The sequence below is a fragment of the Abrus precatorius genome, unplaced genomic scaffold (assembly GCF_003935025.1).
Source record: "Abrus precatorius isolate BTA unplaced genomic scaffold, Abrus_2018 Scaffold5, whole genome shotgun sequence".
NCBI classification, from domain to species: domain Eukaryota; kingdom Viridiplantae; phylum Streptophyta; class Magnoliopsida; order Fabales; family Fabaceae; genus Abrus; species Abrus precatorius.
The window spans coordinates 11586622-11730800 of record NW_020874395.1 but is presented as its reverse complement, the minus strand read 5'-3'; the positions used below and the strand labels follow the sequence as shown (position 1 = coordinate 11730800).

General features: G+C 29.5%; 13 protein-coding genes and 2 pseudogenes across 23 annotated transcripts in view; 3 read left to right on the top strand and 12 right to left on the bottom strand.

Annotated features, from left to right (window-relative positions):
• Nucleotides 1–11784: 11784 nt before the first annotated feature.
• LOC113867394 (protein COFACTOR ASSEMBLY OF COMPLEX C SUBUNIT B CCB2, chloroplastic) lies at nt 11785–19222 on the bottom strand. Of its 5 annotated transcripts, XM_027502691.1 has the most exons (9): nt 18962–19222; nt 18331–18449; nt 18142–18213; nt 17749–17892; nt 17153–17306; nt 16109–16300; nt 14653–14742; nt 14313–14563; nt 11785–12116 (listed from the first exon to the last, which is right to left on the bottom strand). In XM_027502691.1, the coding sequence occupies exons 1-7, from the start codon at nt 19137–19139 to the stop codon at nt 14732–14734; spliced, it is 870 nt and encodes a 289-aa protein (XP_027358492.1). In that variant the 5' UTR covers nt 19140–19222; the 3' UTR covers nt 11785–12116; nt 14313–14563; nt 14653–14731. The 5 variants fall into 5 exon arrangements, with proteins under 5 accessions (XP_027358492.1, XP_027358494.1, XP_027358491.1 ...); XM_027502690.1 differs by lacking the exon at nt 11785–12116 and having other exon boundaries at nt 14363–14563; nt 14658–14742; XM_027502692.1 differs by lacking the exon at nt 11785–12116 and having other exon boundaries at nt 14363–14586; nt 14665–14742.
• A 3755-nt stretch (nt 19223–22977) lies between these two features.
• Nucleotides 22978–23602, top strand: LOC113866674 (protein MAIN-LIKE 2). Its single transcript, XM_027501483.1, has 2 exons — nt 22978–23419; nt 23541–23602. The coding sequence occupies exons 1-2, from the start codon at nt 22978–22980 to the stop codon at nt 23600–23602; spliced, it is 504 nt and encodes a 167-aa protein (XP_027357284.1).
• A 22575-nt stretch (nt 23603–46177) lies between these two features.
• On the top strand, nt 46178–54038 carry LOC113866950 (probable transcriptional regulator SLK2). Of its 5 annotated transcripts, none has more exons than XM_027501773.1 (11): nt 46252–46320; nt 46400–46753; nt 47156–48368; nt 48645–48776; nt 49032–49080; nt 49870–50084; nt 50169–50237; nt 51346–51446; nt 52344–52437; nt 52568–52637; nt 52822–54023. In XM_027501773.1, exons 3-11 carry the CDS (start codon nt 47400–47402, stop codon nt 53733–53735), a joined length of 2613 nt encoding a protein of 870 aa, XP_027357574.1. In that variant the 5' UTR covers nt 46252–46320; nt 46400–46753; nt 47156–47399; the 3' UTR covers nt 53736–54023. The 5 variants fall into 5 exon arrangements, with proteins under 5 accessions (XP_027357571.1, XP_027357574.1, XP_027357572.1 ...); XM_027501775.1 differs by lacking the exon at nt 46400–46753 and having other exon boundaries at nt 46257–46320; nt 47156–48038; nt 48120–48368; nt 52822–53992; XM_027501770.1 differs by lacking the exon at nt 46400–46753 and having other exon boundaries at nt 46178–46320; nt 52822–54038.
• A 1980-nt stretch (nt 54039–56018) lies between these two features.
• On the bottom strand, nt 56019–59265 carry LOC113867919 (F-box protein PP2-A13-like). Its single transcript, XM_027503429.1, has 3 exons — nt 58696–59265; nt 58380–58498; nt 56019–56598 (listed from the first exon to the last, which is right to left on the bottom strand). Exons 1-3 carry the CDS (start codon nt 59023–59025, stop codon nt 56187–56189), a joined length of 861 nt encoding a protein of 286 aa, XP_027359230.1. The 5' UTR covers nt 59026–59265; the 3' UTR covers nt 56019–56186.
• Nucleotides 59266–69480: 10215 nt separating this feature from the next.
• Nucleotides 69481–72261, bottom strand: LOC113867873 (1-aminocyclopropane-1-carboxylate oxidase homolog 1-like). Its single transcript, XM_027503375.1, has 3 exons — nt 71680–72261; nt 70739–71060; nt 69481–69868 (listed from the first exon to the last, which is right to left on the bottom strand). The coding sequence occupies exons 1-3, from the start codon at nt 72219–72221 to the stop codon at nt 69611–69613; spliced, it is 1122 nt and encodes a 373-aa protein (XP_027359176.1). The 5' UTR covers nt 72222–72261; the 3' UTR covers nt 69481–69610.
• An 818-nt stretch (nt 72262–73079) lies between these two features.
• Nucleotides 73080–76159, bottom strand: LOC113868057 (1-aminocyclopropane-1-carboxylate oxidase homolog 3-like). The gene is made up of 3 exons (XM_027503615.1): nt 75660–76159; nt 74489–74813; nt 73080–73337 (listed from the first exon to the last, which is right to left on the bottom strand). Exons 1-3 carry the CDS (start codon nt 76157–76159, stop codon nt 73080–73082), a joined length of 1083 nt encoding a protein of 360 aa, XP_027359416.1.
• A 3857-nt stretch (nt 76160–80016) lies between these two features.
• LOC113867822 (1-aminocyclopropane-1-carboxylate oxidase homolog 1-like) lies at nt 80017–82927 on the bottom strand. Of its 2 annotated transcripts, none has more exons than XM_027503312.1 (3): nt 82332–82927; nt 81166–81487; nt 80017–80512 (listed from the first exon to the last, which is right to left on the bottom strand). In XM_027503312.1, exons 1-3 carry the CDS (start codon nt 82874–82876, stop codon nt 80255–80257), a joined length of 1125 nt encoding a protein of 374 aa, XP_027359113.1. In that variant the 5' UTR covers nt 82877–82927; the 3' UTR covers nt 80017–80254. The 2 variants fall into 2 exon arrangements, with proteins under 2 accessions (XP_027359113.1, XP_027359114.1); XM_027503313.1 differs by having other exon boundaries at nt 80334–80495; nt 82332–82896.
• Nucleotides 82928–84140: 1213 nt separating this feature from the next.
• On the bottom strand, nt 84141–87205 carry LOC113868011 (1-aminocyclopropane-1-carboxylate oxidase homolog 1-like). The gene is made up of 3 exons (XM_027503561.1): nt 86658–87205; nt 84503–84824; nt 84141–84398 (listed from the first exon to the last, which is right to left on the bottom strand). The coding sequence occupies exons 1-3, from the start codon at nt 87203–87205 to the stop codon at nt 84141–84143; spliced, it is 1128 nt and encodes a 375-aa protein (XP_027359362.1).
• A 2128-nt stretch (nt 87206–89333) lies between these two features.
• LOC113867700 (1-aminocyclopropane-1-carboxylate oxidase homolog 1-like) lies at nt 89334–92565 on the bottom strand. The gene is made up of 3 exons (XM_027503139.1): nt 91939–92565; nt 90491–90812; nt 89334–89830 (listed from the first exon to the last, which is right to left on the bottom strand). The coding sequence occupies exons 1-3, from the start codon at nt 92484–92486 to the stop codon at nt 89576–89578; spliced, it is 1125 nt and encodes a 374-aa protein (XP_027358940.1). The 5' UTR covers nt 92487–92565; the 3' UTR covers nt 89334–89575.
• A 1413-nt stretch (nt 92566–93978) lies between these two features.
• On the bottom strand, nt 93979–96763 carry LOC113866673 (annotated as a pseudogene).
• A 1523-nt stretch (nt 96764–98286) lies between these two features.
• Nucleotides 98287–101795, bottom strand: LOC113867389 (annotated as a pseudogene).
• Nucleotides 101796–102674: 879 nt separating this feature from the next.
• LOC113866672 (deacetoxyvindoline 4-hydroxylase-like) lies at nt 102675–106855 on the bottom strand. Its single transcript, XM_027501482.1, has 4 exons — nt 106647–106855; nt 106180–106266; nt 105223–105544; nt 102675–102683 (listed from the first exon to the last, which is right to left on the bottom strand). Exons 1-4 carry the CDS (start codon nt 106853–106855, stop codon nt 102675–102677), a joined length of 627 nt encoding a protein of 208 aa, XP_027357283.1.
• A 7454-nt stretch (nt 106856–114309) lies between these two features.
• LOC113867681 (1-aminocyclopropane-1-carboxylate oxidase homolog 1-like) lies at nt 114310–118080 on the bottom strand. Of its 2 annotated transcripts, XM_027503107.1 has the most exons (4): nt 117705–118080; nt 117525–117650; nt 115858–116179; nt 114312–114835 (listed from the first exon to the last, which is right to left on the bottom strand). In XM_027503107.1, exons 1-4 carry the CDS (start codon nt 118025–118027, stop codon nt 114578–114580), a joined length of 1029 nt encoding a protein of 342 aa, XP_027358908.1. In that variant the 5' UTR covers nt 118028–118080; the 3' UTR covers nt 114312–114577. The 2 variants fall into 2 exon arrangements, with proteins under 2 accessions (XP_027358907.1, XP_027358908.1); XM_027503106.1 differs by having other exon boundaries at nt 114310–114835; nt 117525–118077.
• A 1047-nt stretch (nt 118081–119127) lies between these two features.
• Nucleotides 119128–122478, bottom strand: LOC113867777 (1-aminocyclopropane-1-carboxylate oxidase homolog 1-like). The gene is made up of 3 exons (XM_027503243.1): nt 121807–122478; nt 120765–121086; nt 119128–119557 (listed from the first exon to the last, which is right to left on the bottom strand). Exons 1-3 carry the CDS (start codon nt 122334–122336, stop codon nt 119300–119302), a joined length of 1110 nt encoding a protein of 369 aa, XP_027359044.1. The 5' UTR covers nt 122337–122478; the 3' UTR covers nt 119128–119299.
• Nucleotides 122479–138515: 16037 nt separating this feature from the next.
• LOC113866671 (probable methyltransferase PMT16) overlaps nt 138516–144179 on the top strand; it is a gene marked incomplete at its 3' end in the record, with an annotated part of 7084 nt that continues 1420 nt past the window's right edge. Inside the window, exons 1-4 of the mRNA XM_027501480.1 lie at nt 138516–139187; nt 141643–141853; nt 142600–142900; nt 143593–143985. Of these exons, the coding sequence (XP_027357281.1) occupies nt 138516–139187; nt 141643–141853; nt 142600–142900; nt 143593–143985 (1577 nt within the window). The remainder of the gene's footprint in view (nt 139188–141642; nt 141854–142599; nt 142901–143592; nt 143986–144179) is intronic.

Sequence of the window (144179 nt, the reverse complement as noted above, 5' to 3'; positions counted from 1 at the left end):
TCCCCGCCAAAGAATCTTATTGGTCACACGTGTGATCTCAAGGACCAAGTGAGGTTAATCTTTTTCTTTTTCTTTACCCCTTGGGTGAAAGTGAAACAATGGAACCAACCAGAATTTGATTACTTGTTTCTAGGTTTTTTGTTAGTACATATACACGTGCTGTTTTCCTTCTTTTGTGCCTTTTTGTAAGAATGTATAATATAAGAATAAAAACTTTGCTTTTGATCCAATTTAATAGTAACGCACTCTCCTACTTTTCAAGTTTTAAAGCTGTAATAGGGAAAATTAAACATTTAACAATTCTTTTTTTCTTTAAAAACAATCTAAACAGAACATACTATAATAGTTAATGAGAACCAAGAAAAGCTTTTTATAAATCATTGATTTTGTTAAGAATGCAAAGTTTGTATGTTATTTGAATAATTGAATCTGTTAAAATACATGCACGCATAACACATAAGTATATAACATTGTAAATCTTAACTATCAAATTTAATCTTAAATTATTAAATTTAAAATATTAAATCATATAATATTTTAAAATAATTATATCACTAATAAATAGTTTTAAATTTTTACTATTTATTGAATTAAAGAAAGTATTCATTAAATATATTATCTGTAAGTTGGATTCATTCCAAGCATTATTTTATTTTATTAATTGGAACTTGATTGAAAGAAAGAGTTGAAAAATGGAGGGGAGGAACTTTGGTCCCTTTCGATTCAGGTAAAATTTCATTTTTGATGGCATGGCATGCCAATAGCTCCATTTAATGGAAGTATTTGGTTAGCTTGTCTTTTCCTCTATTAAACAGACAATTACGATATCTGTCCTTTTTACCATTTTAGTTTATTTCAGAATTTCTGTAAACTAAAATGCTAGTTACCAGTGTCTTTCTTCATCATCGGTTAATAATATAATTGATCTTTGGACTAGCTAGCTTTGTCTTTAAGTCCAATACTTGATCCTCAATCTGATTGTGAACTATGCAAATTTGTCCATAGAGTAGAAACAAGAAAAGAGTTTCGATATAACTATTGATAATTGTCTTTTACCCCCACTTTCTGGTGAAAACTAGGGACTCTAGACATTGTCAAGTATCATTGATTGGACTCAACAAATTTTGGTTTTCAAAATTAAAATTATAATGGCACCTCTTTAATTATGACAAAAATAGATAATCACTATATTTCTTTTCTTTGATGTTCCTTATTCATGCTTTTTTATAATAATATAAAATAAAACTTATTTTTTTGGTTAAGGGAATTACAATTACTAAGCATAATGTGAATAAAAAGGAAAAAGGTTCAAAACCCATGTTTTTAATTCAAAATACTATTTGGTCTGAATTCAATTTTAAAACTATTCTTAAGTCAAGAATAATATTGGTTTGAAAACTAACAAATATTTTATGACTTGATACAGTTATTACAAGCATTATTAAAAAATGGTATATACCCTCAACTGTCATCAGCAAATGAATAAAATAAAAATTTAAAACATAATGAAACACTTGATGCTAAGTCGTCCAGATTAATTATTACTCTCGTTGAATAAATTCACCAAACTAAATTTCATAAACATAAAAATGAAGATTCCAAGGGCATCAGTGAAAACAGGGACACGTGGCGTGCATCGGAGGCATGAGTAAGATACTAAAATATAAGCACACTACATCGTTTTCGACCCAATGTCACTGTACAAATTCAAAGGGTGTCTCCGTTTAAATTCCACCGACAGTTTGGCACGCACGAGCTTAGTCACACGTGAGAAACTGCTACGGGGTTGCGCTCCGTTGCATACGTATTACGACGGAGAAGGTTCTACCTACTGTGGTTGTTGCATTTTGTTTTATTCTTATATCATAGAATCATATAATATATCATTACTAATGTGTTTCTCTGTATTAATGAAGATTAGATATATGCCTTTTATTAATCATCCATTGGAATTAGTTTAAAATATATAAAATTGTTGTTTAGGGGATTGGGCAGTTGTCAATGAGATATTTTGATTGCAGACAAGGTACCGACCAATTGCAATTAAGTAAAGACTTTCTACACTCGAATTTTAAAAATAAAATAAAATGTTAAGATAAATTTAACTCACTTAAATGTAATAACTTTGAGACACTTTTTTTTTTTCTGGGTACTTCTATAATCAATTTGTATATACAATTTATACGGACCAATTATCAAATAGAAATTTTTAAATAAAAGTCCTTTTAAAAGTTGATTTTTTTATCATATTAATAATACATTTTTAATTATTTATTGAAAAAATATTTTAATTTAATAATATTTATAATGCCCATGGAAAAAAATCTTTAGTGTAATATATATTAAACCTCCTATATTGATATCGTATTCAAATATTAAAGACGTGTACTTTTTGAAATGTTTAATTTTTTTACATAGCAAATATTTTATGATAAAAGTTGTTTATACCTGTCGGCACCTCGCTTAGATAGAAAGACAAAAATTGTGATTATTTTTTAGGATGAAAACCTTTTTTTTTTCCCCTAAATACTTCATTTTTATCTCTGATAATTTAACATGAGATACTTTAATAATATAAAAAGTGATTTTTTTTATTTTTTATTTTAAGGATAAATGTATCTACTACTAAAATTCTCAGCGGAAAAAAGCTTCCCTTGGTTCTCATTAACAATTTAAATGAATAAAAAAATGAAATAATCTAAACAAACATTATTTAAAAATTACCCTTAATTAACCTATCTACACATGAAATTATTTTTATTTTTATTATATTAAATAAAATTTATTGTACCTATAATTTTTCTTTTACTTTTAATCCAAATTTATATTTCAATGCCTTAAGCTAGCCACTTGCTTTAGCATTAACTTCTAAATATAGTTAAAGATATGATTGATTTCTATTGTAAGTGAGTCTATAATTTTTTTTATTGATTATAAAAAGTTATATTATAAAACAATCATTCTACATTGACCCTACTCATACGGTCTGTTATTATATCATTCCCTGTGAGTTTTCTTTGGTCGTCACTTTATGGTTTAGGGAGAGATCGTTGGCTACGTTGGTAACAAGTCAAAATACATCTGACTTAATTCGTATTTGGTGTTTATATTTTTATAGAATTTTGATTTCAGTCTTTTAAAATGTTTTTTTTTTAATTTAAATTTTAAAACTTCTAGTGACGAGGTAAATGTAGTTAATTTAAATATTATTGTCTCGATTTTTTATATTAATTATATGCCGATTCTTTATTTAAACGTGCTATAAAAAAGATTTGAAAGATTAAATTTTAAAATTTCAAAAAAATAAAATAAATAAATTAAATTATCTTTAAAATATAAAAAATATTTAAATCAATAAATTGTTGTATTAATAAACAATAACTGAATTCAAATATAATTATTGAAACAATTAACTTTATTTTGAGATAACACAGATATAGTATGTTAAGTTTAAAATCATTTTTATTGTTCCTATTAAAGAATTTATTTTAAAGAGTTTTATAAACAATTCTCTCATGCTTTTCCATTGTCAATTATTTTATTAACGTGACTTTTCTCACGATGAATATGTCCAATAAGACGAAAAGCTTCTTCTATAGCTTCTTGCGGTCAAATGAAATGCACCCTCATCGATAAGAGTATTTAATCCCAGTTTTGGCCCCAATAAACAACATGTGTGAGAGGTAACTTTTGTTAGATATCTGAGAAAAAAAAAGAATAAATTATGTACTTTCATTTTTTGAGAAATATTTAACTACACTTGTTTATTTTAAAATATATACTGATCTTTTTTTTAGAAGATAAATATGAGTTTCACTTCAATTTTTTTAATGAAAAGATTTCTTCAATAATAGTGAATTATTATGCATGCATTTATCCCTCAATCATATATTTCTTTACAGCTATTAGTATTATCATTAGCTTCTTTTGAATATTTCTTATTATTAAATTTATTAGTTAAAAAAATATAATATAGTTTTGAGAATCTTTATTATTAACATTAATTTTTTGTATTTTTAAGGTCACAAAATTGATAGTAAATTCGAAATTAACTGTCAATATGTTGGGAATCACCAAAATAAAAGTCTTCAATTTTTTTATATTAAAATAGACTCAAATATCATTACATATTCATCTTTTAGCAAAGAAAAGAATGATTTAAAATAAAAGGAGAGAGAAGTGTAATGTAAACATTTCTTAAGAAAGAAGAACAAAATTTACACTAAAATAAAAGTAAATAACATTTGAATTACTAGGTCTTGAATTTGACTTTGCTGTAGTATTATTACAAAGCACTATATCTAATTTTAAAGCGCGACATAAAAATTGAACTATTATAACATACTAGCTTAAAAAGTCAAATATGAAAGACATACATAAATAAAATAAATGAGAGGTAAAAAAACGAAAGAAGGTTAAAAAGAAGTAGAGGCTGTGCTTTTAAAGGACAATACCAATAGAGATGATTATAATAATAACAATGTTAGGTAGAATGTTTGTATAGCTTTTGTGGTATGATATGGTTAGTGTGTGAGCCAAATGCATGTGTAAGCATATGGGGGTGGGGTGGACTGTGGAGTGTGGTCAAAGGGAAAACCAGAAAGTCTTATAATTTAAGGGAATCACGAAGAAACCTCTGCACGATGCAGGGGTCAGTGTTTGCATGTTGTAATATGTTGCTGTTAGTGTTGGTGGGTTGTTTTCTGATTCACTATCACAACCCCTATACAAAGCTTTGAAACCTATGCATTTGCACTATTTCTAAACCATTATCAATGTCCAATGCTACATCACTGACATTTTCTAGATCTTCAGTCACCTTTGTCCATTCTTCCCCCTTAATTCTATCATTATTAATTTGGGTATCGTGTGTAACAGTCTTTTGATTGTCTATGTCCTTAACATATCACATGCATAATTTTGTTTTCAATAATATTGGTTCTCTCTAATACTTTTAAAAATATACATGAGACTCACCTTAAAAGTTAACTTATGGAGAAAATTCTGTTTACATTTTATAAAATTAATCATTTCCAGATAGCCCAACATTAAGTTTGAATAAACTCTTATATTAAAAATAGGTCAAGTCTAACTCAATTTGAAAATTAGCTTAAAAGAGAAAATGTCTCAATTTCACAAGACATATCCTAATTATATTCTTAATAAATAAGAAATTAAAATTATTTTCATTCTAACTGACTTTTTCTTTAGAATATTTAAATAAAATTAGGTTATAACTTGTTGCCATATTTAACTTCAAATATAAAGGTGTGTGTTATATATAAAGATAACTTTTTTCTCTTTATTTGTAAATGATTATTAGTGCTAAGTTAGATTAAATCAACATACACTTTGATTCAAAGTGTCAAATTAAAGCATTCTAAACCTAAGGATATGGTAGGGTGTCTTTGTACTTGCAAGCAGTACTATCACATTTGAAAAGAAGAATCTAACAACTTTTTTTAACGAAATGAAGACATAAAGAAACCAAAAGGAGAAAATTGCCCCAAATAACATTATAACACAAATAACATAAAAAAGGAAAGACACTGAGTGTATAGACACATTTTCATCTTTCTGCCATACCAAGGGGAACTTAGGTTAAAAAAAACTGTCGGTAGAGAAAAACCCAAGAAAAAAAATCAAAGGAAGAAAAGGCTTCACTTTTCCAAAGAAAAAGAGATGTTTGGTTTCAGTGGACAATTCCTTTCTTTGTGATGCAGAAATTGATGAATGTGTATAAATAATTTACAAACATTCAAAACGCAAATCTCCAAGTGGGTACTTTTCAGATGCTTCAATATGATTGAGAGTTACAAGGACGTATCTATTAAACTTGGAAATTCCCAATTTTCACAAGAATTGGTTGTTAATTGCTATGTATAACCAAAACCCAGCTGCTATGAAAAGGATAGAGCACCATGCAATTACAAGGCTCAGAATATGCTTCCCATAATGGTAAAGGGTCTACTAAGGCATGCCAATGCCATTTTGAGTACGCAATTTGCATCACCTTATAAATAAGTCAAACACCCACCGAATTTGATACTCACTTCCATTTTGCCAAAATTGACATCTTTTCAGCCATAAATTGACACACCCAAAAAGCTCCTTCAGCTACCATAACCATAAACAAATAATACATATGGATCACACCATTGCTTCACCAATCCTCCTTTATATTTAAAATCTAATACGTCTGACACTTCCTAGTCCTGTCCTAGCCACAAATATATGTTACTTATATATTTTATCGCTTAGCTAAAAAGGAAAACTTATACATATATATAATACTTTGGTCCTTCAATTTTATTTTTTGTTTCAGTTTAATCTTTTATTTTTATTTTATTTTGACCCTCTTTTTTGTTAATTTTGATGATATTTTATTGTCATAATTGATAGTGGAACCATAAATAAAGAAATAAAAGATAAAAAACGAAAAGAACTAAAAAACTAAGATACGGTTCCGTTAATAAAAAAAAATACATTATAAGAATCTATATATAATAAAATTTTATTAAAAATAACAAAATATTACGTAATTAAATGCATTAATAATGTAGAATACTATAGTTTTTAATAAAATTAACTATTTTTATTTTTTATATATATCATTGAATGCAAATTAAATAAAAAAATAAAAACCTTTCTGCCCTTTTCCCTGTGTTGTAATTCTGGTGAGTCCAGGTATTGGTTCAATATCATATCTCAGCTTTGCAAGCAAGAGACATGCAATTTAGTATTATATTTAGGTTTACTTGTATTTTTATTTCTTTTTAACTTAAATTATTTGTAATTTTAATTTCAATTTTTTAATATTTAAAATTTAAATTAAGTAAATTTAATTTTTTATTGATTTTTCTATTTTAAATTCTTAAATTATTATTTTTTACCAAAATATTTAACAGTTTGGGATGAATTTGAGATATGATATGATTTTCAGTTTAGAATCAAGAAATTTTTTATTTGCTAGTTAGAATCAAGAAATTTAGCAGAAACTTATTTAAATTTAAAAGATTTTATAAGATATGAGGTTAAAGTTTGAAAAAAAAAATTATTTGAGTATAATTAGATGTATGGGTATATGATTTTTTTTAGTAAAAAATAATTTAGTTGATTTAATTTGTAAAAAAATTGAATAAAAATTTATAAAATTCAAGTAAAAGAATATCAAAGGAAGACTAGATTTATTTATTTTAAAACTAAAATAACTTATTTTGCTTAAAAAATACATGTGAAACTAAAATTTGTCAACCATCAATTTTAAAATACTTGAGATTGTTTTTCACCTATTCTTTTTGGTCAATTAACGATCCAATATGATATATTCAATTATTGCTCATTATTTCGGCCTAACCAATCACTCAGCCCAATTTGGTTTCATCAAATTTCTAATGACCCATACTCTATTAGGCCTTGTGGTTATAGAGTCGTGGAGAGCTTATATAAAATTTATCTTTAAAACGAGCATATAATGCTTATGCACTCGTACTTTTTAGCTACTTAAAATCACATTTCACTTTCAATAAAATTCAGTCTCTTTGGAACATTGTTTTGCAAAAATATGTTGGGAGATATAATTTTGTAAAACAGTTTTAATGTGAGATATCATAGCCAGATTATATTTAGGTTTAGAACTCTAATTTTAATTTGTGAAATTTTCTCAAATTGGTTAAAATTAGAGAATTTAGGATTAGTAAAATTTTATTATAAATGAAACAAATTTATAATTTGTTTTGCTATCCATGGTTTATGTTTATTACTGGACCTTATTTATTTGGCATGCTTGTTGATGTGCAACATAATTTCAAGGGGTCGATAGTTGTGTTGCCTCTTGACAGAAAGAATATTTCATCTTATGATGAATGGAGAGGAGATGAACAATGTAAAAATGTCACGCTGACCTCTTTGGAACAGATAATGAACCAATTCTTTTAATTAAAATAAGATTTTACCTTCCTCCTTTTGCAAGCTACGTTTTAGGAACAAGAACAATATCACTCTCTCATGTCAACAACCTTGAATCCAAAAGCGGCATGTTATTAGAACAATTAAAATAACAATATTTGTTTGTGACTATGGTTTGTAAGAACCATTTTATCCCTTTTTTAAAGTGTTTAAAAAATTGGATAATTGTTTATCTTTTTAGGAGCTCTATTATTTGAGTATATGTGTACATCACGGTTAAATTTTTTGATAGGGTTTCTATTAAATTAATTACTATTGCATTCTAAATTCTAGTATAGATCATAGATGCAATTAAAATTACTTACCACACAAGTTTAGTTTTATACAAAGAGAAAGTGATTGATTATATGGCTTTAGTAAAATCACAAGGTGAAATTTGGTAATGTGGCAATGTATTATTGATATTGTATTTACCTATCCTACCTGAGAGGTTGTTCGACACCATTGATTGTATCTGTTAAAAAATCTATGTTGGTAAGCTTAAGGAACCAATCTGCCTCTATAAATGAGTTAACATATAATCTTCAAAAGTATTAAGAATAATTATTCATGTTTGCAATATAAAGGACAAATAACATCTTCCATATGTCTTTTGTGACTAAAGATTCAGAACTATTCTTCCATAAGAGGTTTCGAGAGCATTGAGGACCATTTTTAAATATGTGTACCTTTGTTAACTAACACAGACTCCCTTTCACAAATGGAAGTTTGCTTGCCTCCTATGAATGATTGAAATAATATGGTTTTTATCATAAAAGTAATGTTCACTTGGGTTTCATCGACAAAGTAGTTTACATCAAGTGATACAAAATAAAATCTATTTCATGCATGCCTACATCTATGAGATTCAATACATTTAAATAATTGACATAAAAAAAAGAATATGTTTAGCGAAAAAATATGATTTCTCATAATTAACACTAATAGTAATGAAAAATAATTAATTTACTTTAGTTCCACCAAAGAAAGAAGAGTTAAGTTACACAACAAACTATAACTTTCTTTGACTTTTAGAGAAAAAAAAACAGATTGACTTTAATTCAAAGTAAAATGGAGATAAGAGAGTAGATTAGAAAAATATGAAATTAGATAAGGGTAAATGATATTTTACCCTAAATTTTAAAATAACACGTGTAACAACCAAAGAATCATATATGTCCTTAGTAACTGGAGTGGCTTCTTAGAAATTGGGACCACCATGACCTTATTAAGCCTGCAAATAGGATTGGATCACACCCATGAAATGTTTATCCTAAAATAATAAGATAGAGAATCTAATTCTCTTGAATTATTTATCTTCATTCTTCCTCTAACTTAAGGACTCTTTCTCCATCTCTCCTAAGAATGAGACTAAAGCACGTACGGAGGGTGCAATGATTGTGTAAGTTAATGAGAATTATCCTCTCAAAGGGTATCTCTTCAGACAAGAATTCAGTATTTTCCCATTTTGTGCATGAAGTTGGAATAACTTAGGTAATTAATTTCTGATTTTGATGATTAATTCATTGTATTGTAAGACACATCATGATATTTGAGTGTACCCATTTCGGGGCTCCAAGTATAGTTTTATCTTTTATTATTATTATTATTAGTATTTAGAATTTAAAAATACACTGTCTCATTCAATCATAAATTGTTATATTAAGAAAATAATTAACTTTTGTAATAATTATTTTAAAAGTTGTATTTATTGTATATTCTAATTAGTTGATAGTATAATGCCTCAAAATTAAACTTTCATTATTAACACCATAATTATTTATTTATTTATTTATTTTGTAGCTCATGGAAAGAAATCATAGAATGATATAATTATTTTCTATTTGTGCTATTTATTATTTTCATAAGTTTTACTATATTTTCCTAATAATTTTTAAATCATTATTTGAATTATTAAATAAATAGTAGATACATTTATTATTTTAAAAATGTTTAATAAATTTTTATTTAATAATTATAAAAATATTTACATAAAAAGTAAAAAAAAAAATCGGTTTTTTTATTTTCATCCCTTGCAAGGAGTATAGTAAAGTGCAGCAACACACAAAGACCCACCAAAGCACGAAAGGCTGGGATCTTTGAGAAACTGGATTCCTACTCAAAGAGTGCATAAAAGCATGGGTGAGCCCACTCTGTGTTCAGTTACCAATGTTGGGAATGGTGTTTCCAATGAACATCATATGAGTAATGTTTAAGAACATTCCCTTGAGACATAAATGAAACTGTGTTTCCAATTCTTAAAGCATGTAACAATTTTGCCAATGACCAAGTTACCAAAACATGCTGCTCAACCTTTGAATAAAAAGTGTAACAGTTCAAGTATTAGTTGTGTAAGTGTGCACTTCAAGTTAACTTTGTTGACAAATCATGACAAGTTATTTGTGAAATACAATGTCTTCACTCAAATTCAGCCCAAAAAATATATATATCAACATCAACCTTCAGGAGTTAGGACACAGGATAAGATATTACTGGAAAAAAATTATTATATAAAAATAAAAAATATAATAAATGCTTTATTTTTGTTGAATCTTACTTAAAATAAATATTAAGAAAAAATTTAATTTTTTTGCTTGTTATTCTTATAAATCTTTTTAACTACTAAATAATATTTTTTTTATATTTTCAAAACAATAAATATATATCTTTTTTATTTAATACATAAATTATAAAATAAAAAGATAATTATTAAACAAAATGCAGAAGAATATAACAAAATTCTAATCTTTATATAGGGGAGTACAAACTCCTCAAAACTTTGAATTACTTTTGTTCTTTTTTGGGCCTTCAATATCATATGTTTAGTGTAATTTGACCTTTCCGATATATTTTTCTTTAGGTAAAGTTATGTATGACATGTATTGATATTTGACTAGTCGTATCACATGTTTTTCCCTTTGTAGTGGCAGGGGCACATGGTTGCCTCATTGGTTTATTTCACATTTGGTCACAAGTGGACCACTTGGCATTTGCTTCAAGGCAAGTCTGCCAAACATTTTGTCCGAATCACTGTCTCAGAATCCCCACCAATTAAGGCCTATCAAAAAAGAAAAGTCCTTACTTAAGGGAATATAAAAGGGGGGCATATGATATGTGGTCACATAATATAGGATCTTCTTTAGGCCACAATATTGCATTCTCAAAATGTCCAAGAATTTCACCTCCTGCAAAGTGCACCCCACAAAAATCAGCATTAATGTACCAACTTAAAATCCATTTTCAAATGTGTTTAGCTTTGACTCAATGCTAAAAAATGTGTTAAATTCTTTATGCATCCCTTTGGCTAATTGATTGTAATAAATAAAGCAGGCAATGAAATAAGAGTAGCTGTGAGCCTCTGACTGCAGTTAATTCAATGCTCAAGGAATGGAGAGGAGATTTTGATAATTTTTTTTAAAAAAATGTTCATGAAAAAATAAATTAAGTGATTATAATAAATTAAATTTCTTTTGTAAATTAAAATTAACTAATTCTTAATCTTTTTTAGAAGCTCTCTTACCTATAAACTCTCATAAAATTTACAAAATTCAACCTTACTGTCTAAGAAAAGAAAGTATTGACTTTCAAAAGTTTTCATAATTTAATCCAAATTGGTTGGTCCATCTAAAAAATCTTTAAAGTAATATACAAAAATAATTTATGACTCACGTAAGTTTTTTTTAACTTATTTTAATAAACGTTTTAGTATTGACAAAAAAAAATCTTGATATCGTTCATTAAAATGAGATTTTTTTCAAAAATTTTTAATAAATTTGAGAGTTAAATTTATAGCATAAGTCATCATGTAAAAAGAACTTATTGAATAAGTGCTTTATTAAGTTGTGTTTCTGAATGCATTTAAATTTCTGCTTACAGTGTCTCTTCCAATACATTGAAGCCATACCAACTTCTTCAAGTTGTTTTTAAATATTCAACTAGATTGAATCCTACTAGGTATGTGACTGTCACACCACTGCCCTTAGAAATGCCAATAATGAATTACGCACTGCTGTTTTGGTTTATTTACATCGCAGTTAATGTGAAGAGGTAACATAGCATTATTTAATCTCCTCTGTTATCTGTTTTGCCTTGAATGAGGTTTTGAATGGCGCAATTCAGTTGTCCAGAGCAACAGCTGTATTTGATTTGATGATTTCACTGAACCCCCGCTGCATATGATCACGAAAAACAAGTTAGACTTGTCACTGGCAGCTTTAATTGGATTTAGCTCCTTTGAAGTGAAGAAATGTGAAAAGTAAAAAGGTAAATGTATATTTACTATTGATTTGAATTTATGTATTTATTATATATAACTAACTTTTCAATAAAATAAATAAATAATAACTAACTTTTCAATAAAATAAATAAATAATAACTCACTTTTTTACTTCACACATCTTCTCATTTTAGACTAGGCAAATCCATGTGGATTATTGGTGAGGGAAACACAACTTCTTTTGCTTAAAAAATATGTATGTACAAGTGTTGGTTTTAAGTGGGGTTCTTGAATACAAAACAAGACATTTTCAATGACCAATGCATGTATTTTATTAAAAAGTTACTCCTATTTCGTAGCAAAAGAAAAAAATTTCAAGAGTGCTATAAGATGCACATTTAATGACCAATGCATGTATTTTATTCAATGCCTTTATACCTTGATACTATTGCGTATAACCTACTGCTAAATTGTTGAATAACGATGCATTCTTCAATAAGCAACAGAATTTGGCATCAAAATGGTAACTGCGTAAGTTATGGAGTCTGAATCAATATGGGTGGATTCAGATCTGCATTCTGCTAAGTAGGCCAGGATAGTGGGCACAGGAAGAGAGACATTGCAAAGTTTACCTGATCCTATCAATTAGTTTACTTAATCATTAAGATTAATTTCTCAGTAAGTTATAGAAAATAAGAATAACGAAAAAAAATCGTTTATAAGATAAAATCAACTTATATTCCTTTCCCTTTTTTAAAAACTCTCAATTAACGATAACATTTGTAAAAGATGAAATGTATAAATTGATTTTAACCTGTGAAAAAATATTTATTTTATTTAATAAATGTTTGTTTGAAAGTTTAACAGAAGTGAATATAGTTTATGTTGTACTCCATCATGAGTAACAAGGTTGCAAATTTTCTGATATACCTTGCTCCTAAGCCACCCACCCTTTATATAGGAACAATATCGATGCTACCAAATCCAGAGGAGTTGAGTAGATGGAAAATATATGACATGGAGATATTGAGATGATCATAGGTAAATTGGTTGAAGTGTGCACAAGTTAAGACGTACAACACCTTACTATAATTACCAACAACTATTTTTTGCAATAAGCTGTTCTTTTTCTTTTGGTCAACTGAAACTAGCTGTTCAGCTTCTTCACTTTAAAGCAATGTAGAAATTATGGAGCCCAAGTGAAGGCTAATGCCAATGCACACTATTTGACTCCTTTAAAAGAATAAAATAAATAAAGTGAAAAAATATTAAAAAAATACACATCAGCCAAAATAGTCTTTGTAAATGTTATGTTGTTGGATATAAAAATTTGTGTGCATAAATAAAAGATTCATTACACACTAACCAAAATATAGATGTTATGCATGTTTGGAAACACTAAAAATACCATAAACATGGATGCAAAACAGAAACTACAACTAATAGCATTAAAATAAATGTGGATTCACCTAATTATGTTGCTCCAATGTCCCGAAATACATTTCTCTTCCAATTGTTCAATTATTCATATGCCACATTTCTATTTAAAATTTCTTACTTTCTCTGTTTTTTTTTTTAATTTGATGTTTAAGATTTTGCGCAAGAATTAATATAATAATTGAATTTTAAATTTAAATGTTATAATTTTCAATAAAAGATTATTATTTTTTTATTGTACAGCTTTCGATACATATCAAAGATGCTTCCCCCGGAAGTCAACACACAAATGGATAGGCAGAGATCTAGAAGCAATGTTAGAGCCAACTAATTCACTGTTTCTGCCATCACTTTATCATCCTTGTAGAAAATAATTCACCTCTTCAATCTACTTGTTAAATGCATTAGGAGGTTTAAACTCAAGGGATGTCCACAACAGTCTATAAACATAGAGGTTTAAATTGCTTTCCAGCAGACCCAATTATTCAATCATATCATTAAAACACATGAAAAATGATTCAATGAAATTCATGAATGATTATTTTGTATACCAAAATAGAACTGAACACTCATACAACATGGAGCTTTTTGTTAATACGGTGAAGAGTATAGAGTAACATGAGACTGAGACACACAAAGAACATGGCTAACCAGAATCTCTCAAATCTTTAACAAGGTAAGTCCAAAAGGAAGACCAACTTATGATACATACCTGTCAATGCATCCCAGAATTCTTTTAAATCCAAATGAAAGATATAAATTTAGACACCCCGATGGATCAAGCTAGATTTGATTTCAGTGAAGAATGTTAATATGTCAAATTTGAGATGCATCCATTGATTCCAGATAAGTCTTCAATGCACCCACTTTTCCAAAACTCAGTCACAGGTAATGTTCAGAACACAATAACAGCCACTAAATGACCCTTTAAACCACATGATCATTCTTGCAAACCAGCCTTGCCTGCATGTATTTCAGTCTTCAATTTCCTAATTTCAGCCCTTAATTCAATCAAGAAATCCATAATTTTATTGTTAAATCCTATAACTTACATTGCATTGTATCATATAGATTTCATGCTTCATTTTGTTTGTACTTCAGACTCTTGCATTGCCTTAGGTAATCTGACAGCTAGACCCTCCCTGTATCATCAAAAGTTTATAATAGCATTGAATATCATATACGATTTAATGTATGTTTGGATTAGCTGAAAAAGATATATTATTTCAAAAATCAATTATATTTATAATATATTATTGTGATAATTGATTATACAAAATAAGTTTTATGTTTGGATGTGTTAAATGAAAGGTGATTTTAAAATAATATATTATGTTTTGGATAGAATAAAAGAATTGCTTTTTTGGGATGAAATTACAAAAGGGGTCCAAAGCTACGTGAAATAGTTAGTTTTGTATTTAAAATAATTATTAATAAATGTAAACTAGCAAAGAAGTTGATAACTTTTAATCATAAGCTCCAAAATTTTGCTTATCTAAAATAAGCTGTATTCTTTGTTAAAAAGAATAATAAAAAACTATAAGCTGATTTCTTAAAAGTTGCCAAACAAAATTGAATAGTGTTTTTTGCACCTTTTTCAAATAATGAACCAAAATAATTCAATCCAAAAATGCACTCAATTTTCTAAAACATGTGAAGCTTGCTCAATCCTACATGATCATGACCATGGTAAAATCAAATAGATTCAGAGGTATTCGGAATCTTCCAACTGTGAAGATTGTCAAAATGTGTGAAATGACCAAAAAGATAACAAACAAATAAACGCTTTTTCTCCATTTTATATTTTGTTATCATTATTGAATTATATTATAGTTGTCTCCTGTAATCCTTCATAAATAGCAGACTATGCTTATCCAGAGCAAGATATCAGCAACATAAGAGACCCATCGAGTGAGTGGAGTGAATATATATAAGCTAAATAGATGAAAAGCTTATGGAAGTTCAACTCAGCTCTCAAGAATATATAAATTAAGGACAACAAGACTACGAGTTGTAAACAAACCAATGATTTTCATAGCACACCCATTATATCTTACAATCGAAAATCAACTAAATATGAGTTGCCAATATGTTATGTAGGCTACTTCTTTCAGGTTGAAAATATGTCATTTTAACTCTCAAACACATATCAATTGAGGAAGATAAGACTATGTATGAATTCTAAACAAATAAATGCTTTTCATAGTACTTCCTTTATATCACACGATCTACAACTCAACTAAATAATACGATCAGAAAACAAATCTTATGAAATATTCAAATCCTTAGAATTATTCTTATAGAAGGTTGCAAATCTGTTACAGTCTACTTCTTTCAGGTTTACAATAACATCATAACAAAAAACCAATACCCTTTCCAATGATAAATCTGCACAAAAGATACACATTTAAATAGGAAGAAAGAGGCCTACAATGCAATTCAGACTTCATTATTAAAAAATGAAATGTAAGCTATTCTACAAATATTCAAACACTCAAATGCTATTACCTCTAAATTTGTTTGCCACAGCTGCAACCCAAGCTCTTTCTTTAGTGCTAAATGTATACCTCATGCTCGAGGCCAGCAGAATAAATCCCACAGGGCTTTGCAAACCAGTAGCATTCTCAATAGAAACTTGTAACACTGGTTGTACTAGAAGAGAACAAGTCCCTATAGGTACCAGATCCTGAAATTCAGAATCTGAAGTATTCATCAAACTCTCAGATTTTTTAACAAAAAGCATACAATGTTCAATTTTTATTGCAATTCATGCCTGTAAAGAGTGAATTCATGCAATAAAATCAGACCTTTATCTCTAAAATTATTAATTACAGCCTTAAATTTGGAGGAGAAATAGAATTGAGAAACCTTGTCTTAGACTCAGCTCAGTCAGCTAAAGACCCTTGTACAAAAACACATGGTATAGGCTCATGTACGAGTCATAAATGTCTAGGAACTAAAAAAATAATGCACATATCTCTTAAAAAGAATTCTAAAAGATCTGCATTTTCTGCAGTAATTTCCACATGACATCCAACATACATCTTTATGAATAAAATTCCAGTCCCTGATATTTTTAGTTAAATCAGAGAAGGGAAAGAAATGAAAAGTCAGGAAAAAGCCCAAGCACAAAACAGAAATTAGCTCTACATAGATATTCTCTGCCAACCAGAGGCATAAAAAATATTATACTGTGTATTTAAAAATAAGATCAGCTATTCTTTTATAGTCAATGAGCAAAGGTTGGATGGGCTTCATGATCAGAATTTTCAAGAATTTGGTCAAATACACTCGAGAAAGGTAACACTTCCTAAAATTAAATGCTGGTACCAAACCCAGCTGCAGTGTTCGTGAGTAAAAAGTTGTTTTAAAACCACATTTTTTTTCTTAAATTGTAATGGAACATCTATTCTAGTTCTAGACAATTAAACAAATCAAATGAATATGCAGATGTTTCTCTAGCTCCTAGCAGATTTAACCAGAAGAACAAGATACTCTCAAACTTCAACTTCCACAAGCATACTTAACCAAAACTATAAAAATTATCATTACCTGCATCTTGAGGAAAGTATAGGGTGTCCTTCAAGTCATACAAGCCAGCATTTTCAATTTTTTTCTTAAACCAACCAAGGAGAATTTCTTTTGAAGAATCATTTGGTGTATTCCAGTAGCCCCTCGCACATATATCTCCTTGAATATAAATTAGCTGAACAAATTGAAATTGTTCCAGGTAAGGCAGAAGAAGAAAAACTTAAAAGGAGAAAGAGAGCAATACTGAGAAAATGAATTGCAATGCTGAACTGAACTCATGAATGAACAATTGAACAGAGATTTTGCTATTTATATTTACTATAATAGCTTGTAGCCTTCATCTACAATGTAACTATCTAATTGTATGGGTAACTAACTTCTAACAATTCAAAACAATCCTAAGTTCCTAACAACCTCTAATGCACTATTACGTATAATGTAGAATAAATCATATGCATTTTACGCAGTGTGTACTTGACAATTTAGCCTTTTGAACTATTAATTTCAGCTTAAAGTGGTACTTACAGGTGAACAACAAATGAAGGACCCCAGCATCAATCAACCTAGTAACCCACCATGAATTTGTTTAATTAATAACAATAATCTACGAGACATACCGCAGCTATTGCATTTGTATTACACAGCAGAATGTATGATGCCCAAGCAAGATCCTCCTTTAGATCATCCACTATATCCGGTGACATGACAAATATTTGCTCTGTACCATCTGGTATTGTCTTCTGATCCACAAGTTGAGCACCCTAACAATTTCACAGACTTAGATGAGGATCAATATCATACATGACAACTTCATATTAGCTACATATATAAGTTCAAACAAAAGTAGCATTATTTAATTCTTAAATATACTTAAAAAATTATAAAACATTGTTGTTCTATTCTAAACAAGTCTTCTTGAAAGTGGAAACCTAATTGAAATTATGGAGCTTCATATATTTCTGCAAGTGTTGGAAACATTGAACTTATTCTACATGGATAAAATTAGTCACCTTGAGAAATTTACCAATGTAAGGCAGCACAATTGAGAAGGAAGCCAAAGACAGACCCAAAACCTCTGTACTCTGCATAACAAAGCAAAACACAACCATTTTAAGGCCACCCCAGAAAAATAAAATTCAGTTAAAGAAACAAAAAAGGAAAATATAACCAAAATGAAGTTAATTTATAATTTTTCTTACAAGCTGAGCTGGTGTAACAGTGGCTGAATCAGAACCAAGAAAGTGATTTAAGAGCAGAAGCGAACCAAAGCCATAACCAATCCATCTGGGCAAGTAGGATTCATCCAACCCAGGTATCCCTGAACCAAACGCAATCAACCCACACACAAACATCAAGGAACATAAAAAGTGAGAGCCCAAGAGCTTATTTAATAAAATTATATAGATAATGGAGATTAAGTATAAATATAATTAATTTTTAATTGTTATAGTTGGATAACTAAAATTGATTCTCCTAGTTTCTTTTTAAAGCCTATCAAGTAAGAGGATTTAACTCGTTTTAAAAAATTGTGCAAAATTAAGAAATTAAACATTTATTCACCCTTGTTTAAAATTTATATATTTTATAAATATAATTAAATTTAAATCAATAATAGATAATATTACTTTAAACTTTCATTCTAGAGAATTAAAATTTAAAGGAAGGACTGTTCTCTTTACTCTTGATGAAAAAAAAAATCGACCATACAACACTATATTGATAATTAAAATTATTTTTATTTATGTTCTTAAATATTTATATATAGATAGATAATTTGAGAGAGAGTAACCAAAAACACGATAATATGAGAGAGAGCGAGAGGTAAATGACCCAATGTGAAGCGAAGAACAGAGAGATTGAGTTGTTGTTGTTGTTGGGTTGAGTTGGGTGGTCGAGAATCTTGAAGACTGGCACGGAGTGATAGTGGGAATTTTCTGAAGCTGGTTTTGGGATAAAGCACTGATGAAGGAATCCAAGGTTGGAAACAGACTAAGCTTGTGATGTTCATCTTTCTCTAACTTTTGTGAACTTCATTCATTCTCTGCAGTTTCTATTGTGAGGTGTTGTCCCATTTGCTTTCATTTTTTTTTTGGGTTTTTTTTTTTCTTTTATTGGATGACTGACTTGAAATTTTTACAGAAAAATTATTAAAAAAATACTTAAATAGACCCATGCACAATTTATTTACTGAAGTTGACCCAAATACTACAGCCCAAATTTGCAATTCAGAATTTTAGGAACTGAATTCTGACTTAACCTTTTTTTAAAAAAAATTAATTTTATATAATAAAATAAATATTATTATTTAAAATATATTTATATTTTATTAATTATATATAATAAAATAATTTTTATTATTTAAATTATGTTTATATTTTTATATTATTTAAAAATGAACAATAATAATAATAATATTTATTTTACATGTTTATTAAAATTTATTTTACATATTTAAGATAATAAATAGTATTTTTGTTTTTCTTATTATATTATTTAATATAATTTTGATTTTTTTAAAAATGATATTAATATTATATTTTAAAATTATATTTTTGGTTATTTAATATTATATTTTTTTTAAAATAAAATTATAATAATAATTTATTTATTTTATATATTTATTAAATAAATAAAAGTATCACATAATAATTAAATTTATTTATTTATTTTGAGATATTAATCTTGATTAAAATTTATACATAATTATTTAATTAAAAAATATGTTATTAATATTAATAAACATAATTAAATAATATTATGTAAATATATTATATATAATTATATATTTAATATAAATTACAAATACTAAAAATTTAAAAGTTGTAATGATATTCATAAAATTAAAAATTACATTAAGAAAATTTTAAAATAATAACAATAACATAAATCAATGGCGGGAACTAGAAACTTAAGCGATATTTGGACATGTCTTCCTTGTGTGACTAGAAGTGTGACAATAAGAATAATTTTTTGTCCGACTTTTTTGTTCTCTAATGTCTATCTCTGTTCTTATTCTATTGGACTTGGGTCGACCCTTTGAAGTTCTTTTCAGTTCTAGATTTGAACACAAAGTTGAGTCCATGTAAGTTGGCCAATAGTTTTTATGTTTGAGTTCTCCAAACTGACCTTTGTATAGCTTAAAAACTTGTTGTAAGGTATATATGGGAGATATGTAGATATTAAAGTTGTGGTATGTGTGTAAGCATGAAGCAAGTACATGTAAGTATGAGATGTGAACATTTTGGAACTTGCCACAATCACACTACATTTTATTTAACCGTATTGTAAATCTTTCTACGGGTCAAATTTCTATCGAATGTTACGTTTCTTCGACTAAAAATTTAGTGCTTGTTTTGCCAAAGGTGATGACTTTATGATTGTTTGCCTTTGATTGTGCATCTTGAATTGTTTTAGTTGCAACCTCCAAGTACATATGTCCAGCATTAATCATTGCATCTACTTTCCTGCCTCTGTCAATGAAGAACTTATTACAACAGGTGTATCTTGCCAATAGAGCAAATTGACAGATTTTTGGTTTTCTTCAAGACCAAATTGATTGACTCCACTAGGTTTGTTATCATGTGTCTCCAGCGTCGTCTGTTGTCCCATGTCAATGTCCATTTTTTCCTTGGAATGTTGTCCAACCATTGTGCAGCTTCAAGATTATTATCTTTTACTATGTTGTAATAATAAAAGAATCTCGGTTCAATCATCCCATATATTGGAAACAATATTACAAATTAAATTAATACAACTAGTTAAGCAATTGTATAAAATATTAATGATAATATAGAGTACTTAAAAAATTAAAATTACCTATATTGATCACATCTTTCTTCAGTGCAACATTTTTGAATTGTCGCATGAAGTTTTGTGCAATATGTCTAATGCACTAGACATGGACAGAACCATGCATCGTTAGTTTCACCTTCAACCACAGCAAAGGCAATGGAAATTATGTTGTTGCAGCCATCTTGCGCAACTGCCACTAATAAAGTCCCTTTGTATTTGTCATACAAAAATGTTCCATCCACTTGAACAATTAGTTTGCAAAAGGCAAAACCATCAATGCATGGCTTGAAGGTCCAAAACAACCTCTTGAAAAATACATTTCCCTCGTCAAGCAAGCCACCCTTGTATGTCAGTTGTGTACTCAATTTCCAGATAAAGCCCGAAACATACAATTGCATTGCAAGCAACTGTCTAGGTAACTTATAATATGATTCATCCTAATTTTTGAAGATATTTTCAATAGCATGTTGTTTCTCTAACCATCCCTTTTTATAGCTGATTGTGTAACCCATTGTAGACTTTATGTAGGCTAAGATAGTTGCGATAGGTGTGGATGGATCAGTCTCAATAATTTCACGAATGGTTTGAGAAATCATTCGTGATCCCCAACTTGTTATGATCCTGTGAAATAAGTGGAGAAGCACATGTGTGGCACCTTTCAAGCTTCATTATTTCTCATTGTTACTCTTTGGTGCACAATATAGCGTGACATCTCCAGGCACAGTCGTTGTGAACGTATTCCACGACAAACTTAGTTGTGCTTGACATCTTCACCTTGTAAGTACAATGATTGACAATGTGGCCAAACTCATAGTCATGTTTTTGTATTTGAGTGGGAAAGTCTAGAAAATGTGGAGATGGGTTGTATAATGGTAATGGTTGTGATGGTGAAATATTTGGAAGTAGGAGGAAGTCTTCTTCATCATCCTATTGTTGAGATAGGATTTCATCTTCGTCCTCACTAAAAGGATCAAATACTTCAATTAGGATACCTACAATAGCATGTTCTTCAATGGAGGTTTCTTTAAGAGATTGAGAGGGTAGGGTTTGCTTAAATGGTTGGGAGGGTATTTCACTGAGGTCCATGAATTGACCAATTAAAAGTTGTGTGTAGCACTGAAGGTCAAAATTCATATCATATGTTGAAAAATATGGATTTATGGTTTCGTAAGTTTGGTAAGGTGAAGGTGAAGGTGAAAGTTGTGGTGGTTGGGTTACGTTTGTAGCAAATGTAACATATAATTCTATACCTGATTGAAGTTGATTTGAATTGTGCCTGTTGAAGAGTGTCTCAACGTCTTCATCATCGTTCAACTCAACACATGTGTAGTTGCTAACTCCTAGGCTAAGTCTAATTGGGTAGCAAAAATGTATGGTTGTCACCCTTTCATTTTCGTCTCAGTTGAGTTTTGTGTGAATGACTTTCTTGAGCCTTTGTAGAGTCACTGCTCTTTTTAGATGTACTAATTTGGCTGATGATGAGGTGAACGTGACTCCTTCATAAAGACATTGGTTAATAGCACCATCAGAGTGAACAATGACATAGATTAAAGACATTTTTAAAAGGAGAAGGTTTACAAGAATAAGGAACAAGCTTAGAAGGTTGAATGAATAAAATGAACACGAATATGACTATTTATAATAGTAACATATAATTCTCAATTATTCAATGCTTCACCATGTTTACGAGTGATGGTGACCTCTCCATTCACATAGATCAAGAGATAGTGACTTCTCAGTCATGCAGACCAAGAGATAGTAACTTCTCAGTCATGCAAACTAAGAGATATTGACTTCTCAAGATTCCAAGGCTACTCTCATGTACCAAAGTTTATCTATAAATATGTTCATCCAAAGCTACATATCTTCATTCAAACTTGCATCCATCCTTGCTCTCATTACTAAAAATGTTGTTCTAGAAGTAAAATGAGCACAAGTCCGCCTTCATTAGAAGAACGGTAAGTTTTACACATTACCATTATTAACTGAATATGTAAATCAATATTCTACATATAATATTACTAATTTATTAATAACTGCAAGAAACTGGAAACATGATTTCATCTTTATGTCATTTAATGCCAGAACTCAGTCCTCTAATTGTTCCTATACTTGAACAACTTAGTTTTGTTGTAGTAGCAAAGCTAAGGCATCATAAGGTGGATCACACATTGATAATAGCTTTGGTCGAGAGGTGGAGACCTGAAACTCACACATTTCATTTTTCAACAGGGGAGTGCACCATAACCCTGGAGGATGTTGCACTTCAACTCAGGCTAAGAGTTAATGGTTTACCAGTCATTGCTCCAACAATGTATAACTGGAAGGAAATATGTGACACATATCTCAGTATTGTGTCAGTCAAGGGAGAGTCACTTATTGGCTCTATGCCAAAATTGAAGTGGCTGAGAGACAACATGTTGCCATTACCAGAAGAACCATATAAAGAAGAAGTTCACACTCATTGTAGGGCTTATATACTAGGTTTAATTGGAGGTGTTTTGATGCCTGACAAAACAGGCAACAAAGTACATCTTATGTATTTAACTTTATTAATTAATCTTAGATGAATAAGATGATATAGTTAGGGTTCTGCTTGTTCAGCTATGTTGTATAGGAAAATGTGCAGAGCCACAGAAGTTGGTAGTAAAACAATGGGTGGTTGCTCATCACTGTTAATGTCCTGGGCATGGTATTGTATGTCATATATTGCGTCAATTTCTAGTAATCCACCAACAAACCCTCTTGTGTGCAGATAAAGCGAGGGTAGAGTACTAAACTTTCGAAATAAACCTCACAATGATGTTGTAGGGTACAGATCGATGTTTGATCACATTCAAGCTAATCAGGTAACTCTTCATATTTATTTTCTTATCTTTTACACATCATCTTAAATAACAAAGTTAAGTTTATTTATAGTTTTTTATGGGCGCAATATCAAGACTTGCAAACATCAATACCCATGGAAGCATATAGAGATGTTCAACTATGAACTTCATGTACCGCCATCTTTTGTTTTGCAATTGTTGAATGACACCAAACAGATAGAGTCAAATTACAGTTTCGTCTCTTCCAAAAAGTCCTTTCTCCACTGAATAATTTGAATGACCTCCACAAAATTGACATGAGAGGAAGACAAGATTAAAATTGGGTTACAAGACATGCTCAATGGATCAAGATATGGAACAACAGATGTAACTGACAATAACAGGTCATCCAATGCAACACCCATTGTGTCACACACAAGAATACATGAAATAGTACATTGTCAATTTCATCTATTTCCTATCTGTGCCACCACTACTACAAGATCCAAGAAGGAGCGACCAACAACTAAGTACTATCAACACATTTAAAATCGGTATGACTTCCACACCGTCGTACCATAAGACTACATCAATTTCTCTGAATATAATGCCAGAAGCAAACATAATTAATACAAGACATTCGTTTGCAACAACATCAGAGGATTTTTTTACAAACTTATTTAGAGTTAATTTTACAACTTTATCTTCAGCACAAACTTACATGCAGTCTCTTTACCAACCAGATTTTGCTAATGAACCTGGTAATTCATCAAATGCATTCAAACAACTAGACCTTCATGATTATCCAAATCCTCCACAAGTTCATCATGAAATTTCAAAGCAACAACCATAACGATGAAACCGACCACGTCACAAACATCATCCTCATTGTGGGACTGACCACCATTACGGAGATAGTTAATTATTAATGTTATTATGAATTTGTTATTATATTTATTAATGCACTTTATCTTTATCAATGTTACCTTAGTAATATGAAAACGTTAATTTTAAAATATTTGTCTCAAGTATAAATAATTAGCTTATAATTTCATATTTTATTTACTTTTTAAAAATAAATTTTTTATTCTCAAATAAAATTTATTAAAAATTATAATATTAAATAATGTCCTTTAAAAAAAATTAATTTAATTAAAATAAAATTTTTATTCAAAATATCATTTTATCATACTAATATTTAAAAATATTAAGCCAAAATTACATATTTAAATAAATAAATAAATAGAATTATATTTAATATTTTTATTTAATTTTTAAAATAAAATTATTATTCTTTAAGAATAAAAATTTAAGCATTAACATTATTCTAACATAATATACTTATTATTTAAATATTTTAATTAGTTTTTAAAAATCTAATAATAATAATTATTTTCTAAAAATATTATTTATTATATTAAATATGTAAAATATATTTTAATAAACATGTAAAATAAATATTATTATTATTTTTATATATTTTCAAATAATATAAAAATATAAATATAATTCAAATAATAAAACTTATTTTATTGTATATAATTAACAAAATATATATAAATATTTATTAGAATAACATATTATAAATATTTATTTTAATGAAATATAAATACAATTTAAATAATAATATTTATTTTATTATATAAAAATATAAATATAAATTTAAAAAATAGAGGCTATGTGAGAATTCGGTTCTGAACTGAATTTTCAATTATAAATTTTTGTTACAGTATTTTGGGTCTACTTCAGTAAATAAAATATGCATGGGTCTTTTTAGGTATTTTTTTATTTTTGTAATATCATTTAGAATAATTTTTTTATTCTATACTCATTAAATAAAATAATAAAGATATGATAATTATTTGATGCTTTTTTATTTTAAAATATAATTTAACTATTATTTATAATATTATTTCATCAATATTTTCATAAATTTTGTTTCCCTGAATTTTTAGGATTCTATTAATTGTTTTAAAATAATAATTTTTTATTAAAAACAAATTATATAGTATATTATAGATTCAAAATTATAATAAAAATTTGTTTATATTTATATATTTAAATTTAACTCAAAATTTGAAAATAATTTTTTTTCATAATTACAATATTAATTTTTACATTTAAATATTTAAGTTCAAAAGTATTATTATTTTTCTTTCTTAAATTATTATATTTTAAAAATATAACAAATTAAGTTAAAATAACTATATAGTTATTACATTTTATTTTTTACTAAACATCAACATTTTATTAAAAATAAATTTAAAATATAAGGGATATTCTAATCCATTACAACTCTAAAAGAAATTAACAATACATATCAAGGGATAATATTTAATAGAATTAAATATTTTACTAGCATTTAATACATTATTATTAAAGATAATATTATTTTGCTGAAAGCAAATTGTCTATATTACCGCAAATCATATCATTACAACTTCTCTCCATTTCTTTTTTTCACATTGAATTTCACACATACTTAGTAATATCTCAAGCAAATTTCTAGGTAAGTATAAGCTGACACCAAACTATTCAAACACCATGTACCACAGTTTCATAGAGACTGCAATGTAAAAAAAGATGCAATATATTTTCATCTTCAGTATCACACAACCCACAAGCTTTTGAGGGAATCATCAATCCATGTTTGGTCAAGTTCTTTCGCACTAGGACTGCATTAAGCAATAGATGCCAAACGAATACCACTACCTTCTTCGGCGCACTGACTTTCCATATCTTGCATGCACTAGATCCAGCTTCAAATCGCAACCTACAATGAAGAAATGATAAATGTAGTGATAAGCGGATTGCACACTATATTTCTTGTTACTATCACACTTCTACAACAACTTGTCATTTATATTTTCTCTCGACTTCTTACCCTCTATAGTTTTCTGTAACTACTATTGTAAATCCTCCTCTCATTAAAACAATTGCCTTCTCCAAGAAATTTTCAACACTTATTGACTCATCTCAAATAATTTATTATCCACCACTCATGCTTCCTTATTAATCATTGCTGAAAATAGCCTTGGGTATAAATTTGTCAATGTAATTTTTCTCACTCATTTATCCTTTCAAAGACTAAAAAAATAACTATCGGCATGTACTTGTGTGACGTTAGAATCTATCCACCTTTTGGCTTGCTTATAGACCCACACCATGTCCCTCCACCAATTTGAAGCACTATGAGCTATCTTCAAAGAAATTAACGTATCAGCACATGATCCATACTATACCCGTAACACATCAAAGCACAATGAGTTTAGAGACTTTAATCTTTTCCAAACCCATTTACCCAACAAGTTCTAATTGAACTGTTCCACATTTCCCACCCTAGACTACCCTCATTCTTTGGCATGCATACTTTTTCTCATCTAACCCAAGTTATTTTTAATGATTTTTTCATGTCACTCTAAAGAAACCAACGTTGAATCTTCACCACCTCCTTAATTACATGGGTGGTATTTTCCAAAAGGATAAATAATATAGTAAAAAACTATTTAAAATGGCATTAAGAAGTGTTACTTTACCCCCAAATAGAGATGTATTTGTACTTTCAAGATGCTAGTTTGCGATTAAGCACCTCAATAAGCTTTTGCCAATTACTTCTTCTTCTTGGTTTATCCTCAACATAAATGCCTAAATACCGAAAAGACAATGATCCCACCTTGCAATTTATAAATCAAGATGTTGTGTCTAGAAAATGACCTGTCACATTCACTTTCATAATACAACTCTTATGAAAATTAATTTTAAGCCAAGATATAAGCTCAAAGCTTCATAGAATAACCTTTATCATCCACAAATCTTACTTAGTAGTTTTGCCTATAATTAAAGTATCATCTACAAATTATAACAATGAAATTTTAGTTTATCGCTAGCTTTGACACTAGAAAAAAAGACTCTTTGAGACAACACTTCTCATCAATCCTCCAAACCTTCCGCTACTAATAAAAATAAGAAAGAAGATAAAGAATCACCTTGTTTGAGGCATCTACCAATCGCCACTTCTTCTGTTGGGCTCCTATTAACAAGGACCAATAAATTGTCTCCATTCACCTTACTGACTTCTCCCCAAAGCCAAACTTTCATAACGTATATAACATATATTTCCAATCCACTGAATCATATGCTTTCTTATAATCTACTTTCAACATAAAACTTTTTTTTTGCTTTTCTTAGCATAATCTATCACCTCATTAGCAATAAAGACACCCAATATTCTATTTGCAAGCACCTTTGAAATAATTTAATAAAGACACCCCAATAAAGAAATAGGTCTATACTCACTTACTTCTTTGGGGATTCTTCGCCTTCAGAATGAGTGCTACAAAATAAGATAGCAACCCTTTGAGAAATGCGACATTCATATGAAATTCTATAAGCATCTGCATTACCTCACCCCTCATCAAGTCCCAAAACGATTTTACAAACATGAAATTGAATCTGTCAACACTCAGACTCTTATCTTCCTCACACTTCCTAATCATATTCGACACTTTTTCTACAACAAAAGTCTTCTCCAATTCCTCCTTATGTTCTCTAGACATGCACAACATATTACATTATTATTTATTATCTTATGATTCTACTAATATCTTTATTATGATATTTTAAATATAATATTAATATTTTATTTTAAAAGAGAGTCAAATTATAAAAGTATAAAATACATTGATAATTACATTATCAAATAAATTTTTTATTATAAAAATATTTATTGAATTAAAAGTTTCTATTGTAATTTATACTTACAAATTTTGTTCATTTATTTAAAATTATTTGATATTATATATATATATATATATATATATATATTAAATAAACAAAATCAATTCACACTAATTATTAAACTTTGACGCTTATATTATTTTATAACTTTTATATAATGCAAGATTAATTAATATAATTATTAGCTTGAAAGTTCTTATCAAATAAATTAATTTATAAACTTTCACACAAACATATAATTAATAGGTACTTTATTATATTACTTTTATTTTAATAAATAATATATTTTTAAAATAAGTTTAAATAATATCTACAAATATTTCTATCAAGTAAAATTTAATATATGTAATTTAAAAGATAGTATAATATAATTAAATAATTAAATTAGTTAAGATTATATTCAATAAAAAGTATTAAGTGGTTTAGTGTTGATATATGTTTACATAAAATTTTTTATGAAGTATTATTAAGTATATGTGGAATTTGACATGGAAAAAAGAAATGGAAGAGAGTTGTAACGATATAGTTTATAATAATATAGACAATTTGACTTTTGCAGAATAATATTCTCTTCAATAATGATCTAATAAATGTTAATGAAATGCTTGATTCTATTAAGTATCATTCTTGAAGTGGCTTACGACATAAAATTGAAAAGTTTAATTGAATTATTCTTAACATTTATTGTTAATTTTCTTTAAAGATATAATAGATTAGAGCTGATTTAATAAAAAGTGGATGCTTAATAAAAAAATTAACAAAAATTATTAAATAATATAAATTTAAGTAGTTAAATCGGGATTCAAATTGTGAATCGTAAAACCTATTTTTGAATCGTCAATCAAATCAGATAAGATTGAAGATCAATATTTTAAAACATAAAAAAATAAATATAAGAGCATTGTAACATAAAAAAAAAATCTATATATTAACATTTTGAAGTAAATAGTATATACTTGACAATGTGACATACACTTGTAAGCAAACTAAGATTTAAATCATAACATTAAGTCACGTTCCCAAATAAAGTGACTACTCAAATTTAGCATATAGTCTTTCAAAAAGATAAATAAAAAATGACATCAAGTCAATATAGCAAAAGTTTGAATGGATTCACTTAATTCATCCTTTTCATCTTCCAAAATCAAAAGTTCTTTCTTTTCCACCCATCTCCAATAATGCCTTCAATTCATCATCATCTTCAATTATAGATTTTTCCTTCTTATCAGCTTTGGCATTTAAATTTCTTGGACCTATAAAACCAAAATAATGGAACAAGCATGATAATATGTATTTGAATAATTAACATTTTAGTATTTTTTATTCAAGTTCTAATTCTGAATTTGCACAAATACCTCTCTTTCTCTTCTTGCTTGGAGCTACCATATCAAAAGTAAAGCACTCATGTATATCCATCAATAAAGCATCATTTGGTAAGAATGGATCCTCTTTTTCAAAAATTCATTCATCATCTGATTCAATATTGGTTAAGCATATAGGATCATAAGTCTCTTCCTTCTCTTCTCTACACCTTTGTCTCATCTCTAATTGTAGGTTATATTTAACAAACACCAATGCATTTACTCTTTGTTGTTCCAAGGAATTTCTTCTTTTAGTATGCATTTGGTCAAATGTACTCCAACTCATTTCATATCCTGTTGCACTACATGTAAGATTCAAAATTCTCATGACTACTTCTTGCAAATTTTTACCCTCTCCACCATAACTCTCCCACCAAAGAGCTATCAAAATTCAAAACAAAATATGTATAAATAATTAGCAAAGTATATTATGTTACTTATTGATTTATAATTATTTATAAAGTTAGCAAAATATGAAGATTGAAGAGTTATTAGGTTACTTCTTGTCTCTAGTGTCTATTGCCATATTTGTTCCAAACAATTCTTTGGCTGACTTAAACTTCTCAAGTTGTTGATTAATTAAAAATCTTGCTCTTCTATCTGAAACCATTCTTTCAATGGTTTCATATAAACCATACTAAACTTCACTATCTAGATTAAAGCTTTTGTCATAATTGAACCTAACCAACCAATAAAAAAATTCAAGATGAATAGGCAACTATATAAAATTTAAGATATTAAGTTGAAATAATATGCAGCTACATGGAAAGGTCTTTGTATTTGTAAGTTTCACCTAGAATTAATGATCTTCCACACTTTTTTATACCTTGACTCTTTCTCTTGAAAATTTTCAGCAATTAACTCTTTGGCTCTATCCATTGCTTCATAAATATATGGTATGATTAGTTTTGAATCACTATCTATCTAAGTACTTTCACAAGTGAAATTACACACTTTAGACAATATTTGATGAATTTTCAAAATTTATCACCACTCAATACTATGTTCATCACTTGCTTAGCCTAAAACTCTATTAGCATAACAACTAGAAGCAAACTCCTTTGAAGCAAACATAGATTTAAGATCATTCTTTTGTTGCATAATGTAATTTAATATGAGATAAATAGTTACAAACCTTGTTACGGCTGGTCTAGCTAACTCCCTTCCCTTGGAATGCTTTCTATACAAATTAAGGACCTGTGTATGCCTATAGATGTAAGTTGTGATTTTCTTTGCATTTGTAATGATAACATAGAAAATTGGAAGCTCTCCAATATCCCCTAGAACTAAATCAAAGCAATGGGCTACACAAGTAGGGGTGCACAAAAAAACCAAATTATAAAAGTCCAATCCATAACTTAGCCCAACCGATTTTAAAAATCCAGTTTTTTTAAAAAATTAAAAAACTAAATCCGTAAAAAAAGGTTTGGATTTAAATTGGTTTTAATATATAAAAATTAGATCAGATTTTACAAAACCGATTTTATTATTCTTGTTTCTTCTAAACCCTAGATTTCTTTCTTGGGAAAAATTATACCGATTTGGTTCCAGCAACAGAGATCCGTAGATTGATTTGCCTCGCAGGTACATTTTTCCTTTCTCGCTTCCTTCCTCTCTTTTGTTATTTTGCTGTTTAGATATTAAAGGATAACGTATTTTGCAGTTTGTTTGTGATGTTTTGTGTTGCCTATGTTTCTGTATTGAGATAGATTATTTGACTTATGGCTGGGAGGGACTAGCACACAATGAATGTGCCAAACTTGAATGTGCCAATACCCTTTACCTTCTATTTTCCTAAACTTGAATGTGCCAAAGAATGTTGTATTAAAAGTTATCTTGGCTCGTTGGTTTTTTTATAGGTGAATGAAAATAGAAAAAGTGTGTGATGAATTCATTTGATCTGTTTAAGTTTTGAGATGTCCTTCATCATCGCTCTATTGATGAGTTGGATCACACACATTACTTCAGAGACATTTAAAATTTCTATTGTTGTGAGAACTGAAACGATGTGAATATGAAACCATGTACAGTTAATTGCGCAGCCCTTTTTCAACTAACTGCACATGGGCATGTCTTGATTGTTCTGTTAGTTCTCTTCTTGCATTGCAAATGGTCTTAACTCTTAACAGTTCAAAATTGTAAGTGGCTACTAATTCCTTGTGTAATAGTTCCATTTCCAAACTGGCTGACCGTAGTTTGTAGCTACAATGATGAGTCATGTGTTTGGACTCTGCTGATATCAGGGAACTATGCTATCAAAATGAATACCTGAACCTCATTTTTTTTTATTTAGTCACATATTCTATCATATAATTGTTTAGTTAATGGACTTTAGGTTTATGAATTGCTTGCGAGTGCTCAATTGTGTGTATTTCTGAAGTCAAATAATTTATCTCAATTGTTTGTGATTTGTGATTTAAAACCAGTTTTAACTAAAACCGGATTTAAAACCAGTTTTAATTAAAAATGGATTTAAAACCAATTTTAAACCAAATCCAAATTTTAAAACTGATTTTAAACTGGTTTTCAAAAAAATAAAATAAATGGATTTAAAATTCAATCCATATAATTGGATTTGAAATGGATTTGGATTGGTTTTATACTAATCCAATCCATGCACACCCCTATACACAAGGTCACCAAAATAATTTAATTCTCCTCTCTTCTAACATTTTTCCTGCTACCACAAGATTAGAAGCATCATTTGTTAAAACTTGCACTATATTTTCTTCCCCACTTTTATCTACCATGTTGTCCAATAATTTAAACATTTGCTTGGCATCCTTAATTACATTGCCAGTATCAATAGATTTTAGAAAAATAGCTCCACTAGGACAGTTAACAAGAAAAATAGTGAGTGACCTTTCTTTCTCATTTGTCCAATCATCACAGATCAAAGTGCAGCCCTATTTCTCCCATTCACTTTTGTATTTCTCCAAATTTTGATGGATGTTATCAACTGCCTTTAAAAAAAAAAAAAAACTCTCACTTTATTATATGTATGAAGTTTTAAACTCCTACCAAATTCTCCAACAACTTTCACCATTTGAATAAAATAAGGGCTTCTAACTAAATTAAATGGTAAGGGATTAGCATAAATACATTTGCAAATTTCTTCAATGACAACATCTATATCTTTCAACATTGTATTCATTGTTGTTTGCTTTAAAGTTTTAGATGTCCTTCTATTTTTTTTGTTGACAAAAGAATTCATACTTCCCTTTTGATGACCACTTACATCTTGGGTCTCAGCTTCTTCAAAAAACTCCAAGTTATTTTTACTTTTTTTTTCTTTCTCTTCCAATAGTTTGATGAATATCTCCTTTACCTTGTATGAAACACTTGTACATGCACTTACACTTGCCCTTGTTCCAGTTAGATGATGTTTCATCCTTACAACTCTACCCCAACAAGTATAAGGATAATATTTGCATTTCACTAACAGCCTATGCGGAAGGACACTTTCACAAAGTTTCCATATGATATCACTTTCCTTTGTTTTTTTTGTTTTTTTTTTGTAGGATCTATTTGTCTCCAAATAGCAACAAGCAAAAAAGAGAGGAGAAGCCAAACAAAAAATAGGAACCATGGCAGAAGGAGAGGAACCACCAAAAATATTGAATAGGGAGTGAGAAGTTCAGAGAAGAATCACAATTATGACACCAACGCAATAGGAAATAACATCAATAGTGTACTTTGAAAAAATGAAAGTGCAGGAATAAGAAGGGAATGAAAAAATAAGATATTCTTTTAATATTAAGTAACAGGTCGACTAATAGAAGCAATTTGAGGTACAAATCGATATTTTTGTAAAAAATTCAAAAAAAATATTTTTTTAGGATTTTTACTGAATCGGGTCGCATCGACCTGACCCACTTCTTATGCGACCCAGTTTGCACTTGAATCGAGCACCGCACAACAGATCATAATTCAATGCTGATTCGTGTGATTTGCAAGCTGATTCTAGAATCAAAATAATACTTCTCTTTATTTGTATCAATGCGGCATGAATTTGTATCAAATCGATAGATTTATATTGCGTTTCGTGTGATACTAACTGCCGTAATATAAATATTCAAATTTAATATTTAAAATGAATAAATTTTTATATTATATTTAAAATTTATAAAAATAAGAATAACTTGACTATATTTTTATGACTTTTGATTTTGACAAAAAATAATATTTATAATTCAATATTTAAAATAAAAAATTATATATCACGTAATTATACTATAATCATTAATGTAATTTATGTCATTATAATTTTATTTTAGATATTTACATTATTAATTTATCTTTATTTGTTAATTCTAGATTATTATATTCTCATTTATAAACTCTAATTTGTTTTTTATATTATATTTTTATCATTTATTTATTAAATTAAATTTAAATATATTGTCAGTTAAAATATTATACAGTCATCCAATTATAAATTGCTTTATTAAGAATGAATCATTAATTTCAGTAATATTTAAATTTTTATTTATAAATTATACATATTAATTATTGAACAAAAATATTTTTAGAATCACTTTTACAAGTATTTTATCTTTATTTCTTGTTATCCATCCCTTTTTCAACACTTCTCTTTTGATAATTGAACTTGCAAGAGTCGTTCTTTTTTTGCCATAATTCCATCATGTCAAACTTCTCTTATTGTTAATTTTATCTTAGTGGTCTAGTTTGTTTTGAAGTTTATGATAATTAGATCAAGAAACAAAGAGAAAGCAGAAAGCTTCCAAGTTTTTATCAAGAAAATTATGAGTTTAGATTCTAATTTTATTGAATTTTGAATTAAAACTTTTAAAAATGTTGAATTGTATTTAGATTTAAGCATGTATGTTTAATTTTTTATCTTATGTAGTTATTATGTATTAATGTCATACTTTTCTTTAGCATCATCAATTATAAGCATTGTTGGTTAAGAAATAAAAAAGATTGAAGAAAAATAATAATATATTTTAACATAATTTAAATAAAAATTTATTTATTAATAAATAAGTTAGCATTTAGACATCGTTGCAACTTTTGCATCGCTCCATCCTTGCATCCCTATTCCTTGGAGGAAGACTCACCTTTAGTTTGTGTTTTTTTCTTCCTTTGCTTGTCGAATCCCACAAGATGGAACGTGCTGTTGCGGAAAAGCATTTTACTGAGGAGTTGGACCTTATTAAGTGAAGCACCAAGAAACATTAATATTGAAATTGAAGATATTGAGGAAAGCTGCCCTGCAAATCAGAATCTTTACCCTAATTTGAAAATACCTTTGGAAGATTACGAGCAGTGGTGCTTACCATGGAAATTAACCCTAATTGTGAAACTATTGGGTAAATCTATAAACTTTAACTATCTGAACTCGAAATTAAGGCATATTTGGGGTAGGAATGGCCCCTTAAAAATTTTGAATATGAATAATGAATTTTTTTTAGTCAAGACATGCATTATTTGAGGGCCCCTAGTTGATCTTAGATCATTATCTGCTTGTCCAGAGATGTCGACCCTTATTCAAGCCAAAATACTTTAGCCTTAGGAAAATTATTGCTTGGGTTCGCATCCTAGACCTTCCATTAGAACTTTATAATGAAAAATTTTCTATGGCAAGTCAGATCTTGCCTAGGGTCAATGCTCAAGATTGACCCACATACCTCCCTTCTCTTTAGAGGGAGATTTGCAAGGATATGCATAGAAATAAACATTAGGAAACAATTGATTCTCACTTTTAAGGTCTTAGCTAAGAATTTAAAATTGAATAAGAGGGATTACATCTTATTTGTTTCAACTATGGAAAATATAGTCATAGGTAAGAGTCTTGTACTGGGTTAGTTAATCAATATATTATTAGCTCTGAACATTTAGGTAGTTATAATAATAATATGGACATGTAAGATGAGGCTCCCAATAGCTTTAGTCAATCTAATAATGAAGTTGTTCAAGGTGAACAAGGAGGGGGTATAACGAAGGATTCTGAGCAATTTAGTCCCTGGATGTTGGCCAAAAAAACCCTTAGGAAGAAACTAGGGTAGCCTCTAACCATCAGTAAGCCTAAAACTGGAAAGGGCAGAGAAAGTCCATCAAGCTCCAGATATGATGTTCTAGGTAGCCAATGTTAGCATGATAAGTGTAACGTCCTTATTTCAAATTCAGTACATATAAATAATTTTCCATTTCAATTCAATTTCAATATGAAATTTGGATACCATAAAATTTTTTCAGAAGTAATTACTACAATTTAATCAATTTTTTCATTTAAATCAATAGAATAGTGCGATAGCATAAAACTTCCGAAATTACCATAATCAAAAATAAAGAAAAAGGCTATACATAAACTTCACAATACAGTATATTAATTTACAAACTGTATGTTTGAGTATTTAAAGATCAAAATAATAATTACAACACCAAACACTACAAAAAGAATCGCAGAGTAGCCTCAGTTATACTCATCTCCAGCATTCCAACTCTCTATCTCAGCTAGGTCCTCAGAGTTTAGGTTGTCATCATATCCCAGATACCCATCGCCAGAGTCAGCTCTGACCTCTGTCCCTGTGACATGCTCAAAGGTCCAACGGGTAGGTCTTCCTAGATAGTCGTGGTCATGATAGGTGTATAAGTAAGTAAGGGCTGCTGGGATTCTAACTGTACCCCTATACATATATACACATAAGGTTTGGTGTATCCTACTCCTAGGGAAGTCAAATGGAATACTACAAGCAAAATCCATCTCTGTCATGACATAAACCCTAGGGTCATTCTTTACCAATACAGCAAATTTAAAATGATTTACACACTGGTATTCATTAAATACGTAATTTAATCTAAAGTCTACAGAATTATATACCAGCCTAACTCTTCCCTGCGAATTCATCATCCTGGTTCCCTGAAATTATCAGTAAGGATGAGCACCTATCTTATCATTTAAAACATAATATTACTTTAACGACTAACATAACAGCACAATCATGATCATAGAATATAAGGAATCATAATAACATAAATCTTAAAGCAATATATTAGACATACACATATTCATAATTATTATGTTGCACTCTTTCGAATACGCACATTTAGTGCACTGTGATCACAATTATACGATGCCTCTAGCAGTTCTTGGGGTCTTACACAACTAGGTAAATAGTCTCCAGTTAACCCATGTATACGGATACAACGTATACAATAACGGGCCCCTTAGCAAAAGTATAGTCAGGAAATGAGTGTGAGGCCATCTGGCACATTCGCTTTAAGAAAGAATGTGTACACATGCACAAATGTCGCTCACCACCCTATATTTCTCCCAAATTTTCTATCGTCTCCGGACTCTATACCCAGTGTATCTCTGTAACTATTTACACTAAAATCATTTAGCTTCTTACACTTATATCATACTCCCTTTCATACTAAACTCATTATTCAAGTAAGAGATCGTGCTTAGTAAAGCACTTCTGAACTAAATTCCAAACAAACGGACTACTCAAACATATCATTAACATCCAAAATCAGCCAAACATATTTTTCATAATAATTCAATGTCAATCAATCATAACAATCATACTAAAACACATACATAAAGTACTCTCATGTTACAAAATAATTATTATGCTTAGAATAACAAAATAGAGCTCCCTTTACTTTGAGATGAAGTTTTGAAAGAGATTTTGTGAAGGGTTTTAAGTGAAAGGACCAAGATCTTCCTAGATATCACAAAAGAGAACATTTTGAGAAAGAAGAAACTTAGAAAACACCTAAAAATTAGTAATCCTGAGCAGATTGATTGGATTCTTTCTGCTGTCCATGCCAGCCCTCAAGAGGGGCTAAGAGCTAATTGCTAGGAGGAGCTTACTGAGTTTAGTTCCTCTATTAGTAATCTATTGTATTTAGTAGGGGACTTTAACTCTATTTTATATGAAACAGAGAAGGAGGGTGGTAGACCTGTTAACCCCCTTTTAATTAGAAATTTTGCTAATTGCCTTAATGTTTATGTGCTTCATGATCTAGGTTTCAAGGGTAACTCCTTCACATGGCAAAAAGGGAGTCTCAAGGAAAGGATAGATAGGGTTATGGCTAATGAATCCTAGTGTCTCCTCTTCCAAAATAGTTCTCTCCTCCACATTCGTCTCTTAAAGTCTGACCATGTTGGTTTTTATCTCAAAATAAGGGGCATGAATACAGAAAGGCATTGACAGGCCTTTTAAATTCCTAGCTTCTTGGATGTCCCATAAAGATTTTCACAATTAAGTTAGAAGTTCTTGGCAAATTTCAAATTCTTAGACTAAAAATATTTCTAGTTTCAAAGATAAAATCTCTGTTTGGAATAAAACCACCTTTGATAACATTTTTTAGGGAAAAAATGCCTCTTTAATAGAATCCAAGGAATTCATTGTAAGCTAGTTGCTGGTAATAATCATTTCCTCATTAATTTAATGAAATTTCTATGAAAAGAGTATCAATCTGTTCTGAATCAAGAGGAGATTTACTGGTATCACCAGTTTAGAACTAATTGGATCAAATTAGGAGACAAAAATAATAGTTTCTTCCACAAAGCAGTTGTATTTCGTAGGAATAAAATCTCATTAAAGCGTTGAAAGATGACCAGAATGAGTGGGAATTTAATCCCCTAAGACTAAAGCTTATTGCCTTCAACTATTTTTCAAAATATCTTTCTTAATCCTAACCACAATAGTACTTATCTCCATTGTGATACGTCCTTTCCCCCTCTTAGAGATTCTCTAATAAAGAGAGACTGTATGCAGAGTTAACTCTAACAAATGCTAAAGATTCCACAAGCACATCTGTTATTTTCTTTAAAAATCAGTAGGATTTTTTGGCTCCCTTTATAGTTGAGTTTGTTATTAGCATATTTAAGAATCCTGAAAATATAGCTAAGGTCAATGAAACTGCTATAGTTCTAATCCCTAAGACTGAAAATCCTGAGTTTATTTCTAATTTCAGGCCTATATCCCTTTGTAATGTAAGTTATAAAATTATAACTAAATTGTTAGCTAATAGAATCAAAGACTCTCTGCCCCATTTAATTTCTCCTAATCAAACTAGCTTTGTGCCTGGAAGGTAGGATATTGATAATGCATTAGTTCTTCAAGAAATTATCCACTCTTTTTCTAAATTAAAAGGTAAAACTGGATATATGATCTTTAAAATTGATATGGAGAAAGCATATGATAAATTGAGATGGGATTTTACTATTAATACCCCCCAAAAAGTTGGTTTAGAAGATGAGTTTGCTAACCTGATACATAATTGTATTTTCTCTTCTTCTATATTTATCAATTGGAATAATAGTAGAACTAGCTCTTTTAAACCCTCTAGAGAGATTAGACAAGGTGATCCCATCTCCCCCTACCTCTTTGTCCTCTATATAGAGAGGTTGGCTCATCTTATCTAAGGCCAAACCTTGACTGGAAATTGGTCTCCCTTTCTAGTTAGTAACCTTGGCCCTAGGATTTCCCACCTTTTTATTTTTTACTAATGATATTATCCTAATTGCTAAGGTTGATATGAACCAAGCTAATATAATTCATGAGCTCCTCACTAACTTTTGTTCTGCTTCTAGTCTCAAAATCAACAAAAGAGAAATCTTCCTTATTTTTCTCTAAAAAATCAATACTGATCTCTTTATTGATATTAATATTAAATTAGGTGTTAAAATAAATTCTACTTTTGGTAAATACCTTGGAGTGCCTATTAGTCACTGAAAGCCTTCTCGTCTAGATTTTACTTTTATAATTGATAGAATTAGGAGAAAACTATCTCATTGGAAATGAATTACTTATCCATGGCCGGTAGAGTTATTCTTGCACAGTCCTGTATAATGAGCATCCCAACCTATATAATGCAGTCCCTAGTTATTCTTGACTCTGTTTGTAAAGAAATTAATAAGATTTGCAAAAATTTTATTTGGGGCTCTCTTAGTAAAAAGAAATGTCATTTCATTGGCTGGAGTAAAATCTGTCAACCAAAATCTAGTATGGGTCTAGGTTTTAAGGATCTCTCTATTCTTAACAAGGCTTATATGATAAAACTTCTTTGGCGGCTAATAAATTGCCCTAATGACTTGTGGGCTCAAGTTATATGTAGCAAATATAAATTTTTCTTGGGAAACAAAAATACTAGGATAGATCATACTCGGCAAAGTTCTCACCTTTAGAAAAGTATAGTTTCTATTTGGGATCTTTTCTCCAAAGGGTTAGGATGGTCTATTAGAGATGGGTTATCTATTAGATTTTGGAAAGACAACTGGATTCTCCATGTCCAAGAATTAGCTATGCATGCTTTACACCTTATCCATCAGGAGGACCTTGATTCTCCAACCTTTCTCTTTTTTGATCAAGGTGCTTGGGATAAGGAGAAAACTAAGGAAAATCCTCCCTTATCATATCTGTGATGCTATCTTTCAAATTGACCCTTGATAGTTCTAAGGGCCAGGATTTTACCTTTTGGAAATAGTCAAATAATGGACTATTTTCTATTAAAAATGCTTATCCAATATTAATTTCTTCTTATCAGATACCTCAACCTAGTGACAGAATCTTTAAAATAATTTGGAAATAGGCTGGCCCTCCTAAAATTGCTCTGTTTCTCTGGAAATTAGCTCATAATAGACTATTAACCAATGATGAAAGGTTCTCTAAAGGCATTACTTCCTCTGCCCTTTTTCCTAGATATAATGAAACACCTGAATCAATTATGCATGTTCTTCATGATTGCTGGTTTGCTCAATAGATTTGGAATTATTTCATTCCCTTAAATACTTTGGTGCCTTTTTTCAGCAATGGCCTCTCTTATTGGCTGTTTTATAATTTATCCAATCATAACCACCATCTCATTCCTGATTGGAACATATTATTTGGTATTATTGTTTGACATATTTGGAAGGACAAAAATGTTGTTATCTTTCAAAATTATGGTGTTTTTGCTAAATCTTTACTTCATAAAATTATGTGTGAAATTGATTATGTGAAAATGTGTTGCAAGAAGTATCAAATTTCTAGTTTTGGTAGCCTTAAGGAGTAGCATATGGTCAGATGGTCCCCTCCCCTCCTAGACAAATGAAGCTCAATGTTGATGGTATTGTTTATCATAACCCTAAAAGGCTAGTTGTGGCGGTCTAATTTGTTATAGCTATAGCAAAGTCTATTCTGATTTTTACAGTAGCCTTCCTCCTTAGAGCTGAGCTTTGGAGAATTTTGTTGCGGCTACAACTTGTAATACAAGCAAATATCTGTATGTTTTAGGTTTATATTTAGTTTTAAATTCTCAGTGTTGCAATCATCTTTTTTTATTATTATTATTAAGAAGAACATTAGAAACTTATTGAAATGTATTCCTTTTCTTTGATTTAGCTACATTCTGAAGAAAACTAATTAATGTACTGATAGGTATAAAGGATAATGTCCATTTTTGCTGTTTTGATGAGGTTCCTCTCTCCAATTGTTCGTTCTTGAGTTTAGATTATTTAGGAATATGAACTCGTAGATCTTCCGTGTAGGTTTCCTTGGTTTTTGGACTTTTTAGTTTCTTTGTTTTAAAAAAAAAAGAAGTTAGCATTTAATACAAAGTATAATAAATGAAAATCACATTTTAGTGACATCTAACACGTGCTAATACAACTCCAGATATTTTTTATGCTAAAAAATCTGAATACTAAAACACATCGATGCACCCATTATAAGGAATACACCATTTGCAACAGTCCAATCAGATTTTAAACATCCCAATCGAACAACCACCCTTTAAATTTCTTAAATACCATATTTATCCTCGTCAAATAACGAGTCCTTTTCATTCACAGCCGAATATAAGCTACCACGATAGTTCAGGATGATTATTGATCCCACGCACTTTCATCCGAATAGGCTTAATTGCATAATTTTAATAATATTTGGTTCATTAGTCTAATATTATTGATTAATATTGAAATAAATTTTTCAAAACTAAGTGAAAGCTAATAATAATCTATCCACGATAAAAAAAAAGTGTCCCAATAGAAATTATACAATTTATTTCATAATAATACATATTAATATTAATATATATATATATATATATATATATATAAGGATTTGTTAGAAATTACTGTTAAATTTAAATATTTATATCACTTATTAATTTTTTTCTACACGCTTAATAATTTTTTATATAATGCAAGATTTGACAAATTTAATTATTGAATGTGATGTATATCAAATTTTATATAATTTAACACATGCTAAATATTATTTAAAATTTGAAATTTGTGATTTTTATTATTTAATATTTTTTATATAATATGAAATTAATTAATCTAATTGATAAAATTTCATATAAAAATTAAATTAATAAGCGCTTATCATATAAATTTATTTTAACAAGTAATATATTTTAAAAATATAAAAATATTAAATTTTAAATAATTCATTTACAAATATTTAAATTATAAAAATTTAATATAACACAAAAATAATATAAAATAATTCAACGAAATTAATTCAGCATATTACATTTTTAGATAATTCTGAAGAGTGAAAATATTAAAAATGTAAATACATGAACTAATTATTTTATAATTTTGTTATGTTAAATTTGAATCTATTTTAATTATTTCAAACACAAAAATGCAGATTATATTGTGTAATTAATTACTTTATTCGTAAAAATTGATTTGAATTTATTTAAACACTTTGCTTGATTTATTTTATAATTAAAATATGAAATGATATTCTTGTTTATCTTGTATAGGTAATAATCTAAGTATTTAAGTGCCCATAAATTAGGAAGATAGAATTGAAGTTGTTATCTACGCATAAGTATGAAATGAGTAATTTTTTAAAGTGCGGTCTTGAAAATAAATATTTTAATTTCGTACCTAAATATGTGTAAATATAATCCTTAATCAATTTTATTATTATAATCCTTAATCAATAGTTGAAAGTTAATTTTTTAAGACATAATATACTTTATTTTATATGTATTCTGAGCAAATATATTATGTTTTATATTGTAACACTGTCATATTATTCCTTTAGGATAACAATTCTCTAATGATTCGTGTAAGTTTTCATATTTGATACAAGTCTAGTTAGGTTATTTTTTAAACTTTAATCTAATCATCTTTAAAAAAAAAATGTCTTGTCTATTAATAGAATATTTAGAAATTTAAGTAATGTTTAAAAATAAATTATATAAATAAATAATAATCAAAGCATTTGTTTAAAAAATAAATATATTTTTATATATGAATAAATTAAAAAATAATAAATTATTTTTTTAAAATGTATATTTCATGCAAGTATGTTTGTAACAGAATAGATAAAATCATTAAACAAATTATTTGAATATACGTATATATAATCAGAAACAATTATACATGAATATTTTGACTTATCCAAAACATACAAAGCTCATTGTGAAAGAAATAAGGACTTCCATCATCTCTTTCTAGGAAAATTTGAATTAGAAAATTTGGACTAAAAAAAGATAATGGGTAGGTTCAAGTCTTTTAACTTAAATATAATTTAAATAAATAACTACTACAATCTTGACAATAAAAAGTTCTTATAATAAAAAAGGATAAAAACATTTTATTTTTTACGTCAAAGTATCATATGATTAGTCACACAAAAAATTAATAAATTGAAGAGAGTTCATATTTGTATATATCTACTTAGTGTTAGGAACATACTTTCTCTGATTCTTTTTATAAAAAATAAAATGAAACAATTTTTTTTTATTCTTATTATAAGAAACAAATGATAGATTGAAGATGTATTAATTTTTTTTATATTTTTTATTAGTATCATTAAATATATAAATTATTAACTATATTATTTAATATTACGAGTATTCTTGGAATAAAATTTATATTTATGAAAAAATAATTAATTTAATTATTTTTCTTAATCCTAATGATTTAATCTTTTGTTTCTTATGAAAAGGACTAAAAGTAGTATTTAAATTAACTACAATGAGTGAGGAGATTAAACAAATACTCCCTAGTCAAACAAGTTTTTATGATCAATAGCTTTTGACGAGTAATTTTGAAGAAGTTTAAATTTAAAAAAATACATTATTATATTTAATTACTCAAAACAAAGAGGAGCCAGTTAGTCATATACTATATTAGTCTTAGAAATATAAATTACTAACTAAATAAATTAAAATTATAGTCTTTAACTATTATTGCATCAAGCACCGCCACCCGCTAACCATGAAATAGACTCTTGTTTATTCTCATTTGATAGACAATGATGATTCTTACATGTTTTACAAGATTGCCTATTTTTTTTACAAAAGTTTGATTATGATTGTTATTTGCCAAACATTTTTTTAATGAAAATATTTAATAATGAATAACTTGTCTTATATTTTATACGAGTAGCTTGCGTGGTGTAATACATGTTAGAGTGGATTTAATGGTAGAGGAACAATCTTTGCATTGACTCACTCAAATAGGATATTTGTTATGTTGCAGAATAATATTGAGTCATGACGGTAAATGTTACTTTTTATTTTTTGCAAAAAGTTATTCAAAATAGCACAAAAGACTTCGAAGCCACTAACAAATAATAAAATCAAACTCAATGTTATCAATAATTAAAACTTTTCCTTCACAATAATGGAGTGTGATGATATTTTTATGTTTGAAGTTAGTTATAAATATTTCAAGTTACTGTGTTACCTAAAACATGCTTTTAGTTAGGTTAAATATTATTTATAATAGCTTGTACTTGTCTGATTAAATTAAATTCTATTTATAATAGTTCATACTTAACTTAGACTAGAAAATATGATAGAATCGATGTTTGTTAAAATTTAATTTAAAAATTATGAAAAGCATACAACTTTAACGGCTTGTATTTCGTCATTATATAATTTATCTACTTGTTTTTTAGAGTGGAATTTTAAAATACGGTTAAATTTGCAAAAAAGACTAAATAATGAGATTATAGATAAGACTAGAAAAAAAAAAAAAAGACTTCCATACACTGTTTTTGTTATTATTATTGAATTAAATGCTGGCAGGGTGCACATTACGTATACAGAAGTGTTTCTCTCGAGTTAAAATTCTCTCCAATCAAAGCGTGCCACATCACCAGTTTAAGTCTCCATGAGGCTGCGAATGAATCACCGACTATGATCGGCCACCACTTTCGATACACGTGTCTCAATCGTAACGAGCAATTCCAGTAACATGAGAGCTGTGACAGTTTTTTAAAACACTACAATTTTTCATCGTATTTATTAATTTATTATAACTTTTAATTTTTTTATGAAAATAATGTAAATTTTATATGTCGTATATGTTAAATACGATCTATCTTTAACATTTTATAAATTGTATTTGCAATTAACCATTCTCAGTGTATATTGATCTATCTTTAATTTTATAAATATGAAATAGCCAAATATTATAGTAAAATGACTGAGTTTGAATTTTTGAAATTAGATTTTATATTTACTTTTTCACTTGTTATGTTAACGGTGTCATTAAGGTTTTTTTAAGTGATTTTATTAACTTAAGAAAGGTATTATTGTGTTACTTATAAAAAATAAATGGCAAAACATGCCTTTTATTTTTTGATAAAAAATAATGATTTTTTTTGTAATAATAATAATTATTATTTCTTTACAATATTCGTAAAAGGACTTATTCTGATATATCTTATATTTTCTGACGCCGATATTTTGTTATCCACTAATTTGTAGTATAAATTATATAAACATGAATATTAAATATTTTTTTCAACCGTGAAAAGACGATGGTACGAATTGATACTCCTACTTCAGCACACGTCGGAGACAAAGGTTTGGAAGTGATATACGTACAATAAATATTGTAAGAATAGTTTTTTAACCACAAATAATATAAAAACTAAATTCAAAATTTAAAAATCAATTATTTTACTAGAATAGTTGGTTACATTATTTTCATTTTAACCATTATTTATTAAACTTGAGACTACAATTTAACTTGAAATATTTTTATTGATTACTCTACATGTTCACTGATATTATATTATATATACTAGTTACATTATTTTTATATAAAATATAACAGTCACAATAAATCAATAAAAATGAAAATTAAAGAAAAATCACTATAAAAATTTCAGTTTGAATAAACTTTTAAAGATATTTTTACAAGTGAAAAAGTTAAATAATTATTTGATATTAAAATATTTTTTAAATTTTAAAAAATAAAATAAATAATTTTAAAAACAAATAAACATAAATTATTTTAAATGTATATAAAAAATTTATTTAATTTTTATTCTAATTTTTTTCTGCCGTAAATTCATAATAAAAAATTTATATTATATGCGTCAAAAAGAGTGGCGGGTGACCGGTTAAACAGGTCACTCCCACACTGGGCTGGGACAACTTGTCTCTCCATCTCTCACTCTTCCTTTATATTCTCTGGGATTTCAATATTTTCAGTTCCCTAATTACGCTTCAGAAGAGCGACCCTTCGCCTTTTGCAGCTCGCGGTTTCGATGTGAGTAGTTTGTTCTCCATACGATTCGTTTGGTATCGTACTGTTTTGTAAGCATTATTGGGGTTTTTCAAATTTTCAGCTGCTGATCGATCTTGGAACCTGTGAAATCTGCTTGTTTTTTCCGCTTTAATTTTAAATTTTAAATTCGGGTAAAATGTTTCAATTATTTTTGTTTTATTTTTTAAAAAATTCAATTTTTGTGGTGTTGGGTTTAAGGTTTGCGTTTTTCGTTGTTTGGGGATGCGAATTGGGACTTTATCGTATTTCGGTTACGCCGCAGCATTTGGGGGTTCTGAATTTCTGTGTATGCCTGGAGTGTAATTGAGGTTTCGGTTTTGTTCTTTTGTGTTTGAGTGGGTGAATTGAGAGCTCCGGATTTTGGGGGGTTTTCCCCCTATGCTATTGATTTTTTCCTGGAGACCGCTGTCCTAAGGTTAGTGAGAATTGTGTTTAGCTATTGATTCTGGTTAGACGGTTAAGTGAGGAATTATAACCCTCATCAGAAAATTCGGGGGTTGTTAAACATCTTTATAGTTTGTTATTGGTAAGCATTTTAGTACAATCTTAACTGTTAATTCACTTTTCCCTTTAAAGTGTATTCCTTTCTTTAGAGGAGGCAAATCCATTAAATTTAGGTTTCTGTGCATGAAGTTGTCGGATTGTTATTTTCCTTCTCGGAAATGGGTGGCTATTGTTCAATTTGTGGGTTTGTTTGCAAAAGTGTATACATGCTTCTAAACTAGCGTTTGTCTTGTCATTTGGTTTTTTCAGGTTTAGCTGGACTTTTTCTTGTGCTAATTAATATCTTTACTTTTTGTTTCTTTGTTGTTATTAGATTCATATCAAGTGTCTAGGGGTGAGAAGAAAATAACAATTCTGCGTGCTTTCAGCTGGACAGGAGTTGGTAGATTTTTAAAATTGTGATCAAGGAAGTCTGGAAATTAAGAGAAAGTAGAAATACTGTCAGGGTTTACTACTCAATCTGTCTGTTACAGAGTTTGTAAAGTATTTGAGAATATTTAAAATATTAGTTAGGCTTGGCTCTGGAGAGCTACTTAGACTCCAATCACCAAGGAGGGATGACCCCCATGACACCTCGGGTGGCAGGAGGGTTAACCCAATCTTCATCAAGTTCTGGAATTTTCTTTCAAGGAGATGGGCAGTCGCAGAATTTAGTTAACTCTCATTTAAGCTCGTCTTTGGTTAACTCATCTAGCACAGTTCCTGGAGCTGGTCGTTCAAACCTGGGGCCGGTTTCTGGGGATATGAATAATGCAGTTTTGAACAGTGTGGCAAACTCAGCACCAAGTGTTGGAGCCAGTTCTTTAGTCACAGATGCAAATTCTGCACTTTCTGGTGGCCCCCATTTGCAGAGAAGTGCCAGTGTTAATGCAGACTCATACCTACGATTACCTGCCTCACCCATGTCATTTACCTCTAATAATATTAGTATTTCTGGATCATCAGTGATGGATGGCTCCACTGTAGTACAGCAGAGCTCTCATCATGATCAGAATGTTCAGCAATTGCAGCAGAATCAGCAGCAGCCACAGGGCACTTCAAGTGTTACGTCTTTGCCTGCATCTCAAACTGGCCCATCTCCGCTCCAAATGGGTGCCCAAGTCCCTGGATCTTTCATTCAAGATCCAAATAATATATCTCATCTGCCAAAGAAACCTAGATTGGATATTAAGCAGGATGATATAATGCAACATCAGGTAGTGCAACAGCTTCTTCAAAGACAAGATTCCATGCAATTCCAAGGTCGCAATCCCCAGTTACAGGCTTTGTTTCAGCAGCAGCAGCAGCAGCAGAGAATGAGACAGCAACAGATCTTTCAGTCAATGCCACAATTACAGCGAGCACACTTGCAACAGCAACAGCAGCAGCAGCAGCAGCAACAACAACAACAAATGCAACTGAGGCAGCATTTACAGCAACAAGTGATGCAGCCATCTTCTGTAAAGCGTGCATATGACAGTGGTGTTAGTGGGGTATGTGCTCGTCGATTGATGCAGTATCTCTATCATCAAAGGCAACGACCAAATGTGAGCTCTGTTTATTTGCTGCATGTCCTGCCATTATCATTTGTAGTCCTTTAGATTTGTGTTTATGTATGATTTGTATAATGTGTTAAATCTGTTTAAGATTCACTATATCATCTGTTTAGTTCAGCTTTTTGTTTCAAACTTTGTACTTTTATTTCAGGCACTTAAAAAACTACTGTATCATATCAAAATGCATTGTTTAATGTTTTAGGTACTTTTGAAGTTCTGTATTGGGTACAACTTACAACTGTCTTTGAATTTATCTGTTTGCCTCAGGATAATTGTATTGCCTATTGGAGAAAATTTGTGGCTGAATATTACTCTCCTCGTGCAAAAAAAAGGTGGTGCTTGTCTTTATATAATAACGTTGGGCATCATGCACTTGGTGTTTTCCCTCAAGCAGCAATGGTAAGGTTTTGTGATTGTTATTTATCCTTCTATATCTTGTTTCATAAATAGGATAATACGTTAATATTTGCTAATGATCAGTCTTGCATTCAAAATCTTTATCAATCAGCATTAGCTTATCATGTAATTGTTACAGCACCTAAGAAATTATGAATGACTCTGTACAGGTGCCTACACCATTTTGCCTTTCTAATGTGTTAATGCTTTTGAGTCTTTGACATTTACGCATTTTGACATGGATTTTTCCTGGTTCAGGATGCATGGCAGTGTGACATATGTGGTTCTAAATCTGGACGGGGATTTGGTAAGTATATGAAGATATTGGGGCCTGTGTAGTTTGAGTGAATGCTTTTGATTTTTATTTCCTGTTTTTACAAATAATTACAAAAATTCTACCTTTTTTTCACTTTAACTCCTATTTTCAAAGATTTGTATAAGAAATAAAATGACATAGGATTTTTGTTGTTTTCACTATTTCTTGTATAGATATCTTAAAAGAGCTAACAGAGCGAAAACAAAATGATATTCTTTAATTATATTTTACAACAGGAAATGAAAACAGAAAGTGTTTTTATCAAATCGAACAGGCCTTTATGTTGTTATTCTATAATATGTTATTTTGGAAATTTAGTTTCATTGTAAAATTTCACTTTTTATTTCATTTTGTTTAACTTTCTGGCTGACAAGTACCCCCCAGCACAATCACTTGTAAAATTCGAATTTATATTTTCGTTTTGCTTAACTTTCTGGCTAACAAGTACCCTGTGCAATTAGTGTTGACTGGTGATCACATTTTTACTTGTAACTTCAGTTTAAACCTGAAAGTTAGATAAAACTAACAGAACTAAATGCAATCAATAATAAGCAAATGTAATAACCGTGTGATTGTAAGTGGGCAATAGTGGAAGATGCACAATTTGCATGTTAAACCTACTTGTAAGCTAGATAATTAGCCTTGGGAAATAGTAGAAGATGAACAATTTGCACGTTAATGTATCTGTGAGCTAGATAATTAGCCTGTTATCTCTTGAAAACTTTTGATGATGTGAATCTAGTAATCTAATGATATGTCCATTCTGTATTTGGTTAACAGAGGCTACTTATGAAGTACTACCTAGACTTAATGAAATCAAATTTGGCAGTGGAGTGATTGATGAACTTTTATTTCTGGACATGCCACGTGAAATAAGATCTCCTTCTGGTGCAATGATGTTAGAATACGCAAAAGCAGTTCAAGAGAGTGTATATGAACAGCTTCGTGTTGTTCGCGAAGGTCAACTTCGGATCATATTCACTCAGGACTTAAAGGTTACAAAATTGTTATTATATTTAAATATCTTTAATTTTAATCTTTTGTGTTCAATGACCTCAAATTCATGTTAATTTGCACAGATATTAACTTGGGAGTTCTGTGCAAGGCGCCATGAAGAACTTCTTCCTCGAAGGTTGGTTGCACCACAGGTATGATTCTGCTCTCTTCACAATGCTTCATTCCTCTTTTGCAGCCACTATTTTGAATGGATGATGGTGCAATTTTGGTAGAATATTTCTGTAAAGTAGATTTCCATTTATAGCCAGGTTTTAGTTGATGGTTGGGACTATTTGGCAGTGGTCTTCTTCGGTCTACTTTGCATGTTCAGAATATTTCTGCAAAAAATATTCTGAATCTGTACATGATTGTATTTATTGTGTCTATTTTCATTTACTAAATTTATAATTATCTCCTAGCATGATTGTATGCACTGTTGGATACTGCTGATTGCTGAACAGTGACAGTAGTAATGCGGACATTTGGGTATGGACATTGATAAGCATTAGGGAAACTTCCTTTCTTATTTTATAAAACGGAGATCAAGGTAATTAATTTGAAATGTACCATGAGGCCCTAGAGGGTTTTAATTTATTATGTGAATGATGTCCTCAAGCATAATGCTTATATTGCATTAAAATAGTAAAATGTTCTAGACTGAAAATAGTACATCATGATAATAAATTATAACAAGATCTATAGATTGAAATTTGCAAACAGGATGAATGTAGAAGCCCTAAAAGTTAAAATTTGAAAGAGTGATAAGCTGTTGTTGGTTCATAACTCGAGAGAGAAATAGAAATCTTCCCTAAATCACATCCATTGTATCAATAGTCAGGTTCAGTTCCATTGCAGTCACCACTTTCTTCATATGCTAAGGCATTTGATATATACATATATATACCATTTTTCCCTGAGAGCATAATAAATAGAACATTAGATGGGTAGGCTTTTGAGCTGGGGGGTTAACAATTGTCAGCCATTTATAACAATTTCAGAAAGTTCACTAAGGCTTCAAAGGGCACCTCACCTGAACCAGAGAACTACAAGGTGCCATAGAGGATGCCCCCTAAACGGAGGAGTCTAACTGGAAACACCATGTGGCACTGAGTCCTTCTGTTATCTTGCCTCCTCACAGCACCTCTAACTACACTGATAGAGATAGTGCAATTCTGTATTCTGTAATTATATTTACTTAATTGGTATGATAGTATGGAGGTATTGTGTTGAATAGCATTCATACAATTCACACTTTTGCAGGTCAATCAATTAGTTCAAGTAGCTCAAAAATGTCAGAGTACAATTGCTGAAAGTGGATCAGATGGGGTTTCTCAGCAAGACTTACAAACAAACAGCAACATGTAAGTTAATGCATTGTTCTTTGTCAATGATTGACATATTAGTAAATCTACCTTGGATAATATATTTCTCCTCACTTCATCCTTTATGTGAAGATGTAACAATTGAATGGTGCATTCTGTTTTTTGTTTTGATAGATGGAGAAACAAAACTTGAAAGGATAATATAATGCAAACTAAGTTGTTTCTCCATATTTATTGGATGCTCTGTGTATGGTGTTCTTTTATTCCTTGGGCAGGGGTTTGTTGCAAAAGCTGTGTGATAAGGGCCTAGTTTAGGTGAAGAAAAAAATCAGTATAAAAAATGAATAAAACTTCTCTCAGAAGTTAAAAACAACTTATCTTTTTAAATTATAGAGAAGTTAAATGAGAGGGTTTCTCAAAACTTCTAAAAAAAAAAAGAGAAGTATTAAGTTATTTCTGAATTATGGGTGAAGTTTTATTCATTTTTTATATTGATTTCTTTCCTCCTATAAGGATTTCTCTAAAAATTTATCCAAATTGAGCCAAGATGTTCTTTTTGGCTTTTGCATGCTTCATTATACTTTTTAGTGAAAAGACTACTTCAGTCAAGAGTTCTTGAGCATTTTTATCAATAACTTTCCTAAACAATACCCCAATCCAAACACACCCAAGGAGAAGCGGAACCATTGGAAAAAGAAATAGAAAAAGTGATCATATTGAAAGTCAAATTACCAACAATTGGAAACAGAAGTATCTTGGTTGGAGCATAAGATTTTTCCTTGTGAACATATAACATATATAAATTGAGATTTCCGCCCCCTCCTCTTTTTGTCACATTATTTATTTATTTATTTGTTTGCTGGAGCAAGGATTGTACAAGTTGACATTAAAAATATGTCTAGGTTCAGGCTTAAGATGCTGTTTCCTTTGCATCAGGGTATTGACAGCAGGGCGTCAGCTTGCAAAGACATTGGAGTTGCAATCCTTAAATGACTTGGGCTTTTCTAAAAGATATGTGAGATGTCTGCAGGTATGCTGTTAAATTCTAGTTCAGAGTTTTTCTGTTGATTGTTGACACAAGTATAAAGAAAGTTATTATATATCTATATATATGTATATATTCAAGCCTTCTTATCATTGCCTACTACAATGTTTGACAGATTTCAGAGGTTGTCAACAGCATGAAAGACTTGATCGATATCTGTGCAGAGCACAAAATTGGAGCAATTGGTAATTTGTGTGTGGTTTTTGTGACTACACTACCGTGTTTAGCTATATTTGTGGCATGATTTTCTTTTATTGGGCTCCTAATATTTAGTTGTTTGAAGCTGTTTAAATTTCAGTGTGAAAGTCTATTTTCAAATTGTCACATGGCCTTTGTTTACCTGTACATTGATCTAAGATTCACCTGCAGAGAGCTTGAAAAATTATCCTCGACTTGCAACAGCGTCGAAGTTCCAGATGCAGAAGATGCAGGAAATGGAACAGCTGGCAAATGTTCAAGGGCTGCCCACTGATCGAAACACACTTAACAAGCTAATGACACTGAATCCTGGATTGAACAACCATATAAACAACAATCATAATATGGTCAATCGTGGTGCTTTGAGTGGGTCAGCTCAAGCTGCTTTGGCACTGACCAACTACCAGAATCTTCTCATGAGGCAAAACTCAATGAATTCAAGCCCTGGCTCACTTCAGCGAGAAGGTTCCTCTTTCAATAATTCGAACCAGAGTCCCTCTTCAGCTTTGCAAGGTGCTGGTCCTGCTTTAATTCCCGGCTCAATGCAGAATTCACCAGTTAGTGGTTTCCAAAGTCCCCATCTACCACCACAGCAACAGCATCAGCAGCAGCAGCAGCACCTTCAACAGCGGTCATTAAGTGCAAATAGCGTAATGCAACAAAATCATTCACAGGGGTCCCAAGGAAATCAAGCACTACATCAGCAGATGATCCAGCAACTGCTGCATGATATGTCAAATAACAATGGGGGAATGCAACCACAGTCTCTTGGTGGACCCAATGTCAACGGAAATATAGCAAAGAATGGGATGAGTTTTGGGGGCCACACTCCACCCATGACTGGAGGTTCTGCCAATGTTCCAGTAAATAATGGCCCTGTTTCAAGGAATAATAGCTTCAAAACGGCTTCAAACAGTGATTCTTCTGCAGCTGGTGGCAACAATGGATTCAACCAGAGAACATCTGATTTGCCTCAAAATCTACATTTGCAAGATTTGGTTCAGGACATTGCCCATGAATTCACGGATAACCCCATCTTTAACAGCGATCTAGATGATAACATGGGCTTTGGCTGGAAGGCATGACTAACACAACTTGGCCATGTAATTGGCATATCTTGTTCAAGTGTTTATCATATTATTATCTTTGTACAGAATACTTTAAATAGGTGCTGCCTATTTTTTTCTTGGTTTTCCGTCATTTTCTTAATGGAATTTATTGTGACTCGTAAAGTAGGTGTTTAGAGATTTTATTTGAGGGTTTTTGTCCTGCAAGTGTAATCTATTGGACAATTTAAAGAACAGTTAGTTTCTTATACTACACTAAAATGCCCCCATTCCTTTGTTTTTGTGTGCCAAATAAGTTTAATTGATACCATTGAAAACAATGCTACCTGGCTATTTGATTATTATGCCCTGCCAAAAGTACCCAATATGTAGCCTAAAAGGAGATCCGGATTTGGGTTAGTTGAAAGATGGTGCGGTAATAATTCAGAAATTGGATTAAGATTTCGGATTTTTTTATCCATTTATCTAAAAGATTTTCCATTCTTAAAATAGGAACTTCCGATCTTCATTAGACTTTTTTATTTAAATAATGTAAATTAAAGAAAAAAATTAATTTAACACAATATTTACACTATTTCTCAGTTTAGAATAAATTTAGTCACTTATCATAAGTTTTGCTAATACTAGGCAAAAATATTTAGTTTTTTATTTTTTAAAATATATTTTACTAGAAAATCTGTAAAATTAATAAGATTACATTGTGTAAAATAAGGTAGTTTTGTCCTTGCCTGTTGGGTTTAAACAAGATTCACACTATACCTTTAGCAAAAGTTATTTATTAGCTAACATATGTCGGACTCTTTTTCTTTCCTTCTTTTCTTCCTTTTTTTTTTTTCTTTCTTTTTTCACCCGCGTTTCTCTCCATTTTTTTTTTCTCTAAAGATTGTTAATGGTGTGAGGATTTTGTAGCTAAATTTTTTCAATTTTTAAGCTTTTAATATGGTATTAATTATTTTATATGCTTTTATATATTATTTCATATTTTATTTATCATTTTAAAATTCAAAAAATAAAAAAATTATAATTTGTGTAAATTAATGCAGGTAATTATGTGGTGGGTGAGTGGTAGAACAATTGCAGCAAAGGCTAGTAATTTTTTTTTTAATTTTAATATTTTTACATTAGTTTGTGTTTATATTTAGGCAAAATATTAATATGTTTAAATAAAAACTAGGTTGTAATATAATTGACTAAAATGTAATTTTGTAATTATTTGTTAGACAAAAAATAATTTAATGATATTTTTTAATTATATTTTTGCATAATATCATTAATATGATGTTGTATATTACATGTTATACTTTTTGTAAAATTGGAGAATAATAAAAATCTAGTTAACTAAAAAAATTAATAATCAATTATATTTAATTTAATTGTAATAAATATTTTTTACAAACATTTATTATTTATTTAAGTATGATATGTAAATTGTAAATTTTTTAATTTAGTAATAATGTTAAAATTAATTATATTTAATTACGATATAACAATAATTTTTATGTAGTGCAGGTATATATAATTTTTAAAATAATTTAGTTAAAAGCCATGTAATTATGTATATACTATTGAAACATTATTAAAATATATTAAAGATTTTTCTTACCAAGAATGCATGAACAAATTAAATTTAAATTTAATTTTTAATGATCTTGAGAAACTCTAAAATTAACACATGTATGCAAATCCTAATTTGAATTCTTCAACAATGAATCCCTTGCTCTTTATAGACAATTAAAACTATGGTTTAAGCATTTCATATAGAAATATGTTAGTTTAGACCCAATCACAAAATAACTTTGATAAATCTTTATTGTGTAATGTTTTAAATTATTTTTCACATCTTCTTTAGCATCAAATAACACGCCAACAAATAAAAGATATATTTCAACTTATAAATTGACTTCTTTAAAAAAAATTTTAGTCATTTCTTGATTAGTATATTCTCAATTAAAGTACTTATAGTACGTAGTTACATTCTAATAATAATGTTAAGATGAATACTGTCATATAAAAATAGAATAAAATATAATTATATATTCTAAAATATTGAAGTCACATACATAAATTCTTATTATTTGTTATTGAATATATAATAAAAAAATATTATTCTTTTTTCTTATTTTTTTCTTACGGTGTTTTTAGTTTTTCTGTTTATTTGGTCATTGTTATTAGATTTTCGTGCTTTCTCAAGTGTAGTAACAGAGTTTTTACAAATAAAAATAAAAATTGTTTTAACCCATCGCAAACAAACATATTCTAAAACTTCCTTAACATAAAAAAGAGTGCCCCGAGTAATTCTTCCTAATCGTGCCAAAAAAATTGAAAAATCTTAAGTAACAAACATAAGAAGTAAAAATAATAATAATAATTAACAAAGACCTAGACCTATTTTTGCTCTCACAAAAGTGATTAATTAAAAAGTAAAATCACAGTGTAAAGTATTTTTTTTTTTTTTTGGCTAAAATTGTTTCACCATTCTTTCCTATACTCCGTAGGGCAAATCACTACCCCATCAATGCAAAGACCACCTTTCGTGTGTGTGCAATCAATCTGGGCCAAAGAAAACTTGATGTTTGTGGGCCCATTGGGCCTCTCTATGGCAAAGTCCCCAACATGGTAGTGGGCCCATTCCGCGGGCCCACGCAAATAACACTGGGAGAGTGAACGCTGACCATCAGATGTAGAAAGTTGAAATCTGACGGGCTTGATGTCCCAGCCATGCACTTGTTCAATATTGCACACACGACGGCCCAATCTCTTGCAGGTCTTGCCCAATTGAAGCCTGAAAAATACACTATAGTTCCCTTTTGGAAAATCAAACTCTAACTCTCCTATTACTTCAACCCACCACATTTGTTGAAGATATGCAACACTCTTGAACCTGCATGGTACAAAACAATGTATTGGTTCAATCATCACTTTTCTTTGTTTTTTTACTTTAAGGATTTTAAATCCAAATATTTTCTATGAGTAAATTATTCCTTTAAAATTGAGGTTTGGGTTTCTTGTTTTACTTAAGATTAAGACCATGATAGTGTCATATTATGAGGGGAAAGATAAAAAGCTTAATCAATTTCTCACATAAATTTTGGGTTTTTTTAATAACACAAAAATTCCATGTTAAAATAAAAAGCAAATGATTGTAATCTTCACAATTGATTTTTTTAAAATAGGACAATTTCTCATATAGAATCTATTATTATTATTTTTCTTATTCACAATTTGTAGGAAAAATCAAAATAAACTAAATAGGGAGTGGAGTTGGAATCCTTATTTAAAAGTGAAAGACATAATCTTTTTGCTTTCGGCTCATTAGACTCAACATTTCTACAAATATAATTTCAAAATGAGTATAGGGGTTAAGACACAAAAAGAGAAGTCTCTTGGTTTTATTAATAAGATAATTCGTATCTTGAAAACGAATTATGATTGCATGTGTCCAAATATGAATGTTGTAAGAATTTAACATAACACACTAAAAGCATTTGATAATGTTCTATTAATTAAAAAAAAAAGATTCTTAGTAAATGTTTTCTTATTATAATTAATTTATGACAGAGGACATTTTATTAGTAAAAGAGAAACAACAGAGCAATGATGTTTTCGTTTTATTTGATTATATGAAATTCAACTACCAGTACACAATGTCAATTACATAAGATTAATTTTCCTCCCACAACAAAAAAGAAGAAGCTTTTGCTTGAGTACAAGTTCTTTTCAACTATTGCATAACATTTTATAAATGCAACTTGCTTGCACTCTTGTTCTTTGTTTTTTAATTATCGATAAGATAGCTGACTAGGAAAAGCTAGTTGTCAAATTTGTTTAATTTTAATAATTAATATATTTCTTTTCCTCTAATAAAAGTCATTCTCAACTTATTTTTATAATATTCTAAGTGCAAATTGCTTGCACTTTTTTCCCTTGTTCTTTAATTACCTTTAAGATGTGAATGATGACTGGGACGAATTGCTTTCCTGAATATGGTAAAGCAAATTGTCAACAGACTTTTCCAGAAAAATATAACAAATCAAACCATTTGTTTGGGATTTTCTGTCTCAAGGGTCATAAACATTTTGGTAGTGTAGCTGCTATGGTGATTCATGAACAGTGTCAACATTTCCATCAATCAAATAGTTTGAATTCTTACAAGATTAAGAAAGGGGAACAATTATAATAAAGTCAATTTTGGGCTTATAAATATATCGAATAACCCCTTCTTTGTCCCTAAATCATGGTAAGTCCACTCTTACTAAAATATAAACTTTTGCTCGTATTGATAAATTTGAAAATGAGAAAATTTCTAATATACACAAAGTGCTATGATGAACTTATACTAAAATATGTTCAAGACGAATTGTTTACTTCAAGAAATGACATGTATATCTGAAAGGGAGGATTCATGCATTTGTTTGATAAAAATTAAAATAGTTACAGATCTGCCATCTGAAATTGAATTGCGTGTGTTGAAGTTTGAGTTTCACGATCTTAATTTCTTGTAGTGCGTTTATATATACAATATTTATATAAAATGAAGACTTTTTAAGGGTCACAATTTCTGTCGACAAAATTCATAAATAAAAATTTGCAGCTCCACCATAGTTTGTATATATTATTAATTGTATTTGGCAATAAATTTTAAAATATCCACACTTTTCTCACCTGGATTCCTCAGTTGGAATGTAATTCCAATATCTTCTATCATCTATTCCTGTAATCTTGAAGGACTTTGATGAAACGAACAAACAAACTTGCCCACTGCATCTATCCAGCAAAACATTCTATTTAAAAATAAAAAACAAACTAGTCAATGCAATGAATTAGAGAAAGAAAAGAAAGGGAAAAATAGAAACAGAAAAAGCACCCCACCAACCACACCCATTTTTTTTTACACCCAAATTAATTATTACTTAAACATAGTGATGCTAAAGAACCGATCCACAACTATAATTAAAAAGACTAATTTTGAGTAACTTACTTTGGTACCACCATCAAAGAAATTGGGTTGACATAGTTCGGCATAGATCTCTTTCTTGGTCATGGAACCAAGATTTTGTTCACCAAGTACTTTTTTTACAAGAAATTTGTAATTTGTGGGCAACTTCGATTCCCATACAAAGTCAGAAGAGGAAGCTCTGTGAAAAGTTTTGTTAACTCTAGCCAATGTGCAAATCACTTGTGGATCAAAACTCATCAACATAGAAGAGATGCAATTCTCAGGGATATCCTCAAGGCCAGTCTTTGATGATTGATTAAGAGAGTTTTCATCATCATTTTGAGCTATAGTTGTGGAAATAGCAGCCCCCATATATGAAAATTGAGAAGAAAGTGGAGTTATATGTATTGGGTTGAAGAGATTAGAGGGTATGCTGAAAAGGGTTCAATGGTAAAGGAGGAGGTGATGGAGGAGAAGAGAGAATGAAGCAAAAACTGATCGAGGTGTTTCCATTATTGTCTTTGTGTGTTTGGATTAAGTTTGTGTTGTGGCACATGCTTCATTGAGTTTTGGCTTTTAAGAGACACTTGTTTGTGGGAAAAGGCATAAAGTGAAGTTTCTTTTGGTCCTTTCTTCTATATTTGGAACCTCAAAAAGAATTTGTAATTATAGTGGACGTGTACATGAGTGTGCACCAATTTAAATATATCTGTTCTTTAATTATGTGTGGAGATTGTGGTCTATTAAGAAAGCTCCTACTACTTAATGCATTTTTTATTGGTTTTCTTATATCTGTATTCAGGGATAATCTATCTTCATCTATTTGAGTCAAAAGAAAAAATAATTCTTTCACTATTTTAACAATTTATTTTGATTAGTTTTTCAAAATAAATATACAATTGTAATGACTTTATAATAAAATATATAAAAAAATGTTTTAATAATTACAACTAAATAAAAGTAAAATTTTCAATCTGAAATAAAGGTAAATTTCCTTTATATAAAGTTTTTTAAAATGAATTAAGTTTTATTGACTCTTAAAGTTATTTTTTAAAATTTAAACTAATGAGTTTTAACCGACTTTAATCTTTTAGCATTCCTCTTCTAAATAAAACTATTTAAAACTCATTTTTCTCCTAATTTTCCGAACAAAACATTCTAAGAACAAAAATTGTTTCCTATATCCTAGACTTGTGGTCCGTGTATAATCTTATCCACTTTCAAGACATAGGAAACTTATAGTGTCCTTAGTGCGTAACATATCTATCAAGCACATAAAACAAAGACATTCATGTACAATGTACATACATACGTATATACAGAAAGAGATGCAAAGGTTCTTTTATGTTGTTATCATATTTGATTGTTTGAAGGCAAAAGCATAAGCATAATCTATTTGGTATCTTGAAAGATAAGAACCACTGGTCCCATCTGTCCAGCTCATTAAATAAATAAAACTCATTATATATATATATATATATATATATATATATATATATATATATATATATGTAATTTCACTTATTCATGCCTAATTTAACATTCTTTACTGCTTACCAAAGTGAGCTCTTAAAATAAGAAGTTTTCTTATTTGAGTTTTATGAATAGTATATATTAAATAAGGGATAAAAGGAGTTTAATTTATTAATAACTAAAACTAATTCTTTATTTGTTTAATTATAAAAAGTATTGAACAGTGCTATTAATTTTTTTTTTTCCGATGAAACGTGATAGAATGACATGATTTCATTTCTTAATTATTATTATTATTATTAATCAACCAATAAAAGTTCATTAACATGAATTCGAATGGATTCAGACTTATTAATAGAATTTTTTTTAATTATATGATCAATATTGATTAATTATTTTTTTATTTTTATTGGGTAAGAAAAATTTTAATTACAGAACCTTACAATGAGTAAGACACTACAATACAATTATAAAACTTTAAAAGACAATAAATATATGAGTCCATCTTTTTATAAACACTTAATTTACTCATATCTCATTTTATGTGAGATTGATTCATAATTGACTCTAATAATTTTATCATCTTTATTCATTCAATAAATTTTTTATAAATATAAAATATTGAAGTCAGATGCTTAAATTTATATTCAATATAGTTGAAGTTGATTGGTGATTAATTGTTTTACATGTTTCTTCTCACTCTTTCAAAATTTTCTTCTAAAATGAGTTTTTTAAATTTATAATCAATTTTTTAACACATAATATATTTTATTAAAAATTATATTTATTACATTAAAATTATAAAAATATATTTTTAAATATAAAATTAAAATCTAAAGATTGAAATGAGCATTTTTTATTATTTTTTAATGTAGCTAATTGATCTATCATTACTCTAAAATATTTATCGATACTTGTATATAAAATATATTATTTATTTGTTATTAGATTAATCATAATAATATAATAATTAAATAAAAAATAATCAATAAAATGACCATGAATATATAAAAACAAGAAGGAACGCTGGCATGCATTTGAAGTCCACCAGTTTTGTGAATCTAGGGTGTTGGTGGAGCAATGTGGAACGAGTTAAATGCATCGCTGGCAGTGACTCAGCTCAAGTGCTGAATCGGCAACGGATTGTACCAACGACGACGATGCGTTTCCAACCAAACCACAAAGCAAAGTTTTGATCGATTAAGTCAAAAACCAAATTATTGCATATTTGTTTTCATTTCCTTTTCCAGAAGATATTCAATTTCCTCGTCGGAAAACCAAAGTAATGCTTATCACATTCATTCAATATTATACGTATTTTTAATGTTATATGATGAATAATCTCATGCAATAAAACATAAAAATAACAATTTTTTATTAAGGAAATAATAATACTGTTAAAATATTTATAAATTAAGATTATTCTTTTTACAATCCATGACCGACCTATTTGAGCATCAATTTTCAAATTCAGTCTCCAATACGGGTAGAGAATTTGTGACTCCACCCCTTAAAAAGAATATAATAATAAGTTAGCTTAAACATTTTTTAAATTTTGTATTTTTATCAAATTTTAATTAAAATTGACATATAATAATTTGTAATTAATGATAATAAATTTATAAAAAAAATGAGAGAGAGAAACAGAGAGAGTAAACTCGACCATGAAAGAGAGAGATAGAGACCTCCACATTGGTATACATATTCCCTACGGCCAATATGCAGCATAGTATTCTATACCCATCATCATTGTCCACTAGTTTTTATCACTGCAGCTTCCAATTAATTGATTTATTTTTTTTTTCTATTTCTTTCAAATAAATTTTAAATAAAAAAATTATCTTTAATTTTCAAAATAATTCCAATGAAATGCATACTAATTCCATTAATTAGTTAATACTATAAATTGGGTTGATAATCTAACTGTTTTCTTTTTTTCTCTATTTCGCGGGCCACTTGAGCTGCTAAGCACAAACCATTATTCGAGTTATACATTGAGATAGAATCAATAAGCAGCAAGTTAATTATATAAAATTATGCTTTGACAACATTTTATAAAAGATTGCTTTTTCTTCAATTAATTGCTGAATTAGGAGATATCACAACAATTATATGTATAACTCTAGATAATTTTAAAATGCATCTAAATTTAAAAATATATGTAATATAATAATAAATATTTTTTTTATTTTAAATATATATTATATGTTAAAATAAAAGAATATGATAAAGTATTAATTAATTAGTTTTATAGTTACAAAATAATTGATCCACTTTTTATAAGAATTTTAAATCTAACAGTTTGATTAATAAAATATACTTTTTTATAAAATATTTTTAAAAATTTAATATTTAGAATGAATTAATCTTATCTAACAAAAACCATGTAACTTTATAATTTATTAATATAATTCCATATTTAAGATTCAATTTTTTCTAATCCCTCATGCTATTTTTTAATTCATCTATGAAGTTATTATAGATAGTTGCTTTTAAAGTATTAAATGGTCTACTAATAGAGGTTAGTCTAAATGACAAGCGGCTTGATATCATTTAAGTAAGTTTTTAAGTTTAAATTTGTATGTATGCAAAAAATCTTCAGAGGTAGACTCATCTATAGCATGCAGGTGTGGATTTGAATGATTCGGGTGAGAATATATAATATACAATAATGTTAGTAGAGATCTTTAATTTAAATAAATTAAAACTTATTTCTTAAGATAATCAAAACCCCTAAATTATTAGAACACATAAAAAACAATTATTATCGACCAACTTATGATGATTTCACTTCGGTAAAATTAAACACTGAACCAATATAAAGTCAATTTTTATATATGTTATTATTTTGCTGAAATATAAACTGATTAAGTTTGAAATGCCTATACTTTTACTTTTTCTAATTCATTGGACCAACATTTTTACATCCTGCTACCTGAAGCAAATTCAAGATCATGCAAACACAATTGAGTTTTTATATGACTTTTAATAAATAGAAAATAAATCTAATAACATAAAATAATTATGTATGCTCATATCTCTAAGATAAAGTAAGATTGAGCAAGATCAGTTTATACTGGAAAATCAATGATCTAATTTAAAATCAATTGTGATTGAATTAGCATAAAAATATACGGTCCTGAAATAAGTTATTTCTTTTCCAAAAAAAAAAAAAAGTATAAGTTGGTTTTCTAAAAATTAAAACTACATAATAACTTTCGGCAAAAAGAATTTTACTAAATAACATTGAATAGTGATTTTTTAAAAGTTTTTTTTGAAAAATAATTGCCTAAAACAATTCAATCCAAAGAGACACTAAAATCATTAAAAAGATATTGACACATATTCTTAAAATATTAGAAGTAATTATATACACTTCAATCTCTTTACTTTAAAAATTGCAGAAAAAAAATAATTCAATGTCACATTTAGTTTTTAGAAAAATAAATGGACAAAAAATACATTAACAAATTTATATTGAAGGCTATTTTCAGCAATAACTAATAAGGAAGCACGAGTGATGAATAATAGATGATTTGAGATGAGTTAATGGGTGTGAGAAACTATGAAGGGTAAGAGGTTGAGAGAAAATGTGAATGACATATTGTTGTAGAAGTGTGATGTTGACAAGAAATATAGTGTGCAATATACTTATCACTATATTTATCATTTCTTTACTGCAGGTAACAATTTGGACCTAGGTCTAGTGCAAGCAAGCCTTACGTAAGATTTAGAAGGTTAATGCGCCAAGGTAGGTAGTAGTATTCATTTGACGTCTATTACTTAATGCAGTTCTAATATGGAAGAACTTGACCAAACGTCGATTGATAATTCCCTCAAAATCTTGTGAGCTATGTGATACTGAAGATGAAGGACATATTACATCTTTTTTTTGCATTGCGGTGTTTTCATAAAATTGTAGTACATGATGTTTAAATGATTTGATATCAGTTTATACTTATCTAAAAATTTGTATGAGATGTTACTAAGCATGTGTGGAATCCAATGTAAAAAAAATAAATTAAAAAATAAAGGTGAGTTGTAATAGTATGATTTGTGATAGTAATCATAGTATGAACAATTTGGTTCAAGCAAAATAATATTTTTTTTATTCTTAATAAAATATTAATGTTTAGCGAAAAAATATGTTAAATTGGTTAATAATAATTGGACTCAACATTATTTCACATATTCTAGTATTTGTCATGTTATTCCTTAAATAATCTTGTAATCACTACAGGTATTTCAAATTTTAATTTTATTCTTTAAAAATATTTTTATTTGGTTGTACAAATTACAGCTCGCACATCTAGCCACATTATTTATAAAATAAAATAAGAATTTTATTTTTTTTCTATCATAATACATTTAAATAATATTTTTTATTTTACTTCATTTTATTTTAATTCATTTCATTCCACTGTATTTTTTTTTTCGTCAATTCAAGCATAGCTTTGATCCTTTATTTTCTTCTCAATGTTATTAAGAATAAATACAGAAGTTAATAATGTGATCATAATTACTATTGTAATAGAAAATTTGAAAGATAATTTATCGTTTCCTTAGTTTTTCTTTTAGAACTTAATTTCAAATACAGCCTAGAAATTTCTTCTCGTTCTTGGCACTTTCCCCATAGAAGAATATCTTAGGATCAAGTTGTTGAAGATATATTGAATCTTCAAAATCTCAGATCGAGGTTGAAGAAAGCTACACTTCACCTGCATATAAAAGTTTACACATGGGACTTGTCAAAGATTTGATTCGTTGTCCTTTGAAGTTTTATAATGAATAATAATAACAACTATCTAATATATAAAAACGTGAGAATAGTTATAAACAAATTAATCAGGAGATTAAAATAAAACCCAATTAATGAAGTACATTTTGATTAGTAGCTGGCAAATCGAGAATCACATTACATTTTAAAAATTTACAGTATCAATTATTTAATTAACACACCACATTGGTATCATGCTTATTTGGACATATTATTTTTCATAAATGAAGAATATAACTACATAATTAAGTTGTGTTGTACGTAATTAGTTGTTCTCACGTTACTAATACTCACATGATTGAAAGGCAGACAAGGCTATTAATCATATATACTTCAACAATGACCTTGATGCAAACTAAGCTGACTAAATATTCCTTTCAATTTTTTTATAATAATCTTTTAATTGAATCACGCAGATTAGTTTTTTTAAGTAACTAATATATTAATTTTAAAAATTAATTATAATATTTTCAATCTATCTCTAGTTATAGTCAATTTTATTATTATATTCGGTAAAGTTAATTTTATCATTTTTATTTGTATTATTTTTAAGTAATTCAATATTTAGCCATTCAATTTTTAATTATTAATTTTTTGTATTCAATTTTTCAACTATAATTTTATTATTATTGTATAAATATTCATTTGTTTATTTTAATTATTGATTTGATTATTTAAATCTTCAATAGAATTTTTTTATCTTTATATTGATAAAAAATTATAAAAAAGTAAATTTATAAATAAATTTTTCATATAAATTTTATTTATACAAAATTAAAAGATGATGAAATAGAATTATATTTAATTTAATTAATATGAATGAAAATATGTCATAAATAATATAAATAGATAAATCTAGTAACATTTATTGTTTTAAAAAATAATAAATTGTTAATGTACTAAGAAGGATGTAATAAAATTATTAAATGTATTTTTTATGATAAAATATTTATAAATTAGAATAAAATTGAAAATTTACTATCGATTAAATATGAAAAGTGATTTTAAATAAAGTAAAATATAATTTTATTAAAATTTATTTTTAAATTTTAATCTCCTTAGTTATGATACCTTTATTTTTTTGTTTTACATTTATCAAATAACCTAATAAAAAAAATCTACTAAACACTCTCAAATATATATATATATATATATATATATATATATATATATAAACTTCTTATTAAAAAAAAAAGGAGGGAGTAATTTATTATTAGATTATAAACACTTTTACCATGAGCATCAAATTGAAATTAACATTAACAATGTCCCCTAAGTCAAAAGACAGACTGTTAGTTCCTTAATTAATTTAGTGATTCTGTTGATAATAATACGAACCAATGAACGAAGAAAACGAAGTCTGAATGTGTCGGATTGATTGTTTCACACCCAAAAATGAAGGGTCAAAGAACTAAACATTTTCAATAATAGAGGAATTAATTAATTTGTCTTCTCCAATTAATGGTCAAACCTAGTGGATACTGAATTAATGAATTGGTGTAAACATGGGTAGCGATTTCATTCAACCCGTTGCCTCCTGTCATGCATGCTCGTTAGCTAGCAGATATTTTGAAAGACTAAACCTATGACACATTGTCTTCTACTTACCCCTAAAAAGATTATTATTTATCAAAAATAAAAATTATAAGTGTTAAAACAATTTTTGTTAATATAATATATTATATAAAATTATTTGTTAGTATAATTGTTTATGATAAAAATTGTAATCGGTGAACAAATAAATTTGAAAATAATTATGATTGAATTTTAGATCCTCCTTGAGTTCTTTTAAGTGTGTTATAATGCAACAATAAAACTATCATTGTGAAAGTAAAACAATAGGAAAGAACAAAAGTAGAAATTATAGAACAATGTTAAAAATAATAATAATAGAAATTACAAAAGTAAACTTGAAATGAAATTGAATTGTAGGAAGTAAATTATAAAAATATAACGTACAACTCTGCCATTGAACAACAACAATCGTGAATCTCTTGGTAGCTAATGTCTAGCTTAGTGCAGAATTTGAGCATCCTTCTTTCGTTGGTTTCTTGATAACTGCCTTATGCATGTACTTATCTTTAACTGTTGTCACCCATTATCCATAACTGCTTGCGATCGTACCTTAACTGTAAGCATGATCTGTTCTTCATGTTTCTGACTTCAACCGGTGATAACTACTATTTTGACAGTTACTTCAAATCTTATACTTTTTTCAATATGTTTCTTCACCTTTTGAGCTCTATCTTATCTCTTGGACTTAGAGTAATTCTCGTGTTAATTTCTTTTTCGATAAGTTTTTAAAGAAAATACGTAAGTTACACCTTGTCTCTTGAACTCGGAGTAATTCCCTTGTCAAATTCTTTTTCAATAAATTTTAAGAAAAATTTGTGAACTCCACTCTATTTTTTGGATTTAAAATAATTTTTCTTATCAATTTATGTTTCGACAAGTTTTAAGGAATATCTGTGAGAGACTCTTTCTTTTTCAACTAGTTATGAATGTTTTAAATCTAGGACTCAAAATTTTCAAAAATTCTTTGAAATACAACTCTTTTTTTTTTTTTACAAAAAATAAGACTATTCTCACTACCCTTCAAAATTCCTGCAAATATAACTTTCTTTTTGACAAACAATGAGACTTTTCATATGATCCTTTAAAACTTCTTGAAATATTCCTCATTCTTTAGTCAAAACTTGAAGCCTTCCTAAAAACTCTGAAACTCCTAGAAATGTGACTCCCTTTTTTGTGTAAAATGAGGCTCCTCTACTAATATTCATAGAAACGTGTTAAGAAAAAGTTCCTTCAACAAAATTTTAAGACTTAAATTTTTTTACTAGTTCATGACTCGAAAGGATATAGGAACTTAAGGTTCTCTTTGATTTTAGTGGAAAGATGTGTCTATTCCACCAATCTTAGAGATAACCTATTTTCTACTACAAAAGTTTGGAAATGACTTTTTAACTTTAAAAAAATTCTTTTCCCCAAACAATAATATATCACGTTATTAAATAATAAATGACAATTGTTTGATACACTCACTGTCTTTGCCTCTAAAGTTCAAAACCACTCATTTAATGCCCACAGATAAATAATCTTCATATCATACCACTTACAAAGATGTATGAATCTAACTTGAACTAGTCTATTGGAACTTGCAAGTGCTTGCGAAATCGATGGATATTAGAATTATTGGTTCCCTCTTCTTTAACTGGCTTTATATATATGAGTGAAGTTGCTAAAACTCGTGTTAAACTTTAATATTTATCTAATTTAATAAATTTTTCATAAAATATAAAACTTACTAATCTAACTGCTTGTTTGAAAGTCGTAAACCAAATAAATTAAATTTCATACACAAATAATAATAATAATAATAATATTTATTATTAGTTATTATTATTAGTTAACCGTTTGTCACTGCTTTTAATTTGAATAATTGAGACAGAATTGAAAAATGAAATAACCTCTTAAATTTAAATAATTTTTTAAATATAAATTTAAAATATATTTTATAGTTATTTATAAATTTTTAAAATAAATAATTAAATAATTAATAATAAATATTATATCATGTTAAATAAAATTACATGAAATATATCAAAGTTTTAAATTAAAAATAAATTATGACAATATTTTAGAAAAAATAAATTAAGGTTGATTTAAAAAAATTAAGTATTTAATGCATACAATGTCATGTGGCATAATAAAAGATTAATTAACATCTAAAATTACTCTCTCGTTAAAGATGAACCTTAAAAATACTCTAATTTAAAAATGAAAATTTAAGTAAATTATTTTCTTCATATTGTATGAATTACATTTTTTGAAAAATTAATTTACATACTGCTTCCTTAATACTGTATCTAGTTACTCGACCTTATTTCACTTGCTCCAAAATATGCCGAACTCTATGCACAACTCTGCACGCAATCCATTCAACAAATAGATAATGTTTTTGGGTAAATTGCACTTTCTTCCATTTCAATGCTGATGTTACAGTGTTAAAAACATGCTTATATTACACCTTGTTTTAAATTGTTGGAAAATATCGCACTTTAGTCAAATTTAAAGTAAACAAACTTCTTAGAACTATTTATCTCTCTTCACTATTTCAAGCATCATTGTCAACGAATTTTATATTTTTTTGAATATGAAATAATGATATTCAATAAATTCACAAAGCTTGTAATCAATAATGATATTTTAAATTTTATTTTATGTTCCATAAATGATAGTATTGTTCAAAATCAGTGGCTAAGGCATTGAAAATTGCAAGAGTCAGCCTTTGAAAGGCTTATTCATAATTGTTCACCTCTGCTACAAAGTTTGTCTACATAAAAATATTTTAAAGTAGACATTTAATGCAATTTTAAAAAATCGGGGTAAATGAAATTTCAACTAATCCAAAAGCTCTATTAGGGGAAGACGCAATAATGCCTAGTTTTATATCCAGTTAATAACATTGTTTTCCATATTATTTACCTATATGAGATAAAACTGATTTAAGTACATTGTTTTCACATACAGTGAAGACAAAAATAGGAAAAAAAAAAAAAAACAGCAGAGGCAATAAAATCTCAATCTTGTTTATATCACTTAACATATCTTTATTACTTGTTTGTATGAGTCAAATACATATGCATGATGCTGGCACCTTATTTTTAGAACTACATGTGGATTAACTCTAGTTTTTCTCTTCAACATCTATCTTTGTAACTTAAAATGGGCAAGAGCTGAAATCCCATCAAGTCCTTTGTTATTATAGTGAGCATTGAAGTCTTGCAATAATATCTCCCTATACAATGGAGGATTATCTTCTGACAATAATTCCTTGATAGGGCCATATATTCTTGTGGATGGACAGTGATCAAGAGTGAAAAAGCATGCAATTGATACTCTAGGCCCTCTATGATTTGCCAGAACACGGTGCTCCACACTTTTAAATTTGTCATTGGATATCAGCTGCAGTATATGCCAACGTTAGTTCCAATATTCAGCCGAACTCTTTTTTCATAACTCTCTAATTTTCAGTCCTGCGGATATTCATGTTGAGGCTATAATGTTCATCTACATTTGACCCCTATTATTGACTCAATGGAAGTGTGAAATTGATGATTACTACTAAGAAAGTATCAATTTATTAAAACAACATAATATTCAAAACAAGAGTAACAGAAATAGAATGATAATGTGAGCAAGTCAGTTGCAGCCTATGTTAGTAAACAGATTAATTGATCACTAATTTAATTAGTTTTTATTACATGAGAGATTATACTATAAATTTTATTGAAATAAACTTTCCATAAGTGCTTCCAAACACCACATGTTGGCTCAGCCGTGAAAATAATTCCATCCATGTCATGGCATGGATCTGGTTTCAAAATTCTGCTTTTCACAAAGTTGAGTTCTTAAGGACAAGCATAGTAGCATACAGTTAAGGCCAACAGTGGACCGCTGGTTATGCACATTTGAATAAAGAAAAAAAAAATGGAGAAGGGAATGCTCACAACCTGAAATATTACTGTGCAAATTGCTCACAATTTGTATAGTGACCAAGATAGCTATATTAATGAAACTATGCAACGTGTTTTGCCTACAAGGTAAGTACAAGAAAGCTTATGCTATATTTTTGCATACAAGTTCCAAATGGTGACGAATTTTAATTTTCACCACCACTTAATGTGTGTGCATGTGCTAGTAATTTGAATCAGATCATATTATAACGATCCTTTAATTTATTGTTAACTCACCAATATGAGATTTTTTTATCATATATCTATAACAGTGTATAGTGGAGGATAGATAATGAATTGAAATATTTTTAAGACTTACCTGTAAAACATCTCCAATATTTACAACAAGAGCTCCAGGAATAGGGGGAACATCGATCCACTGATTTTGGTGCAAAACTTGGAGTCCACCAATGTTGTCTTGAAGCAGAATTGTGAGGAAGTCAGGATCTGAGTGTCTGCTAGTGCCCATAGTTAGTTCAGGTTCAGGACATGAGGGATAATAGTGACATAGAAGTAAGTGTCCCTTTGTGCAATCCATATCCTTAAGATGGTTAGGATTGAGACCAAGTGCCTCTGATAAAAATTCAAATAAAAGGTTCCCCAATGTCTGAACTTGCTTTGAGAACTTTATTATCACATCCCTGCAAATTAGAGTAACTCAGATCATTATCCATAATGAATACCCAAATATTCTTTCCACCTTTCCAAAATCATGTTAGTTCACAAACTCTCAAACTACACCCCATTTACTCTTCAAATACATATATAATCTTGTAAATGTAAAGTAACCTGAGTGTGTTAACTTATATTGAATTCAGAATAGTTTATAATCAAAATCTACATAGAGATCTTTTGACCTGAAATTAAAATCACCTCGATGGAATTTGATATTTGATCAATTAATCTCGAAAGAAACTTGATACATCTTGAGCTAGTGTACTTTGGCCAAGCCTCACTTCTAGGTATAAGAAACCAAAGGATTCTTATAAAAAATCTTCACAATTCCCTTTCCCTAAATTCTTCTTCTAGTATTACATTTATTTAATACTTATGATATCCCACAACCATTCATTCATTTTTTTTTTCTTCAAAGAACCATAAACCCTTACTAATTTAAACATGAAATATACACACTATTTAAGTTGTAGATAACCAGCAAGCCAAGAACAAAAGTACTTATATCCGTTAAACTTTACCAACACATAATTTATATTTTTCTTTTCTGAAAAATAAAATTATGAATCTAAAATCTAAAATTACCTACAAACTGGAGGAAACTCTTGAGGTTCAACAGGTTCAGGTGCCATGACACATTTCAGGGTGTCCCTCCAATTAACATATTTGGACTGATACAAATCAAAGTTGCTCCTATACTTCACCTTCTTCTTCATGTCCCTACTATAATACTCCACCTTCAACTCTAGCGGCAGCTCATGAAACTCACGCGCCGCCACCACCATCTCGTCCAACAGCTTAACGGGTACTCCGTGATTCACCACCTGGAAGAACCCCACCGCTTCCGCCGCTAGCCGGACTCCGGCGACCACGCCGGAGCGGTCGCCGGCAACGTTTTTGAGGTCAATTACGGGAATCCTGAACTGGGTCGGAGTCCTTTCGCCGGAAATTGGTTCGTCGGTGGCGATATCTTCTGGCGGCCGGAGGAAAATCTGCGGGACTTTGGTGATGCCGGCGTCAACGACGCCTTTGACGCCGGCCTTGGAGTCGTCGAAGGCCCTCAGTTCTTGTAAACGGTCGTAGTCAGAATTTCCAGCTTGAGATTTTCCGGCGCTGGCGACATCCATTGTTGATGTGTGTGCTATGATTTTATTTAGCTTTTTTCTATTACCCATTTCTGTTAGTGGATATGCCTTTTATTTATTCTGTTTTTGGTAACATGTCATTGTTGAAACAAAACAATTTTAAATATAAGAATTTTTATTAATCTTAATCCTTCCTAACGTCTAACGAGGAGGATAACCAGTTAATAATAATAAATTTTTATTAAAAATAATATTTATTATATTTTTATAATTTTAATGTAATAACTATGTATTTTTTTATAAATTTTTTTATTTGTACATACTTAAACTCAATTTTAAAAATTAAAATTAACACTCTAAATATAATATTAAAATAAATACTATCAATATAAATATTATTATATAATTATTAATTATTAACAAATGTTAATTAATATTTTTAGAACATGAGTAAAAAATTAAAAGTAATTTTTTTAAAAAATATAATAAATATATTCTTTTATAATTTAAATATAATTCACATAAATCTTAATAATGCTGGACTATTTTTAATGTTTGAGAATCTGTTTGATTTTCTTTATTTTCTGAAATGAACATTCTCTATATGAAGAATAAGTTACACTTGTAAGGATATTTCGAACTAGCTAAGAAATTATGATTAAGTGTTGTCAAAAACAAAAACAAAACACCAAATAATATTTAGTAGAGTATCTATCTATCTGGCAGTTTGCCCCAAATGTAAAAAACAATATTATCTCGTAAACTTAAATGATTGTTAACATTATCCCTATGCCTTATTGATCTCACTCGTTTCAGTGAGATGCATGATGCTTACGATTAATTCTAAATTAAGAACTGATCATGGAAGACCAATAAATAACCAAATTCACACCTTAATATTTATTGCTGTAACATAAAATGCTTAAGAGCTGAATTCCCATCAAGTCCCTTACTGTAATAGTAAGCATTGAAATCTTGCAATGATGTTTCCCTATACACTTGGGGTTTGTCTTGTGACAGTAATTCCTTGATGGGCCCATACATTCTTTCAGATGGGTAGTTGTCAAGAGTGAAAAAGCATGCAATGGATACTCTAGGCCCTTTATGGTTTGCCACAACACGATGCTCCACGCTTTTAAATTGGCCATTGGATATAAGCTGTGGTATATGGCAACATGAAATTCATTTAGCCAAATATTTGTTTACAACAATATCTGAATCCACATGCATGAATACAAACGTAGACCCTTGAAACCTAGACACATAGTTGTTCATAAGCTTTTAACTCTCAGCCACATGAGTAGATCATTGTTCCATATGACTGACTATCAAGAAAGGGCAGGACTAAAACTTTAGTCGTGAGAATATTGATGATTCCATGACAGACTCTAATGTTCACCTGCTTCTATCCTGCTGAGACTTAAATTTAATTCAGATAAACTAATTATTAAGTATTTATAAAAGAAAAAAAAGAAGTAAAATGAATTAAATTTTTTTCATAAATTAAAATTAATTTAAGTAATTTAGTTTTTTAGAATTTCTTATTTAATTGTCCCTCCAGTTAAAAGTGCATAATATGATTTTGATCTTAAAAGAATTCTTTTTACCTGTATATTTCTTCTCGTATAAATACTTATCCAAAAGTTTATTCAACTATGCCTTGTTTAAGAAACATTGCAATTGATGCTTAAAACTAATCAAATATCAAATGTTTGGAACAAGACCTAATATTAGAACAACTAAAATTCTGCTCTCAGAACTTATCAACAAGGACATGGTCTTGTTTTTTTGTCACAAATGTTTGTTTCTGTCATGCTCAAAAGTCAAAATATGTTTCATTATGTTGAGGGTCTTAAGGTTAAGGATATGTACCATTAATGGACTGTTGAATCTTGATTTTGTTTTTACAAAACAACCTGCAAACATTGTTAAGTATACTCTTTGATATATGCTTCTACATATTTGACCTTCTAAATTACACATATGGAGTAATGAATAAATTCACAGATATATATATTGAGATTTAAAATGATGAAACCATGCGATGTGTTCTGCTTAGATTAAGGAACCGATTGTAGAAAGCTTCATACCAATTAGATTTGTGAATACATGGTACTATGCACTATGGAGACTTTTACAGTGTGCAAGGCATTTTGATAACCATGTATATATTATTTTCTTTCCTTGAATTTAGGCCATAGTAGACTTCATTTTGGAAATATGTGAATAATTCTAGCCCTACATCATTGTGAATTGAAATATTTCTTTTGTTTTTAATAGTGAAAGGGGAAAGAAAATAATGAACTTACTTGTAGCATATCTCCAATGTTTACTACTAGAGCTCCAGGAATAGGGGGAACATCGATCCATTGATCATTTTGGGTCAAAATTTGTAGCCCACCAATGTTATCTTGTAGAAGAACAGTGAGGAACCCAGGATCTGAGTGTCTATTTGTGCCTAGAGTCAGATGAGGCTCAGGACATGGTGGATAATAGTGAATAAGAATTGAGTGGCCTTTTGCACAATCCATGCCTTGAAGATGGTTAGACTTTAGTCCGAGTGCTTCTGATAGTAATGCAAATAAAAGGGTCCCCAATACCTTAACTTGCCTTGAGTACTCTATTGTTATATCCCTGTAAATTTATACAGTTTATAGAATGAAGGGTTAACTATTATTTCTTTTTACCAAATCAGTTGTTTTTCCTACATCATATTAGTCCACAAATTCAAAAAATAATGCTAGATTTCTCCTGGTGATAGATGCTGAGTCTGTAAAAACAAATGCTAATTGTGGCACGTTATCTTATGGAAAGTTATAGAATTTGCACAACAGTAAATATACAGGTTGGGAATGAAACTTAAAGACGTTAGTCACATTACTTTGGTCCCCAAAATTTTTCATTTATACAAATTGGTTCCATGAACTTATTTGAAAGTTGATAATTTTGGTATAGTAACCCTCAGGGAGAAATATGTCATGCACTCCTTCCATACTTCTGTGTAGGTATCTATTAATTTTTTTAAAAAAATTCATTATTATTCGCAGATATCCCTAAATATTTGTAAATATTTATTAAAAGAAAAAATATAAAAAATCTTTAAAATAACCTAATTTAAAGTAACTTTATATTATAAACAATTATTTTAATATTCACACCTACCCCATTAATAAACAATTAGAACAAAAATATTTAATTCAACCTGTAAATATATATATAAATATATACGTTAAATTAACCTTAAGAGATTTTCACCAGCAAATATTCCAAGTAATTTTGCCATCCTCGAACCCCGAGTAAGTAATATCTACACATTTTAGTTTGCAAGCTTTTTACATGAACTTTGTATATATGTAAAACATAAAATTAACACTCCAGGAAGATGTGTTTAGAAAACCAAAAGAAAATGTTTATTTTGCTAAAATTATTGTTATTTTAAATAAACTGAATAAAACACTGTAAATTCTATTGTGAAATTACCTACAAACAAGAGGCAATAGTTGTGGATGGAGAGGTTCTGGACCCATAACACAAAAAAGAGTGTCTCTCCAAGTAGCATACTTTGATCGATACAAATCAAAGTTGCTTCCATACTTCACCTTCTTATTCTTCTCTCTTGTATAATACTCACCCTTCAACGCTTGTGGCAGCTCGTGGAACCCACGCGCTGCCGCCACCATCTCTTCCAACACCTTCGCTGGCACTCCATGATTCACTACCTGGAAAAACCCCACCGTTTCCGCGGCCAGCCGGACTCCGGCAACAACGTCGGAGAGTTTTCCGGCGAGGTCGAGGACGGGAATCGTGAACTGGGTGTGGGTGGGTTCGCCGGAAATTGGGGTGTCGGTGGCGAGGTCTTCCGGCGGGCGTATGAAAATCCGTGGAACATGGGTTATGGCAGAGTCAACGAGGCCTTTAACGCCGGCTTTGGATTCATCGAAGGCCTTCAGTTCTTGCAAACGGTCGTAATTTGTTGCCATTGTCTTCTACTACACCTGCTTCGATTCCTGCCTCGCTTGTTTTTCACTTTCAACACTTTGCTTTCCTTATATTAATATTTTTCATGCGCTTTTGTAACATGCTCTTCGACCTAACGTGTTATTTATTACGATGATAAAAATTAAGTAGTAGATTCCCTGGTCTCTAAGATACAAAGCATTCAAATCAATTTTTTAAAATTAAAATTTGAATGGTTAGTCTTTGAAATTAATAATTAATAATTAATTTAGTCTTTATTTTTCACAAATATTAAAATTAAATAATATAATAATAATTTGTCACGTTAAGTAACAAATTTAAAAGTTTATTTTAAATATAAAATAATATTATTTTAAAATTTATCATAAATAATTTATTTTTGATTTTTGAATATAATATATATATATATATATATATATGGTGCAAGATCTTTTCACGCTAGTATAAGTTTAAAATTTTTATACTAGATCTGAATCTTTAATTTAAATTATATCTAATAAGTTATAATTTATTACTTTACTGACCGTTAGATATAAATTAAATAAAAAATTAAGATTAAATAATTAAATAAAAAATTAAGATAAAAAATAAGAGTTTTAAATTTATATTAATGTTAGAAAATCTTTTTCAATATATATTGACTTCATCTTTTTTTTTACTTTTTGACAATTTCGTTAGAGGTTGATGATAAAGGAGATAAAGAAAAAAATATTGATAATAGCAAAATGACTCATTGCAAACCTTGAGAAATATGGGAGGAAGATGTTCAGCAACCCTTTAACCCAAATGACAACAAAAAGATAGTTTTTAATGATTAAAGGAAGATGATTGGAGAAAAAGATAAAGTAAAAAAAAAATTACTCTTAAATCAATAATGAAAGTGAATTATTTTTTGAAGATTTTAAAATAATATTGTTCTGTATTTTAATATGTATTACTTAAAATGACTAATAATTATTCTGTTAATTAATTTTACCATCTCTTAATATTAATGACCAAAATAATTGATATTTATTAATTTTAAGAATTAAAATTTTAAATTTAAATGTCTAACTTTTGTCACGTTAAATATTTTAGAGATTAAAGTTAAAATTTGTAAAAAAAAAAGTTAAAATATTATTTTAGTTTACATGAAATTCATATTTTTATTTGATTTCTGTAAACAAAAATATTTTGAAAGTCTTTTTTGTTAACATTTGTATAACATTATTATTTTATAATTAAATATTTTTATTTTAATCTCTATAATACATTTTTTCCATTATAACTCTTGTACATAATACACTTTTTATTCTGGTGCCTATTAAAAAAATTTATAAAGATTAAAATAAAAGAATAAGTTACATATAAAGATAATAATAATAAAATGTTATATATAAGAAATAACATGTTAAAAAAAGTGTTATATATAGAAATAAAAATAAAACTCACTATTGAAACAATTTTAAAGAGGTTAGAATGATTTATAATAAGTTAAAAAGGTTATTTACTAACTTTTAAAAATGTAATTATAAAATATTGATATATGAGAATTTGGTAAAGAAAAAATAATATTATATTCTTGATATTTTAAAAAAATTACTTAAGAGATTGTTAATAAAACTTATACGTAATATTTTAAATATTTTTTTACACTTTTCTCTAATTAAAATTAAATATTAATTTATAAAATTAGCATCAACCTTTAATCTGACTTTTATTATATTAGTCATTGAGGTAAAATTGTTATTTTAATTAAAGATGTTGCATGACTATATTTAAATTTTGTTCATAATTAGAGTAAGACATGGCGTTACAGAAGAACAAAACTAAAGAGGGGGTTGTCACTGTTCTCTTGAGTATATAAAAAAAAAAGAAGCAAAAGAATGGATTTAGCACTTAAAACTTAGTTTGCATTCTCTCCATGTAATTCGTTGTAATGAATAAAAGCAAAATACATTTTGCTTAGATTACAGACACCACTTACTCGTAATAATCTTTCGTTAAGTTACAATGATAATATTTAAAATAATTTAATTATCTTTTTAAAGTTTATCATAAATCACTATAACAATTTTCAACTTTTATTTAGTGATAATTTTTATTTTGACATTTATATAATTTTTTTTATTCTTTTACTGAACATTTTTTTTAATCCTTATAGTTGATTTTTTTTCATTGCTAAAATAAAAATTTTATCCTAAGCACTACAATGAAAAAGGAGTGTATTATATATAAAAATCAAAATAAAAAAATATTTAAATATGAGATAATGGTTCAACAAAAGTTAACAATCAATATTATTTTTAAAATATTTTCTTGTTTATGGACTTATTTTTTAAAATATTGTATAAAAATCAAATAAAAAATTAATTTCATATAGGGAATAAAATAATATTTAAAGTTAAAAAATATATGTCGAGACTCAATATTTGAATGTTAAATAATTAAGAAAAGAGATAATTATAATAAAAAAATAAACAAATAATATGATAAATGATATCATTAAAAAAAATAAAAAATGAATGAAAAAAACATACCGAAGAATTATACAACAATAAATAAAATATTCTTTTTCTCCATTACAGTAAACATTGGACTAATAAAATTCTATAACTTTCCATAAAATTTAGGTGTAATTTTTATTTTTTTATTTAAACTTAAAATTTTATTTGATAATTCATGACAATATAAAATGTGGATAATTTCTTTAATTGTGCTCAAAAGTATATGTTAAAATATTAAATATATTTTATTAAATTTTTTAAATTTTAATAAAGTATGTATTAAATAATTTTTTTATAATTTTGAGATAATACTTTTTTATATCAATAAAATTATTTTATTTTTAACTTCTTAATGTGTGCCATTAGACACATATTAAATAATATTAATTATTTTTATATTATATTTAAATTAATTCAAATTACTACTAAATATATGAATTAACTAACGAAAGTTATTTTAACTTATTTTGTGATTTTAAGTTTGAATTTCAATGCAGTTATGTTAATGGAAAAAAAAAATAGTAAATCAATGAATTAATGGGTTAGTCCACTTAAAATTAACAAAAAATAGATAAAAATAATAAAAGAAATTTTTATATTAATAAAAATTAATATTAATTAATAAATAATTATATTTAAAAATTTTAAAAATAAAAAATGAACCCCACAACACAAGTTAAGCCCAATTTGACACCACTAACTTCAGGATTAAAAGTGTAATGAAGAGATTTTTAAACAGTAATACTAGCTACGTCAAATTCAAGTGAAGCTTCCCACAAAATGCATATGCTATTGATAACACAAATCATTACAGCATAAGATGTTTTGACGTATACTAAACCAATAGCCCACAAAAATGAAACAGAAATGAAAATGAATGGGAGTCAAGAACTCCTCTCACTGAAACGAAAATTAAATCTGATAATCAACTGTAGGTGTAGCTATCGATACCTGAACTACATAACTAACACCTTCAAAATTAAGAAAAGTTCATTGCCTTGGTGATTGTTTTCTACAAATTAAAAGAATTATAGTTTACAAACAGAATAAAATTTTCGCACTTTATCGTCATTCGAGAGTTTACAAACAACCAACAAACAAGCCAAATTTCTCATTGTGATAAAGAATGCTACTGAAACTCATTGAACCTGTCGTGCATGGATTTCAAGAAACTTATCATTCATGATTAGCAGTGGAAAAGATCGAGACAACGAGTCAATGAAGAAAATGCCATTACCACTTCTTTAATTGCTACCAAGTAGTTTCTAGCAATAAAATTACAAACTGCAAATTTTGCATGCTAAAATACCCATCATGATTAATTGCTTCCATATATAAAGCAAATGAATGTAGACAACTACTATCTAAAGGCAATAAATAATCATAAAATTAGGAAACACCAACAAGCAGATTTGCAGTTGGAAGCTAAAAATTTGAGGTGGATTTCTCTTATATACAAGATATTTTGTGTCAAAGTGTAGCATAGTTTTACATTCAATTTCATGTCTGTAATCGGTTGTCATGCTCGTTAGATTCATGATCATTGCCATTTATGACAAATTAAGAACTGATTGTGAAAGCAAATAAATAATTAGATTTACACTTCCTTATTTACTGTGAAATCATAAAATGGGCAAGAGCTGAATTCCCATCAAGTCCCTTGTTATCATAGTAAGCAATAAATTCTCTCAGTGATGTTTCCCTATAAACTAGGGGGTTATCTTCTGACAATAGTTCCTTGATGGGCCCATACATTCTTGTTGTTGGGTAGAGATGAAGAGTGAAAAAGCATGCCACCGATACTCTAGGTCCAATATGGTTTGCAAGTACACGGTGCTCCACACTTTTGAATCTGTCATTGGATATTAGCTGCAATTTTGCAACATAAAATCCACTTTCAGCCAAAAATGTCTTTATACCAATAATTGAATTCACACGCATGCAAACACACAAAGGCAAAATTGTGTGTGACAAGCCAGCAAGAAAAGTCAGGATCAATCCTTAGTCCAGAAAATTACGCTGACATACTCCATTGTTCATCGACATCTACCCCATGGAGCCTTATTATCCAATCATTGCAATTGGTGCCTAATCCTTATATACACATTAATTCACAGGAAAAACAGTGAAAGTATAATGATGATGCAAGTAATGCTCAAAATTTTATTCTACCAAGTTGAAGATTACAAGGATAAGGCAAGGATATGCTTAATACTGTATTCTGAAGAACTCTACATAACCTGGACTTGTATTAAGATGAACTATATAGAAGTTGTGGATGATAAAAGAATTTCTGCAAATTATTCATCTGATGAATGTAATGCAATTAATTCACATCAATATTATATGGTTGACATTTAGATTTGGAATGATCAAACTGTACAATGTGACCAAGTACCAGTCATATATTCTAATCATATGGAATTTCATTCGGTGGCAAGAAATTAAGCAAATCTAGCACCAGACTCTTTGTATATTTCATTCATTGTGAGTAGTGAAAGGGGAAAAAGGAACAGTTTTACCTGTAGCAAATCCCCAATGTTTACTACTAGAGCTCCAGGAACAGGAGGAACATTAACCCATCCGTTGTGGCTTAAAACTTGGAGTCCTCCAATGTGATCTTGAAGCAGAATTGTAAGGAAATCAGGATCAGAGTGTCTTGTAGTGCCCATAGTTAGTTCAGGCGCAGGACATGGTGGATAATAGTGAAATAAAATTGAGTGGCCTTTTGCACAATCCATGCCTTCAAGATGATCAGGTTTGAGTCCAAGTGCTTCTGATAATAATCCAAACAAAACCCTCCCCAATGCCTGAACTTGCCTTGAGTATTCCATTGTCACATCCCTACAAATTAGGTCAAATCACCAAAAAAATAAAATAAATAAAATAAATAAAAGACTTTTAAGGAACCAAAAATTACCTTTTCCATTTTCAATTTTCAATTCAACAATGATATTCATATCCCCTGCATATTATCTTTAGTACTCTTCTACTTTATTTTTTCCTTTCTATCTCTCTCTTATCACATTACATCGCCTATCTCATCTTTTATTCTCTTTTCTTTTTATTTCATACTTGGTATATATAGCGAAAGTGTATGAATTACATTTTTCTTTTCAATTTTACATAAATCCATAATTGTGAATTCAATTTTTCAATCCTATCATATACACCTTGTGTATAAATTAAAGGGTCAAGAATAAAAAAAACTAGTTAGAAGGGACAGAATTCATTACACATTACCTATTTATTTTGACTCCAAACCTATACATTAAGTGCATAGGATGAAAAAAACTGTCACAAATAATAAATAATCTCAATAGATTAAAAGATCAAGAAAAAATTTATTAGAAAGGAAATGACTCAATACATCAATAACAGAAAAAGCATTAATAATTTTGAAAACTTATATTTTCTTGATTCCTAACCTATACATTAGGATAAAAAATGGTTGAGTAAATAATCTCAAAGGAAATGGTTAATGTACCACTTAGAGAGACACTTAAGAGTGACTTTTTTCATATTTTGAATGTATAAGAAAAAACAGAGAGATATAAACAACTATATACCATGTCACTAAGTGAATTTTTAGTAATTCAAATATCAAAACTGCAATTTCAATCGCATGGCAGTGAAGCTTGGTTCATACACAGATAAAAAAAATTCAACATTGAAAGTCCAAAGTTACCTACAGATGGGAGGCAATTCTTGAGGATCAAGAGGTTCAGGACCCATCACACAAAAAAGAGAGTCTCTCCAATTAGCATACTTTGACTGATACAAATCAAAATTGCTAACATACTTCACCTTCTTCATCAACTCTCTGCTATAATACTCACCCTTCAATGCTTGAGGCAGCTCGTGAAACTTACGCGCCGCCGTCACCACCTCCTCCAACAGCTTCATGGGTATTCCATGATTCACCACCTGAAAGAACCCAACCGTTTCCGCCGCCTGCCGGACGCTGGCAACCGCGTCGGAGAGGTCTCCGGCGACGCCTTTGAGGTCAATTACTGGAATTCTGAACTGGGTCTGGGTGGGTTCGCCGGAAATCGGAGTGTCGCCGGCGAGATCTTCCGGCGACCGGATGAAAATTCGTGGGAGTTTTGTGATGCCGGAGTCAACGAGGCCTTTTACACCAGATTTTGATTCATCGAAGGTCTTCAGTTCTTGCAAACGGTCATAAGTAGCGGAACTTCCGGCGAAAGAATTACCGGCGCCGGTGACATCCATTTTCAGGTGCTAATAAGCGGTGCAGACATCCAACAAAGATAAGATGCGAAGAAAGAAACAACGAGGAAACGTTGATTCTAATCTCCCAAAATTATTAGCGAGAATTCAAATACAAATTTTATTGTTATTTTTCATAAAAAATAAATAAATATTATTTTGTAAAATTAAAAAATAATTTTTTTTATAAAGTTAAAGTAATTAAAGTTTATAATTTGAAAAACTAAAAAAAGTATTTCTTCAAAAATTAATAAATATAATGAATAGTATAAATAATAAAGAAAAACATACAAAGTGTTTTTTAATCTGATAATATATATTACTTTAAACTTTTGTTTGGAGATATATAAATAAAAAGTATTTTAAGTTTGTATCAGACTTTTTTTTCTTATATTCTTGTAATAGAGTATTATATTTGAATGTTCACTTCACTTAAAGTTATCACGTAATTATAAAAAAAAATTATATGTTATAAAAATTTCACATTATGTTATTGTTTTTTGTCCGTAGATAATAACAATAATTTTTTTTAACTTTAAAATATTTACGTTGATTACTATGTTTTGGCTGTGTTTTAATGTGATTAAAAAGTCTTTGAGCATAATTATAACTATCTACCAGTCCCAACTATTTTTATTTTCATTTTTTCCCTTCAATTATGAAAAACAAAATCAAGTAGACAAATAAAGTTTAGTGAAGTAAAAAATGTAAAGATTTAATAATCGCATAAAAAAGAAAAAAAAGGAATGTCTTTGTGAAATAGTATTAACTCAAAAGTGATCTCAAATTCTTAACAAATAACCATTTATTTAATGTAAAATTACATGATTCCACAGTGCATGTATCATGTCAGAAAGTCATTAAAAACCACTTATACCAACATCTTCGTTTTTAAAAATTTAGAGACAGTCAAGTTTACCAAATTCCATGCTAGTGATTTTATGGTTCCACTTTCATAATTATATCATTTGATCACAAGATACGTTCAAAGGATAACACAACTATTTTTTCCTCTATATGTAACAAAGTAACATATTTTTAGTCCTTTAACTAGGACTAGAAACATATAATTTTTGTAATTCTTAAGAACTAAAAATAAATAAATTTTTTTATAAAGATTGATTTTTTTAAAAATAAACAACTTATTTAAGTATTTACTGAATTTCATAGTCAAAAGTACAGGTTAACCATGATAAAATAAATACTATAACCATCTCTAAAGTAATAAACTTCCAAGAATACTCCAATCTAATTCTCAATATTTACTTCACAACATGAAAGTCTTCAAGGATGTGCTCCCATCAAAGCTTTTTTCATCAAAATAATGTGTCATGACATCTTTCACTGTAGTGTCCCTATAGATTGGTGGATTTTCTTTTGACAACAACGCCTTTATTGGACCAACAGCCTTCGATGAACCATTTGGTGATACGTTCACAAAAAAGCTTGCTATTGAAATTCTTGGGCCTATATGCCTCGCTAGGACCCTATGATAGACACTGCTGAACATGCCATTTGTTATAAGCTGCGCCAATCAAAAGGAGATCGATAAATATAATCAATCATTAATTAGAAGTTGTGTTATCACTTAAACATAAAAAAGGAGATATGATGAATATATAAAGTTACCTGTAGAAAATCCCCAATGTTTACAACAAGAGATCCGTGCACTGGATGAACATCAATCCATTGATTCTCATGAAGAACTTGAAGACCACCAATTTGGTCTTGCAGAAGAATTGTCATGAAGTCACCATCAGTGTGTTTTGAAGTGCCCAGAGTTAATTTGGGTTCAGGGCATGCAGGGTAGTAGTGACACAAAATAAATTGTCCATTGGCAGAGTCCAATTCATTAAGGTAAGAAGGATTAAGGCCAAGAGCCTCTGAGAATAGCTCAAAGATTTTGAACCCCAAGGCCCTTATTTGTTTTGAGTATTCCATCACAACATCTCTGCAAATACATTAAAGTTTTATCAAAGATTAAGGAAAAGTTTCAAAAATATTCAATCACAAAATAATTGAATTTTTCAAAGTTTAATTATTTTTATTTTTTGGTTTTTTTAATAGTAAGTGAACATAATTGATGGTGATTAAACGACTGGAACCAGTGCACCAGCAATACTAGGGCCAAAATCTGAACCTCACTTTCTCTGTCTGGAGTGAACCACTTTGAACTGTCCAAATCGAACATCATCGGATCCAACCAGGCTCTTCCAAGTCCTCTACTAACAGAAGCATAAACCACGCATCTAACTTGTATTAGTAGAGGACTTAGTCACTTAAATTCCCCAATAAATGTACAGTCCTATCAAATAACTTCTCTTACACGTAATTAACCAAACAACTAATTTCAATATAACGATCACCTATACAAAACGAAGCTCCAAAATCTCATGTATGTTCATCTGAATCATTAGGAGAACATTTTCTCTGTGTTGAGCATTCAAGTGTTTTCTTACAAGAATATTCTGTGTGTTCCACCAACAGCTAAAAACATTCATAACAACAGTTCTCACGTCCATCTAAAGTCAAGAAACTTATTATTTCGTAGGTGTGTTTTTTTATTTTTTTTATTTTTATGTAGTTATGTTATAAAAAAATGTTAGTAATATGTTCTTTAATACACTTTCTTTAAACATAATTTTAGTTAATCATTAAAATTTATTGAAAATTTTTATAAAAATTTATAAAAATTTTTTCAATCATCAATTTAATGTTTTTGTTCTTTATAATTTTTTAAAAATTTTAGTCAATCACTTGCTAACACTTTTATTTCATTAAAGCGAATCATCTCTAAAGAAAAAAAAGAGTAATTTCAATTACTAATAACAAAATTAATCTTTGATGTTATCCTCTTACATAACAAACCACTATCCATATTAAATATACTATAATTTATTTACTTGACTATTAAGAATTATGTTTATTTTTTCGAAAATAAATTGTTTAGAGAGATTAAATATAATTACCCTATATCGTAAAAATAGGGTAACTATATCTATGGCCAACCTTTATAATTTTTTAAACTTACTCACACATTGCTTATAAATACAAGTACAATTAAGAATGAATAATATTCATTCTTTTGTTTTTTTATATTTATAATTCTTTAATTATTTCCTTTATTTATTGTTATAAAAATATAAATTTCTAACACATTACTCTCTCATTCCTATTTATTTGTTCAGTGAAAGAAGAAATTAAAAAGGCCAAAAAATTTAACAAATCCCTTCGATTCTTTTTATAGTAATCTTTGTTAGTTCCTTTACAAAATTTTTAAAGTATTTATTGTTATTTACATATTTATCTTTCATTAATGATTTTGTCTAACTTCTTAACAATCAATGTAACGATAGAGTTTGACTTTGAGTAAAACTTGAAATAATATAATTAATTTTTAAAAATATTATATTAATTACTTCTCAATTTTCTTAATATGTGTAATATAATTACAAGATTCTTATAAAAAAAATCCAAAAAGAATATTTTATTAAAAATTGATTGCTAAACTTAATAATCTATCATTTATTAATAGGCCTTTCTGGTTTACTCTTGCACAACTCAAATTGTAGAAATATTTTATATGAACATGCAAAGGGTACTTGAGTGAGAAATAATAATTAAAATTATCTTAAATTTTTATATAGACAAATAAATAAGAACGATCTTTTTCTTTAGATATATAAATAAGAAAAATAATAAAATCATTTTTTTAACTTTGATAAACTATGTGAACATGTGCATGTTATCAATGGAAAAATGAATTAGTATTAATAAAAATTACCTGCATACAGCTGGCATTTCATCTGGGTTAGGAGGATCAGGACTTAGAAAAAATGATAATGTATCCCTCCAATTAGCAGCTTGGCTTTTGAAAGGGTTAACATTGGAGAAGTATCTGACTTTCTTATTGTTATCCCTTGAATAAAACATTTTCTTAACCTCACCATCTTGTTCATGAAACCTACGGATCCCACATATCATATCATCCAAAACCTCAACAGGAATACCATGATTGATCACTCGAAAAAATCCCCACTTCTTGCATGCCCTTTGAATCTTACCAACCACTTCCACACGCAGTGATGAATTTATGTCTATGTCTTTAAGATCTATGCTGGGGACACTGAAATTTGAGTCACTTTTTGAGGTCCCATTGAGGTCCAACTTTGAATGATGGAAGATGCGTGGGATCTTTGTCACCCCAGAGTCCAATAGCCCTTTCACTCCCAATTTTGTGTCATCAAATGCTTTGACTTCAGCTATCCTGTCGTAAGTGAAATTGTTACCTGCCTCTTGTGACTCTAACTTGTTGCTGATTGTGACTACCATACTATGAAAATGGAAGAAAATGCAAATGCAATGTGTGCCTAAGATGAATTTGCTAATGATATCTATCACTCCTAATAAGCAAAGATAGTGAAATGGTGAAGGGTGTGGAAAAAGTAGAAGCCTTTTATAATCTATTCTACTTGAGGCCAAAGATGACTTATGCCAGCTTTTTTTCATTGAAAGCCACGTTCCAATTATTTATTACTGTTTACGATTATGGATAGTAATACATGCTGCTACCTGTCACCTTCTTGATTTCCTATTAAATGCATCTTTGTTAATGTGTTTATAGAATAAGGAATTTAAATATAAGTAGCTTTTTATTAAAAACATTTAAGATATATTAAGATTTAATATATTGATAATATTAAATGTTATAATATTAATTAAAATTATTTTTTTATGGTCCTTGAGCCTATATTAAAAAAGTAAATTATAAATAAGAGTTTTTTTTTCACTGAAATAATGTTATTTTAATAACTATTTACCAAAAAAAATTCAATAATAAACTATTAATTTGGGATATCATTTTCGCATAAAATATTGTATAATAAAAAATACATAATTTTTATATTTGTCAAAGGTCAAATAAATAAAAATTATTAAAAATTAAAAAACAATTACGGAAAACGAAACTAGCAGTTGCCATGTGACGCACATAAAAAGTTTCCTCCACACAAGACAAACTTGGTTCGAATAATAATAATAATACTTTTTACAATATATACAACAATAATAATCTTTATATAATAATTTTATTAAAAATTACAAAATATTATAGTAATTGATGTATTAATAACTTAAATACTTTAATTTTTAATAAAAATTATTTATTGATTGATTAATTATTGTATGTATTTGAACATATTAAAATAATTTTATTATTTCCAATGTTTCAACAACAATAATAATAATAATAAGAAAAGTAAATATTTTGATCATTCAAAGCTTTCATAATTTGCAATAAATAATGAATAACGTTGATAACACATTTTTAAACATATTTAATATATTTTTTATTAATTTAAATTTATTAAAATTAAAAAATTAGTAGTAATATTTATTAAATTAAAAATCAACTCAAATAATTGTATAAAATTCGGCTTTCGTAGGAATCCCCGATTTTAAAGTCAACACGCAATCCCACTTACATGTGCTTGCTTTCCGTAGTCCTAACTGTTCTACTCTCAGAATATTGTTGTTCCTGTTGAATATCTAAATTGCTTTTCTTTTCACCCCAAAATTAAAACTAATTTTACCCTCTTAGATCTTTCATATTATTATTTTTATCATTTATGATGCTTTTTAAGTTTTTATAAATAATTATTAAAATAATATTAATTTAGTCGAAAAACTTAAATATGATGTAGGTGAGGTTGGTAAGATGAATTAGAGGTTCCTAAATTATTAAAACTAGACAATGGACTTGAGAAGAGAGGAAACCAGGGATTCAATCAAATGCGACGATGATGACAAATTGATAATGTGACAAATAGTTGACTTGTGGATAATTGATGTGTCAATATTATAATTCACTTGCCAACTTTTATGTTATAAATAGATGTTAATGTCCCAAAGAAAAAATTCAGGCCAAAGGGCCAATGATGATTCAACATGACTTCAAGGGAAATAAAAGTACAAAAGAAAAGTTAGTTAAAAATGAAGCAAGACTCCCCAATCCCAAGATGAATGAACTATTTCTTCTGAATTATTGTAGATTAGATCACATATTATAAGCTCACAAGATTCATTTTTCTATATATTGGACAATTTGCTTTTGAGAAGTTCCCAGTTAACGTATTATTTTAATTCAAAAACAAATTTAACCAATTAAATATATTCAACTTTAAATGAAATTTTCATTAGCTTATCTCTGATTCGATTGTAAAAACATTATTTGGAAGTTGCTTTGAATGGAATAATTAATTCATTTTGGTAAATTGAAATATAGCCATTGATCGCCCCTGGGTTGACATGATTATTAGTCTCTCTGGAGAAAGTGCTATCACATATCACAATATAAATATTGAAGTTGGAGAGTGCTCAAATTCCAACCACTATTTCATGAAAAGGTTACATATAATAAATTCCTATGTACTATCAGAATGATTATCATAATGCATAGGTTAAATTTGCTCGAGTCTGTATTTTATTATCATAATACACAAACCAGAAGATTTGCTCTTGGGTAGTACAAATAATTATGGGTGCCTTAACCTTGTTCTGTTCCTAGAACTTGATGCTGTTTATTTAAAATTCAAAAGATACTGAAAATCATAGTCAAAGGCACAAGTTAACCGTGACAAAATGTACACTAAAGTTGACTCCAAAAGATTCAAGAGTGCTCCAATCTTATTCTAAATATTTGAATCACAACCTAAAAGCGTGCAAGGAAGAGTTCCCATCAAGGCCCTTTTCAAAATAATGTGCCATGACATCTTTCATAGTAGTGTCCCTATAGATTGGTGGGTTTTCTTCTGATAACAATTCCTTTATTGGACCAACAACATTTGATGCACCCTGTGGTGATGAGTTGACAAAGAAGGTTGCTGCTGAAATTCTGGTGCCCACATACCTTGATAAGACCCGATGATAGACACTCACAAACATGTCATTTGTCATAAGCTGCACCAATAAAAAGAAGATTGATAAAATATAATCATGAAAAGGAGGCTGATACACATCTGATGCATGATGTTTGAAGGACCAATCATTCAAACTTTATAAACTATCATATTAAAATATTAAGTCTAACTCTCAAAAGTTAATTCGTAGGATTGCTAAGTCTAACAAGAACGATTCTGACTATATTTCTATCATATGTGGGACATCTTAACACAAATTATAGATGGGAGAATTGCCAAAATTCCAAAAATAAAACATGACATTTGTTATGACATTCTACCTGGATTCTAATAGAACTGCTCATATTCTTTTTGTAACTGTTGCATTATGTTCTATAAATAAAACAGTTCCAATTTATAGCTGTAATTCAAAGGAAACATAGATGGGCACATGATAATTCTGATAAAATTAGATCTCTAAAGAACCATGTTGAAATGGAATCAGGAAGCAAGATGAATGATATAGAAGATTAAGGACAAAGGATGCTAAGAACATGAATAGAATAGTCAGTATAAAAAGGCTTGGTCTCATTTTATCCATTTACACGGTTTCCCCTTTTGCAAGTTATTGTGTAATTCTTTTCCCAGATTGCTTTCTTAAATCACAACAACAAATATCATAAGAAAATATTGCTTGTATGCATGTGATTACAGTACTTACTTGAAGAAGATCCCCAATGTTTACAACAAGAGATCCATGCACTGGACGAACATTAACCCATTGATTCTCGTGAAGAACTTGAAGACCACCTGTTTGGTCTTGCAGAAGAATTGTCATGAAGCTAGTATCAGTATGGCTTGGAGTGCCTACAGTTAATTCAGGTTCAGGGCATGGAGGGTAGTAGTGACACAAAAGAAATAGTCCATTAGCAGAGTCCATTTCCTTAAGGTGAGAAGGATCAAGGCCAAGAGCCTCTGAGAATAGCTCAAAGATTGTAATGCCCAAGGCTCTTACTTTCTTTATATATTCAACCACTATGTCTCTGCAAATTCATGGTTATTTTATCATTGACAAAGGAAAATGTCAAATTTTAGGGGTCTGCAAGCAAATTGCACAAGTGACTGACTACTTGGACTATATGGGATGTAACAAACATGAATTATGAAAAATTTTCCATTGATATTGCAAAATTACTAATGGTGCTTCGTCTGTGGATTTTTTTTTTTAATAATAATTAAACAAAATACCAACTACTTTACCAGTGATATTTTTGCAATTATATCCAACCCAGCTGTAGCTTATATACAACTCTTCTAAAGTTAGTCTTATTTTAAAAAAATAAAATAAAATCACAGTTATTGATGAGAAAAATCAATGTGTGGTACTTTTTTTAATAAATTAAAAAGGTTATTGAGAAAGAGAGGAGAAATACAAAGGGATAAGATATCCTCTAAAGCTAAAAATTAAAGCAAAAAGAGAAAAATTATTACAATCTACTTCTTTAATTTATCACTTTTCTCTATAAAGTAAATTTCCTACATGAGAGGAACAAAACATGTTTTATTGACATCATTAAAAAGAAACAACTATGGGTTAGCTTAGTACATCCAATTTACTACAAGCAAGACAATGTAAAAGCCACCCTGGGCTTTGTTCTGGAGTTTAGAGGGTGAGGGAATGGAAAAATTAAAGAAAAAAGAAAAAAAAGGAGGAAAAAAAAATTAAAGAAAGGTAAAATCTACTATATTCCTTGTACCTAAGAGGGTTTAGTACCTCTTTTACATGTGAAATAATCCAAACAGTTAATTTTATATTAATTGATAATGAAATTAGTGATTTAGTTGAAAAAGAAGTTATTATCCTCTCATCTTTTAAGACATTAGGAAATCACAGCAGTTAATTTAAAGAAAATATAGAATACCCATTCAAGTTTACATTTAACACATCAAACACCTTAAAAAAAACTCTAATTTAAGAAATTTAACAAGTTTTAAAGAGTTTATAATCATTTACTGCAAATTTAAAAACTCTAAGAAAAAAAAGTTACTATCAAATATACCTTCATCATTCTTGTTATAATTAACTCTCAAAGAAGTAAATTGGTAAACCATTATGAAGGGTAATCATGTGCATAGTGCTAATGTCAAAATTAGTATTAACAACATTACCTGCACACTTCTGGTATTTCTTCTGGAGTAGGAGGATCAGGGTTTACAAAAAATGAAATTGAGTCCCTCCAATTAGCATAGGGGTCTCTGAAAAGGCTACCATTGGAGAAATATCTAACTTTCTTATTCAAATCCCTTGAGTAAAAGCTTTTCCTTACCTCAGCATCTTGTTCATGAAACCTACGAATTCCACAAATCATCTCATCCAAAACCTCAACAGGAATACCATGATTGACCACTTGGAAAAAACCCCACTCCTTGCATGCACTTCGAATATTGTTTAGTACTTCAACATGAAGGGTTGAGTTTGTGTGTATGTCTTTGAGGTCTATGATGGGAATACTCAAATTTGAGCCACTTTGTGATGTCTCAGTGTAACCTTCCAACGTGGTAGAATGGAACATGCGTGGGATCTTTGTCACACCAGAATCTAAGAGCCCTTTCACACCAAGTTTTGTTTCATCAAAGGCTTTGACTTCAGCTAGTCTATCATATTTGGAATTGGTACTTCCCTCTAACTCTAATTCACTTGGGCTTGTGATTACCATACTGGAAAACTTGGAGAAAATTCAAGTGTTCTAAGCCACAAATATGATACTGTTTCCCTTATAAAGAGGGGAAATAGCCGCCCATGTGGAAGAAGTAGACACAATATATAATTGAGGCGTAAAAATTGGGTTTGAACGTGAATATTTTTGTTTTTATTTTTTTTAAAATTCATTTTAACTTGAATAAAAATAGATTGAGACATTTTATAAAAAGATATTCAATTCCTCAAAAGTTAAAAACGTAAACTTTAATTATAATCATAAAACTAATTAAAATAATTTTTCAAAAATTATGTTGATAAGTTATAAAAAAAACTATTAAAGTAAACTAAATAAATAATTATAAATGTCATAAATTATTTTTTATAAAGGCTTAAATAAATTTTTCTTGTATATTGCAAAATATTTATAGTTTATAAAAAAATTATTTTTAGTTCATTTCTATTTTTTTAAAATCAATACTTTTAATCTCTATTAATAACATAATTAACTAAAAGTTATCCCATATTTTTTTTATTATATCACATAAGTAAGAGAGACTAACATTAATTTTTAAAAAATAGACTAAAAATAAATTTTTTCAGAAACTAAATTAAAATTTTTCAAAAATATAAAAACTTTTAAGTCTTTTATAAACTCTTCATAAATTCTTTCAAACATCTCTGATATTTATTTTGTATTTTGTTAAGTTAATTTATTTTAACAAAAATTAAGAGAAATACCGGTAACACTTATATTTTTTTATTATTGACTAAAATTTATTAAAAAATAAAAAAAATAATTTAGTAGTAAGAATTTATTATGAATAGCGTTGGTCAATGTTCAGGTTAAAACTAAGGAAGATTGTGACGGGCACAGTGGAAAAGTTTTATTTGGTGGGGCTGGTTATAGTTTTAAAAAGAAACACATTTAGAGGAGATGCCTCTGTTCTCCATGGAAACACTACAACCCTCAGGTTTCAAATTCAATGGGCAGATGATAAGTTGAATTATCTTTTTGTGGACTTGGAGTCTCTCAGTGCAGTGTTCACAAAATGGCTATTCCAGGTTCTAAAATGATATGAAACCAAAATTTAGTGATATTTACTGCAGAAAAATTGAAATGTCATGACTTAAAGATATGCAATGTTAAATATAAGATTTAAAACTAAGCATACATGGCTCTTCAAGACAACAACCGACTCTAAACAAATTGACACTGTACTTGAAAGCAACAAAAAATTGAAAAATCTGTTAACTCCCACAAGAACATATGAAGTTAATTTCATGATACAGTATGTTATGCTCTTCTATAGTACTACTAGTTAAACATGGCTTTAACCTTTTGCCTCTACAACTTAATTAATGTTTTTTATTGAAACATAACAAGATGCTAAAGCCTGAAAATGACAGCCAAAGGCGCAAATTAACAATGATAAACTCAGAATAAAGACATCTCCATGAGAGCCATGAGGGCAAAAAGCCAAACATCTAATAGAGTGAGTTGATTTGCTTCACAACCTTAAAGGCAGCAAGTAAGAGTTCCCATCAAGGCCTTTTGCATAATAATTTGTCAAAATCTCTTTCATAGTAATATTCCTATAAATTGGAGGGTTATTTTCTGATAACAATTCCTTTATTGGACCATAAACCCTTGATGTACATTCAGATATAGTAAAATTCATGAAGAAGCATGCTACAGAAATTCTAGGGCCAACATTCCTTGACAAGACCCGGTGATAAACACTGATGAACTTGTCATTTGTCATAAGCTGCACCAATAAAAAGGAAACTGATAATTATAATCATGAAATATTGTGTATGATAATGGTAATCTGATAAAAATCTTTAATATTTCAGTTCACTTCTATGTTGCATCATCTCCTTTACGATTCCTTTTGAAAGTAACATTTTAAGCTTAACAATGATACATCTTCCATCGTGTTATTATGATTTTATTTCAGTACTTTAAAGAACATATAGATTCCCATCATAGTCTTATGGAAATAGATGAATTTGTCTTGAAAAGTAGAAAGGACCACGACAAAGAGAGATATCTGTACAAATTGTCACCATGTTATTTTTATATGCATGAAAAGCAAATTCGAGACCGATATGTAGCTGTACTCACCCCTTGAATTTACATAAAACAAAGGGCGGTTGCTTGTGAAACACTTAAATAAACAAAATTTAAGGCAAAATAGTTAAAATGAAGTAAATATGCATAGTCCCATAGTAGCAAATCAAATTTATTTTGATAATTCAATTTTTTGAATAATCCAATATTTTGTATTGTAACGTATGGATATATATATATTAGGGCAGAATCTTCTTACACCAGTGTAAGTCTAAAAACTCTTACACTTAATCTGAACTTTTCATTTAACTTACATTTAACAGATTATAATTTATTATTTCATTGGTCATTAGATGTAAGTTAAATAAAAAATTTAGATTAAATGGAAGAGTTTTTAAACTTACACTAATATAAGAAAATATTTTTTCATATATATTTATACATATTCAACCTTAGTATATAAGAATATTTAATATTTATATATTTAAAGTTAATTTTTATTCTATCTAAAGGCCATTTATCTATTTTAGAAAACAGAATAAACTATTACAATAGTTACCTGTAGAATATCTCCAATGTTTACAACAAGAGCTCCTTGCACCGGGGGAACATTAACCCATTGATTGTCATGAAGAACTTGAAGACCACCCATTTGGTCTTGTAGAAGTATTGTAATGAAGTTACAATCAGTGTGCTTTGTAATGCCCATAGTTGATTCAGGTTCAGGGCATTGTGGATAGTATTGACCCAACATATAAAGTGCCTCAGCACAATCCATATCATTAAAGTAAGAAGGTTTAAGGCCAAGAGCCTCTGACAATAGCTCAAAGATTGTAATGCCCAACACCCTTACTTTTTTTATATATTCAGCCACAATATCTCTACAAATACATGATCATTTCATCAAAGGCAAAAGAATTTTGATAGGTTTTGCTAGTGAAATGTACAGACCTTGACTGAATGTCATGTGAGTGTAACAAATATGAAACACAACAAAGTTGCATAAATGCCAAAATAATAGAAGAATACCAGTTTTGCAATATTATAGAACAGCCAAAGCTGTAATTTTCTAAATTACTGCATAGAACGGTATATATTATGAAGCATGACCTGATATGGTTATAGTATAACATTAAAAAATATAACGTTAGAATAACATCACAAATTTTAAATTAAAATACAGAATCAGTGTTCTACAAATTAGCATTAATTATTGTACAGATTATAAAAAGTATATTGAATTAATCTGTTTTGAGGTGTCCAAAACAAATATAAGATTCTTCTAAAATAAGTTTGGTTGTAACATAAGAAAAATTATCTATCATTAATTTAGTTTAAATTATATGATAATGCTAACCCATAAAAATGATTTTATTAAGAGTTAAATTTATAAAACTAACAATATTAAATTTTATTAGAAATATTAAAATATATTAAATACTTTTATTTCTAATAAAATTATACTATTATAATTACTTAAACTTTTATATATATAAAGTACTAATTACATTCAAAACTAACCGTGTTTTTGTCCTGGTTATTAAACAATGAGAATGATGAACCAAAATTACCAAAAGCCAAACAAAGCATAGGCAAGTTTTAGCACAAAAACAAGTATATTAGTAATTACCTGCAAACAGGTGGCATTTGATTAGGATTGGGAGGATGAGGATTGGCAACAAATGCAATGGTGTCTCTCCAATTAGCACTCATATCTCTAAACAGCTTCCCATTAGAAAAATATCGAACATTCATATCATTATCTCGTGAATAAAAACGCTTCCTCTCTCAGCATCTTGTTCATGAAACCTACGAATCCCACCAATCATCTCATCCAAAACCTCAACACCAATACCATGATTCACCACCTGAAAGAAACCCCATTCCTCCGAAGCACTTCGAATCTCTTCAACAACCTCAACGCGTCGAGCCATGTTCTTGTCTATGTCTCCAAGATCCACGATTGGGATGCTAAGGTTGGAGTCACTTGGTGACGTGTCAGTGGGGTCCACCTTGACGTGGAACATGGGTGGGATCTTCGTCACCCCGGAATCTAGGACACCTTTCACACCCGTTTTCGATTCGTCGAATGCTATAACCTCGGCTTTTCTGTTAGGAGCACACCCGCGCGTGGCGTCCACGCGCGGCTGTGGAACGGCGTGCATGGTTAGGGAGTGGTGGTTGTGAAGATGGAGAGAGGGAAATGGAGAACCACTTGCCATTGACATGAAGAGAACGAAAGTGGACCAAAAATCAATACATATAATTATATGGCCTTTGATTCATATTATTTACTATTTTTTTATGTCATTAGTTTATTATATTGATATCTAATTTATATCTTGTTCGTGATTAGCGTGGGGTATAAACAGTGTATAAATTTGTATTTTATAAACTAAGAAAACAATCGAAAGATGCTATCTCTGCAAGGGAAGAGTGATATATCGTCTACTTCGGTTAAGGAAAGCTTGGTCACCCTAAATTTCATGAGACAGTATTTTTATTTTATTTTTATCAAAATCACTCTAAAATGTTTATTATCACACTTTGTTTAAGCTTTTTTTTTAAAATATTATTATTAATTTAATTAGCCAATAAAAAATAATATTTTATATAAAATAATTTTGAAAAGTGAGACAATATATATTTTAGAGTAACAACTTTTTTAATATTTTAATCAGAATTATTATATTTAGATAAAAGTAATTTTAGAGAAAACTATAAAAATATAATAACGCAATTTATAATTTAAAAAAATATTTTTATTATAATTTTGTCTTGTTATATTTTTATAAGATTTATTGGAAATAATTTTTGTAAGAATATAATAATAACTTTTAATTACATGGGAGGATTGGTGAAGTACACACACTGAAGGTAATTTTATTGCATCAATGCATTGGGGCTAACAGCTGTACCAGTACGACGTTTTTTGAAGTTTATCATTAAATAGTAATATAATTTAAAACATTGATAATATTAAATATAATATAATATTAATATACTTTCAAACACATGTTAAGAAAAAAAATTCATTTCGAACTTAGTATGATGACAGATTTGCTTGAGCAAATTTTGTTGGCATAGGTAAATTTTGTAAGTTTTTTTATTGACTAAACTATCATTTTGGTCTTCGAGAGAGTTTGCACTTTACACTTTAGTTTTTAAAAAATTTAAAATATTATGTTAGTTTTTGACTATTAATTTTCATCATGCATTTAAGTCCTTAAATCTAGACACTATTAATAGACAGCAACAAAATGCTGACATGTCACATTAATTAACACGTGTTGTTACTTACGTGGCAAAATGATATTGAAGTGTCACGTGTTATTGATTAATGACAAAAACAATGTCATATGTGGTATAATATATATTTTCGTTTTATTTTAGTCTTTGAAATTATAACTCGTCGGACATTTTAGTCTCTGAAATTGTCACTTACAGTCATTTTAGTTCTTGAGATTCTCATCGACGCCTTTTAATTTGTAGATGCGTCTTTCAGTTATGTTCTCAAAATGACTAATTGTGGTTCTTAAATGGTAGTAAACCAAATTTGTGTGACTTTATGCAAGGTGAAAAATAAGAGTGTAAACGAAAAAAATATATAGAAACTAAACCTACTCAGAGCAAATTAGAGGGACGGCAACAAAGTTGAAGTATACATTGACAATCACAAGAACATATCAAGCTATTGTCATAATAAGGAAAACTACAAGTTATGTCTCCTATAGTACAATGAGCTATATGCGCCCAAACCTTTTGCCCCTAGAACCTGATGCTGTTTATTTAAATATCTCTGAACATTGAAAATTACAGCAAAAGGCACCACTGAACTATGATAAGTTGATGCAGATAAAGCCAACTCCATGAAAATCAAGAAAGCACTGATCAAATACCTTTTATTTGCTTCACAACCTCAAAGGCAGCAAGTAAGAGTTCCCATCAAGACCCTTTGCATAATAATTTGTCAAGATTTCTTTCATAGTAACGTCTCTATAGACTGGAGGGTTTTCTTCTGATAACAATTCCTTTATTGGACCATAAACCTTTGATGAGCATTCAGATATAGTAAAATTCATAAGGTCGGTTACTACAGAAATTCTAGGTCCTACACTCCTCAACAAGACCCGGTGATAAACACTGACGAACTTGTCATTTGTCATAAGCTGCATGAATAAAAAAGGAAATTGATAAATATAATCTTAAAAATTGTGTATTGGTAATGATAATCTAATAAAACGTCCTAAATATTTTAGTTCACTTTTTTGTTGCCTTGTACTTTATGATTCCTTTTGAAAGAAACATCTTAAGAATGATACGTCTTACATCATGTTATTGAATTGTCACTCCTCAACTTTTATTCCTGGTAATTGAAAAAACTGTGTAGATGGACATTATACTTTAAGGTCCATGTTGAAATGGAATCAGGTAGCAAGATAGATCAAGAGATCAAAGCAAATTGGATATTAAGAACGTAGATAAACCACAGGGTATTAATGAAAGTAGTAAAAGAAATAACAGAACTGTTAAGATATGTTGATATGGACAAATTAGTAATGTATAAGCAATGATATGTGGTCAATACTTAGAGGCTTTGACAAAAATTTTCAAGCACATGGTTTTCTTTTGTGTCTCTTTCGCGGAATTCTGCAGGTCCTAGATTGACTACCCTATATTAAATTTTCTAGTTGTATATTCTAACTATCAGTTTTTTTTTTTAAACATTTGATTGTCTATGAAAGGTATTAAATAAAATCAGTGTAATAAAAATTAAAAAGACCATGACAAAGAAAGTCACAGTTACCCATAAAATTGAGACAGATATTACGCACCCCTTGAATGTCAATAAAAGAAAAGGTTAGTTGGTTGTGAAACATTGAGACCACAGTTAAAATAAGGTACATAAACATGGTGACAAATCACATGCCACGGTTTGCTTCTTGATAATTTTATTCATCTTTTGCAATCAAAATTTCTTTCTCTGGACCTTTCCATGATCTTAACATCTTCATACTTTTCTAAAGCTAAAGAACGAAGGCTATAAATCTTCTCTGATAATCATATCTCAAGATCTTATCTTTCATAGAAAACACAATAAACAATTACTGAAGTTACCTGTAATATGTCTCCAATGTTTACAGTAAGTGCTCCTTGCACTGGAGGAACATTAACCCAGTGATTCTCATGAAGAACTTGAAGACCACCTATCTGATCTTGCAGAAGTATTGTTATGAAGTTACAATCAGTGTGTTTTGTATGCCCAAAGTTAATTCAGGTTCAGCACATTCTGGATAGTATTGACCCATGATATAAAGTGCTTCAGCACAATCCATTTCTTTAAGGTAAGAAGGATTAAGGCCAAGAGCCTCCGATAATAGCTCAAAAATTGTAATGCCCAATGCTTTTACTTGTTTTGAATATTCAGCCACAATATCTCTACAAACACACAAGTAGTTGAGCAAAAAGAAAAATTTGAAATTTAAAAAAGTGAAATTCATTAGTGACCTTGACTAAATTCCATTTGACCAATATGAAATTTAGAAAAATTGCATCAACGCTAAATTACTATATTAATGGCAGGACAGAATCCTGTGAAAAGGGTCTAATCCAAACAAACTAGTCTATCAGATTGAAACGCCATACAGCAAGAGTATTTTTAGTGTTGGAGAGCTCTCAACATCCAAAAATTACACCAATTGCTAGGATTATAATTACCACATTGACCTCCCTAATTTGCTCAATGTGGACTAGAATAAATAACTATTTTGCTAATATCATATATAGAGTAAAACATCGCTGTAATGCCAGAAATATTAGTTTTGGTTGGTAAAAAATTTCACTTGTTTCACATTAGTTCCTGTATTCTTAAAACCAAGCCCCCAATTAGTAGTCTATTAAGCAAGTTACTTCTTGGGTTATGTTGGATACGCTTGTGTTAGCAAAGAATCAATGTGGCGTGTTAATTTTCTAAGGTGGCATTGACATGGCCACTTAATCGATATGATTTCTAGCTTATTATAAATAATGTCATTTTGATATAAACAAATTGGTTTTGGGTTTTAGTTAGTAACTCAAGTGTGGCACATTGAACCAGCTTACATTAGATAAGTTTTAAGTGAGAAAAGATGAATGCAGATTCTTAAACTGCCAATTACATCCCATCACCCCATCCTTTCAAATATGATTTGGTCTGATAGTGTTTCAAGTGTTGACAGAATTAGTGCAAGTTTAGAATCACTGATTTGAAGAGAAATTATCACACTTCTCAAAATCTCTCTCAAGAATCTATTAAAAAAAACGATTATTTTTTCAAAATAAATTAAACCAAATACGCACTTAGATAATGTTTTCAAGCTGGGTAGAGAAAATATTTCAAGATGATAACAAAATGGGAAAATTAACCTGCCAAAGTGGCACTAAAAGTTTAGTCAGTTACTATTGGGTTTTAAGAATATAAAACTAACATGAAATAGGTGAGATTTTTCAATGACCAAACCTAATATTCTACATGCTAGGTCTTGTTCATAGACAGACATATAATAAATAGCAAGACCAAAACTATATCATTAAGCCATATATGGCATGTTCAGGTTTTAGCCCAGGTTTGGTAACATATTATGTTGAAAGAATAACCCTTCATTTTTCAAAGCTATCTGAGAGAATTGATGAAAATATGCAATCATTACTTTAAAATAAGATAAATCAAACACACACTTAATATTTACCTGCATACAGCTGGCAAATCATCTGGATCAGGAGGATCAGGATTTGCAACAAATGAAATTGTATCCCTCCAAGTAGCAGCCATGTCTCTAAACAGCTTGCCATTAGAAAAATATCTAACTCTCTTACTACTATCCCTTGAGTAAAAGGGTTTCCTTGCCTCAGCATCTTGTTCATGAAACCTACGGATTCCACAAATCATCTCATCCAAAACCTCAACAGGAACACCATGATTGATCACTTGAAAGAAACCCCACTCCTGCGATGCCCTCTTAATCTGATCAACCACTTTAACACGCCAAGTTGAGTTGTGTATGTGCTGAAGATCTATGATTGGGATGCTGAAGTTGAAGTTGGAGTCAGTTGGTGAGGTATGAGTGGTGTCCAACAACTTGACATGGAACATGAGAGGGATCTTTGTGACCCCAGAATCTACGACACCTTTTACACCCGTTTTTGATTCATCAAATGCTTTAACTTCGACTTCTCTGACATTAACTGCCATACGAGGAAACGGTAACAGAATCAAACTACCGACGATGAGTGATGACAGTACCACGTTTGAGTTCCTCGAGGATTAATGTTATATTCCCATTTGGGCCAGCTCAGCCAAGTCAATTTGGATCAACTTAGGTTGAAAGAAGCTTGGACTAGATGCATCCATACTTGGGCTTTGACCCTCTTTCAAAGAGCTTATCAACAATTCTTATGAAAAATTAGTTCATTACTCTCGTCCCTATTTTCAATTTTATTTTAATAAATTATTTGATAAAATTAATCAAAATAAGTTATTTTTAATTTATTTTATTAAAATATATAATTTAAGTCATTGTTTAAAAAATAATTAAATGAGTACTTAAACAAGTAGATATCTAAGCACCCTCTTAGAGTTAAATCCTCTTCTATCTTAAATATAAAAAGGACAAGGTGTGATAGGAATGCTAATAATTTATATAATAAAAGCATCCTTACTAACATTAATTTTAATTGAAAAACATTAGTAATGATATTTATCATATTGTATCTAAGTTTAATCTAATTAAGAATTAAATCCAAAATTTATTAAGCATTATTATTCCGATATGTTTAACAATATATTTCCTGTATTTTTATATATCGGTTCATAAAGTCTAGAAAAAAATTTGTTTCTATTTTTTATTCATATAAAAATTGAAGATAATATTAATTTTTATTTTTCGATTAATACATTTGCCTTTATAAGATATTGATAACATTTGAATAGTTCTAGAGTTAAGAAACTACTAATAAACAATAATTTAGTAATTTAGTAATTAATTTTAATAAAATAATTAAATTCCTTAGTCTATGCAATTTATTTCTCAAAGGCGCAAGAGACCCTCTTCACTTAATAGTTCATTCACCATATATAATGGACTTATTTAAACCTCACAATATCTGCAAATCACAATTCACAGCCGAAGACACAAGTTAACAGTAATAAAGTATAAACTAAAGCCAACTCAATCATAACGAGTCATATTGCAGAAAATAGGATGACAACAGAAAAAGATATATGATGTTATTGTCATATTAAAGAAACTCCAAAATTCGATATAGTATAAATATCAAATGTCCTTTAAATTTCTTAAATACAGAAAATTACAGTCAAAGGCTTAATTTATAACGAGCACAGAGTGCACCTATTATATATGTACATTTGATTCATATCTTGAAGCAAGCAAGAGTTCCCATCAAGGCCTTTTGAATAATAATGTGTCAAGAAATCAGCCATAGTAATGCCTCTATAGATTAGAGGGTTTTCTTCTGACAAATAAACACCACACAAATTCCATGGAATCCATTGTTTTGATTACATTTTTCAAATGGTCCAGATGAGCCTACCATGAATTATGGAGGATTGTGTGAGGATAAAAGTATAAACAAGTATAATTACTCTAAAAATAATTAAGGACATATGGTCAGTATACATGTACAGGAAGGCCACAATATTTTCCATTGAGTCTATTATGCTAAATTTTGCAGGTCATGGACTGATAACCCTATGTCCATTAAAATTTTAGTTGTATAATTCTATTTTAAGCTTGGTTTTGTATAGGAACCAAATGAACAATTGAATTAACATAGCAACTTAGGGATTAACCATGGACACACAAATGAAATAGATAAGAAATAACAGAAAAGAAACTACTGATAAAGATATAAGCCTCCTCTCTATGGCAGCAACGACACCCAATTAACCTCCTAGATATTTCCTGCCCTCCCCCCCTGTCCATCCTGCATCTTATTCCTCTTCTCAGCTGATTCTTGCATCGTCCTTGTCGTTCCATTCATGCCACGTACTCAGTTTGTTAAAATCCTTCATAATGGCCTCCTTACTCACCTTTCCCATTTTACCCTTTTGTTTATCACTTCTTCTTTGATATGTATTTAACGGGGGCCCAATTCTCTTAGATTAGTTTTCGAAAAAAACAAGAGTAATGTGGGTATCAAAAAATGAAAATAGGGCAATGCCAACAAAAAAAGTGTACTTTGAATAATTAATGTATCACAAAAACAAAACAACCCTAGGCCATGATTTACATCAAGATAATCTTAGTTGCTTTTCACACAATTTTTTTCTCTGGACCTTTTTGCAATCTTTGCATATTTCAACAATAATAACAACAGTCAAGTCATTTCCCCACTAGCTGGGACCCAACTACATGCATCAAATGATACCATAATGTTCTACCAATTGTCATATATATAGACGAACCATTGACTTGTAAATCCTTCCAAATGGTTTCACCTATAGCTTTTCTCAATCTCTCTATAGTTATCTCTAGTAATTGGGTTACCCTCCATCTAATCTACTTTCCTTAGTGAGATTCAACCATTTTTTTGAAACAAAAGGTATTACTCCAACTTGCTCTCTGACAATAGTAGTATTCAAAAAATCTAGTTTTATAAGTCGAATTCATAATTTATATTAAACTAATTTTAAAAATTTAAATTCATATTAAATTTATTTTTTTATTAATTATATTTGTGTAACTAATTTAGCATTTAAATTTACTTTCTGAAATTATATTTTTATTTATTTATCTAAATCCATATATAAGAAGCTATTACTTTATATTTTTACTTATTAAATTTCTACATTATATTAGTTTACAAAATTTTATTGTAATTATATTTTATCACTAATATTTTTTTATTAATCTTAATTCTTATAATTAAAATTAAATATTTAAAATATAAAAAATATTTTTAAATTAATTATTACTGTTGCTTTTATATTTATGTTTAATTTTTAATTTTTCAAATATTATAATAAAAGAATTTTACTATTATTTATATTATTAATTTTTATTTTTATAGATTTTAATTTAAACTTTCATTATAAACTCTGTTTATTAAAAATAAGTTAAAAATAATAATAAATATTTTATACACTTCTATATAATATAATATATTAATAATATTGTTAAAATATTTTTGAAACGCGCTAATTTAATGCAACGTTTTGTACAATAAATTAGTTTTACTTTAAAAATAAAATTCACAAATGTATTAAAAATTATTTTTGTATTAAAAATTAAATTTAAAATTAATTCAATGTAAAATTAAATTTAAAACTAGTTTCAACAAAAATTAAATTTAAAATCAATTTTAAATTAAATTTAAATTTTAAAATTATTTTTGAACTGATTAAAAAATAAAATAAAATAAAATAATTTAAAATTTAATTTATATAATTAATTTGTGTGATGGATAGATGATAAAAAGTAAAATATATCTAAATATTTATTATTCTAATAAAATATAAAAATAAAAAACATAGAATAATTATCTAATGTTTAATAACACAACATATTCTATGCTAAACATCTATAAAATTTCTCTCATAATAGATTCATTGAATTTGTAATTTTTAAGCAATATCAAGACCATTTATCTATAGAAAACATAGAATAATTATAACAATAATTACCTGTAGAAGATCTCCAATGTTTATAATAAGTGCATCATGCACAGAAGCAACATTAATCCAGTGATTATCATGAAGAATTTGAAGACCACCAATCTGATCTTGCAGAAGAATTGTCATGAAGTCCATATCATTGTGCTTTGTAGAGCCTAGTGTTAATTCAAGTTCAGGGCATGCTAGATAATATTGACCCATAATAAAAAGTGTCTCAGCACAATCCATTTTTTTAAGATAGGATGGATCAAGACCAAGAGCCTTTGACAATAACTCAAAGATTGTAACACCCAATGCCCTCACTTTCTTTGAGTATTCAGTCACAATATCTCTACAAATATACAAACATTTCATCAAATAGAAAAGAAAAGGTCCAAATTTTATGGATCCGGATCGTCGCAGTTTGGCGGGAACTGCAGGTTGCAGTTTTTCGCTTGCTTAAGCGAGAATTTTTTGTTTAAGCAACCGACAAAAGGGCTTGAACACTCAGAAACGCGCCTAAGCGAGCTAGAAGAAACTTGAAAGCGAAATTCGCTTAAACGAAAAAATTTGACTTAAGCTAATTTAAAATCGCTTAAGCCCTCTCAAGCAAAAAAGAAAAATTTGAGTGAATGTAAAACAGAGAGCACATGTTTCAGGCAGTGTAATTAGCTTGAGTGAATTTTAAATAGCTTTAGTGAAGTTTGGTAGGGCTTCAGCCAGAGTTTTACAAATCCAGCGAAACTTTTTTAGCTTAAGCAAGTTTTATCCGCTTAAGTGAATTTATCAGAAAATGCATTAACTTGTACAACTTGATATAATAGCTTAAGCGAAATGTTGTAGTTTAAGCGAAATATATATGCGCTTGGGCCACGCTCAAAATAAATCAAGCCAGAATACAAACAACATTTATGGGGGTCAAAATACACTTGATTACATATAAATTTTTCAACTTTACATGTTAGACAAAAAAGAGTTGATAAATACATATTTAGCTTTGAAACAAAAGAAGTTTTGGCAATTTCGTAATCAAACTTGATCAAGGATTGAAGTATTCGTATCATGAAGTTGTCCCTGCAAAATAAGAAGAGACATTACAAACAATAATGGATGGAAAAAAAAATCATGATATTCGGTTTGATTTAAGTTGATAGTCTTACTGTTAACAAATTCGTGAAACTTAATTGATTGACTAATGTTTGAGGGGAATCATAACATGGAGGTGCCAAACAATATACTTCAAATGAATCCGAGAGCATTGGTTGATATTCCTAAAACATTTAATGATAGCGAAATTTATGATATGGATATAATAAGGAAGTTAAAATAAATGTATTAATTGATAATTAAAGTAATCATAAGAAAGTACGTGAGATGCTGATTGACCTAAAGTTAGAGTTTTATTCTTCTTTCTTTTTGCTTGTAATTCAACCTAACCTTTGAATCTTTTATACCCTTTCCTCTTAATGGTTGGTCGTTGCTTGAATCCCTTAGGTTGTGTACCCTGATTAGCGACCTTATTTACACCATCATCCCTATTCTTGTCATTATCTTCTGTTTGTAAGCGAAGCTTTGCAATGTGGCCCACTAAAGTGTTAATACTGTCATCCACTAATTGATAATATTCTTCTGAACTAGAAACCTCAGAGGCCAACCTGATCATTTTATATGCTAGCTATCTTCGTCTAGTAAAAAGTATAGGAGCTTCTTCTACTTGTATGCCTTTTACATTGTGAATAATCCCACAATAGCCTTCTATTATCCATCTCTTTAGTATGTATTTATCAGGAATAGTCTTTACATTATTAGCTTCAAACACTTTCAAAGCATGATAGCAAAGTATGCCTTGTTTCAAACTTTTTACAAAAGCAATTGATAGTAGTTGAGGAACTATCAAATGTAATTGTCCATGAACTTTGTTGATTGACTTTAGTAATTACATATTCAATCAAATGAGGAGTTTAAATCCTTAATGATATGCAACATGTCAAAAATTGAGCAAACTCTTGTTGAAATAAATTGTACACTGTATGTGTGTAAACTTTAGCCATTTATATTTGGATTGGTGGAAACCTCATATCGCAACATGGCTAGCTTATGACGGGAGTCATACTCACACTTAAGCTCGTTGTAACGTTTGTCTTCAACAACCCATTCAAAGTGAGTAAAGAATTGTTTGATGTCAACACTAGATTTCATACAAGCTTTGAAATCAGAATTTAAGCTTTCACTCAACTGAGTATTTCACATTCCAAAGGTTAAATAATCCTTCAGATAACATGATGCTCATTTCTTCTTTATAGAATACAATGAAGTAATCTAAGTATTTTGTTCAACATTGTATTCTGTAATGAACTTTGTCCAAGCCTCCTCAAAGTTAATTGAACTATCAAAGTCATACATGCATATTTTCAAATCTCTTAAAAAATGACTTCCTCCTTTCATCAAATTGCTAAGGTTTTTATTTTATTTTGCATTAAGTGTCATGTGCATAATGCATGATGTGTCTCTGGCATTACATGGACAAGTGCTTTGGCCATAGCTTGATCTTGATCTGTAAAGATTGTTTGAGGTTTTTTGTTGTTGTGTGCTTCCAAAAAAGTCTCAAACAATCATTGAAATGATTCAGCTGTTTCATCGTACAACAAAGCTGCCCCAAAGATAACAACACCTCTATAATGGTTAAACCAGAAAATAATGCTAGAGGCCTATTAGCTCGATTGGTGTAATATGTAGTGTCTAGTGATACAACTTCACCAAAAAACTCATAATCAATTATCATTTTTGCATCTGCCCAAAAAACATTTATGATTTGCTCCTCCGCATCCATGTGGTAAGCATGAAAAAAAGCTGGGTTGTCTAGTAATTGTCGTTGAAAGTATTGCATTAGACAACCAACCTCACCATATATCATTCTCCTTTGTCTTTTTGCTCTCAAATAATTTTTTGCGTCCAGTCAAGTATACCCAACATTAACTCGGTGTCCTGCAAGTATGGTCATTAGTTGAAATGATGCCTTTTGTCGCAATCCAAAGGCCTCAACCCAATTAATTTCATGAGCTTGGACTTCAGTTATATTACAATGTGAAGCAAGCATGTGTGTTGTTTCTGAAAGTTGTAATGGGTGATTATACTCTTCAACAAACTGATGAATGACATATTTGTTATTATTTGCCAAAGACAATGATATCTTTGCAAGACATTCAGTTCTAGTTTCTCGTCGATGTTTTGTGACTTGGAGTTTTCTTTTATCTTCTTTTCGATGTCCCTCTTTACAACAAATATATCTGCAATCTGTAATGACACCATCTATCTTTTGCTTGTTAAAATATTGTTTCCTGACTCTCAAACTCTTACCCGACACTTGGTTTCCTTGCGACATCCATTCTTCAATCCAAAGATAACAGTAAACATTATAAGTATTTATTCCAGTAATGTTAAATAATAGATGTAATGGTAAAATGTGCACCTTTAATATGTTTGAAGACTTTCTTTGTCACAATCTAACCCAAAATGGAGCTTAATGCTACGAACTTATGTTGTTTATCCTCACCGTGAGTGTGAAATAAGCCCCTACTAAACTTCACCAATGATAATATCTTGTATTTGAATGTTTCACCAAGAGCAAAAATAGAAGAAACCTCTTTCTTCGGAAATAAGTAACCTAATATATCCTTGGCGCCAAATATACTGTAAAATCCGCTTAAGCCATACAGATATCGCTTAAGCCTTATTCGCTACACAATCCGCTGAAGCAAAAAATTTAGCTTAAGTGACTTTTCGCTTAAGCGATAGAAACTAGCTTAAGTGAAATATGCGCATGTTGGTCTTTAAAAAAATGGAATCATAATGTTTCATTTCCATTCCAAGCCTTCTCTATCCTTCTCTCAAAGTTCTGAACTTTAATCTTTCCCAAACGTCTCTGTTATCACATTTAGTTCAAGGGCAAGCTTCCATTTTTAACTCAAGTACATAACACATGCTTAAGGCATGACTTCAATGTTGTTATTGGTTGCTATAAACTCACTTTTTCTGTCGCTTAAGCGTCTAACGGTGCTATTATTCTTAGCTTTTGCATGAGATTATAAGACTTTCATGTGTTGAATACTGTGATATATACATAAGATTAGTATTATTGTGTTCATGTTGGACTAATTCAGAATATTAAGTTTAGGGTTTAGGGTAAGTTTTATTGCCTCTGTTGGAAGCCTTTGGTGGAAGCCTCTGTATTTTTCGCTTAAGCGGGTTGAGGTCGCTCAAGCGAAAATTGAACCATGGAAAAAGCTAAAGGTTGAAGCTTTCGCTTAAGTGAAACTTAGAGAGGCTTAAGCGCAAAATAGAGCTCAAGCGATTTTACCTTAATCTTGTAATTTGTTTTTTGTTTCAGAATGGCACCAAAGAAGTCAATTCCTCAAAGAAAAAGGCAAAGACCTGAAGTTGGGCGAGCTTCACAGCAACATGATGAACCTACTGAACAACATCAACAATCACAACCTCAAACTGAAACAGAAAACATATCATGGGATAGATTTAGGTTTAAAACTAAAGCTAAGGCTCAGAGATTTCTTGATTTGCAATGTAGGGAATTGCTACCTGAGAGGAATGTCTCCTTAGAAAAAGGACAATATAAAGAGTTTTTGCAAGAGATTACAAGAAGAAAATGACAATTCTTAGCAAATCTGCCTAACTAAATTCATGATAAAATTGTCAAAGAATTTTATGCAAATGCATAGTCATTGGTCCCACACAAGTCAGATCGAAAGTCTTGAGTTCAAAGACACACCGTTGCTTATGATAGAGATGTAATTTCAGCCTTTTTAGGCAACCCTCTGACCTTAGGGGAAGGGGAGCTATGCCAATACCAATAACATCGAGGCCCTTTGTCAGGTTTTTCAGATGATACGGTAGCTGACACCTTATGCATCCCTGAAAAATTCTATGAAACAAATGCAGCGAAGAAGCCAATGCACTTCAAAAGGCAATCTTTGACTACTTTGGCCCAAATATAGGCATCCTTTCTCTTTGCCAACATAGCTCTAACCATACACACCTCAGATGTCCGGATGCCCTGAGCATATCTGATATACAGCATCATGGAGGGGATGTCTGTTGACATAGAAGCCATAATTTCATATGAGTTGCACCAGTTTGTAATGTCCAATACCTCCAGTACTGCATCAACAATAAAACTTTTGGGATTTCCATCACTAATCATTGCTCTGTGTACTTTTCAAGGTGTTATAATTCTAGACACCTCTAATCAAACAATCAGCTTGAAGAAACCAATCAATTATCAGTTCATCAAAAATTATTGCACCAATCCAATGGAACAACCAGTAGGAGATTCTTCTCAACCGTCTTCATCTATACCACTTACATCACAACCAACACAATCACGAACATGACCATTTATGCCTGAAGCGCCACAAACAGATCCAACTTTCATATGTCATCTCACTCATATAGAGCAACAATTGGCAACAAATAATCGTGCTTACACTCACCTAAATGAGTCCTTCTACAAGTAAATGTTCTCTCTTTTATTATTTTAATTACTCTTGTAATTTTTTATTTTACCATTACCTTCATCATATCTTTCCACAGGTTCACTTTACACCAACATCATGGTCAGAAATCTATTTTCCCATGGCTCACACCTGAGGCTTTTGCAGCTGCTGTATCATGGCCTGGAGATAACCTTACCTTCACATTTCAAGATGAAAATACACAGGATCTAGATCGACAATCAGAGGAAGGACCCCACGAGAACATTCAGGACATTGAGGAAAATGATAGGGGAGATATATGATAGCTTATATTTTGTTCCCACATTTATAGTCTTATTGCATCCTTTACATGTCTTTTCATTCCCTTATTTCTTCCATTTAATGTGTTTTTGCATTTATCATGTTAATTAAGAACTTTCGTAAATACTATACTTTTGTTCATGTTTTCTATTCTGACCTTTAGTTACTAATTTGACCATAACTTTTTCTGTAGATATCCTTTTTAACTCATTCTTTTTTCATTGGATTCCTTACTTCCAGGGCTTCAATTTGGAAGTATGGATCATGCTATTTGGAGTCCGGAGCTATTTTCTACGAATTTTAGAAGTTTAGACTTTTAGTTTGACTTTTGTATAGTTTTTATTTTGCTTTTGTTTTGCGGTTTTGTTGTATTTATTTTCGGCCCAGCCTTGGCTCATTCGGTTTTGCTCTTTTAGGACTACTATTTATAGAGGCCAGGGGCTTATTTGGAAGCACCTTTAATTCATTTTTTTGTTTTTCAGTTTTGTAATAATTTTCCCGCTTCCAATAAAACCTTGAATTTTTTTACCCATTCTCTTCTTCTCTTGCATTTTTTTTCACTTCGAATTTGCATTGCTCTACATTTTACAATTGAAAGGCAATTAAGTTTCTGCAAGTTTATGACGTTTTCTTCCATGTTTCCTCTTCAATTACGTTGCTGAAGTCCAGATCGCATTTGTTCAAGACATTTTTTATGCTCCGAGTTTGTTTCTTGATCTCACACTTTTGCGATTGCATAGAAAGCATTGTTCGATTGAATTATGCCTTGTTCTTAATCGTATAACAAGCAATTGATTAATTGATTGTTGTGCAGACGAGATTTAAGCAAATTTGGTTTTCATTCTCGGTTTTGGATATTATGTGTTCTTGATCTCGGTTTTAATTTTCAGTTGCGGTTTTATAACTTGTGATTTAATTCTCTGTGTTTACTTCTCTGCAATTTGATTTTTGCGTTTTAATTCTCTGCAATTCAATCATTAAACCCCCAAACATACAACTTTTCTGCGAAATTGATATTAAAGCAATGTGTATTTGCATCCTTGTGAGAGATGACCTAAGTTGCTCCCTAAACTACATATTTTTGTGAGCAATTTAGTTACTTTTGATACCATTGCGACATGGCTATCAATGTACAAGAAGGTCAACAATTAGAAGAAGAAGGGAGATGAGCCACAAGCCACGCAAGAGGATGATAATGTTGGAGCCACATGATTATAATTAGGATTTTATTGTAATAGATTTTAATGAGTCAACATTTTGTGTTATATAGTGGATTTCTTTTGTAGTTCTTGAATGCTTATTCCTATAGTTCTCATTAATGGATTTCTTTTGTAGTTCTTGAATGCTTATTCCTATAGTTCTCATTAATGGATTTTAATATTTATCCAAAATGGTAACCTATATTATATTTCATTGTTTTCTATAAGATGTAAGTTGAAAAATTTATATGTAATCAAGTGTATTTTGGCCCCCTTAAATGCTGTCTATATTAGGATTAGTTTGAATTTTCTGTAACTTTCGCTTAAGCAACCACAATTCGCTTAAGCTTATCTATTATGGCTTAATTACTTTTGAGCATGGCCCAAGCGCGTATATATTTCGCTTAAGCTATTATATCAGATTGTACAAGTTAATGCATTTTCTGATAAATTCGCTTAAGCAGATAAAACTCACTTAAGCTAAAAAAGTTTTGCAGGATTTGTAAAACTCTGGCTGAAGCCCTACCAAACTTTGCTCAAGCTATTTAAAGTTGCTCAAGCTAATTACACTGCCTGAAACATGTGCTCTCTATTTTACATTCGCTTGATAATAATTAAATTTGTTGGTCTTGGCTTAAGCGAGGAGAGAATAGCTTAAGCTATTAATGATTCGCTTAAGCAAAATAGGAGACTAAAAAACATGTCTCTCTGGTCTATTTTCGCTTCAAATTTTTCTTTTTCGCTTGAGAGGGCTTAAACGATTTTCAATTAGCTTAAGCCAAATTTTGTCACTTTTCGCTTTCAAGTCTCTTCTAACTCGCTTAGGCGCGTTTTTGAGTGTTCAAACCCTTTCGTCAGTCGCTTAAGCGAAAAATTCTCGCTTAAGAGTGGAAAACTGTAGCTTGTAATTCTCACCAAAACTGCAAGCGATCCAGATTTAAATTTTATAAGGTCTAAAGGAGAAAGTACCAATGACCTTGACTAAATTCCATGTAACAAATATAAAATAAACGAAAGTTGCATTAATATTCCTCAATTACTAGAATAGTTGTTCTGCTTATATCATAAAACATCTAAGTGCAACTAAGATCCGGCTCTGTAATTCCCACAATTTACAGCCAAAAAGTAAGTAAACATAATGGGTTCAATTCCTGCTTATGGTGTTTGTTTGGTAGTTCATTTGTAAATGCATCTCGTGACATGCATGACAATGCCAAAGTGAGCACAGAAACTAAAAATTAATAAACTCCACAGAAAAATGGTGCATCCTGATACAATTGTTCAAAGTCTTGTTAACCTATAAGAATATAATAACGCAATTTAAAACTTAAAAAGATATTTTTATTATAATTTTGTCTTGTTATATTTTTATAAGATTTATTGGAAATAATTTTTGTAAGAATATAATAATAACTTTTAATTACATGGGAGTATTGGTGAAGTACACACACTGAAGGTAATTTTATTGCATTGGGGCTAACAGCTGTACCAGTACAACGTTTTTTGAACTTTATCATTAAATAGTAATATAATTTAAAACATTGATAATATTAAATATAATATAATATTAATATATTTTCAAACACATGTTAAGAAAAAAACAAATTCATTTCGAACTTAGTATGACGGCAGATTTGCTTGAGCAAATATTGTTGGCATAGGTAAATTTTGTAAATTTTTTTTATTATGTAGGATCTTACTGGACTGTCCAGTGCTCGACGTAAAAGAAAAGTACCCAGATCCGTGGGTTATCTTCTGATGGCAATTCTTTTATCAGACCAATGAGTAGAAGCTAGCGAAAGAAATTCTATGGCCTATAATACCCAATGACAATAAACATTGATCAACACGACATTTGCTATAATTGCATCTAATCTAAATCTTCAGAATTATTCTCTATTTATCAATTAGATTCATGAATTTAATTGTTTATAAATTAGCTGAATACGCCTTTTAATTTGTAGATGCGTCTTTCAGTTATGTTCTCAAAATGTCCAATTGTGGTTCTTAAATGGTAGTAAACCAAATTTATGTGACTTTATGCAAGGTGAAAAATAAGTGTAAACGAAAAAATATATAGAAACTAAACCTACTCAGAGCAAATTAGTGAGGGACGGCAACAAAGTTGAAGTATATATTGACAATCACAAGAACATATCAAGCTATTCTCATAATAAGGAAAACAAGTTATGTCTCCTATAGTACAATATGCTATATGCGCCCAAACCTTTTGCCCATAGAACCTGATGCTGTTTATTTAAATATCTCTGAACATTGAAAGTTACAGCAAAAGGCACCACTGAACTATGATAAGTTGATGCAGATAAAGCCAACTCCATGAAAAGCAAGAAAGCACTGATCAAATACCTTTTATTTGCTTCACAACCTCAAAGGCAGCAAGTAAGAGTTCCCATCAAGACCCTTTGCATAATAATTTGTCAAGATTTCTTTCATAGTAATGTCTCTATAGACTGGAGGTTTTTCTTCTGATAACAATTCCTTTATTGGACCATAAACCTTTGATGAGCATTCAGATATAGTAAAATTCATAAAGTAGGTTACTACAGAAATTCTAGGGCCTATACTCCTCAACAAGACCCGGTGATAAACACTGCCGAACTTGTCATTTGTCATAAGCTGCATGAATAAAAAAGGAAATTGATAAATATAATCTTAAAAATTGTGTATGGTAATGATAATCTAATAAAAGTCCTAAATATTTTAGTTCACTTTTTTGTTGCCTTGTACTTCATGATTCCTTTTGAAAGAAACATCTTAAGAATGATACGTCTTACATCATGTTATTGAATTGACACTTCTCAACTTTTATTCTGGTAATTGAAAGAAACTGTGTAGATGGACATTATACATTAAGGTCCATGTTGAAGGGAATCAGGTAGCAAGATAGATCAAGAGATCAAAGCAAATGGATTGTAAGAACATAGATAAACCACAGGGTATTGATGAAAGTAGTAAAAGAAATAACAGAACTGTTAAGATATATTGATATGGACAAATTTGTAATGTATTAGCGATGATATGTGGTCAATACGCAGAGGCTTTGACAAAATTTTCCAAGCACATGGTTTTCTTTTGTGTCTCTTTTGCTGAATTCTGCAGGTCCTAGATTGACAACCCTATCTCTATTAAATTTTCTAGTTGTATATTTTAACACAGTCATTTTTTCAAAGAAAACAATCACAACTATGAATGATGTTACCCCGGAAGAAGAAAAAGTGAACGATATGATTATCTAATATATAAACATTTCATTGTCTATGAAAGGTGTTAAATAAAATCAGTGTAATAAAAATTAAAAAGACCATAACAAAGAAAGTCACAGTTACACATAAAACTGAGACAGATATTACGCACCCCTTGAATGTCAATAGAAGAAAAGGTTAGTTGGTTGTGAAACATTAAGACCACAGTTAAAATAAGGTACATAAAAATGGTGACAAATCACATGCCATGGTTTGCATCTTGATAATTTTATTCATCTTTTGCAATCAAAATTTCTTTCTCTGGACCTTTCCATGATGTTAACATCTTCATACTTTTCTAAAGCTAAAGAACGAAGGCTATAAATCTTCTCTGATAATAATATCTCAAGATCTTATCTTTTATAGAAAACACAATAAACAATTACTAGAAGTTACCTGTAAAATGTCTCCAATGTTTACAGTAAGTGCTCCTTGTACTGGAGGAACATTAACCCAGTGATTCTCATGAAGAACTTGAAGACCACCTATCTGATCTTGCAGAAGTATTGTTATGAAGTCACAATCAGTGTGTTTTGTAATGCCCACAGTTAATTCAGGTTCAGGACATTCTGGATAGTATTGACCCATGATATAAAGGGCTTCAGCACAATCCATTTCTTTAAGGTAAGAAGGATTAAGGCCAAGAGCCTCTGACAACAGCTCAAAAATTGTAATGCCCAATGCCTTTACTTGTTTTGAATATTCAGCCACAATATCTCTACAAACACACAAGTAGTTGAGCAAAAAGAAAAATATGAAATTTAGAAAAGTGAAATTCATAAGTGACCTTGACTAAATTCCATTTGACCAATATGAAATTTAGAAAAGTTGCATCAATGCTAAATTACTATATTAATCCTGTGAAATGGGTCTAATCCAAAAAAACTAGTCTATCAGATTGAAACGTCATACAGCAAGAGTATTTTTAGTGTTGGAGAGCTCTCAACATTAAAAAATCACACCAATTACTAAGATTATAGTTACCACATTGACCAAGAGTATTTTTAGTGTTGGAGAGCTCTCAACATTAAAAAAATCACCCCAATTGCTAGGATTATAGTTACCACATTAACCTTCCTAATTTGCACAATGTGGACTAGAATAAATAACTATTTTGCTAAAATCATATATTGAGTAAAACATCACTGTAATGCCTGAAATATTAGTTTTGGTCAGGAAAAAATATTGCTTGTTTCACATTAGTTCCGGTATTCTTAAAACCAAGGGCAATACTAAGCCCCCAAAATATTAGTAGTCTATTAAGCAAGTTACTTCTTGGGTTATGTTGGATCCGCTTGTGTTAACAAAGAATCAATGTGGCTTGTTAATTTTCTAAGGTGGCATTGACATGGCCACTCAAGTGTGGCATATTGAACCAGCCTCCATTAGATGTGAGCTGACATGGCTAATGTCGAATTAGTCTGTTAAGTTTTAAGTAAGAAAAGATGAATGCAGATTCTTAAACTGCCAATTACACCCCATCACCCCCTCCATTCAAATATGATTTGGTCTGATAGTGTTTCAAGTGTTGACAGAATTAGTGCAAGTTGAGAATCACTGATTTGAGGAGAAATTATCACACTTCTCAAAATCTCTATCAAGAATCTAACTAAAAAAACAATTATTTTTTCAAAATAAATAAAACCAAGTACGCACTTAGATAATGTTTTCAAGCTGGGTAGAGAAAATATTTCAAGATGATAACAAAATGGGAAAAATTAACCTGCCAAAGTGGCACTTGAATTAACAAAAAGGGACTAAAAGTTTAGTCAGTTACAATTGGATTTTAAGAATCTAGAAACTATGAAATAGGTGAGATTTTTCAATGACCAAACCTAATATTCTACATGCTAGGTCTTGTTCATAGACAGATATATAATAAATAGCAAGAACAAAACTATGTCATTAAGCCATATATGGCATGTTCAGGTTTTAGCCCATGTTTGATAACATATTATGTTGAAAAAACAACCCTTCATTTTTCAAAAGCTATCTGAGAGAATTGATAAAAATATGCAATCATTTCTTTAAAATAAGCTAAATCAAACACACTTAATATTTACCTGCATATAGCTGGCAAATCATCTGGATCAGGAGGATCAGGATTTGCAACAAATGAAATTGTATCCCTCCAAGTAGCAGTCATGTCTCTAAACAGCTTGCCATTAGAAAAATATCTAACCCTCTTACTACTATCCCTTGAGTAAAAGGGTTTCCTTGCCTCAGCATCTTGTTCATGAAACCTACGGATTCCACAAATCATCTCATCCAAAACCTCAACAGGAACACCATGATTGATCACTTGAAAGAAACCCCACTGCTGAGATGCCCTCTTAATCTGATCAACCACTTCAACACGCCAAGTTGAGTTGTGTATGTGCTGAAGATCTATGATGGGGATGCTGAAGTTGAAGTTGGAGTCAGTTGGTGAGGTATGAGTGGTGTCCAACAACTTGACATGGAACATGGGAGGGATCTTTGTGACCCCAGAATCTACGACACCTTTTACACCCGTTTTTGATTCATCAAATGCTTTAACTTCGACTTCTCTGACATTAACTGCCATACGAGGAAACGGTAACAGAATCAAATTACCGATGATGAGTGATGACAATTGGCAATACCACGTTTGAGTTCCTCGAGGACTATGTTATATTCCCATTTGGGCCAGCTCAGCCAAGTCAATTTGGATCAACTTAGGTTGAAAGAAGCTTGGACTAGATGCATCCATACTTGGGCTTTGACCCTCTTTCAAAGAACTTATCAACAATTCCTATGAAAAATTAGTTCATTACTCTCGTCCCTATTTTCAATTTTATTTTAATAAATTATTTGATAAAATTTATCAAAATAAGTTATTTTTAATTTATTTTATTAAAATATATAATTTAAGTCATTGTTTAAAAAATAATTAAATAAGTACTTAAACAAGTGGATATCTAAACACCCTCTTAGAGTCAAATCCTCTTTTATCTTAAATATAAAAAGGACAAGGTGTAATAGGAATGCTAATAATTTATATAATAAAAGTATGCATACTAACATTAATTTTAACTGAAAAATATTACTAATAATATTTATGATATTGTACCTAAGTTTAATCTAAGTAAAATTAAATCCAAAATTTATTAGGCATTATTATCCCGAGAGGGTTAACAATATATTACCTCTGTTTTTATATATCGGTTCATAAAGTCTAGAAAAAAAATTATATCTTTTATTCATATAAAAATTTAAGATAATAATAATTTTTATTTTTTGATTAATATATTTGCCTTTATAAGATATTTATAACATTTGAATAGTTCTAGAGTTAAGAAACTACTAATAAACAATAATTTAGTAATTTTAGTAATTAATTTTAATAAAATAATTAAATTCCTTAGTCTATGCAATTTATTTCTCAAAGGCGCAAGAGACCCTCTTCACTTAATAGTTCATTCACAATATATAATGGGCTTATTTAAACCTCACAATACACAATACTTGAAAATCACAATTCACAGCCGAAGGCACAAGTTAACAGTGATAAAGTATAGACTAAAGCCAACTCAATCAGAATTATGAGGAACGACTTTTTGAAGATTTTGAGCCTCTTAATACGGGGTTCCATCCTCAAAAGAAATTTAAAAACTTTTGTCATACAATAAAAAAAAATTCAAAATTAGGGTGACAACAGAAAAAGATATATGATGTTATTGTCATATTACAGAAACTCCAAATTCGATATAGTATAAATATCAAATGTCCTTTAAATTTCTTAGATACAGAAAATTACAGTCAAAGGCTTAATGTATAACGAGTACAGAGTGCACCTATTTATATATGTAGATATGATTCATATCCTGAAAGGCTGCAAGCAAGAGTTCCCATCAAGGCCTTTTGAATAATAATGTGTCAAGAAATCAGCCATAGTAATGCCTCTATAGATTAGAGGGTTTTCTTCTGACAACAATTCCTTTATTGGACCATAAACCTTTGATGTACACTTGGACATAGTGAAATTCATAAAGAAGCTTACTACAGAAATCCTAGGGCCTATATTTCTTGATAATACTCGGTGATAAACACTGATGAACAAGTCATTTGTCATAAGCTGCACCAAAGTAAAGGTGAAATTGATCAATGCAATATTATGAAAATTGTGTGTTTTGATGGTAGTTTAATAGAAGTTTAAATATTTAAGTTTATGTCACTTCTTTTATGTTGCATCATGTGCTTTAAAGTTTTAACATTCCTTTTGAAAGCAACTTCCAAAGAATGATGCACGCATCTACATCATGTTATATATTGTGTTGACACCCTTCAAAGTAAGGGAAATGATTACTAAGAATTACATAAATAAACAAAGCTTTGATGGAAATAATTTTAGAGAGAATAATTTAGATGGAAAATTATACTTTCACAAATAAACACCACACAAATTCCATGGAATCCATTGTTTTGATTACATTTTTCGAATGGTCCAGATGAGCCTACCATGGATTATGTGAGGATTGTGTGAAGATAAAAGTATAAACAAGTATAATTACTCTAAAAATAATTAAGGACATATGGTCAGTATACATGTATAGCTAGGCCACAATATTTTCCATTACATGGTTTTCCTGTGAGTCTATTATGCTGAATTTTGCATTACATGGACTGATAACCCTATGTCCATTAAAATTTTAGTTGTATAATTCTATTTTCAGCTTGGTTTTCGAAGAAAACAAGAATAATGTGAGTATCAAAAAATGAAAATAGGGCTATGCCAATAAAAATGTGTACTTTGAATAATTAATGTATCACAAAAACAAAACAACCCTAGGCCACGATTTACATCAAGATAATCTTAGTCGCTTTTCACACAATTTTTTCCTCTGGACCTTTTTGCAATCTTTGCATCTTTCAACATAGTTTAAAGTTAAACAACAATAATAACAACAGTCAAGTCATTTCCTCATTCGGTGGGACCAACTACATGCATCACATGATACCATAATGTTCTACCAATTATCATATATATAGACGAACCATTGACTTGTAAATCCTTCCAAATGGTTTCACCTATAGCTTTCTGAATCTCTGTGTAGTTATCTCTAGTAATTGGGTTACCCTCCATCTAACCTACTTTCCTTGGTGAGATTCAAACATTTTTCTGAAACAAAAGGTACTACCCCAACTTGCTCTCTAACACAAGATATTCAAAGCTAAACATCTATAAAATTTCTCTCATAATAGCTTCATTGAATTAGTAATTTTTAAGCAATATCAAGACCATTTATCTATGGAAAACATAGAATAACTATAACAGTAATTACCTGTAGAAGATCTCCAATGTTTATAATAAGTGCACCATGCACAGGCGCAACATTAATCCAGTGATTATCATGAAGAACTTGAAGACCACCCATCTGATCTTGCAGCAGAATTGTCATGAAGTCCATATCAGTGTGCTTTGTAGAGCCTAGTGTTAATTCAGGTTCAGGACATGCTGGATAATATTGACCCATAATAAAAAGTGCCTCAGCACAATCCATTTTTTCAAGATAGGATGGATCAAGACCAAGAGCCTCTGACAATAACTCAAAGATTGTAACACCCAATGCCCTCACTTTCTTTGAGTATTCAGTCACAATATCTCTACAAATACACAAACATTTCATCAAATAGAAAAGAAAAGGTCCAAATTTTATAGGGTCTAAAGGGGAAAGTACCAGTGACCTTGACTAAATTCCATGTACCAAATATAAAATAAACGAAAGTTGCATTAATATTCCTCAATTATTAGAATAGTTGTTCTGCTTATATCATAAAACATCCAAGTGCAACTAAGACCCGGTTATGTAACTCCCACAATTTACAGCCAAAAAGTAACTAAACATCATGGGTTCAATTCCTGCTTGTGGTGTTTATTTGGTAGTTCATCTGTAAATGCATCTGGTGACATGCATGACAATGCCAAAATGAGACACAGAAACTAAAAATTAATAAACTCCACAGAAAAATGGTGCATCCTGATACAATTGTTCAAAGTCTTGTTAACCTATATCTTTAAAGACTCTGGTTAAGAAATAAATAAATAAATTATTAAAAATTATGTTAAATGCGCATTGAAAATTATGGTGAGAGTCTGTTTATGATATTTTTAATAAAAATTTTATATTTTGTATTTTTTAATTAATACCTTTAACACCTTGATTAACATTTGCCAACTATTTCTGGTCTTTCTCTTTCATATCATGACCATGTTCATATTCCTTGTTAACATGGGAAAATCTAAATCCTATCTTAAATTAACAAACTAATGTCATGCCTTACCAAGTGAAGGTTAGTGCCAAAAATTAGAATTAGAAACATTACCTACACACTGCTGGTATTTCTTCTGGGTTAGGAGGATCAGGATTTGCAACAAATGCAATTGAATCCCTCCAATTGGCACCCTGGTCTAGGTCTCTAAACAAACTACCATTAGAGAAATATCTTACTCTCTTTTCACTATCCCTGCTGTAAAAGCTTTTCCTCACCTCAGCATCTTGTTCATGAAACCTACGAATTCCACAAATCATCTCATCCAAAACCTCAATAGGAATACCATGATTGACCACTTGGAAAAAACCCCACTCCTTGCATGCACTTCTAATATTGTTTAGAACTTCAACATGAAGGGTTGAGTTTGTGTGTATGTCTTTGAGGTCTATGATGGGAACACTCAAATTTGAGCCACTTTGTGATGTCTCAGTGTAACCTTCCAACTTGGTAGAATAGAACATGCGTGGAATCTTTGTCACTCCAGAATCCAAGAGCCCTTTCACACCAAGTTTTGTTTCATCAAAAGATTCTCGTTCAGCTCTGCTTGTCTCTAACTCAATTGTGCTAGTGGTGACCACCATATTGCTAAGTTATAAAACAACAGCAGTGTAGTATTTAGTTCTGGAATGAAAACATTGATGATAAGGAGTTAGAAAAGTAAATGTTGAGTACTAGAATACAAGTCTAACATTCTAACATGTCGGGTTAACATTGTACTGGGATAACTATTCACTTGCCCAGTCCAAAAAATATATAGAACCAACGGGTATGTTAGCACAATTGAAAAGAAACCCCTATATTAGAATTGGGCCAGATCAAGTAATCAAATTAGAAACCATTATACAAAAAGGTTTGTGCATTGAAAAGAAGCACAGAGCCACAGGCATCCACACAGCAACACAACACAAGAGAAGGCCACATGAAATTGAGAAATTAAAAATGTCTTTTAAGGTTGACTAAGAAGTCTATGTATAATATTTTTTTATTAGTTTAAAATATATAGTTGGATACATAAATTAAATCTGATGCATTTATCATTGATCCGAAACCCGACTGCAACTTTATTTATTTATTTTTCTATTTAAATAGATAAGTATATAAAAATTAATGCATTATTTTTAACAAGTTGGATTGAATTAGTCGGATTTATTCAATCTATGAACATATCTAGAAAAAGGGTGAGGTTAACGTATTCACTCGTTCATTTGGGCCTTGCCTTTTCTTAGAAACATATTTTGCATCTTTAGTTATTGGGCCTCCTATCGTTTGGTTTAGGAACGAGTATTCTGTATTTTGGGCCCCTTTCTTCTTGGCCCATTCATATGATTGGATTCAATGTGAAGGTTTGTTATAACAATGCAAATGAAGTAATTCTTGCAACTTACGAAGTGGGAAACTGAATTTGTGTGGTCTACATACCTAAGCAATCATATCTATGTGACTCCTAACATCGATGTTACACTATTTTTATTTTTATTTTCTTACTTACAAAACATATTGTTTTTTCTTGTAAATGTTTAAAAGGTGAACTTTCCACATCTACTTAATTAGTACATTTAAAATAAATAATTTATAGGATAAAAATTCAAAATGAAATTCTTTAAATATAAGATGAACTTCCTATGTTAATTATCTTTTTAAAATAGTGCATTTCAAAATAACTTCATTAAATATTTAGTTCTAAATATAAAAAAAAATGTTTATCATCACACTCATGTATTTGATCTTTTTCTTTTCTCTTGTCCCATGATTTGATCCATATCCTACCAAAAGCAAATGTATGCCGCTGGCGAACTATGCATGGATGCGAATGATGCAATCTTTGATCTTTTTACTCTCTTTATTTTATTTTATTTGTCCCATGTTCTTTAATGACACTATAGCTTTCTTACCCTAAGCTATGATGATGGTCGACATGTAACCATCTTTTTTTTCTTTTATGAACCATTAAAGTCACGTAGTTCATTACGAAACCATGTGTTCTATAAAGTCTTGTTTTCAAATGGAGAAGAAAAAGAAGATGATAAAGAGGATGGGCGACATTATAATGTGGAAAGTTGAAGAAAACCATATAAATCCTTCCATTGAATCATTCTGTTCGGAATATGAAAATTTTTATATTTTAGTACTATTTTAACGTTTCAGGAAATTAAATCATGGTGGTGGTGGTGTTAAACATTTTATGGGAGAATACTTTTTTTACTTTTGTAATATGGAGAATAGTTTTCTATCTTGCAAATTTGATTCAATCAGTTCAAATAAACCAACTTTTATGCATAATTTGTAAATATTAATTTTTCAACAAGAATGTTTAATAATTTTTTTGAAAAAAAGTACCTTTAGAAGTTAATTCTGATTTTTCTCATGACAAGTAGTTTTTATTATCAACCATTTTTTTTTAAATTTAATATTAATATTAATTTTTATAATTTATATAAAATTGAGCTTCTATTTAATATAATAAAATATTTATTATTAACAATTAAAATATTTACTTTTTTAAATTGAAAAAACTAGTAGATTTAAAGTTACTCATATAATATATTTTCATTTATTTAATTAAAAATTATTTTAATATAATAATATACATGCACGAAAAAAAATTACTAATTCTCTTAATTTAAATACAATTTTCTTGAAAAGATAGTTAATCTAAAATTTGTTTAAGTTGAGAAGACTATTTAGGTATGAATTTTAACATATTTAAACGAACTTATAACAAAATAAATTTTTAAATTAAATTACAAATCATGTTTCGACTTGATAAACAAAACTAGGTTTTAAAATAAAGTAAATAAATTAAATTTAGACTTTAAATTAAGAAAATAGACCAAATTGATTAGTTATAATTGAGATCACAGTTTAATTAAGAATTTATTTAATAAAAAATAATATAAAAGTTATATTATAAATTTAACTATAAAATTTCTTAAAATATGTATGCAAATATATTAAAAAAATATTAAAATCTTGAGTTTTTTTTTATAGGCAAAACAAATATTATTAAAAAGAGTTTAAGGGGAACTCAAAACTTATATACACAGAAAAAATTACTTACTCAGAGAAATAAAAAGCGAAAATATACTTATACAAAATTAAGACAGATGTAATTTCGTGGGTTCAAATACCAATCAGCTAACATAATAGCTTCTCCCTTACTAACAAGTGATAGTCATTTCCAGGATCTCAGAATAATAGAATTTACGACCTCCCTCTCATCCAAAACACCATTTGAAAATACAATTCTATTTCTATGCAACCACAAAGACTACATTGTACTTACCCAAACAATTAATAAGGATATTCCTTCTCTTTTACTACAGCCAACACCAATCCAAGAAAGCAAGTGAGTGATAAATCTGAAGGCAAAACTAGTGAGAATCCAAGCCAACGCACAGTTAAGTACCAGATTTGAAATGAAACTGAACACGTTAAAAATAAATGAGTTAGAAGTTCCTCCAAACCATGACAGAAGCAACAAGTTATATCATCAATTTGAACACCACGATCAATCAGTAAACCTTTATAAGGAAGTGCATTCAATAACAATTGCCAAGAAAAAACCAGACACGTAAGAGGGACCTTCCCTCTCCATAGCCTTTGCAAGGCATTTGCCGTACACTGATCTACACTATTAGGACCACCAAAAAGTTCAAATAGTCATGAATACGCAGATTGCATTGAATAACAACCTGAAGAATATGCCCTCCATACCCATTTATCTTCTTGTAGTAACTTAATAGAAACTCCATTCACAAGCTCCAACAAAAGATTAAAGCTCGAGATCTCATGTTGAAAGAGCCCTCTTCGCCAACTAACATTCTAAACCCACCTAGTGCCATCATGAAAACCATTCTCCAATACATATGATTCAGCATTTCTCGCCACCGCAAATAATCGCGGAAATGCTTCACACAATCACACCCCGCCTTACCACTTATCTCTCCAAAAAAGAGTGTGTAAACCTGCACCCACACTTCTATCAAACTTCTCATCCAGCCATGAATTCCCTTGATGAATAACCTCCAGCAAATCACGCCACCACAAAGAACATTTGTTGTGAACTGATGAACGCTGAATAGAAGAAGCTAATCTTCCATATCTAGATTCCAACACCCGCACCCACAATGAACTAGAGCAGTTAACACCTCGCCACAACCATTTACCAAGAAGCGCCCAATTAAACCACTGTACATTCCTAATGCCTAAGCCACCATTCTTTCGCGGTCTATATACCGTTTTCCATTTCACCCAAGGGATTTTAGATCCATCCTTAACACCCTTCCATAAAAAATTTTGTTGGATAGTGACAATCTCCTTTATTACCGACTTCGGCACCTTAAAAAAGGATAACGAGTGCAATGGCATAGAATTAAGAACGGCATTAATCAAAGTCACCCTACCTCCAATCGATAAATACCTATGCTTCCATGACGCTAACCGCTTTTTAAGAGCCTCTAACACATCCTTCCATGCACTAGGATTTCTCGGACTAACACCTAACTGTAACTCGAGATATTTTAATGGGAAACTACCAATCTTACAATGTAGGAACTCCGCAGCCAAGTTTTCAAAGTCATCACCAATGTTAATCTCCAATACAAAAGATTTATGGAAGTTAATTTTCATACTTGACATTAATTCAAAGCTACGCAATACTGCTTTCAAAGTCCACAAATTTTGCACCAAAGCCTCTCCCATAATCAATGTGTCATCCGCAAACTGCAGCAAAGAAATATCTGGTCCCCCTACCCCAATCTTCACACTAGAGAATAACCACAAGTCACTGTCTTCCGCAAAAGAACTCCTAACCCTTCCGCTGTCACAAGAAAAAGAAAAGGGGCAAGAGGATCCCCCTGTTTTAGGCTTCGCTCACTATGAACCTCCAATGTAGGACAATCATTAATCAAAGTTGATAGGCTTCCCCCACACATACAAGGTTCCATCCAACTGACCCATTTGTCTGAAAATCTAAAGCTATGTAACATAAACAAAAGATATCCCCACTCTACGGAATCATATGCCTTCTCATAATCAAGCTTTAACACAAAACACCTCTTATTATACCTTCGCACATAATCAACTGCTTCATTAGCCACAAGCACACTATCTAACATATTCCTTCCCGGAATAAAGGCTGATTGTTCTTCTGAAATTATTGAATCCAAAACTCCTTTCAACCTATTTGCCAAAAGCTTGGAAACAATCTTATAAAGACAACCTAATAATGAAATAGGTCGAAAATCAGATATCTGTTGTGGGTAAGACACTTTTGGCACAAGTGCTACAAAATAAGATAACAAAGACTTAGGTAGCTTCCCATTTCTACAAAATTCAGTAAGCATACCCATCACTTCTTCTTTAATCACTCCCCAAAACCTCTTAAAGAACACAAAATTGAAACCATCAGGCCCTGGACTTTTATCACCCTCACACTCCAAAATCATCCTTCCCACTTCCTCTTCCGAAAAAGCATTAACAAGCCTCTAATTCTGTATAACAAAGACTCTTGGTAAATTATTAATATCAATAGTAGGTCAAAGTCAACTTCTTAATAAAATGAGCCGCAAAATAGGACATCATACATGCTTTAATCTCATTAACCTCTTCGACACATCTCTCCACAATTTGGAGCGCATGTATATTATTTCGTTGCCGCCTCCCATTAACACATAGATGAAAGAACTTTGTATTTAAATCACCCTCCTTCTCCCATCTCACCCGAGCTTTTTGGGCTATGAGGCTCTTTCTATTCTTCCTAGCCTTCCAAATATCACCCACCAACATCTGTTGACGCTTCTTTTCCACATCGAAAAGTTTCATCACAGAATTTTTATCATCAATCAAGCTCAACTCAGTTGTCAAATCAGAGATCACCTTATCAACATTTCTAAATACCTCAATATTTCATTTTTTCAACGCAATCTTAACATTCCTTAACCTCTGGCTAGCTCTCTGGGCAGCCCATGGGAGGGTAATATCTCTTTTCCACGCTTCCTCCACCACCTCCACAAGTTCTTTATGAGTTAGCCAACAATTATTAAATTGAAATGACTTCGGACCCCAGTTAACCACTTTGTGCTTAAGAATAATGGGACAATGATCAGACACATCTCTGCTCAGAACCTGAATGAACCCATCTCCCCAATAATCAAGCCAGGAACTAGAAACAAGGACTCTATCTAGCCTGCTCATCATAGAAGCATCTCCTTTTATCCATGTAAATTTTTTACCCACAAGTGGAAGATCCACAAGTTCCATTTCCTGAATGAAAGAATTGAAGCCTTCCATTTCAGAGATACCATGGTCTGCCTGACAACCCTTCCTCTCTTTCACTTGTCTCATAACATTGAAGTCACCCAATATACACCACATAAATTTGCCAAAACCTCTTCTTGTCATGAGCAAATCATCCCATAACTTTCTCTTCTCACTTAGTCTACACGATGCATAGACATTCACCACAGCACATAGGTTTCCAATAGCCAATGCCTGCAAGCAAACACCCAAGAATCCAGTACCAAAAAAAGAGAAAAGTATTTTACCTTTGGAAGTATCCCAAAGTGAAAGCATACCCCCACTTCTGCCAATGGAAGCAAGGCACACCAATCAAAATTCACAAAACCCCACAGTCGCGCACATAAATTACTATTACATATTTCAAGTTTTGTTTCCTGAATCGCCAATAACTCCAGACCTTTAGAGCGAATAATCTCACACACCTTCTTTTGCTTTACCGCGCTCCCTAGCCCTCGACAATTAAATGAGCCAATCTTCATTTAGTATCAAAGCGAACCCCATATTCTTTCGCAATCGTTCTATCACGTACCTCCATCTCAATCAATTTCTCTCGAACCTGTTCATCATTCTCATGTACAACCAAACCAACCTTCTTGCCAATGTCTAGTAACTTCGATGTCATTACCTCATCATCACAATCTGTAGCAATCATTCGCTCCCCCACCTCCACTGAAGGATTAGAAGGATGCGAGTTATAGGAGCTCTTGGAAGCATTAGCTGAGATTTCATCAGTTAGCGATACCTTTCCTCTAAGCTGCGATGGCATTAACGCTTCTTTATTATGATTCTTAGGGTTTTTTAGAGAGGGTTCTATGAAAACTACGCTCTTATGTCTCTTCCCTCCTTCATTACCTCGACTACCTTTCACAGAGCATGCCTTTCGAAGGGATTCACGCACATTGACCCTCTCTTTCTCATTTTTGGATTGAACGGGATCGACTTGTGTTGTCCCAATTGTCTTCATATCCCGTGATTCTGGATTTTTTTCAAATCAATGCGTCTAATCCAAACGAGTCTGACAAATTCAATCCATCTCTTACTATTTGGACTCCCCTCTCCACATTTTCAGAAGGCTCATTCACAGCATCACAGATAGCCACCGTCGGACCCATAGCATCCACACCACCAGCCCCCAAACCCTTATCCACCAAACACCTTTTTGCTGACACTTCACCCCTAATCACAGAATCAACCAAACGACCCTTACTTCTGATATCACCTTGCAGCACACCCTCCTCCTCACTAGAATAGTTATCCAACGCTTCCAACTCCATTGAACCAACCTCAAAAGAGTCATTGCCGTCCTCAGAAGAGTTAGTCACGCCTTCCTCTGTTGCGGCTAATACGTCACAGGTATGCTCTTCAAGCATGACTATTGAGTAAAAACAATCATTGACTTTCACTGTAATGTTTTGCTTGATAAGCTCAGCAATGGTAGTACCTAATTGTATCCTCCAATAATCCAATCGTCGTCTTTCTGCCGTGACTTGGTCTATTTGGATAAAATCACCAAGCGAAGAAACTAACTTACGGAAGAATAATTTACCCCAAGCATGCAAAGGGACCCCATAACAACGTACCCAAGTCACCCTTCGTGCAGCTACCATACTTGGGTGCCACTCTCGTAGATCATAGAACCATTTCTCCTACCACAAATTGTTGAGCGATATTGTATCCTTTAAATCTACCCCCGCATCAAATTTCACCAACATCATATCATCACCCATGGTCATGAGATTAATATCCAACATACCTTCTCGTAGAAGAGCCCCTCGCATATTTTTTAAATCCTGTTTTCTATGAAGGTGTCCGACCATAGCACCTCTACACTCTTCAATTCGCCCTTCATCCACCTCAAACTCAAGGTGAGCCCAAGGTTTCTTCTTTTTCACCCACTTCTGCCCTATGTGTGTCTCAACTAGATGGGGTGCTTTAAGCTTTTCCGCATACGTATTCCCTGACGTCTTTGTAGCTCCTTTGACAAAGAAGTATCTCATTTCACTGCCCTCCGCAGACACCTTTGTACCCACAGTTTTTTCCCTTGCATGCCTCGCCAAGTTGATAGACAAGTGCATTCTGCCAATGACAATAGATCTAAGCTTAGCCTCCAAACTCTTGGCATCCGTCACATCCACAAAACGCACGAAACCAAAGCAACGTCCTAGGTTATCACTCTTTTGAGGTATGAAAACATCAACCACCTTCCCCATCGTTGAAATATCCGCCACAAGGCTGAAACACCAGTTACAAGTGAAAAATTCGTAAAAAAGTACGATGTGGAATTGTTGAGAACTTTGCCAAGATGTCCACCAAATTTACCCTTTCCTCTAGACCTCCGTTCCACTATTGAATTCTCCAACTTCTAGATACTTGGATGTACACCGAAGAGGCACAACCCTTCCACTTAAGATCTGAATCCAAAAATATTTGCCCTATATCAGGAAGACCCCAACGCTCCTAAAATAGCATCGACCCCGCAGGAAAAGTGAGAGCGAAGACGATGCCGGGGAGCGTCAAAGGTTGCAGGGTGTCGCAATCTTAATTACCTCCTTAGTCTTGAAGATGAGCCCGTTGAGAAGCTTTTGGAACCCTTCACGAAGGAGCAATTGCACTCTCTCGTCAAGCAAGAACAATGTTCGCTAGTTGATTGATGTAGACCCCGCTTACCGGAAAATCTTCGTCCACGGTCTCTGATGGGATTCCACCGCCAAAACCCTGATTTGATAAATTCGAATTACAATGCCACAACGAATTAAGCTCTCAACAACTTCAATCCAAGAAAAACAAAATGCATAGAATAGATACGAAGCAGAAGAGCAAAGGATATGACGACAAAAACTCTAGATATTGAAACGAAGAATCGAGATCCACCGAGGATTTCAAACGCGTTAACTTTGTTTGAGGTCAACGAGGAGGCAACTTAGATGTATCCTTACCATAGAAGTTTAAGAAATATAAAAATTGCAGTGCCTCTTAAATTATTTTAATTTTCAGGTCATCCCATCTAGGGACAATGAATTTTTTTTTCTCACAATATACTTGGTTAAAAATAAATAAATATATGCTTGATGTGTATATCTTATCAATTTTTAAAATTTTAAAATTTTTTAAAACAAATTTTTGGTTCTTATATTTTTATATTTTTGTTTTTAGTATTTTTAATTAATGGGATTAAAAAAAATTGACATGTAACTCTCTCTTAATCGATCACATAACGGTAAAAACTAAAACCTAAATTTCATAAAAATATAAAAATTAAAACTAAAGTAAAGTGTTCAAAAGAGACAAAAATATTTTATAAAATATAAATATTAAAAAAATCATTTGCTATATGTGATATGTTCAATAAAGGAATCTAGAAAGTATCTTACTTATCGAGTATTTTTGTTAAAACATAAATTAAAAAATTTACACTTACTCTTTTATCAAAAGTCAGCTGTGCGAAGTGGAAAAACTGAGACCATATTTGATTTTTATTTTTTAAAAAATATATTTTATTTTAAAAAATATATATAATATAAAATTGAGTTTTAAACTTGTTTTTTTAATTTAGGAAGGTTTATTGACCAAACAAATATAAGAAGGTAATTTAGTTTTAGACACTCAAGTAATAACTTCGATTTGAATTTTTTTATCTTATTATATGATCATATCATTAACTTTTAAATATAATTTATGATTATTAATTTTAAATGATTATTTTTAAAATTAAATAAAATATTTTTAGAATAAATTTTCTCTCTCATCATATAAAATAATTGTTTTTATTTGATATTTAATTTTTAATTTAATATTATTCAAATTTATTCTTTTCATAATTTATTTTAATTTAAAAATATCTGTTGATTTAATTCAAAAATATTAAATTTTAAAATAACTATATAATAACTTTTTAATATTTAAAAATAATAATTTAACAATACTCATACATTTCCTTAAAAAATTTACTAATTACTTATACCAACATAAAACATTAAGAAGATATTCATCCATGATTGATAATATAGGTCGTGCTATAAATAACTCGGGGTCATCAAGCTCGAGTACGTTTGGTGAATTAGTGTATTGTTTTTCAGAACACTTGTTTTTATTTATTTATTTATTATTGATATATGTATTTTGATAAATATTTATCATACATTTTTTAAGTAAAAATGTCAACTTGAAGGTTAAAAAAGTCACTCAAAAGTATTATTTTTTATTGAGAAAAATGAGAAAATAAAATAAAAGAAACGAAAAAATTAGTTATTTAATGAGAAAAAGTGAAAGGAAATAAAAAAAAAAAAATTCAGACACAAAGAGAGGATTTTATTTTAATATATTGTCAACCCAAAAAATCGTATATTATCAACTAATTAAAAAACATCAAAATTATAACTTTTAAAGTGGGGTTTTAGTATTGATTTTTTTAAAAAAATTACAACAACATTGTTTAACAAAAAAATTAGATTGTTGAGTTGATTAACTTAACAAGGTACGTGTAATAGTCCATTTAACATTTGTACTTATATAAACAGTGACTTGAATCTTAATTAAGATGCCTTTTGCAGATACTACTAACATTTTCAACTCCATATATATTCACGACCGTAGTAATAGCCTTAAGTACTTCTTGAAATAATATATTAATTTATAGTAATTCAAATAACTCTTCAAACTTAAAAATGAACATTTCATAACCACCCTACCATGTCTATTTCTTTTAAGGGACCCTATCATAGAGTTACCAAGCACCTAATTGGTCAAACGATCAAATCGCGAGTGAGACTTCTTTGAACCAAACAATGGTACGTTATGGTCACCAATAATTGACTAAATGAACTTTCTGGTTCGAAGAACTGCGATATTGAAGCCATTTGAAGAATTGAATCCAAATCGGTTGACAATGATTCATGAAGATCAACAGATCTATGAAATCCAAAGAAACATAGAAATAAATTAATAAAAACAAAGACCAACAAATTTGAAGGATGGTCTAATTCAAATTGAATTCATAGATGGTATAGGGGTGACACTAGTCGTCAAGTGGTCATAAACAAGTGAGATTTAATTGAACGACGGTGGAGGATTCATAAGATCTAGTGCAAACTTGACTCCAGATCCTATGCACAGTTGAAGAAACACACGTAAACGGTAAATCAAGTTGCAGTTGAGGTTGCAAGAAACCCAATATCTATAATTACTTGTGCCTATGGTATCCCAAAATTATACTGTTTCTTTTTATTGAAGATAATTATTAAAGAACCATGTGTTCTCGATTTTGTTCTTTGGAGACTGCAGGTCTTTTTAGGGCTTTGTCCTTCCTGGACAGCATTTACTGGACCAGTTTACTTGGGGAATATATATATATATATATATATATAAAGTAATAGGATGTGTAAATTAAGTTAAATGAAAGATTTAAATTGAATAGAAGAATTTTTAAATTTACATTAGTATGAAAAAAATTATTTTTTATATATAAAATATAATATATAATTTATATTTTATTTCTATATTTAATATAAGTTTTTTTAAGGACAAAATTTATGTAATCTAATACTGAGTTTTATTATTTAGATTGTCAAAATAAATTTCAATTCTAATTAGAGAATAACATAAATTTTACTTACAATGTTACATCCTATTTTTATTTTTTTCAAGTTATACTTTTTTCTTGTTGTAAAACATTCACTCCGTTTATTTGAGAGATGATAATAAGTTACATTTTAATTTTTTAAATATAAATAAATCTGTTAATAATGATGAATAATTATAAAAGTGTCTTTCAATAATATTTTGTCTTTCTATAAGTTTCAAGGTTGCAAGTAATTAATTTTGAATGTTTTAATTAGTAATAATTTTAGATGATAAAATTAAATTTTAAGTATATTCATTATTGACCTTAAAATTTTATTTAAAATCGTTTTTTCATCTTTTCAGGTTATAAAATTAATAATAAATATTTGAACCTGGTTATTAATCATACTCCTTCTGTAAACAAAATATAATTTAAACATATTTTGAAAAAGAATACAATTTACTTCATTTTTTAACTGTAGAGGAACGATCGATGAGATTACGTATAAGGTTGTTAATGTCGTAATATAAAGCTCAAATTAAATGTATATTAGGATACTGAAATAGATAATATTATATTTTTTTAATGTTTGAAATAAAAAATATAAATTATATTTAAATAAAATTATTTTTTCAATTTAAATTAATATAATTTTAATATATATATATATATATATATATGATTTAAAAATGTGTATATGATTAAAAAAATTTACAAATGTTTTTAAAAAACAAATTTTGTTAAACAATTATGGATTTTTAAAAATATACTTTATCAAAAATATTTTTTATTGAAATTTTTTTATAAGTTTTTATAAAAATATTAAAATTATATTTTTAAATAATTATGCTTATAAAATATTTAAAATAATATAAAGTATAAATGAAAAATGTAATAGAAAAAGATTATATCCAAATATTTTTTAACTCGTCGCTTTTTTTAAAATAAAAATTTAAACTATGATAATGAAATATGACATTGTAATAAACAATAATATTCTATTAATTAATAAACATAAAAAAAATAAACTATGATATTGTTTGAGCTTATGTTATTTGACCAAATGAATCCTAAAGGTCAACAAGATTTCATGCGTATGATCTGGACAATGCATGAGGAGCAACTGTGGACATGTTATGGTTTTTCAAGAATTGAATTTGCGAATTTAATAACACTTAGTGAAATTTTACTAACACTTTGGAGGATACTAAAATCGTTCTTTTCAACGTGTGCGCAAAGTTATGTGTTAAGAAATTTAAAATACATTACATTATAAAAAAATTATATATAAAAAAATTATATATTTTTATGATAATTTAAAAGTGTTTACTAATATATATTTTTAAACACATGTTAAAAAGTCATAATAAAATTAAGGAAACGCATGCATCATTAAATTAAAAGTTATAACAATTAAATGTCGGGTCACGTTAACTAGTGTACTATTAAAGAATTTAAAATAAAATATTTTATTACAAATTAGAGAAAAATATATTAATAATTTTTAATAAAAATAACTTTTAGATTAACATTTACGATAATGTTAAGGGTTAATTAAGTCAAATAAATCAAGTTTTGTTCCAAATGAATATTAGATTCGGGTATTTATTAATCTCTTCAAAGCAAAATAAATGTAATAAACAAAAGTGAGAGAATAGATTTTTAAATAATAAACAAAAACAACACTTAATTAAAATTAGTCAAATGTCTAATTTAATAATTAGTTATCAATTTATTAAAAAATGTTTAACTGTATTTTATGTCTTTTTGAGTTTGGACTTAATATAATTTTGATTCTTTGATTTATTTAAAGCTAATTAAGACATTTTATTTTCAAATCTTTTAAGATGGTAAAAGAGGAAAATAAAAGGTGAACGTAGACAATGTGTTAAAGAGAAAAAACATAAGAAACGACGATAACAATGATAATAATTAATTTAATTATTTTTTAATATTGTGTAAAATGATATTAGTTTAGTATTATAAGAGCTACTTAACATGGTATATTAATGATATATTAATAAAATTTAATATTCTTTTACATGTTCAGAGTTCTAATTTGATAGACAATATCACAAACTAAAAGAGCAATTTTAAAAAATAAAAATTTAAGTATACACGCCCAAATTTAAAGAAATAATTTATAAGTTTATTTAATTTTTAAATAATAAAATCAACACTTAATCAAAATTTAAATATACATTTTAATATTTAGATATTAGTTTTTTTTTAAATATTTTTAATTATATTTTATACTTTTTGAGTTTGGATTAAATATAATTTTGATTCTCGTAGCAATTTTTTTATTCATTGGTTTTTTTAGGCTAGTTAAAACCTTTTTATTTGAAATTTTTTCAAATACAGTACTCTATTATTTTTGTTTTAGTTAAAACTTTTAAATTCTCACTTTTATAAATTGAATCGACTAATTTATCTTTTTATTCAAAATTAACCAACTAAATTATTAAATTTTACCTAAATTATGAAAATCTAAAAAAAATCACTTTAAACACTGAATCACATATTATAAAATCCTTTAAATTTTATCAAATTTTTATTTTTAAAAAATTAAAATTATTTTATATTACAACTTCATTATAAAAATTCCTACAAATTTAAACAAATAATATAAAAGTGAGAATTTAAAGTGAACAAATAACAAAAACAAATAAGTTTATATAATTTTAAAAATAGAGTAACTTAATTGAATGAAAATTTAAAAATAAAAATTATATACAATTTAAATTAGAAGGGTTAAAATTATGATTAAAAAATAAAACCATAATTCCTACTCTATTGATTTTTCTAAAGTACTATATTTTCTTTGCAAAAAAAAAAAAATGTCTACATTCTTTTCCTTAATATTAACAAGATAATGTGTCCATCAATAAATTTTTAATTTTTATATAAAAATTAAAATTTTTATTTTAATACAGTGTAAATTTTTAATAAAAATTAAAAAACCATTCTGCATATAATGATTAAAATAATTACGACAAATGTTTACAATGTTAAGTGTATGATAAAAATAAGAGAGATGTTAATTGTAAAATATATTAAAATAAAATTGCTTAAAATTTTAATTTAAGTTCATCGATATTAAAGTTTTACTAAAAATGAAGGCAAAGTAGTGTAAATTTTAATTTTGTCCTCTGAAAAAAGAGGATAGCATCATATTTGCATTTGCATTTAGACTCCGTAACAAGAGAGAACTAAAATGTTTTCTTTTCATTGCAGGGATTGGTTTTGTATTATGCAATTTAGATGTTTTATTTGAAGGGGTTTAATTTTAACATATTTTTATACAATTTTTTTATACTATTATATAAATAAAAACATTGAATATGTGATTTATTTTTATGTGCTGAATATGCAATATTTAAAGTAATTATTATAAGATATGATAATTTTTAATCATTTAATTATAACAGTATAGTTTTTTTTATACATCACTAGTATAATTCAATTAAAATTTCATTTAAAAATTTCTCAATGTTAGATTTTCTCTCATTTTCTTTTTCCCAACGTTCACGTAGAATGGACAAAGTCGCCGTATATCAAGGTCTCAATTATCGTACTACTCGGTACATGTTCCTTTGCATTATCCAACCCTTAAAAATAAAATAATGTTTTATCAGAATTTTTGTTAAAATACATTATCATAATTATTAATTCTTAGACGAATAAGTAGTTATTCAAATACTACAGTTATTATTATCAACATTATCAACTTGCAGCAGCACACTCATCGGCTAAACATTAGACCCGAATTCAGTGCAATCCATGTGAAAATTTTACCGTGCATTTAGATAAAATTTTATATTTTTATTTAAATAAAAATGTGTTAATTTAAGCGAAAATATAAAATAATGTAACTTCACGGTACTGCATTAAATCTAAATCTCATTTCTTTTCTTTTTCGTAAAAGCTCCCTTCCACCCTTGTTAACACCTTTCTATTAATATACTACATCAAAATTAAATTTACATATTTTTTAAGAATTTACATAAATTTATTTTTATTAAAATTAATAAAATATCAAAATATACACTACATTATTAATATTAAACATTATTATTTTAATTCATATTTATAAACACAGATACTTAATTCATCAAATTAATAAAAAATGATGTCATAAATTTATTTAGTTTTTTATAATCTCATATAGATTAACACTCTTTAAAATATATTTTAATTAATACCTAAAAATTATTAGAAATATATTTTTTACTAATTTTTTAATATATTTTAATTATAAACTAAAATTTATTTAAAATTACAAAAAATGAGATAAAATATTAAATTAAAAATATATAAAAATAAATATGTTACTAACATTTTTTATTAAAATTTATAAAAAGTGTTAGTCTTAATTTTTAGAGTTGAGTTTAAACAATTAACAATAATAAATTTTTATTTATTATTTTTCTATAACTTTAACATAATAAATAAATTATTTTTAATAATTTTTTACTTTTAAATATTTGAATAGAGGGCCAAAAATAATAAAATTTAAATTTTATTAAATATTAAAAATATAAAAAAAATTATTTTTAATATTTTTTATAAATTTTATCTAATAATCATAATTGTATTATTAATATTTTTTTAATAAAAAAATTATCATCTACAATAAATTTAGTAAATTTGAATAATATTATTGCAAGTAAAGCAAAATATGGCATAAGTTTTAATAATTTTTTATTATAGATTTTTTTTAGTGAAACACGCGCTAATAAAATTGATAATATATATATATATATATATATATATATATATATATATATTAAAAAATTATTATTAACATTTCTCTTTGTCCAACACTTCCTATTTCCAATATTTAAACCCCCACTTCCACCAATCAACAGACACTCACAAACTCCAAAACTTGACCACCATGGCCAGCGGTGACTCCACGTCACCCTACCACCCCACGGCCAAACCCACCACCACCACCCTCTTCAACTGCAAAAAAACCAACCTCTACTCTTTCATCGCTTTCCTCTGCATACTCTCTTACATCTTCGGCGCGTACCAACAAACCACCACTACCAAAATCCCCACAAAAACCCCATGCCCCCAAAACCCCACTCTCACCCCAATAACCACGCGCCTAGACTTCTTCTCCCACCACAACGCCACCTCCCTCACTCCCTCCGCCTCTAAACTCCACTATCCTCCCTGCCATGCGTCACTCGGCGAGTATACCCCCTGCGAAGACCACGCGCGCTCGCTCCGCTACTCACGCGACAAAATGGTGTACCGCGAGAGGCACTGTCCCCAGAAGAATGAGCTTCTCAAGTGCCGCGTGCCCGCTCCACACGGTTACAAGAACCCGTTTCCGTGGCCCACGAGCAGGGATGTCGCGTGGTATGCAAACGTGCCTCACCGTGAACTCACGGTGGAAAAGGCCGTGCAGAACTGGATCCGTTACGACGGCGACAAGTTCCGCTTCCCCGGCGGCGGAACCATGTTCCCACTTGGTGCTGATAAGTACATCGACGATATTGGAACGTTGATTAATCTCCGAGACGGTTCAGTTCGAACCGCTGTCGATACTGGCTGTGGGGTACGCGTTTTTTTCTCTCTCTTTATTTTTCCTTTCTTGCCACCTTTTAAGCATTAAAGTATCCTTTTTCAGAGAAGGAAAAGGGGAAATAGTTGAAATTATAAATTATTTTGATAGATTTTAATAAATATTTAAAAAGTTATATTGAGAGAGTACGTAGAGCACTTCTCGAAAATGAATAGACAAAGAGTTTCTTTGGAACGTCTTTGTCCTTGTCTTTTACTTTTAGGATGAGAAATAATGCCGTTTCCACCGTTTCGGTCCACAATTTTCAACTTGTTTTTTCTAATGATACGCCAGTTTAATCCATAAAATTGTGATTACTGGTCAAATTCAGATCCCATTGTTCTCAAGTTAGAAAAAACGAATTCATAGACGTTTATTGAAATCCATTATCGGTATTTCTTTATATATATATATATATATATATATATATAATGATAAATAAAATATCAAGTAAGATGTTAATTTTTAATCATTCAAATGATAAATTACTATTAAAATTAATTTTACTCAATCTTAAATTAAAAATAAAAAGACTAACATTAAATTTTTAATAAGATAAAATGATATTTTATAATTTCAGTAATTGAATTCATCACTGTTAGTAATTTTATGATTAATTTCTTAATTGCATGTAATTTTTAATGCTATTGTAAAAAAAAGTTCATTTTTTTTTTGTTAATTGGCTGAACTTTATCTTGATTATTATAATATTTTATAGGAAAACAAAAAATTAAGTTGGGTAGGGAATTAGTTCAGATTAAAGGGTCGAGTCTTTACTACATTGTACCATAAAAAGAAAAGGGTCTCTGCTCTTTACAACAACTTGTTGGATTGTGTCTTTATTCACGTGAGGGTTAACTATAGATGATTTTTGAGTTTTAGATCAAAATGTCTTGGGAGGAGTTGTAACTTCAGAAAATGCGCAAGTAGTTTTACTGTGTTTAATTGAGGATGGGGTCTTCTAAGAAACGGTTTAGATTGCAAAATTGAAATTAAGGAGAGGGTTTGTCTTCATGTGGGGAAGGCTTTTGGGGTATTTTCTTGTAAAGGAGGGTGTGATTTGTTCGATTGTCTCGTACCAGTTTTTGGTTGGTTGTGTTTTCAAATGAATGGATCCAAAACAAAGGGTTACTTGCTGTCTGCCCTTTACATAAATGAATAATGATTCTCACATGGATTTTATGCAATAAATATTTTCTCTGGGAAATTTCCGGGGTAGATGTTACCCTCAGAACCCATATCAGAGGAAATTAAACTTGGATGTGATATCGAAGCTGAGCACATAAATGTGATACTTTTGATCCAAATGTAATAAATTGATTTATACGCGTTCATTTATTAGTTTAAATTTTAGAATATTTAATTCATTAGGTGATTAAAGTAGAGTTATTAATAATATTATTATTACTATTAGTTGTAAAAATTAAATTTTGACATATGACAAAATTAAGTCAATACATTCTCTGTATTCTTTTTATGAATGGTTGCATTCAGATGTAGATATTCGTTGTATTTGTTTCTTTTGCTTAATTTCAGCCATTCATGAACAAGGGATGTGAAAAAGGACAAAAACTTGGAAGGCTTCTGATAATGTATTACTGTATTTGTTTTCTATTGAGCGACGCCTAGAAATGCGCGATCCATACTATGAATAATGGATTACTCATAGAAAGGGTAATCAAAATTCCATCTAAAAAATTGTCCTTTTCCTTGTTCCTTAATTTCTAATAAAAAGACCGAAAATTCAGAAGTGAAATGAACCGGGCCAGCTGTGTTTCCCGGGGTAAGACGGCATATACAGCTTTGTTGCTTTATAGCTATAACTGAGATTCCAAACTATTATAATATATTGTGATTTATGATCTTTGATAAAGTTGAAACTGTATGTTGGAGTGTGCCATCGAGAAAACAAAATACAACTGTACTTTGGAGTAAATTAATTAATAACATATAAGGAACGGCCTAATCCAACATGGTTGATTATTATAATACTAGCTTCTATTTTTGGTTTCTTCCCTAACGAGGCATTTGTCTGGTTAGTCACTAACCATATGTTATTTTCTTAATTTAGCTTTTGGATTCATTGTATTTTACAGACAGTATATACAAAAAGTATCTTTTGAAATAAATTCTGTCAAATTAAAGTTTAATCATTATGATGCTACATTATACTATTCTTTTATGTCATTGTTAGCAGATTCCATCTCAATGTAATGTCCCGATCACATCGTGAGAATAAGATTCATCCTGCTTAATATCCTCTATTTAAATCTTGCTAAATACTATTTTTTATTAAAAGGACAAATTTTAATCTATTTTTGTCATTATTTGTCAAATTTTGAAATACTGATTGATTGAAATGGCAAGAACAAATCTAGGAAACTGCATCTAATTGTTGAACTGTGTAATAGGGCCAACATTGAATATTTCCTTAAACTTGAGTTCGCAGGTTGCTAGTTGGGGAGCGTATCTTCTATCCCGTGACATCTTAACAGTGTCGATTGCACCAAGAGACACACACGAAGCACAAGTTCAGTTTGCACTTGAAAGAGGAGTTCCTGCATTAATTGGAGTTCTAGCTTCAAAGAGGTTGCCTTTCCCTTCTAGAGCTTTTGACATGGCACACTGTTCTCGCTGCCTCATTCCATGGGCTGAATATGGTAATTACTATTCTCCCAATTTAAAGAAAAGTTAAATAACATAAATGAAGTTCCTTGAGTAGTGAAGCCAGAAAACATTTATTGCGGTAGCTAATTTATAATAGCAAGGAAATTATTAACTAAAGTCTTTAGGACTAAATTAAAACAACTAATAATAATAAAATTTTATTTAAAATAGAATATTTATTATTTTTTTATAATTTTAATGTAATGGTTTTTTTTTTCAATAAAAAATTATTATTTTTGGATGCTTTAACTCAACTGAAGTATCCAAAACCTATTATAGTATCAAGGAAAGTTACTAACAATACTAAAAAAAATATTAGAGGTTGTTTGATTTTAGAAAGTGTTTTTTATTTTCACTCTTAGTTACAAAACTTTTTTTTTCTTATTTTTTAAGATTTGTATAGAAAATCATGGAAACAACTTTATTTTATTTTTATTATTTTCTGTACAAATCTTTGAAAAAATAAATTAAACTGATAGTTTTGGAATTAAAGGTGAAAATGAAAACTAATTTTTGAAATCAACAGTTACTTAATTTTCCAACATTTCACATTTACCATGGTTTTGGGGTAGCCGATAAATATTTATTGAGAGTAGCCAATCATATTTATCTTAATTACTTCCAAAAGTTTGAAAAAGTTTTGGATGGTCATGAGTAGCAATAATGTAGTTCAGCTCCTGCCTATAGCTTCATGATTGAACGTGTGTTTATTATGTTTTTTTAATACTTGTTGAATTAGATGGGCTTTATCTAAATGAAATTGATCGAATTCTACGCCCTGGTGGGTATTGGATTCTATCTGGGCCTCCAATACGGTGGAAGAAATATTGGAAAGGATGGGAAAGAACAAAGGAGGATTTGAATGCAGAGCAAACTAAAATTGAGGAGGTAGCTAAAAGCCTGTGCTGGAAAAAGCTAGTGGAGAAGGGTGATATTGCTATTTGGCAGAAAGCCAAAAATCATTTGGAATGCAAAGCTAACCGTAAAGTCACTCAAAATCGCCCTTTTTGCCAGTCACAGCATAATTCTGACAAAGCTTGGTATGTGCTTCTTTTCTCATTTTCCTTGTGTTGCTTTCTTTCAAGTAATTTTTTATAATATTTAAAGTAAATGTTTTGCAATTCTCTTCAATTAATATTTAGATACTTGTAATTTCATTTATTTTTAAAATACGTTTTCATAATCTAAAAGCTTTTAGGAGAAATCTTTATAGTCTTAAAATCATTTTAATGAGGTCTGTGCTTGCAAAATATCATTAACTGTTAAATTATTAAGAATTATTTTAAAATGGAGATAAAGGGTATGTTTGGGGTAAATAACTTAATAAGCATTTGTTTAATAAGTTCTTATCACATGAGAGCTAATGATATGAATTTGATGATAAAACTTTTAATTCAAGAAGTTAATAAGATGTACTAATGCATGTTGAAATAAATTTTTAATAAAACAATCGCTTATTTTTTAAAAGCTCTCTTACTAAGGTGTAAAAAATAGGTGGTAGTTTTCATGAAATAAGGTTATCCAAACATTCACAACCTGATTAAAATAAGTTAAGAAAAGGTTATAGAAAATTATAAATTAATTTTCGTAAGTCCTCCATAATCCTTACTAAACATTCTCAAAGTATAACTAAAGATTCAATTTTTTAAAAATGCATGGACTTTTTTAAAACTATTTAAAAACCCAATGACCCGGTGTGATTTTAATGCGTAGTTTTTGGGTCATTTTTCAGGTACACAGATATGAAGACATGTTTGAATCCTCTACCTGAAGTGTCCAACAAAGAAGAAACTGCAGGTGGGGCATTGGAAAATTGGCCTGATAGACTAAAAGCCACCCCACCAAGGATTTTCAAGGGGACCATAAAGGGTGTTACTCCTGAAACTTTCTCAAAAGATAATAATCTGTGGAAGAAAAGGGTATCATATTATAAGAAGGTTAACAATCTACTAGGAAAAGCTGGGAGATACCGCAACCTTTTAGACATGAATGCTTACTTAGGTGGTTTTGCTGCTGCACTAATTAAATCTCCTGTTTGGGTCATGAATGTGGTTCCTGTTCAGGCTAAGGTTGATACACTTGGTGCAATATATGAAAGGGGTTTGATTGGAACATACCAAAATTGGTTAGCTCATTTTTCTCTCGTAGTCTTTGTTTGATGAAAGGATAAAATTTATGTGTAATAATTTTTTTGGTGTTTTTGGTGTTGGTTTTTACTCAAAATTAAAATTTCACTTTGATAAAAGATTTGAGTTTAATGTTGTTGCAGGTCATCTTGGTAAAACTTTTAATTTTATTTAGAAAACAGCACCAAAAATA

Excerpts from the sequence above, each read along its gene's own strand:
- LOC113867394 (XM_027502691.1), bottom strand. The coding sequence starts at position 19,139 with ATGAACATCACAAGCTTAGTCTGTTTCCAACCTTGGATTCCTTCATCA. Across the intron at positions 17,307-17,748 it reads ATACAAATGCAATAGCTGCG|CTAATTTATATTCAAGGAGA; the intron begins GTATGTCTCGTA and ends CAATTTGTTCAG. Across the intron at positions 16,301-17,152 it reads ATACTTTCCTCAAGATGCAG|ATTCTGAATTTCAGGATCTG; the intron begins GTAATGATAATT and ends TGAATACTTCAG.
- LOC113866674 (XM_027501483.1), top strand. The coding sequence starts at position 22,978 with ATGATTTCATCTTTATGTCATTTAATGCCAGAACTCAGTCCTCTAATT. Across the intron at positions 23,420-23,540 it reads TATACTAGGTTTAATTGGAG|GAAAATGTGCAGAGCCACAG; the intron begins GTGTTTTGATGC and ends TATGTTGTATAG.
- LOC113866950 (XM_027501770.1), top strand. The coding sequence starts at position 47,400 with ATGACCCCCATGACACCTCGGGTGGCAGGAGGGTTAACCCAATCTTCA. Across the intron at positions 48,369-48,644 it reads ATCAAAGGCAACGACCAAAT|GATAATTGTATTGCCTATTG; the intron begins GTGAGCTCTGTT and ends TGTTTGCCTCAG. Across the intron at positions 51,447-52,343 it reads TTACAAACAAACAGCAACAT|GGTATTGACAGCAGGGCGTC; the intron begins GTAAGTTAATGC and ends CCTTTGCATCAG.
- LOC113867919 (XM_027503429.1), bottom strand. The coding sequence starts at position 59,025 with ATGGGGGCTGCTATTTCCACAACTATAGCTCAAAATGATGATGAAAAC. Across the intron at positions 58,499-58,695 it reads TCTTTGATGGTGGTACCAAA|AATGTTTTGCTGGATAGATG; the intron begins GTAAGTTACTCA and ends ATTTTTAAATAG. Across the intron at positions 56,599-58,379 it reads ATTCCAACTGAGGAATCCAG|GTTCAAGAGTGTTGCATATC; the intron begins GTGAGAAAAGTG and ends TGTACCATGCAG.
- LOC113867873 (XM_027503375.1), bottom strand. The coding sequence starts at position 72,221 with ATGGATGTCGCCAGCGCCGGAAAATCTCAAGCTGGAAATTCTGACTAC. Across the intron at positions 71,061-71,679 it reads GAGTTTCCTCCAGTTTGTAG|GGATGTGATAATAAAGTTCT; the intron begins GTAATTTTAGAT and ends TCTAATTTGCAG. Across the intron at positions 69,869-70,738 it reads ATATTGGAGATGTTTTACAG|CTGATATCCAATGACAAATT; the intron begins GTAAGTCTTAAA and ends CATATACTGCAG.
- LOC113868057 (XM_027503615.1), bottom strand. The coding sequence starts at position 76,159 with ATGGCAACAAATTACGACCGTTTGCAAGAACTGAAGGCCTTCGATGAA. Across the intron at positions 74,814-75,659 it reads CTATTGCCTCTTGTTTGTAG|GGATATAACAATAGAGTACT; the intron begins GTAATTTCACAA and ends ATAAATTTACAG. Across the intron at positions 73,338-74,488 it reads ACATTGGAGATATGCTACAA|CTTATATCCAATGGCCAATT; the intron begins GTAAGTTCATTA and ends CATATACCACAG.
- LOC113867822 (XM_027503312.1), bottom strand. The coding sequence starts at position 82,876 with ATGGATGTCACCGGCGCCGGTAATTCTTTCGCCGGAAGTTCCGCTACT. Across the intron at positions 81,488-82,331 it reads GAATTGCCTCCCATCTGTAG|GGATGTGACAATGGAATACT; the intron begins GTAACTTTGGAC and ends CCTAATTTGTAG. Across the intron at positions 80,513-81,165 it reads ACATTGGGGATTTGCTACAG|CTAATATCCAATGACAGATT; the intron begins GTAAAACTGTTC and ends GCAAAATTGCAG.
- LOC113868011 (XM_027503561.1), bottom strand. The coding sequence starts at position 87,205 with ATGGTAGTCACAATCAGCAACAAGTTAGAGTCACAAGAGGCAGGTAAC. Across the intron at positions 84,825-86,657 it reads GAAATGCCAGCTGTATGCAG|AGATGTTGTGATGGAATACT; the intron begins GTAATTTTTATT and ends ATGTATTTGCAG. Across the intron at positions 84,399-84,502 it reads ACATTGGGGATTTTCTACAG|CTTATAACAAATGGCATGTT; the intron begins GTAACTTTATAT and ends TGATTGGCGCAG.
- LOC113867700 (XM_027503139.1), bottom strand. The coding sequence starts at position 92,486 with ATGGTAATCACAAGCCCAAGTGAATTAGAGTTAGAGGGAAGTACCAAT. Across the intron at positions 90,813-91,938 it reads GAAATACCAGAAGTGTGCAG|AGACATAGTGGTTGAATATA; the intron begins GTAATGTTGTTA and ends ATGAATTTGCAG. Across the intron at positions 89,831-90,490 it reads ACATTGGGGATCTTCTTCAA|CTTATGACAAATGACATGTT; the intron begins GTAAGTACTGTA and ends TTATTGGTGCAG.
- LOC113866672 (XM_027501482.1), bottom strand. The coding sequence starts at position 106,855 with ATGATCAGGTTGGCCTCTGAGGTTTCTAGTTCAGAAGAATATTATCAA. Across the intron at positions 106,267-106,646 it reads CCAACCATTAAGAGGAAAGG|GGACAACTTCATGATACGAA; the intron begins GTATAAAAGATT and ends CTTATTTTGCAG. Across the intron at positions 105,545-106,179 it reads TTTGTTTCAAAGCTAAATAT|AGATATTGTGACTGAATACT; the intron begins GTATTTATCAAC and ends GTATATTTGTAG.
- LOC113867681 (XM_027503106.1), bottom strand. The coding sequence starts at position 118,027 with ATGGCAGTTAATGTCAGAGAAGTCGAAGTTAAAGCATTTGATGAATCA. Across the intron at positions 116,180-117,524 it reads GATTTGCCAGCTATATGCAG|AGATATTGTGGCTGAATATT; the intron begins GTAAATATTAAG and ends GTGTGTTTGTAG. Across the intron at positions 114,836-115,857 it reads ACATTGGAGACATTTTACAG|CTTATGACAAATGACAAGTT; the intron begins GTAACTTCTAGT and ends TTATTCATGCAG.
- LOC113867777 (XM_027503243.1), bottom strand. The coding sequence starts at position 122,336 with ATGGTGGTCACCACTAGCACAATTGAGTTAGAGACAAGCAGAGCTGAA. Across the intron at positions 121,087-121,806 it reads GAAATACCAGCAGTGTGTAG|AGATATTGTGACTGAATACT; the intron begins GTAATGTTTCTA and ends GTGTATTTGTAG. Across the intron at positions 119,558-120,764 it reads ACATTGGAGATCTTCTACAG|CTTATGACAAATGACTTGTT; the intron begins GTAATTACTGTT and ends ACTTTGGTGCAG.